Source organism: Ranitomeya variabilis, chromosome 1 (genome assembly GCF_051348905.1).
Source record: "Ranitomeya variabilis isolate aRanVar5 chromosome 1, aRanVar5.hap1, whole genome shotgun sequence".
In the NCBI taxonomy this organism is placed as follows: Eukaryota; Metazoa; Chordata; class Amphibia; order Anura; family Dendrobatidae; genus Ranitomeya; species Ranitomeya variabilis.
In genome coordinates, this window is record NC_135232.1 from 577,491,911 (window position 1) to 577,636,089 (window position 144,179).

Here is a 144,179-nt window from a genome sequence, read left to right on the forward strand (position 1 = left end):
CACAGGTGGGGTAGCAACCCTGAAAGAACTGAAATCACAGCTGCTATTATCCTGGCGAGTCAGTGGAAGGGTGGGACTCTGCAATGTGCACCATCTTGGGGGTATTTTGCTGGGACTGTTCTACATGTTATGTGCCTGTTTTGTGGTTCAGTAAAGCATTGTACCACTGTTTTACCTTAACCCTGTGTGGTCTGAGTAGCGTGATGCCCATGTTAAAGGGAGAGCGGATGTTCGGCTGTTCCATGCAGTTTTGGCTAGCGGACGTGGAGAACCACACAGATGTCAGACATGCATGCCCACTCATTAGCTCTTATGTGTTGAGGCTGGCTGGAATACTGATGGGCATGTTGTAACTGGTATTAAACTACTGCACTCATGGTGACATCGCACACCAGTCGCTGAGCTGGACACTGCAAATGCTGATGCAGCATTGCCAGGGCAGTGGCAGCTGTAGGTGACTTGCGGAAATGGGCACACACGTGGAGTACTTTCACAAGTCGCTCAGACAGCTCTGGGTAAGTTTTGAGAAACCGCTGAACAACTAAGTTGAGCAAGTGAGCCAGGCATGGTACGTGTGCAAGGTTGTCAAGCTTTAGAGCCACCACCATTGTCACACATGACCATGCCTGGTTGTTGGTTCAAAGGCTACAGCTACAGATCAGTCTAGTCTGTTAGACCTTTCAACAACTGCGGTGGTGTGCAGTTTGTCATTTAAGAAGATTAGCTTCAGAAGAGCTTGTTGCTGCTTGGCTGAGGCATTGCTGCAGAGCTTCCAGCTTGTGACTGATGTTGACATTTCGGAGATGGAGGATGAGGAGGAGACGCAGGAACTGTTGTATAAGGTGGGGGAAAGCCTGGTTAAACAAGGGCCTGCTATGCTCGGAGTCGGTAGCATGTGTTCTGTCCTAATGGTCTGTCTGGGACCAAGCTTCCACAATGGTCATCCAGTCAGGGAAATGAAGCATCCCTGGCCACAAGCACTTGTCCAGTTGTCTGTGGTTAAGTGGACCTTCCCAGTAACAACATTGGTCAGAGCAGGGCTGATATTATGGGACACGGATTCTGGAAATGTGGCCATTTAGTATTGTGGCCTGTAGGTGGGTGGCTGCGTAATTCCGCTTGCATTCCAAGAACCTGGGGTGCGGACAACTGAATGCTGTGATGGGACAAGGACATGGACGTGGTTGCTGACAGTGGTTGCAAGTGTGCAACGACAGGTGCAAAGGAGGTATCTTCACCTGCATCATGGACACAGGATTGGCATGCAAGTAGAACAGTGGAGGAGGCACTGGTGTCACCTGCAGACACTGTTTCTGGACTTTGGCATTCGGCTTAATTAGTTGGGTGCTTTGCTGTCATGTGCCTGAGCATGCTGGCGGTAGTACAGCGCATGGGCTCCAGCGCTGAGCCCCCATCAAAGTAGACATGTCAGCTGTTTTGTACAGCTGACATATGCGCGCAATAGCGGCAGGTGGAATCGCGATCCACCTGCCGCTATTAACTAGTTAAATGCCACTGTCAAATGCTGACAGTGGCATTTAACTACCGCTTCCGGCCATCGGGCTGGAAATGCGTGCATCGACGACCCCCGTCACATAATCGGGGGACAGCGATGCTTCGGCATGACAACCTAAGGTCCACCCTGTGGACGGCGCTCATAGCAAGCCTGTAATTCAGCTACATAGAAGCGATCTGATGATCGCTGCTATGTAGCAGAGCCGATCAGGCTATGCCAGTTTCTAGCCTCCCATGGAGGCTATTGAAGCATGGCAAAAGTAAAAAAAAGTTTTAAAAAGTATGAAAAAAAATAAAAAAAATATAAAAGTTTGAATCACCCCCCTTTCACCCCATTCAAAATAAAACAAGTAAAAAAAATCAAACATACACATATTTGGCATTGCCGCATTCAGAATCACCCAATCTATCAATTAAAAAAAAGGATTAACCTGATCGCTAAACAGCGTAGCGAGAAAATAATTCAAAGTGCCAGAATTAAATTTTTTGGTCACCGCAACATTGCATTAAAATGCAATAACGGGCGATCAAAAGAACGTATCTGCACAAAAGTGGTATCATTAAAAACATCAGCTCGGCATGCAAAAGATAAGCCCTCACCTGACCCGAGATCCTAAAAAATGGAAACGCTACCGGTATCTGAAAATGGCTTCACTTTTTTTTTTTTTTTTTGCAAAGTTTGGATTTTTTTTTCACCACAGATGAAAAATAGTCTAGACATGTTTGGTGTATATGAACTCGTAATGACGTGGAGAATCACAGTGACAGGTCAGTTTTAGCATTTAGTGAATCTAGCAAAAAAGCCAAAGGAAAAAACAAGTGTTGGATTGCACTTTTTTTGCAATTTCACCACACTTGGAATTTTTTTTCCCATTTTCTAGTACAAGACATGGTAAAACCAATGGTGTCGTTCAAAAGTATAACTCGCCCCGCAAAAAATAAGCTTTCACATGGCCATATTGACGGAAAAATAAAAAAGTTATGGCTCTGGGAAGGAGGGGAGTGAAAAACGAAAATGCAAAAATGAAAAAGGGCTGCATCTTGAAGGGGTTAACCCTATCTTGTTGTATACTATCACTTTCCCACAATCTCTCCCTAAGAGCTGCTAACAGCAGTATTACTGTTAATTATAATTAGCCCTAATAAGGGCAGTTGTTGCAGATGAAATAAATATAAATGTTGTCTATTCCCTGCCTATACGCAGCAAAAACTCTGTCCCTAGTTTAGCAGCTCTCTCTGCACTGCCTGTTTCCATTGGTACACTGTGCCAAGCACAGGATCCCAGGTCTTATATTGACCCGATGACGCTATGCAGCTAGCCAATCACAGTAATACCATTACCAACATGGCTACGGCATTACATTGACTGGCATGCAATCCCTGCATGCTTTTTGGCTGTCTAACAACCACCAAACATGTGGGCGGGGACTCTAGCTTGCGCGCGAGCCTTCAAAAATACTCGCTGAGTAACAAGCATCTCGAGCACCTTGATGCTTGAACGAGTAACGAGCAGTGATGAGCATGCTCGTTCTTCACTACTCCAGAGAGAGTTAGAGGGCCACCCTGGGTAAGAATCATCCCTCTCCATCGCTAATTCTGTCAGTATCAGTCTCCTGTGGCAACATCCATTTAGTTGAGTCAGCCTACCTGGTTCTGCAGATAATCTCATCCAAAGGGCCATTGTGGAGCAATATAAAATCCCGATCCAACATCTACAAGATCCATTGTGAGTCATCAATGCACATTTGTCAATATCTGCAAAAACAAAGATGCATCTCTCATCTCAGCAACTATCCTCCAAGCATGATCTGCTGATAATGCTGACCTAAAGGCACAGTTGCATCCAAATCAGGATCCATTAGATTGTAGGAACTAGCGCGTCAGATTTGTTCATATGTTTTAAGTCTTTGTTCACTTTCACAGTATTTTCACACAGATCTGTGTATCTGTCTGCAGCTTTTCCTTCCTATCTTTTACATCTATCTCTGGGGCGCTTGTGTGTGTGTATATATACAGACTATATAGAGACTGACTAGGCCACTACAACACCTTGATTTTTCGCCTCTTGAACCAGGCCTTGGTTTTCTTGGCTGTGTGCCTTGGGTCGTTGTCTTGTTGGAAGATGAAATGACGACTCATCTTAAGATCCTTGATGGAGGAGCGGAGGTTCTTGGCCAAAATCTCCAGGTAGGCCGTGCTATCCATCTTCCCATGGATGCGGACTAGATGGACAGGCCCCTTGGCTGAGAAACAGCCCCACAGCATGATGCTGCCACCACCATGCTTGACTGTAGGGATGGTATTCTTGGGGTCGTTGTTATGATCCCAATGGCAAGGGATCTCAGAGATTAAAGCAAAGTCTGCAAACATAAATACCAGCTCATAGGGAAGTGGTAACTAGGCTGACCATATAGCTGATCCTAGCACAAACACTAACAGTAGCCGGGGAACGTGCCTACGTTGATCCTAGACGTCTCGCGCCAGCCGGAGAACTAACTAACCCTATCAGGGAAAATAAGACCTCTCTTGCCTCCAGAGAAAAGACCCCAAAGAAATACAAGCCCCCAACAAATAATAACGGTGAGGCAAGAAGAAAAGACAAACGTAAGAATGAACTAGATTTTAGCAAAGAGAGGCCCACTGACTAAATAGCAGAAGATAGTAAGATGACTTATATGGTCAGCAAAAAACCCTGCAAAATATCCACGCTGAATATCCAAGAACCCCCAAACCGACTAACGGTGAGGGGGGAGAATATCAGCCCCCTAGAGCTTCCAGCGATATCAGGAATCACATTTTGTACAAGCTGGACAAAAATAAGAACAATGCAAATAAACAAAAGTAAGAAAGCAGGACTTAGCTTATCTTGCAAAGAACCAGGAGCTGAAGACAGGAGCAAACAGAAATGAACTGATTACAACGATGCCAGGCACTGGACTGAGAATCCAGGAAGTTTAAATAGCAACACCCCAGGCCTAACGAAGCAGGTGAGTACCAACCTGGGAAAAGACAATCCAAGTGCCAAACCACAAGAGACCACAAGAGGGAGCCAAAAAGTATAGTTCACAACAGGTCGTATGCAGTGCCATCCAGTCTCCAAACGTCATGTGTGTGGTTGGCACCAAAGATCTCGATCTTGGTCTCATCAGACCAGAGAACCTTGAACCAGTCAGTCTCAGAGTCCTCCAAGTGATCATGAGCAAACTGTAGACGAGCCTTGACATGATGCTTTGAAAGTAAAGGTACCTACGGGCTCGTCTGGAACGGAGACCATTGCGGTGGAGTACGTTACTTATGGTATTGACTGAAACCAATGTCCCCACTGCCATGAGATCTTCCCTGAGCTCCTTCCTTGTTGTCCTTGGGTTAGCCTTGATTCTTCGGACAAGCCTGGCCTCGGCACGGGTGGAAACTTTCAAAGGCTGTCCAGGCTGTGGAACGCTAACAGTAGTTCCATAAGCCTTCCACTTCCGGATGATGCTCCCAACAGTGGAGACAGGTAGGCCCAACTCCTTGGAAAGGGTTTTGTACCCCTTGCCAGCCTTGTGACCCTCCACGATCTTGTTTCTGATGGCCTTGGAATGCTCCTTTGTCTTTCCCATGTTGACCATGTTTGAGTGCTGTTCACAAGTTTGTGGAGGGTCTTAAATAGTCAGAAAAGGCTGGAAAAAGAGATAATTAATCCCAACATGTGAAGCTCATTGTTCTTTGTGCCTGAACTACTTCTTAATACTTTAGGGGAACCAAACTGAATTCTGGTGGGTTGAGGGGTTGAATAATAAATGACCCTCTGAAAAGACTTTTCACAATTTAAAAAAAAAAATAAACAAAGAAATAACATTCTTTTTTGCTGCAGTGCATTTCACACTTCCAGGCTGATCTACAGTCCAAATGTCACAATGCCAAGTTAATTCCAAATGTGAAAACCTGCTAAATCTGCAGGGGGTTGAATACTACTTGTAGGCACTGTATATATATATATATATATATATATATATATATATTTATATATATATATATATATATATATACACTCACCGGCCACTTTATTAGGTACACCTGTCCAACTTCTTGTTAACACTTAATTTCTAATCAGCCAATCAAATGGCGGCAACTCAGTGCATTTAGGCATGTAGACATGGTCAAGACAATCTCCTGCAGTTCAAACCGAGCATCAGTATGGGGAAGAAAGGTGATTTGAGTGCCTTTGAACGTGGCATGGTTGTTGGTGCCAGAAGGGCTGGTCTGAGTATTTCAGAAACTGCTGATCTACTGGGATTTTCACGCACAACCATCTCTAGGGTTTACAGAGAATGGTCCGAAAAAGAAAAAAAATCCAGTGAGCGGCAGTTCTGTGGGCGGAAATGCCTTGTTGATGCCAGAGGTCAGAGGAGAATGGGCAGACTGGTTCGAGCTGATAGAAAGGCAACAGTGACTCAAATCGCCACCCGTTACAACCAAGGTAGGCCTAAGAGCATCTCTGAACGCACAGTGCGTCGAACTTTGAGGCAGATGGGCTACAGCAGCAGAAGACCACACCGGGTACCACTCCTTTCAGCTAAGAACAGGAAACTGAGGCTACAATTTGTACAAGCTCATCGAAATTGGACAGTAGAAGATTGGAAAAATGTTGCTTGGTCTGATGAGTCTCGATTTCTGCTGCGACATTCGGATGGTAGGGTCAGAATTTGGCGTAAACAACATGAAAGCATGGATCCATCCTGCCTTGTATGGAGCATCTTTGGGATGTGCAGCCGACAAATCTGCGGCAACTGTGTGATGCCATCATGTCAATATGGACCAAAATCTCTGAGGAATGCTTCCAGCACCTTGTTGAATCTATGCCACGAAGAATTGAGGCAGTTCTGAAGGCAAAAGGGGGTCCAACCCGTTACTAGCATGGTGTACCTAATAAAGTGGCCGGTGAGTGTATATACGTATATATATATATAATTGTCTAAGGGTTTAATTGTCTGTCCTGGAAATCCCGCGTCTCTGATTGGTCGAGGCCGCCAGCCCTCGACCAATCAGCGACAGGCACAGTCTCAGATTGGTCGAGGCCAGCCAGCCTCGACCAATCAGCGACGGGCTTTGTCCTCCACTGCTGTCAAGTGCCGCCATTGTGTTGTCTAAGGGTCTATTTGTCTGTCTGTCTCGGAAATCCCGCCTTGATGATTGGTCGAGGCCAGCCGGCCTCGACCAATCAGCGACGGGCACAGTCTGCCGCGAATTCTGGAATCATCATTGTCCTCCACTGCTGTCAAGTGCCGCCATTGTGTAGGGTGTGCGCCTGCGTCTCCCTGTATGGGCGGCATCTCCCTGTGTTTCTATCTTAGAATGGGTCGTAAATAGTGTTGAGCGATACCGTCCGATACTTGAAAGTATCGGTATCGGAAAGTATCGGCCGATACCGGCAAAGTATCGGATCCAATCCGATACCGATACCCGATACCAATACAAGTCAATGGGACTCAAGTATCGGACGGTATTCCTGATGGTTCCCAGGGTCTGAAGGAGAGGAAACTCTCCTTCAGGCCCTGGGAACCATATTAATGTGTAAAAGAAAGAATTAAAATAAAAAATATTGCTATACTCACCTCTCCGAGGGAACCGGCAGCGTTGTTTGCTTAAAATTCGCGCTTTTCTTTCCTTACGTGAAGTCCCGGCTTTGTGATTGGTTGCGTCGCAGTCACATGGGCGACGCAACCAATCACAGCAAGCCGTGACGTAATTTCAGGTCCTTAAGGATTTTAAAATTACGTCCCGGCTTTGTGATTGGTTGCGTCGCAGTCACATGGGCGACGCAACCAATCACAAGCCGTGACGTCACGGGAGGCTGGACACGCGCGCATTTTAAAATGCGCGCTTGTCCAGCCTCCCGTGACGTCCCGGCTTGTGATTGGTTGCATCGCGGTCAACCAATCACAAGCCGGGAGGCTGGACACGCGCGCATTTTAAAATGCGCGCTTGTCCAGCCTCCCTTGACGTCCCGGCTTGTGATTGGTTGCATCGCGGTCAACCAATCACAAGCCGGGAGGCTGGACATGCGCGCATTTTAAAATGCGCGCTTGTCCAGCCTCCCGTGACGTCCCGGCTTGTGATTGGTTGCATCGCGGTCAACCAATCACAAGCCGGGAGGCTGGACAAGCGCGCATTTTAAAATGCGCGCGTGTCCAGCCTCCCGGCTTGTGATTGGTTGACCGCGATGCAACCAATCACAAGCCGGGACGTCACGGGAGGCTGGACAAGCGCGCATTTTAAAATGCGCGCGTGTCCAGCCTCCCGTGACGTCACGGCTTGTGATTGGTTGCGTCGCCCATGTGACTGCGACGCAACCAATCACAAAGCCGGGACGTAATTTTAAAATCCTTAAGGACCTGAAATTACGTCACGGCTTGCTGTGATTGGTTGCGTCGCCCATGTGACTGCGACGCAACCAATCACAAGCCGGGACTTCACGTAAAGGAAAGAAAAGCGCAAATTTTAAACAAAGAACGCTGCCGCTTCCCTCGGTATGGTGCAGGCTGCATCGGAGAGGTGAGTATAGCAATATTTTTTATTTTAATTCTCTCTTTTACACATTTTTACATTAATGTTGTTTCGATACCGATACCCGATACCACAAAAGTATCGGATCTCGGTATCGGAATTCCGATACCCGCAAGTATCGGCCGATACCCGATACTTGCGGTATCGGAATGCTCAACACTAGTCGTAAACGAAAATACGCCAATGAGGATGACAGAAAAGCAGCAGCAAGAAAACGACAACATCGGGAACAGGAGACACCACAACAAACTGCCGCCAGACAAGCCCAGGATGTGGAATCTCACAGACAACGTCGCCAACAGGAGACACCACAACAAACTGCTGCTAGACAAGCCCAGGATACGGAATCTCACAGACACCGTCGCCAACCGGAGACACCACAACAAACTGTTGTACGACAGGAACAACATGATCGCCAAATTCATAAAAAACGAATGCTCTACCAACTAAGGCACGACCAGGACAATATTCAACAACTCGCACATTACGTAACAGACAATGAAAGTACAATTCATCAACGCTACTGTGGAAATATGAATGCAGTTTGCTCTAAACGCGACTCTCTGAATTTCATTGATGAAAAACCATCAAGGTGCAACATGTGCCTAAACATTAGCTTATCTACTATATAATTGTCTCAGGGTCACTTCTGTCTGTCCTTCTGTCTGTCTGTCATGGATATTCATTGGTCGCGGCCCCTGTCTGTCATGGAAATCCAAGTCGCTGATTGGTCGCGGCAAAACAGCCACGACCAATCAGCGACGGGCACAGTCCGGCGGCAAAATGGCCGCTCCTTCCTCCCCGCAGTCAGTGCCCGCTCCATAATCCCCTCCAGTCAGCCCTCACACAGGGTTAATAGCAGCGTTAATGGACCGCGTTATGCCGCGGTGTAGCGCACTCCGTTAACGCAGCTATTAACCCTGTGTGACCAACTTTTTACTATTGATGCTGCGTATGCAGCATCAATAGTAAAAAGATCTAATGTTACAAATAATAATAATAAAAAAAAGGTTATTCTCACCTTCCGACGGACACTGTCCTTGGCAGTGCAAGCGGCAGGTTCCGCTGCCAAGGATGCTATGTGAGAAGGACCTGCCATGACGTCACGGAAATGTTACCGCCATGTCATCACAGGTCCTGCGCTCATACCAACCCTGGGACCGGAAGCTGCCGCATGCACCGTACACAGGCACCAGGACTTCAAGGGGCCTTCGGAAGGTGAGTATATGTTTATTTTTTATTTTAAATCTTTTTTAACCATGCATATAGTGGCCACATTGCTATACACTATGTGGGCTGTGTTACATACTGCGTGGGCTCTGTTATATACTACATCTCCGTTCTATATAATATGTAACTGGGCAATATACAACGTGACTGTGCAATATACAACGTGACTGTCCAATATACTACGTAGCTGTGCAATATACTATGTGGCTGTGCCGATTCTGTTATATAGTACGACTGTGCAATATACTGCTTAGCTATGCAATACACTATGTTCCTCTACAATATACTACGTGGCTATGTTATATACTACGTGGCTCTGCTATATACTACGTACGCTGTGTTACATACTACCTAGCTCTGTTATATACTACGTCGGTTGTGTTATATACCACGTCACTGTGCAATATAGTACGTAGCCTATGCCTACATATTCTAGAATACCCGATACATTAGAATCAGGCCACCATCTAGTGTATATATATATATATATATATATATATATATATATATATATATATATATATATATATATATCCAAAGATCAATTGGTGGTTTCATCCGTGGATGGAAAACCTTTTTCCAAAACCATCCTTTTTGTTATCAAGCCTGTGGAACTTCGGGTAGGAATGATATACTAGGACAGAATTCCTCTTTATGAGCTGTCAGGTCTGTCTCACTCTCTGCTACTATGCCTGCCATGGCTGCAAAGATATGAGCCTGTCTTGGATCCGGAGAAATACTTTCTTGGGGTCAAGAATGCCATGAGAATTGCCTTGCTCCCTTACTTCCTGCCGGACCGTTGCCATCTCATAGGCCGTATGACTGCCCAATCGATCTTCTTCCAGATGCATCTCCTCCACATGGTCGAATCTACCCCCATCACAGGATGAGACCAGAGCCATGTCTGAGTACATTAAAGATAATCTAGCCAGAGACTTTATTCGGAAGTCAAGCTCGCCGGCCCGAGCTGAATTCTTCTTTGTGAAGAAAAAGGAACGCTCACTTTGCCCCTGTATCGATTATATAGGACTCAACCAAATTACCCTCTGCCTCTCATCTCTGAGCTGTTAGATCATCTTAAGGTTTCCAGAGTCTTCAAGAAAATCAACCTGCAGGGGTGCGTATTATCGTATTTGCATTCGTCAGGGAGACAAATGGAAAATGGCCTTTAACACCCACAATGGCCATTACGAGTATCATGCTATGCTGTTTGGGCTCTTTAATGCCCCAGCAGAGTTCCAAGAACTGGTGAATTGTCATTCTTACGAGACCTCCTCTACACGTGTGAGGTAGAGTACCTGGATGACATCTTGGCGTTTTCTCCCCATCTGCCTACACACAGTACGGATATTTGTTATGTTCTGCAGAGATTAAGGCAGAGCCATCTGTATGAAAAGTGCATCTTCGAGCAGACCTCTATTTCGTTTCTGGGGAAACATCTCTGAGACTGGCCTAAAAATGGACACCAAAAAGGTATCTGCTGTCTTGAAGTGGACCCGTTCACTATGTATTTTTTCTCCTGGACCGCTCCTATGTCATATTAGCACTCCGCCCTTCAGCATGTGGTGGATTTTAAATGCAACAGAGTCCTACATACCCATAAAATCAGACTTTGAAGAGAGGTATTCACATCTAACCATGAATTCAGACTTGTGTTTAGAGAGGTGTTCACACTAGACACGTTAGGACCCAGCCGATTTGAGACTACTTTGTTGTTGGGCATGCATAAATTGGCCAAATTATGTGCTAAGTGTCTCATTTTTTCTTTGTATACAGAAGCAGTATTATTAATAAATATTCAATTTATAAAAAATTAAATTAATATTATTCATACTTCATATATTCCACATTGACATGCACTACAGAGTGCAAATGTTTTTGTTTATTCTACATGTCATTGAGCCCTCCAAAATTATTATTTTCACTCTTTTGCATCTGTCTCAGCTTCCTTCTGGAAAGACTTACATTGCTGAACAAGATAGGAAGCGGATCCTCTTGTGGGGTCACTTGTCTAAGTTGGCTAGTCCCTTTGGCTAGTTGGCTAGTCCATGTGGGGTTACTCATTTAAGAAGTCATGGGAGCCCAGGGAGAACATCCATGCCCTTTTCTCCAAAAGAGATTCCTTGAGGTCCTGAAGAAGTGGGGCATAAAAGGGGGGTTACTGTAATCAGGGGCGTAACTACCGCAGTCGCAGCGGTCTCCAGTGCGACCGGGCCCGGCAGGTCAGGGACCCGGCAGGTCAGAGGCACCCAACACCATGTAGCAGTGCAGGAGATTACTCCTGCACGGCAACAGTCTGAGGCGTATCTAGGGGGAGGGGGCAGCCGGGGCACGTGAGAGACAGGAAGCAGCTCCAGTCATCGTGGTGAGACTGTCAGCTTCTGCTCTGCAGCCCCGGGACAGAAGGTGAGAGCAGGGGGGAGGTGCGGGACAGAGCCGCTTTAGTCAGGAGAAGCTGAGGAGCTGCAGCCAATTTTACATCAGCCACCCCTGTACCAGAGAGGAGATTGTGAGTTGTGTGTGTGTGTGTGTGTGTGTGTGTGTGTGTGTGTGTTATCAGTAGAATGTGTGTGTGTGTTATCAGTAGTATGTGTGTGTTTGTGTGTGATATCAGTAGTATGTGTGTGTGTGTGATATCTGTAGTGTGTGTGTGTGTGTGTGTGTGTAACGGTAGTGTGTGATATCTGTAGTGTGTGTGTGTGATATCTGTAGTATGTGTGTGTGTGTGTGTGTGTGTGTGTGATATCTGTAGTGTGTGTTATCTGTAGTGTGTGTGTGTGTGTGTGTGTGTGATATCGTCGTGTGTGTGTGTCCCCATGTGCCTGTCTCCTTTGTCTCCTTGTGCTTGTGTCAGTCTCCCTTGCCCACTAGTCCCTGTGTGTCAGTCTCCCTTGCCCACTAGTCCCTGTGTCCCCTTGTGCTTGTATCCCTTGTCCACTAGTCCCCGTGTGCCCCTTGTGTCAGTCTCCCTTGCCCACTTGTCCCCATGTGCCCCTTGTGTCAAGCTCCCTTGCCCACTAGTCCCCTTGTGTCAGTCTCCCTTGTCCCCTTGTGTCAGTCTCCCTTGCCCACTAGTCCCCTTGTAACCTTCTCCCCTGCCTCCTAGCCCCCATGTGTCCCCTTGTGCCTGCCTTCCTTGCTCCCTAGCCCCCCTATGTTACCCTTGTGCCTGTCTCCCCTAGCCCCCTTGTGCCCTCTCCCCTGCCCCCTCGTCACCATTTGTTCGTGTCTTTCTCACTGCCCCTGTATGGAGGGGCTGCATTATACTATGAGGGGGGCTGCGTTGTATTCTATGGGGGTTACATTGAGTTGTATGGCAGGGCTGCAGGGGGGGCCCCATTTGGAAGTTCGCACCGGGGCCCATAACTTTGTAGTTACGCCACTGACTGTAATGCTGGCATCTCTGCACTCATATTAATACTGACGTGGAGAATCAGGTTTCCAAGTCATTTTTACCACATAGTGAGAAGTGTAAAAACTCAAGAAAAAATGGCGAAATTGAGTCTTTTGTCACCATTTCATCCCACTTTTTTTTCTCGTTTTTTAGTACATTATATGGTAATATTAATTATGTCCTTCCCAATTACAGCTCGACCAGCAAAATAAACCCTCATATAGCTATACAGTAATGTTCCAAACTAATAGCAATGCATTTTAAAACATGAGTTAATCACAAAACTAACTAGTATAAAATCTTTATACTAGTTTTATTTCCAGCACTGGGAACATTGCACACTGTTTTCTAATTCAAATCATGAAGAGAAATTTATGTAATTTTTAACTACTTTACAGAAAATATCAAAAAATGAACATTAAGGTGTTCTAAAAAATAGCAGTGTCTGCATTTGTCTTTACAAACTCACAATATATACTTTTTTTGTGGATTTAGCACTCCTGTGAATCACTAACCTAATATTTAGTTGTATACCCACAGTTTTTTAGTACTGCTTCTATGCTGCATAGAGTTAGCCATGTTCTGGCACCTAATAACTGTTATTCCAGCCCTGGATGCTGGGACTACAACCTACATGCCCATATCATGCTGCTTGCACCACCATGCTTCACCATGCGCAGCCTCCCCACCTGACCGGACATGAACTCATTAGCGTGGGAAAGTTTCTGAACTTTTTCCCACGCTGTCAAGTTCACCGCGGTCAGGCTGTGAGTCTGCGCATGCTCAGTGACATCAGCAGTAGACAGCCCCACCTGACCTGAGGTGAACTTGACAGCGTGGGAAAATGTTCAGAAACTTTCCTACGCTAATGAGTTCATGTCCGGTCAGGTGGGGAGGCTGTGCAGGCAGCTTTTTATTCATTCCTTTGTGGTTTACAGCCCAGCCGGTAGCATTAGCACCGCTCCAGGTTGTAAACTATTTAACCCCTTGAGACGGATTGCTGCGTGGGACATGACTGTACAGCGAACAGGAATAGGATATTGTTGCTGTTTTATTTTGGATTTTTTTTCACAGAAGAACTAGGGCTTCCCTTGGATTGAGAGTGTAATAAAGATGTTAAACCAGTGTGTTTAATTATTTCATTAAAAGACTTTATTCTTAATGTGTGTGTATATTTTTAACCCTTTTATACTATTGGATTAATAATGGATAGGTGTCTTATTGACACCTCTCCATTAGTAACCAGGCTTAATGTCACCTTACAATAGCAAGGTGACATTAACCCCTTATTACCCTATATGCCACAGCCACAGGGCAATGGGAAGAGAGAGGCTAAGTGGTGAGAAGTTTCCTGGGGTGGCTGGGGGCAGATTTTTTTCAGTCAGGGGGTGGCAATAACCATGGTCCCTCACTAGGCTATTAATATCTGCCCTCAGTCACTGGCTTTCCCTCTCTGGCGGAGAAAATTGTGCAGGAACCCACACCAGTTTTTTCCATGAATTAATCCTTTAATTTAACACCTACTGCTCCAAATTTTTACACACACACACTACTAACATTTTTAGTGAGGGACATATAAAAATCTAATGGATATGCAATGGTTTACTGTATGTAAACCATGTCTCATATACTGTCGGGTTCGGTAATGATTTTACCGACAATTGAATTAATGGCTATTCTGCTATCTAGCCCTGCATGAAATATATATATATATATATATACTAGATTGTGGCCCGATTCTAACGCATCGGGTATTCTAGAATATGCATGTCCCCGTAGTATATGGACAATGACGATTCCAGAATTCGCGGCAGACTGTGCCCGTCGCTGATTGGTCGAGGCAACCTTTATGACATAATCGTCGCCATGGCAACCATTATGACATCTATGTCGATACTGTGCCCGTCGCTGATTGACCAATCAGAGACGTGGGATTTCCAGGACAGACAGAAAAACCCTTAGACAATTATATATATAGATGTCCCTTTTGCAAGCCGGCAAGAAAATCTCGCCATACAGATGTCACACGGACACTTTGATGAGAAAAAAAATTGCATCCTCGCATTGCACACGGATGACATACGGATCACTGTTCGGGAACATTTCTGCGAATATCGGCCTTGAAAAACGGACCGATTTTTTATACGTTATTTGTGACTCCAGCCTTAATAGCAAGTGTTGGCTGTGTAACACAGCCGACACCTGGACGATATACAGTAGGCTTCTAACACACACATCAAAAATAGTATGTAACAGTACACCCTATGTCAAGAAAGAGTAAATGCATTCTGTTCTTATTATTACATCATTTTTTATAAACCCGTAGTATATGCCAATTAGGTTGAAGCAAAAATATTGACAGGACCCTGGTTCAGTGGACATGTGGGTAGTCCTGTGCAGTGGACATGTGGGTAGTCCTGTGCCCTGTAACCCACCTCCTGCCTGCCAGCATCTGTAGGAGTGGTGGAGCTGGTGTTCAGCTCCTTGAAACTCTTAAGGGCTAAATGTATTTGATATTCATGTATGTTATAAAATGGGTATTACTCACTAGGGCTGCAGTTTAGCTTTGGCAAGGTTAACTTTAATGGCCTGTCCAGTTTGAGAGGGGGAACTGAGTGTTAGGCTGCCGTCACACTAGCAGTATTTGGTCAGTATTTTACATCAGTATTTGTAAGCCAAAACCAGGAGTGGGTGATAAATGCAGAAGTGGTGCATATGTTTCTATTATACTTTTCCTCTAATTGTTCCACTCCTGGTTTTGGCTTACAAATATTGAGGTAAAATACTGACCAAATACTGATAGTGTGACAGCAGCCTTAGTGTCAGGTTCAGGAAGTGGCAGTCAATTGATGGACACTAGTGTGAACTGTCAACAGCAGTCTCTAGCATTAGGCTGCAAGGCACAATGTGGGCCTAATACTCTGGCAGTGGATTGTCAAAAATACCCATCCATGTAATTCCATCTACCAGCCTGAAGAAACCTCGAGATGGACAACGGATACCTTGGGTGCACTCAACCTGTTAAGCTACAGGGAATGATCAACTCAGACTACATGGGGCAGAAGGTATTCCAATTTGAATACACTACTACAGGTAGAGAAAAATTCCTAGAGCCAAGGAAGATAGCAAGAGGGATACTCTACTCATACCGAGAACCCGGGCTAAAGTTGTGTCCGGTACCTGTGTGAAAGAAGACAACCCTTTGGGCCTTATCTTGTATGCCTGTTTGTAAAGACTGCCATTTATCAAGTAAAAGTTGAATTGCTTTTATGAAATCTGTGTCCTCTTGACACTTTTTTTTGCTAATGTGAACTGATAAAACTATACAATATATCAGGGAAATCATCATCTTCCAGTCTCCTCAGTTTCCCAAGTGTCTATGTCATGTAAAACAGAAAGTAGAAAATGGATTAGGGCCAGGGAGAGGAGGGAAATGCTGCTGCAGTGGGTTAGCAAAACAGCATAAAAGGGAAACTGGAAGCAGAAAAGTCAGCAATAAAATACAAAATAACCTAACCCCCTGATAGCCACAAGAAACAATTTCTTCAACATATCATACCAAACACAGTACCAATGAAATGCGCTCCATGCCACGTGGCAGCAAAAATTGTCAATTGATTGTTCCTAGTTACCCTCATAAAAGGGCAATCGGTTTCCCGTCCAAGGTGCCAATGACATGTGCCAAAAAAGAGCAGTTCTCCGTACTCCCCACCTAGCTTTTTTTGTCTCCCCACAATAGGAAGCTCCACCAATTAAGGGGCTTCAACCACACACTGATTCACTTCCCGATAGCAGCATCTTTTACATTACTTCTAAACAGTTGGTGATAATAACAAGGCAAATAAACAATAAAGCAAATAACAATACGAGTGAAATAGCAACAAAAGTTCTTCATTATATAATACTAATGTAATCTCTATGAAAGTGGTACACCCATTCATGGGAGTTGCCATGTAGGTTCTCTCTTTAACCCTGGCCCAAGCGAGGGTCAACGGGTTTTTCTGCTAGGCCGCAAGTCTTTCTGACGAAGTCTATTAAAGCACGTTGAGACTCCTACGCACCAACCGCTCCCCCTCCCAACCTGCTGTCCTGACCCCAATCGGCCCCGATACCGTATGTTTAAACTGGAAGTGACGGCCCTGCTCACTTATGCTGTCCCTCTGCAATAGCAGTGGAGGAGAATTGGGACCAGTGGAAGGGGGTAGTGAGCTCCTGGGACATCTAGTGACATCTAGTCTTGTGTCAAATGCAAATCCTTTTTATTTCAAAAATTAAAGTGCCATTTTCTTTGTTTTATCAATTATTAGTATTACCATGAAAAGGAGGGCAGCTAGAAAAACTGATTATGAAATCATAACATTTGGTCAATTCTGTGACTTTATCAATAACATAACTACTTTCCTGTAGTATTTTATGACTTTTTTATTTTTTTTTTTATTCTTTTTCTTTTCTTGCATTGTATATTTTTACTATTGCTGATCCTGATTAATATTCATAAAAATATGACATAATACATATGAAAAATCAAATCGATACAATATAGCTTTTGTAGAAAGACAATTTTTGTATGTTGCTGACTTAATAAGGAGTTATTAACAAGGCTCAAAAATTGACACTTAATAAACCTAAGATACCTACGAGACCTAGGGGACCTAAGAGACCTTCGGTTACATTAGTAGCAACTCTTTAGGATTCTCTCTGGCTGCTTTTTATAATACTTTAATTGCACATTGTACAACACTTGTCCCTCTGCTGTTTCTCTTGACTTCTGGGATTGAGATCACAGGTGCTCTGAACTCTGCGCTTCTGTCCATTAATTTTAATTAAAAATAATAAGTAAATTCTGGAGAGACAGGTGACACAAGCCTACTGTTCATCCCTTAGCTAATTCTGGTTTATGTTTTACAAGTCATCCCTTAGCATTTCTACAATTCCCCAGTCAATCTGAATGAAATAATTATCTGTCTTCCCTTTATGAAAACCTCTTGGGCCCTGAAAGCAAAGTAAAATAATGATTCACTATATTAGATAATATTGTTGGTTCACCAGGTAAACAAGCAGAATTACACTTAACCAGATTGGATTCCTGAGATTTAATAAAACGCAATTAATGCACAGAGATATCATCACCTTTAGCCGACAAAGCAAACAAATTCTACATAGAATAATAAAATAATATTCTTAAAAAACAGATAAATGCAATACTAATAAAACAATTAACAAAATGCTACCAATAATAAAAAATAAATAAAAATCAAATGATAATAGAAATAAAAATGATTAAGGTTTTTGGGAGGTTGTTTTTTGTGATTTTGCATTTTGCATTTTTTTTTTTTAAATGATCGTCTGGGTTGCTTGTACTGTATATTTTTTTTAAAAAAAAGCATTATACTCTAAAAGTTCAACATGAGATCAGCTTTTTCCCAATAATCTGACTCCTTTTATTTAAGATCCATACAATACAGAAGCAAGCTTACTTAAATTAAATGTCCGGTAATTTATCAGAAAATAGATATCTTACTAATGGGTGAGAATCTGAACGCTAGAACCAGCACCGATCGCCAGAAAAGGGAATTTTTATCCCCAGTTTTATTCCAGTTATGGAGTGCAGTGGAACTGTATATATCTGACCACCAATCCATTCATTCCCTATAGGTCTTCCAGAAAAAAATTTGAATAGCGCTTGTCAGCCCATAAAAAGAGAATAGAGCAATGGTAGAGTACGACACTGCATCGCCATCGCAATTGGGGTCTGACTGATGAGCCCTGCCGATCTGTTCAGGTTCCAGCAGTTGAAACCTCACTAGTTGGTAATAACTTGTTATTACTGCACAACCCCTTTAAAAAGGCAAGTAATAATGCAAAATTTTGCACTTGTTCTTTCTTCTGTATTCTATGGAATCTTACAAAAAAGCGTCACATTATTGGAAATGCAGATATCATATTGCAATGTTTAGTCGGATGACTACCCAGCCTGTATGGTCTGTTTCATTCCAGTCAAAATTTTATCTCCTTCCTGATAGACGCAGCCTTTTTTCCTTCGACATAGCCATGAGGGTTTGTTTTTTGTGAAGCGAGTTGTAATTTTGCATGTCGCCATCTTCACTATGCAATTATGCTGAGATATATTGACAAAATACAAATAGAGGGTTCGGATAAAAAAAATTGTCTATTCAGTGCGTGGTTAAATGACTGGGCAACATGTGTCTCCAGGTCAGTCCCGTTACTTATCAGTCTTGCAATGTCAGTCTGCGGGAAGTACAGGGATTGGGTTCAGAGGACTGGGGTAAAGCAATTTTCTCTCATGAAGCCCTCTGCACGCGGTTTAGAACGTCTGGAAGAATGATTGCTCGGAAAATAAAAAGTGAGCGCTACCATGAGTCCCATGTCATACCATAAGTAAAGTATATTGCAACAAAATATTGTTAAACAAAGGAATAGCAGAGCTGTATACTATATGCAATCAGTTTTTGCAGCAAGGAGACAGTTAACCACAGTAATAGCAGAGACATAGATGCACTTAAGTATCTTGCAGCAGGGATGCGATTAACCACAGGAGCAGTAGAATTGTAGTTTGTGATAGCACCAAGAAAGCAGTAATATATATATATATATATATATATATATATATATATATATATATATATATATATATATATATATATCTGCTTTCTTGGTGCTATCACAAACTACAATTATACAATTTATATATATATATAAAACTTGTAGCATAGCAAACACGAGTTTGTAACTTGTGTGACAGGGTCACTGGCACTGTATGTGAGGGGAGATATGTGTCACGTTGATTGCTTTCTTCCGTGATCTGAAAGCCATACGTTTCTCTCCAGCATGCAATGTGCTGAAGGGGTTAACCAGCGATTACAAGGGTCTGGGTTTATGTGAGTAGGTGTAAGACATAGGAGCGACACCTACTCACCATATCTCCACCTCAAGGGTGTGGCTGGAGAGTTAAATGTGCAGCCACTGCTTTTTTTTCTCTTTTGTGTGTTTCGAGAGGAGAGTCTCCAGAGGGTAGCAGAGACCCACTTTGATAGGGATTCGAACGGTGGGTCACCCATGTTTTTAGCTGTGGAGCGTAACAGCAATTTCTACAATGTTTTTTTCCCCTACAAGTGACATACTCTTTTTGAACGTGAACCAAAAAAGGGAAATCCCATCTGCTCCACAGATCCAGTAATTGGATAATACTTTCATAGCGCGATGCACGGTCCAAGACCATGGGTTGGTTCCCAGGTAAGAAGCAACTGTGTAGAAGAGTTCCTTTCCAGCAACCGCAGGGAAGCTATTTATAAAAACATAATTTATAAATTTTCTCTTAACAAATATAAGAAGAAAAATTAAAAAAGAGAAATAGTCGCCTACGCGTTTCGAGCACTAAGGCTCCTAGGAATAATGCATGACACATGTACACAGAGTGTTTCTCTTATTTATTTTTATTCTTATGTTTTTTAACAGCAAATTAAGAAATTATGTTTTATAAATAATTTCTTGCTGGAATCCTCCCCTTCTACACAGATGCTATTTTTGACCATTATCTAGATGCATTATGCATAAGAATCATCATTATCTATCTTCTCATTTATATAGTGTGACGTGTAATAAATTGAGGGAGAGACTGTTAATAATTAAGCATTTTTATTTTTTATAGGCCCAACATATTCCGCAGCACTTTACATTTTATTGGGGACTTGTACAGACAATAAAGACATTACAGAATAAGCATAACTCAGATATGAAAAGGCGCGAGGGCCCTGCTGCTCGCAAGCTACAATCTATGAACTGTTATCCTTTACCTTTCATGTCATGCTCTATATCCATAGTCAGGGCCGGACTGGCCATAGGGCACTTCTGGCAAATGCCAGAAGGGCCGGTGCCAGTGGTGGGCCGCTCAATCCGCCGCCCCCGCCGTCGCATTCAACTATACCGGCGTATAGACGCCGGTACAGTTGAATGCAATGATGGAGGAGAGCGTCTACAGACGCTCCTCTCCCATCATTCCCCGCTCTGCCTCTGACACTGCGGGTGCGCGATGATGTCATATCATCGCGCACCTGCTGTGTCCCGGGCAGACTGCAGCTGCTGAGACAGGAGCAGGAACCAGGAAGCAACGCTGGGCACGAGGAGAGGTGAGGAGAGTTTTTTTTTTTTCTGGACTGTGGGGCCATTCTCGGAGGAGGTGAGGGGAGGAAGAGAAGAGATGTGGGCTGTATATAGTTCTCTGTGGGCTGTGCTCTGTGCTGTATACTGCTGTGGGCTGTATATAGTTCTCTGTGGGCTGTGCTCTGTGCTGTATACTACTGTGGGCTGTATATAGTTCTCTGTGGGCTGTGCTCTGTGCTGTATACTGCTGTGGGCTGTATATAGTTCTCTGTGGGCTGTGCTCTGTGCTGTATACTACTGTGGGCTGTATATAGCTCTCTGTGGGCTGTGCTCTGTGCTGTATACTGCTGTGGGCTGTATATAGTTCTCTGGGCTGTGCTCTGTGCTGTATACTGCTGTGGGCTGTATATAGTTATCTGTGGGCTGTGCTCTGTGCTGTATACTGCTGTGGGCTGTATATAGTTCTCTGGGCTGTGCTCTGTGCTGTATACTGCTGTGGGCTGTATATAGTTCTCTGTGGGCTGTGCTCTGTGCTGTATACTGCTGTGGGCTGTATATAGTTCTCTGGGCTGTGCTCTGTGCTGTATACTGCTGTGGGCTGTATATAGTTATCTGTGGGCTGTGCTCTGTGCTGTATACTGCTGTGGGCTGTATATAGTTCTCTGTGGGCTGTGCTCTGTGCTGTATATAGTTATCTGTGGGCTGTGCTCTGTGCTGTATACCACTGTGGGCTGTATATAGTACTCTGTGGGCTGTGCTCTGTGCTGTATACTACTGTGTGCTCTGTGCTATATATAGCTCTCTGTGGGCTGTGCTCTGTGCTGTATACTGCTGTGGGCTGTATATAGCTCTCTGTGGGCTGTGCTCTGTGCTGTATACTACTGTGGGCTGTATATAGTTCTCTGTGGGCTGTGCTCTGTGCTGTATACTACTGTGTGCTCTGTGCTATATATAGTACTCTGTGGGCTGTGCTCTGTGCTGTATACTACTGTGTGCTCTGTGCTATATATAGTACTCTGTGGGCTGTGCTCTGTGCTGTATACTACTGTGTGCTATATACAGTTCTCTGGGCTGTGCTCTGTGCTATATATAGTTCTCTGTGGGCTGTGCTCTGTGCTGTATACTGCTGTGGGCTGTATATAGTTCTCTGTGGGCTGTGCTCTGTGCTGTATACTACTGTGGGCTGTATATAGCTCTCTGTGGGCTGTGCTCTGTGCTGTATACTGCTGTGGGCTGTATATAGCTCTCTGTGGGCTGTGCTCTGTGCTGTATACTACTGTGTGCTCTGTGCTATATATACTTCTCTGTGGGCTGTGCTCTGTGCTGTATACTGCTGTGGGCTGTATATAGTTCTCTGTGGGCTGTGCTCTGTGCTGTATACTGCTGTGGGCTGTATATAGTTCTCTGTGGGCTGTGCTCTGTGCTGTATACTACTGTGGGCTGTATATAGTTCTCTGGGGGCTGTGCTCTGTGCTGTATACTGCTGTGGGCTGTATATAGCTCTCTGTGGGCTGTGCTCTGTGCTGTATACTACTGTGTGCTCTGTGCTATATATAGTTCTCTGTGGGCTGTGCTCTGTGCTGTATACTGCTGTGGGCTGTATATAGTTCTCTGTGGGCTGTGCTCTGTGCTGTATACTGCTGTGGGCTGTATATAGTTCTCTGTGGGCTGTGCTCTGTGCTGTATACTACTGTGTGCTCTGTGCTATATATAGTTCTCTGTGGGCTGTGCTCTGTGCTGTATACTGCTGTGGGCTGTATATAGTTCTCTGTGGGCTGTGCTCTGTGCTGTATACTGCTGTGGGCTGTATATAGTTCTCTGTGGGCTGTGCTCTGTGCTGTATACTACTGTGGGCTGTATATAGTTCTCTGTGGGCTGTGCTCTGTGCTGTATACTGCTGTGGGCTGTATATAGTTCTCTGTGGGCTGTGCTCTGTGCTGTATACTGCTGTGGGCTGTATATAGTTCTCTGTGGGCTGTGCTCTGTGCTGTATACTACTGTGGGCTGTATATAGTTCTCTGGGGGCTGTGCTCTGTGCTGTATACTGCTGTGGGCTGTATATAGCTCTCTGTGGGCTGTGCTCTGTGCTGTATACTACTGTGTGCTCTGTGCTATATATAGTTCTCTGTGGGCTGTGCTCTGTGCTGTATACTGCTGTGGGCTGTATATAGTTCTCTGTGGGCTGTGCTCTGTGCTGTATACTGCTGTGGGCTGTATATAGTTCTCTGTGGGCTGTGCTCTGTGCTGTATACTACTGTGGGCTGTATATAGTTCTCTGTGGGCTGTGCTCTGTGCTGTATACTGCTGTGGGCTGTATATAGCTCTCTGTGGGCTGTGCTCTGTGCTGTATACTACTGTGTGCTCTGTGCTATATATAGTTCTCTGTGGGCTGTGCTCTGTGCTGTATACTGCTGTGGGCTGTATATAGTTCTCTGTGGGCTGTGCTCTGTGCTGTATACTGCTGTGGGCTGTATATAGTTCTCTGTGGGCTGTGCTCTGTGCTGTATACTACTGTGGGCTGTATATAGCTCTCTGTGGGCTGTGCTCTGTGCTGTATACTACTGTGGGCTGTATATAGTTATCTGTGGGCTGTGCTCTGTGCTGTATGCTACTGTGGGCTGTATATAGTTCTCTGTGGGCTGTGCTCTGTGCTGTATATAGTTCTCTGTGGGCTGTGCTCTGTGCTGTATACTACTGTGGGCTGTATATAGTTATCTGTGGGCTGTGCTCTGTGCTGTATGCTACTGTGGGCTGTATATAGTTCTCTGTGGGCTGTGCTCTGTGCTGTATATAGTTCTCTGTGGGCTGTGCTCTGTGCTGTATACTACTGTGGGCTGTATATAGTTATCTGTGGGCTATGCTCTGTGCTGTATGCTACTGTGGGCTGTATATAGTTCTCTGTGGGCTGTGCTCTGTGCTGTATATAGTTCTCTGTGGGCTGTGCTCTGTGCTGTATACTACTGTGGGCTGTATATAGTTATCTGTGGGCTGTGCTCTGTGCTGTATGCTACTGTGGGCTGTATATAGTTCTCTGTGGGCTGTGCTCTGTGCTGTATATAGTTCTCTGTGGGCTGTGCTCTGTGCTGTATACTACTGTGGGCTGTATATAGTTATCTGTGGGCTATGCTCTGTGCTGTATGCTACTGTGGGCTGTATATAGTTCTCTGTGGGCTGTGCTCTGTGCTGTATACTACTGTGTGCTGTATATAGTTCTCTGTGGGCTGTGCTGTATATAGTACTCTGTGGGCTGTGCTGTATATAGTACTCTGTGGGCTGTGCTGTATATAGTACTCTGTGGGCTGTGCTGTGTATAGTACTCTGTGGGCTGTGCTGTATATAGTACTCTGGGCTGTGCTGTATATAGTACTCTGTGGGCTGTGCTGTATATAGTACTCTCTGGGCTGTGCTGTATATAGTACTCTCTGGGCTGTGCTTTATATAGTACTCTGGGCTGTGCTGTATATAGTACTCTGGGCTGTGCTTTATATAGTTCTCTGTGGGCTGTGCTGTATATAGTTCTCTGTGGGCTGTGCTGTATATAGTTCTCTGTGGGCTGTGCTGTATATATTACTTTGTGGGCTGTGCTGTATATATTACTTTGTGGGCTGTGCTGTATATATTACTCTGTGGGCTGTGCTGTATACTACTGTGTGGACTGTGCTGTATACTTCTACGTGGGCTGTGCTGTATACTACTGTGTGGTCTGTGCTGTATACTACTGTGTGGTCTGTGCTGAATACTGCTGTGTGGGCTGTGTTATCTACTACGCGAGCTGTGCTATAGTATGCAGGCTGTGCTGTATACTATGCGGTTTGTGCTATATAATATGCGGGCTTTGCTATATACTATGGGGAGTATATTATATTCTATGGGGGAGGCCATGTTATGTACTATGTGGCTTTGTTATATACTATTGTGGGGGTATATTATATTCTATGGGGGAGGCTGCGTTATATACTATGGGGGGCTGCATTATATTCTATGGGGGGCTACATTATATATTATGGGGGGGTGGGCTGTATTATATTCTATGGGGGTTACATACTCTGGGGTGGCTGCATTATACTCTGTGGGGTGGCTGCATTATACTCTGGGGTGGCTGCATTATACTCTGGGGTGGCTGCATTATACTATATGTGGGCTGCATTATACTGTATCGAGGACTATGGGGAATACGTTATACTATATGAAGAACTATGGGGTGCATTATACTATGGGAAGTGAATTGTACTACATGGATGACTGTGGCGGTGCATTATACTATATGGAGCACTATGAGGATTGTATTATGCTATATGGAGGACTATGAGGATTGTATTATGCTATATGGAGGACTATGAGGAGTGTATTATACTATGTGGAGGACTGAGCAGTGTATTTTAATATATGGAGGACTATAGGGAGTGTATTATACTATATGGAGGACTATGGAGCACATTATAATATATGGAGGACTATGGGGTGTATTTTACTAAACAAGTAAAATGCTGCATATTCGGATTGTTTTTGCTGGAACAAAAAGCCTTGTTGTCAGCAGCACATTGCCAGTGTAAACTGTAGATGTGCTGCTGAAAACATGATACTGTATGGTGATCTATTAGTGATCGTTCTGTCTCATCATTATTCCTCAGCTGGTGGAAAGAGGCCGGGAAACAAGCGTTGAACAACTTCAGTATTGTCGATCAAACTCGTTTAGCGGCCTGAACTCAGCGCACGTAAATACAACAGAAAGGCTTCTGTGTGATGTGCAATATGTTAGCATTTGGGGCCCCATTTTAAACTTTGCCTAGGGCCCCACTTTGCCTAAAACCGGCCCTGCCTACAAGTGTACAAAGATATTATACAGTCACCATGTGACAAGTGGGCCTGTGTAACTTCAAATGCCAGGGCTGAATTTTAGTCCCAGTCCGGCCCTGTCCATAGTGTAGTCTATGTATCCAGCATTTTCACACTCACTGGCGTAGCGGCCATAGGGAATAAGCACATACGACGCAGACTCCTCATTACACCTTGGAAAAATCAATTGTGCTTGATTTCGAAAGAATACTGCTAGACTGCTCTCTTGTGGACAATTCTTAAAAAACAACTTAAAAGTACAGTACACATGTACAATGGAGATGTCTGGATAACACTAGGCTTTCTAGTATATTACCCTGATGGAATAATGACATTGTGCAATAGTTTTCAATGCAATGCAAAGTTAAGCACCTTTCTAATAGTCTTCATTAGAAATTTTCTTCCATTTTTCTTACTTCAGAGGGTCTGTAATTCCTTTATTTAGTTAAATGCTCTGTACAAATGTCACAAATGTGAGAGATCTCCGGCTCAGATCTGACTCCTCTCTACTTGCTCACCCACTCCCTTGTCTGCTGTAAAGAAAGGAGAAAGAATCTAAGAATGTATGTAGACTGGGGAAGAAAGTCAATAGGCAGGAAAGAAAGAAAAAAAAATAAGAGCAGGACAGAAGCTGTACTAATATATGCAAGCATGAGCATGGCAACATCTAGCCTGTATTACTGGGAGGGAAACTCCTAAAAGAAAAAAAATCTAAAACTTAGATCAGGCTGTGAACTACTTCTCAGAGGTCTGTAGATGAAGAAAGGAATGAAGATTATAAACTGAAACTGCAATTTTACTAACAAAGTAGTAACCATTAACATGTAAAAATCATTGTTTCCATGTCAAAGGTGTCATTATGCATGATGATGACCTCAAACATACTGCCAATGCTATTAGGGTAAGAAGGAATAAGAAGCCTGGCAGTGATGATCTGGCACCATAGAGCCCTGCACAAGCCTAAATCCACAGAAGGTTAATTCTCCAAGATGTTGGGAACGACCTGACACATTTGCACCATGGTATTCTTGAAGAAAACAGAATTTAGACCTCTACATAAAAAAAGGGTCTTTACAGTAAGGGTAGTGGAAATATCCTAGCTTAAGGAGTAGCAGAAGTAGATACCATAACATTATGAAAAATTATATGATGAAGGTCTAATGTGAGACCAAAACATTATATATTCTTTTGGATTGTTTCCTATAAAACATTCAGCATCATGAGAGTGCCAGATGTCCTTGTATTATTGTTGCACTCTATTGTGCTAAAGTATGTAAATATGAAATATATGAAATATGAATAGCTGTACGGGCTTCTGAATACTAGAAAAAAATGAGACGCTTTGCACACAATTTGGCCAAGTTATGTCTGCCCATCAACCATCGTCAAGGTTGTCTCAGAAATGTTAAGCACCTATTCACACTAGCTTGGATATGCCAGTCAAATTTTTGTTACTTCTATGTTTGCTTTCTGACTGAGCACTCCGCCCTTTACCCTGTGGTGATTTTAATCACAGCAGGTTCCTACCTACCCATAAATGCAGGCATTGCTGAGAGAGGTGTCCACATTCACCCAGGAATTCAGACAACAGCCTAAGACAGAAATTTATACAAGTAGGGACTCATCAGTTTTTTTCTGAGACCACCTTGACAATGGTTGATAGGTAGACATAACTTGGCCAAATTGTGTGCAAAGCGTCTCAGTTTTTTCTAGTATTCAGAAGCCGTATATGTAGCGCCCCCTCCACCGCCGCAGGGCCGAGGGGTACCCGGTACCGGGCCTCTGAGTCTCTGTTTCTGGGGTTGTCACGGCGGCTAGGCCCCGGTCCGTGACCCTGCCGTGGGGCGCACAGTAGAATGCAAGGTGTGGGTGTTGGTAGTAATGATAGCGATGTAGCGGTGCAGTTGTGGGGTGCAGGTCGCAGTAAACAACAAGGACACCAGGTTGCAGTCTCTTTACCTCTTTACTGGAGATCTCTGAGTCCTCAGTCCAGAACACGGTTCACCAGGCTACGCAAGTCCAGCCGGTCCAATGGCACCTCCAGAGTCCTCCTCTCAGGTGGAAATCTGTGCCTTCCTTCTAGCGCTATGTGTTGTAGTCCTTCCCTGCTGTGCTCACGGAAAGTGACCCCACAACGGTTGTGTCTGTTTCTTAAGTTCCCTCACAACTCGATTTGATGTTCCTCTGTAATCCACCCCTCCCTGTATTCAGGTTGGAATGGCACCCGTTTGTCAGGTAGGCCTGGAGTTCTTCCGGGACCCTAGAGACGCCCCTCTCCCGCAATTGCCCCCCAAGACTTCATAGGTGATATGTGGTAGACAGCCCGCCTGAGACCGACTGTCCTGCCGCTGTTTGGAGTATGGCTTGAAGCTGTATTCTAATCCACTCCCTCGGCGTTCCGGCCACCGGTATTGCGCCTCAGCAGGGTGCTGCCTCTTTCAACAAAACCCCTGCTGGTATTCTCCTTCTGCTTGATCTCGTTTCTCACTCAGCACAATCTGCCTCGCTTCTAGTCCTTTCTTGGGCACCGCCGCTAAGCTGAGCAGGCACGGTCCCGTTACGTTCTCTCAATGCCAAGCCTCTGCCAGGATCCCACCCCTGGCAGAGACCCTACAGTCTCTCCCTTCACAACACCCTCTGCCACAGGGTGTTGCTCTGTTCAATCCCGTCAGCGTTCTCTCTAACTTCCTGCCTGACCCCCAGTTTATCCACTATGGTGGGGAGTGGCCTAATGAATAGCACCCTTAGCTCCCCCCGGAGGCCCTGCTGTGAAACATATTGGTGTCTGTGATACCTGATTGGAGGAACTCCTTCAGTGCCATCGAACGTACCATGGCTCCCCTTAGTGGCAGAGCCACAGTACTGCAACGACCAGGACTCTGGGGCGCTGCACTCCCCCCTGGTTAAACACAGTACTCCGGGACTGGGAAGAAAAACAACAATACAGATTAGCAAACAGACAGACAAAACAATAAGTATACTTGAACAGGCTTCCCTTTATGGGAGGTGAGGACACTTTTAACGTTACAAACATAGTCAACATTATAAATTACAGGCTATACATAACTCCTGTTACCCAACCGGGTATTCTACTTAGTGCAAATTCTGGAACAATAAATTAACATTGCCTTTAAGAAACATACACTCTTAGTTTACCAAAGGCCTTCCTATAATCACATTACAGGGTAGGGTAACTTCACATTCTCCTACTTTGAACCTGCAGGACCGCCTGTCCCTATGGCACCAGACCTACTGCCTCTCCTTTCTTTTACAGGACCGCCCCGTTCAGCCAGGGCCTACTGCCTTTCGCTACTATACATAGTATAGACATAACATTCCTTTCGTTTAAAGAACTCTGAGCCAGCTCTACTCGGCCCCTTTAAGGACTCACTCTCTAACCCCTACGGGTTCGCTTTCTGTCCTTAGTAACAAAGTAACTTTCTATGGGGACGCAGGGTTTACCTTCTATCCTCACCTTCATCATTACTTCTTTACTTTCAACTATGCAGATCTCTACTTCTACCCCTGCGGGCTCTCTGCATCTTTTCCTTTCACAAAACATTATTTTCAGCTTTCACAATTCAAACAATTTAAACACATATAACTTTTCATGTAAAACAGTTACATTCTTTCTCAAAGCATCATCATATTACCGTTCTAAAACAGTATCGCTTTCAAGTTCAATTCCACGCATCCCCTTTAAGAGGGGACCAAGCCTTTCTGAGGTAGCTCGTCTTCTCAGCCTACCAGTCCACGCAAAGGCTCCGGAATGGCATCTTCGCAAAGTGTCTTTTAACTAAAACCAGTAGGAAAGGTATCTTCGCAAAGTGTCTTTTAACTAAAACCAGTAGGAGGCACCCTTAAGAAGGTGCAACTATTTACAAGGAAGTTCGAATCATGCACAGTCCATGATTACTGCAGTTTGTGTAAAACTTCTGGAAAACAACAATAGTGACCCCGGGTCAACAAAGGGGTCACCTTTTAACCCCTTAGTGACAGAGCCAATTTGGTACTTAATGACCGAGCCAATTTTTACAATTCTGACCAGTGTCACTTTATGAGGTTATAACTCTGGAACGCTTTATCGGATCCCGCTGATTCTGAGATTGTTTTTTCGTGACATGTTGTACTTCAAGTTAGTGGTAACATTTCTTCGATATTACTTGCGATTATTTATGAAAAAAATGGAAATATGGCGAAAATTTTTAAAATTTTGCAATTTTCAAACTTTGTATTTTTATGCCCTTAAATCAGAGAGATATGTCACAAAAAATAGTTAATAAATAACATTTCTCACATGTCTACTTTACATCAGCACAATTTTGGAAGCAATTTTTTTTTTTGTTAGGGAGTTATAAGGGTTAAAAGTTGACCAGCAATTTCTCATTTTTACAACACCATGTTTTTTTTAGGGACCACATCACCTTTGAAGTGATTTTGAGGGGTCTATATGATAGAAAATAACCAAGTGTGACACCATTCTAAAAACTGCACCCCTCAAGCTGCTCAAAACCACATTCAAGAAGTTTATTAACCCTTTACGTACTTCACAGGAACTAAAACAATGTGGAAGAAAAAAATTAACATTTTACTTTTTTTTGCAAACATTTTACTTCAGAACCATTTTTTTAAATTTTCACAAGTGTAAAAACAGAAATTTAACCACAAATTTTGTTGTGCAATTTTTCCTGAGTACGCCGATACCCCATATGTGGAGGTAAACCACTGTTTGGGCGCACCGCAGAGCTTGGAAGTGAAGGAGCACCGTTTGACTGTTTCAATGCAGAATTGGCTGGAATTGAGATCGGACGCCATGTCGCGTTTGGAGAGCCCCTAATGTGCCTAAACAGTGGAAACCCCCCACAAGTGACACCATTTTGGAAACTAGACCCCCCAAGGAACTTATCTAGATGTGTGGTGAGCACTTTGAACCCCCAAGTGCTTCACAGAAGTTTATAACGTAGAGCCGTGAAAATAAAAAATCGCATTTGTTTTCACAAAAATGATTTTTTCGCCCACAAATTCTTATTTTCACAAGGGTAACAGGAGAAATTAGACCACAAAAGTTGTTGTGCAATTTCTCCTGAGTACGTCGATACCCCATATGTGGAGGTAAACCACTGTTTGGGCGCACCGCAGAGCTTGGAAGTGAAGGAGCACCGTTTGACTTTTTCAATGCAGAATTGGCTGGAATTGAGATCGGATGCCATGTCGCGTTTGGAGAGTCCCTGATGTGCCTAAACAGTGGAAACCCCCCACAAGTGATACCATTTTGGAAACTAGACCCCCCAAGGAACTTATCTAGATGTGTGGTGAGCACTTTGAACCCCCAAGTGCTTCACAGAAGTTTATAACGTAGAGCCGTGAAAATAAAAAATCTCATTTTTTCTACAAAAATGATCTTTTTGCCCCCAAATTTTTATTTTCACAAGGGTAACAGGAGAAATTAGACCACAAAAGTTGTTGTGCAATTTCTCCTGAGTACGTCGATACCCCATATGTGGAGGTAAACCACTGTTTGGGCGCACCGCAGAGCTTGGAAGTGAAGGAGCACCGTTTGACTTTTTCAATGCAGAATTGGCTGGAATTGAGATCGGATGCCATGTCGCGTTTGGAGAGTCCCTGATGTGCCTAAACAGTGGAAACCCCCCACAAGTGATACCATTTTGGAAACTAGACCCCCCAAGGAACTTATCTAGATGTGTGGTGAGCACTTTGAACCCCCAAGTGCTTCACAGAAGTTTATAACGTAGAGCCGTGAAAATAAAAAATCTCATTTTTTCTACAAAAATGATCTTTTTGCCCCCAAATTTTTATTTTCACAAGGGTAACAGGAGAAATTAGACCACAAAAGTTGTTGTGCAATTTCTCCTGAGTACGTCGATACCCCATATATGGGGGTAAACCACTGTTTGGGCGCACCGCAGAGCTTGGAAGAGAAGGAGTGTCGTTTTACTTTTTCAATGTAGAATTGGCTGGAATTGAGATCGGACGCCATGTCACGTTTGGAGAGCCGCTGATGTGCCTAAACAGTAGAGACCCCCCACATATGACACCATTTTGGAAACTAGACCCCTTAAGGAACTTATCTAGATGTGTGGTGAGCACTTTAAACCCCCAGGTGCTTCACAGAAGTTTATAACGTAGAGCCGTGAAAATAAAAAAATCGCATTTTTTCTACAAAAATGATCTTTTTGCCTCCAAATTTTTATTTTACCAAGGGTAACAGGAGAAAATGGACCCCAGAAGCTGTTGTACAATTTGTCTTGAGTACGCCGACACCCCATATGTGGGGGTAAACCACTGTTTGGGCGCATGGCTGAGCTCGGAAGCAAAGGAGCGCCATTTGACTTTTCAATGCAAAATTGACTGGAATTGAGATCGGACGCCATGTCGCGTTTGGAGAGCCCCTGATGTGCCTAAACAGCAGAAACCCCCCAAAAGTGACCCCATTTTGGAAACTAGACCCCCCATGGAACTTATCTAGATGTGTAGTGAGAACTTTGAATGCCCAAGTGCATCACAGAAGTTTATAATGCAGAGTCGTGAAAATAAAAAATATATATTTTTTAACAATAAAGATTTTTTAGCCCCCAAGTTTTTATTTTCACAAGGGTAACAAGAGAAATTGGACCCCAAAAGTTGTTGTCCAATTTGTCCTGAGTATGCTGGTACCCCATATGTGGGGGTAATCCACTGTTTGGGCGCATGGCAGAGCTCGGAAGGGAAGGAGTGCCATTTTGGAATGCAGACTTTGATAGAATTGTCTGCGGGCGTTATGTTGCCTTTGCAGACCCCTAATGTACCTAAACAGTAGAAACCCCCAACAAGTGACCCCATTTTGGAAAATAGACCCCCCAAGGAACTTATCTAGATATGTGGTGAGAACTTTGAATGCCCAAGTGCTTCACAGAAGTTTATAATGCAGAGTAGTGAAAATAAAAAATATTTTTTTTCCCACAAAAAAGATTTTTTTAGCCCCCAAATTTTTATTTTCACAAGGGTAACAAGAGAAATTGGACCCCAAAAGTTGTTGTCCAATTTGTCCTGAGTATGCTGGTACCCCATATGTGGGGGTAAACCACTGTTTGGGCGCACGGCAGAGCTCGGAAGGGAAGGAGCGCCATTTTGCAATGCAGACTTTGATAGAATTGTCTGCGGGCGTTATGTTGCGTTTGCAGACCCCTAATGTACCTAAACAGTAGAAACCCCCACAAGTGACCAAATTTTGGAAACTAGACCCCCTAAGGAACTTATCTAGATATGTGGTGAGAACTTTGAAAGCTCAAGTGCTTCACAGAAATTTATAATGCAGAGTAGTGAAAATAAAAAAATATATTTTTTTCCAACAAAAAAGATTTTTAGCCCCCAAGTTTTTATTTTCACAAGGGTAACAGGAGAAATTGGACCCCAAAAGTTGTTGTCCAATTTATCCCGAGTATGCTGATGCCCCATATGTGGGGGTAAACCACTGTTTGGGCGCACGGCAGAGCTCAGAAGGGAGGGAGTACCATTTGACTTTTTTAGCGCAAAATTGGCTGTCGTGTTTGGAGACCCCCTGATGTACCTAAACAGTGGAAACCCCCCAATTCTAACTCCAACCCTAACCCCAACACAGCCCTAACCCTAATCTCAACCCGATCCATAATCCTAATCACAACCCTAACGATAATCACAACCCTAACCCCAAAACAGCCCTAATCTCAACCCTAACCATAACCCTAATCAAAACCCTAAATCCAACACACCCCTAACCCTAATCCCAACCCTAACCCTAATCCCAACCCTAATCCCAAACGTAACACTAATCCCAACCCTAATCCAAACCCTAACCCTAATCCCAACTCTAACCCTAACTTTAGCCCCAACCCTAACTTTAGCCCCAACCCTAACCATAACTTTAGCCCCCGTCGTCACAAAAAAAGTTCAATGTAACCTTTTTTTTGTACGTCGCGTCCGCCATTTCCGCGGATGCGTGGCCGTAACTCTGCCCCCTCCTCCCCAGGACATAGACTGGGCAGCGGATGCGTTGAAAAACTGCATCCGCTGCCCACGTTGTGCACAATTTTCACAACGTGCGTCGGTACATCGGGCCGACGCATTGCGACCGCCCCGTACCGACGCAAGTGTGAAAGAAGCCTTAGGTTACTTTCAGACATAGCGCATTTTTGAGCGCTATTTTGCGGGCGCTTTTCAAAAATGCGCAATGTCATTTTCGTCTGCCGGCAAAGTGAATGAGAAATTCACTTTGCCGTTCAGACACACCGCAAAAAAACGCGGCGCTTTTGTCTGCAAACACGCCGGCGTAAAAAGAATTGACATGTCAATTCTTTACGCAGCGGCGTGTCTGCGTATCCCCCTAGGGCCCCATATTACCTTCCACACACAGCGCCTTTGTCCTGGGTGTCGGCGTCTTTGTACGGAGGGGTTGACACCCAGGACCGGACGTGACGTCGGACAGGAAGAGGGAAGCCCCCGCCCCCCAGTGAAGCAGCATGGAGTCCTTCTGTGTGTGTGTGTGTGCGTGTGTGTGTCCCCATGCGACGCTAGTGCCACCATTGTGCTAAGTCGCCGTATGGGACTACTACTCCCATCCGGTATTAGGATGGGAGAGTTGTCCCTGTGTCCGGCGACTTAGCACAATTGTAAAGTTACACAAAACACCTACACACAATACACATACATGACACACAGTACATACAACATATAACACAGAGTATATACTCACCAACAGCACACTTGTAGGCGAAGCCCTCGATCCTCCAGGAAAAAATCCAAAAATAATAAACCAAATTCATACTCCCTGTCTGCAGAATCCATAAAACGAGTGTCCCACGCCGATCGGCTGCTCTCCGGCGATACACTGCCAGGAGCGAAGCTCCTAGCAGTGTATCGCGTACTGTTCCGGAGTTCAATGACTCCGGCGTCTCGGTTAACAGCAGTACAGCTGCGTTGAACTTTCCCACGCAGCACTGCCGTTAAGCGAGAGTGCCGGGGTCAATGACCGCCGGTAAACTCGCTCGCGCATGCGCAGTGACACACCGACAGGAACTATGGCTCCTGTCAGTGTGTTGCTGCAGCCGTGGAGAGCAGACATATCTCTGGATGTGTCTGTTCTCCATGGAAAATCTTGATACGTGGCACTTAAATATGTGGCAATTAAATACGTGACACTTATACGTGATACGTGTCACTTAAATACGTGGCACTGAAATACGTGATACGTGGCACTTTGATACGTGGCACGTGTCACTTAAATACGTGGCACGTGGCACTGAAATATGTGGCACGTGGCACTTTGATACGTGGCACGTGTCTCTTAAATACGTGGCACGTGGCACTGAAAGATGTGGCACGTGGCACTTTGATACGTGGCACGTGGCACTGAAATATGTGGCACGTGGCACTTTGATACGTGGCACGTGGCACTTTGATACGTGGCACGTGGCACTTTGATACGTGGCACGTGGCACTTTGATACGTGGCACGTGGCACTTTGATACGTGGCACTGAAATATGTGGCACGTGGCACTTTGATACGTGGCACGTGTCACTTAAATACGTGGCACTGAAATATGTGGCACGTGGCACTTTGATACGTGGCACGTGTCTCTTAAATACGTGGCACGTGGCACTGAAAGATGTGGCACGTGGCACTTTGATACGTGGCACGTGGCACTGAAATATGTGGCACGTGGCACTTTGATACGTGGCACGTGGCACTTTGATACGTGGCACGTGGCACTTTGATACGTGGCACGTGGCACTTTGATACGTGGCACGTGGCACTTTGATACGTGGCACTGAAATATGTGGCACGTGGCACTTTGATACGTGGCACGTGTCACTTAAATACGTGGCACGTGGCACTGAAATATGTGGGACACGTCGCACAAAAAAGTTACATGTAGTTTTTTTTGTGTCGACGGTCTGCCGAAGCACGACGCATCCGTCGCACGACGGATGCGACATGTGGCAATCCGTCGCAATGCGTCGCAAATGCAAGTCAATGGAGAAAAAACGCATCCTGCAAGCACTTTTGCAGGATGCGTTTTTTCTCCAACGACGCATTGCGACGGAAGCCAAAAAACGCTAGTGTGAAAGTAGCCTAACCCTAACCCTAACCCTAAATTTAGCCCCAACCCTAACCCTAACTCTAACCCTAACTCTAACTCTAACCCTAACTCTAACCCTAACCCTAACCCTAATTTTAGCCCCAACTTGTCTTCTCCTGCCGGCCGGCAGATGGCAGCAGATGGCGGGCGCACTGCGCATGCGCCCGCCATGATGAAAAAGCCGGCTGGCAGGAGAAGACAGAAGAGGACCCAGGGACCCCGGGTGAGTATGATAGGGTCCCCGAATCCCCCTATTTCTCTGTCCTCTGATGTGCGATCACATCAGAGGACAGAGAAATAACTGATCGCTTTTTTTTTTTTTTTTTTTTTTGCGGTCGCCGGTAAACTGTTAATTACCGGCGATCGCAAAGCAGGGGTCGGTGCAAATCGACCCCGATCATGTTCTTTGGGGTCTCGGCTACCCCCGGCAGCCGAGACCCCAAAGAACATCCGGGTGCCGGGCGGCGGGCGCACTGCGCGTGCGCCCGCCATTTTTTCCCGGAAAAAAGATGGCGGCGCCCATGGGGAGACACGAGGAGCACCGGGGGAGGTAGGTAAGTATTGGGGGGCTATTGGGGGCCATCGGGGACCACATTTCTCTGTCCTCCGATGTGCGATCACATCGGAGGACAGAGAAATTAAACGGCAAATCGCGTTTTTTTTTTTTTTGTTGCGACCGCCGGTAAACGGTTAATTACCGGCGATCGCAACTCGGGGGTCGGTAAAAACCCCCCGAATCATGTTCTCTGGGGTCTCGGCTACCCTCGGCAACCGAGACCCCAGAGAAAATCCGACTCTGGGGGGCGCTATTCACTTTTTCCACAGCGCCGTTAATTAACGGCGCTGTGGATTAAGTACCCTTAGCGGCCGCCGTTAAAAGGCGTATCGGCGGTCGTTAAGGGGTTAAAGTTTACCCTGGACGGGTTTAGCAACAAACAATCAGGAACAGTTAAAGGAAAACTATTTACATTTTTATAAAGCAATAAAATCTTATTCTTCTTTCAGAAGTTTCCATGAGGCGCCACCTGGCGGGCGGACCCCTGTAATTCAGGTTTCAGGTCCACCCCCGCGGCCAGATACACCCCATGGGTTCGGGTCTGTTGCACGACCAGGTCGTGCGCGGCGATAAAGGTCTGTGTCCCCACTTCCCTCTGTGCCGGTACATCAGGGACATTGATCACCCGAAAAGGAACCTCTTTAGCCACTACGGTGGTTACGGCGATCGGGCGGCTGATCGCAAGTTCTGTGGTCGGGCAGGTGGGGGCGACCAGGGTGGTTACAGGTCGATCACACGGTGGCACTTTGGCTACAGGGGTAGCCAAGCCTCTGCCAGGATCCCACCCCTGGCAGAGACCCTACAGTCTCTCCCTTCACAACACCCTCTGCCACAGGGTGTTGCTCTGTTCAATCCCGTCAGCGTTCTCTCTAACTTCCTGCCTGACCCCCAGTTTATCCACTATGGTGGGGAGTGGCCTAATGAATAGCACCCTTAGCTCCCCCCGGAGGCCCTGCTGTGAAACATATTGGTGTCTGTGATACCTGATTGGAGGAACTCCTTCAGTGCCATCGAACGTACCATGGCTCCCCTTAGTGGCAGAGCCACAGTACTGCAACGACCAGGACTCTGGGGCGCTGCATATAGCTATTCATATTTTATATATTTCACATTGACATACTTTAGCACAATAGAGCGCAACTTTTTTGTATATTGTATATGGAGGTAGCTGCTCCTAAGTTAGCACCTATTTACACTAGCTTGGATGTGCCAGTCAGGTTTTCGATATTTGTACTATTTTTATCTGGACTCAGATCCTTACCAAGCACCAAGTCTATTATTTCAGACTGTCCTTCAGATGACATCTTCCTCCAGTGTTCTCATCAATTCTGCATGGAGACGGTTCATAAGCTGAAGAAACTCCATACAGCTTTCCGGTCCCTTGTTCATGATCATGCGTAAAGTGTTTCTGATTTGTCCCTGGATGGAGCCAACTGTTATGAAGTCCAGTTCCTCTTGTGTAATCATACGTTTAGAGAAGAGGACATCTAATACTTCACTCAGGTCAGGTTTGGCTTGAACGATCTGAGAAAAACGTGATAGTAGGAAATCTGAGAAAATAAGAAAATGTGTTATGGGGAGAATCAATAAACATGTAAAGAAAACACGTAAGTGGGGTGTAACGCATTTCATGTATGGAGCATGCTGAAGATTTCATCACACCCCATACAGTGCAGGCGTGGACTAGCTAGCTCAGATCACAACACTTTAACCTCATAGATGCAGCTGTCAATAAGGCCGGCGTCACACTAGCGAGTTTTACGGACGTATGAGCGCAGAAAATACGTCCAGAAAATACGCATTGCACACGGTGCAATGATTCTCTATGGGGCAGCTCCTATCTGCCGTATATTACGCATCCGTAATATACGGTATGTTACGGGCGTAGAAAATCGCAGCATGCTGCGTTTGTCAGCGTATTGTGCAAAAAATCCGCCAATGAAAGTCTATGGGGGCGAGAAAATTATGTATTACACACGGACCATGCGTGTGACTTGCGAGAAATACGCAGCGGTGTTCTATAGAAAAGTCGGTAATTCAGTGCGTGTACAGTAAAATCACACTGACAGAATAGAATATAATAGAATAGGTAGAATAAATGTCTACACATAGAATAGGTATATATATATGACAGTGAGACACATATATATATATATTTATTTATTTAATTCAGCGCTAGATAGCAGAAAAGCCGGTAATTCAATTGCCGGCTTTTCCAATCTCCTTCACAAACCCGACAGGATATGAGACATGGTTTACATACAGTAAATCATCTCATATCCCTTCTTTTATTACATATTCCTCTTTACTAATGTAAGAAGTGTCTCTGTGTAAAATTTGGGGGCTCTAGCTATTAAATTAAAGGGTTAAATCCCGGAAAAAATTGGCATGGGCTCCCACGCAATTTTCTCCGCCAGAGTGGGAAAGCCAGTGACTGAGGGCAGATATTAATAGCCTAGAGAGGGACCCCCCCCCCCGACTAAAAACATCAGCCCCCAGCCACCCCAGAAAAGGCACATCTGTAAGATGCGCCTATTCTGTCACTTAGCCTCTCTCTTCCCACTCCCGTGTAGCGGCGGGATATGGGGTAATGAAGGGTTTATGTCACCTTGCTATTGTAAGGTGACATTGAGCCAGGTTAATAAATTTGTGCGTAAAAATCGCATCCTCGAATTGAATACGGAACAGTGTTTTGGGACAATAACTGCGTATTACGGCCGTAAAAAACAGACAGTATTTCATACGCCTAGTGTAACGCCGGCCTAATGAGAGGCATTTAAGAGGTTAGGAACGGGGGATTGGGCACTTCCAACATCCATTAATGTCCCAGATACACAATTGACTGGTATCTGCCATGTTTGTAAACCTATAAAGCCCAGCCTAAAACTCTAAAATTCAGCTACATAGGCAACAACAATGTAATTACCTGACAAAACTAATAATGAAAAGCAAACACATAAAAAATATTAAAAAAACATACAAGAATAAAAAAAATGGGTATTATACCTACCGATAATTCGGTTTCCAGGAGTCCATCCTGACAGCACACTGGAGGATGTCCTCCTCCTCCTTGCAGGGACAGGAAGCACAACACGAGAGGTAAAAAGGTCCCACTCCACCCCCTTTCCTTCAGTGTTTTGACAAGTACCACACCATGGATAGATATACCTTGCAAAAAAATTCTTTATTAACCAACATATACAGCATATGAACATAGAATACATGGGGGGGAAATAACGGTGCTGTCAGGATGGACTCCTGGAAACCGAATTATCGGTAGGTATAATACCCATTTTCCAGGACGTCCCCCTGACAGCACGCTGGAGAATACCAAAGAAACTTCCTTTAGGGTGGGACAACTGCCTGGAGAACCTTTCTCCCAAAAGATGTTTGATGTGCAGCCAACACATCCAATTTATAATGCTTACAAGAAGTATTTACTCTGGCCCAAGTAGCAGCCTTGCAAATCTGATCTAGGGATGCCCCCGCCCGCTCAGCCCATGAAGCCGAAACCGCCCTAGTAGAGTGTGCTTTAATCCCTACTGGACAATCTATCCCTTCTGATGTGTAGGCTTTTGAGATTATAGACGTGATCCATCTAGCAATTGAGGTCTTGGAAGCTTTTTTACCTCTATTTTTACCCCCGAATAAAATAAACAGATTAGAATCCTTCCTCCAGGAACTAGTGGCTTCCAGATAGTCTAAAACCGCCTGTCTGACATCCAGGGAGTGTAACGCCTGTTCCTTTTCATTAGAAGGGTTGTCACAAAAGGAAGGTAAAATTATTTCCTGGTCTCGATTTTTTAACGAGGCTACTTTGGGGATAAAAGCTGGATCTAATTTTAGAATTATATGATTTTCCCGGACCTGAAGGTAAGGATCTTTAATTGACAGGGCCTGAATCTCGCCTACGCGTTTAGCTGTTGTAATAGCTACTAAGAAGGCCGTTTTCCAGGTACGTACTGAAATAGGCATGTCTTCTCTAAGAGTATAGGGATTTTTACATAGAGCCCTAAGAACTAAATTTAAGTCCCAAGAAGGAACTAGCTGCCTCAAGGTAGGACGTAATCTCTGGATGGCCTTCACAAATCTAATTATCCACAGGTGAGAAGCCAATGGATAATCCAAGAAAGTACTGAGCGCCGAAATCTGAACTTTAAGAGTACTTGGCCTAAGCCCCATGTCGAAGCCAGACTGTAGAAAATTCAAAACTCTAGGAACATCCAAGGCTCCCGGTATCCCGGCCGACCTGCCACTTTCTGTACAAAACTTCTTCCAAATTTTGTGATAGATGGCCGCAGTCACAGGCTTTCTACTAGCCTGGATGGTTGAAATTACTTTATCCGACAGACCTCTGGCCTTTAACATGTCCCTCTCAGGATCCATGCTGATAGATGTAATCTCCCTGGATCTTGGTGTAACACCGGTCCCTGATGAATGATGTCCTTCCATAACAGGAGTCTGATAGGGTTTTCCAACATCATGGCTCCTAACAATGGGAACCAGCTTCTTTTTGGCCAGTATGGCACTATTGTTATCACTGTTGCTTGGTCCTCTTGAATCTTCCTGAGCACTACTGGGATAAGTGCTATTGGAGGGAACGCATAAGATAGAGGTTCGTCCCACCTCTGACTCAGTGCGTCGACTGCTTCCGGGATGTCTGAAGGGTTGAGGGAATAAAATCTTGGCACCTTCGAATTTTTCCTTGTAGCGAACAAGTCTATGCCAGGAGTTCCCCAACGGTGGCATAGTATTTGAAAAATGTTCTGATTTAATTCCCATTCTGTTGGAGAAACCTTTCTTCTGCTTAGGTAATCGGCCAGAATGTTTTGAGATTCCTCTAGATGTACTGCTGTTATTGACAGGATCGTGTTTTCCGACCAAGCAAAAATCCTTTGAGCTAGATCTTGAAGAGCCTTGTGTCTGGAACCTCCCTGGTGTCTCAAAAAGGATACTGCTGTCACATTGTCCGATAGGATTTTTACGTGTCTGTTCCTTAGGCGGGGACGGTTTCTTCTAAGGGCCTCCCAGACTGCGTACAATTCTCTGTAGTTTGATGACATCCGACTGATTTCTCTTGGCTACTCGCCCTGAAAGAACTTTCCTTCCAAGTGTGCTCCCCATCCCCACTGACTTGCGTCTGTGGTGATAACCACGCAGGGGGTTGCAATCCATGGAACACCTACTTTTAGGTTGTAGTCCCGAGTCCACCATTGTAGTGATCTTCTTATGTCTATTGATAGACGAAGCCTTTTGTCCAGGGATGAACGACGACGGTCCCATATTTTGAGAACCTGTTCCTGTAGTGGTCTTGAGTGTGCCTGAGCCCACCTGACACAAGGGATGCAAGCTGTCATCTTCCCCAACATTTTCATGGCAGATCTTACTGTAACCGGACCCTTTAGGAATTCTAACACCATCTTCTTCATTGAAAGCCGCTTGACTTCTGGCAAAAAAGATTGTCTGGCTGTAGAGTCCAAGAGTACTCCCAGAAATATTTTCCGGGATTCGGGCCTTAGATGTGACTTTTCCCGGTTTACTACCCATCCTAGGTGCTCCAAAACCATTATGACTCGATCTCTGTGTTTTAGCAGAATATCTTCTGTTCTTGCCACCACGAGAAAATCGTCTAAGTATGGAACTATTGTTATGCCTTGGTTTCTTAGGTAAGCCACCACTAGGGTTGAGCGAAACGGGTTGTTCATTTTCAAAAGTCGCCGACTTTTGGCTAAGTCGGCGTCTCATGAAACCCGATCCGACCCCTGTGCTTGTCGGCCATGCGGTACGCGACTTTCGCGCCAAAGTCGCGTTTCAATGACGCGAAAAGCGCCATTTCTCAGCCAATGAAGGTGAACGCAGAGTGTGGGCAGCGTGATGACATAGGTCCTGGTCCCCACCATCTTAGAGAAGGGCATTGCAGTGATTGGCTTGCTGTCTGCGGCGTCACAGGGGCTATAAAGGGGCGTTCCCGCCGACCGCCATCTTACTGCTGCTGATCTGAGCTTAGGGAGAGGTTGCTGCCGCTTCGTCAGAAGCAGGGATAGCGTTAGGCAGGGTCCACTAACCACCAAACCGCTTGTGCTGTAGCGATTTCCACTGTCCAACACCACCTTCGGTGTGCAGGGACACTGGAAGCTACATTTTTTTTTTCCCTCAGCGCTGTAGCTCATTGGGCTGCCCTAGAAGGCTCCGTGATAGCTGTATTGCTCTGTGTACGCCACTGTGCAAACCAACTGCTTTTTTCAAAGCACATATCCTCTTGTTCCTTCCTTTCTGCACAGCTATCTTTTTTGTTTGTCCACACTTTTTATTTAATTTGTGCATCAGTCCACTCCTATTGCTGCCTGCCATACCTGGCTTACATTACTGCAGGGAGATAGTAATTGTAGGACAGTCCCTGTTTTTTTGTTTTTTTTTTTGTGGAAGATTAAGATTGGCATTTCTGCTACAGTGCCATCCCTGTGTGTGCCATCTCTCACTGAGTGGGCCATAGAAAGCCTATTTATTTTTTTCCTTGATTTGTGTTCTAAAATCTACCTCAACACAAAAACACTACATCAATCAGTGGGAGAAAAATATTGGCCTCAGTCAGGGCTTGTGTGCCACTCCTGTGTGTGCCATCTCTCATTCAGTGGGCCATACAAAGCCTATTTATTTTTTTGTTTTTTTTAATATTATTGGGTTTCTAAAGTCTCCCTGAAAAAAAAAAAAAATACATACAAAAACAGTGGGAGAGTAATATTGCCCTTTCAGCTTGTGTGCCAGTCTTGACTCCTGGGTGTGCCACCTCTCTCTCTCTAATTGTGGGCCATAGAAAGCCTATTTATTTTTTTGCTTTGTTTAATATTATTTGGTTTCTAAAGTCTCCCAGAAAAAAAAAAAAAAATACATAAAAAAACAGTGGGAGAGTAATATTGCCCTTTCAGCTTGTGTGCCAGTCTTGACTCCTGGGTGTGCCACCTCTCTCTCTCTAATTGTGGGCCATAGAAAGCCTATTTATTTTTTTGCTTTTTTAAATATTATTTGGTTTCTAAAGTCTCCCTGAAAAAAAAAAAATACATAAAAAAACAGTGGGAGAGTGATATTGCCCTTTCAGCTTGTGTGCCAGTCTTGACTCCTGGGTGTGCCACCTCTCTCTCTCTAATTGTGGGCCATAGAAAGCCTATTTATTTTTTTGCTTTTTTTAATATTATTTGGTTTCTAAAGTCTCCCTGAAAAAAAAAAAATACATAAAAAAACAGTGGGAGAGTAATATTGCTCTTTCAGCTTGTGTGCCAGTCTTGACTCCTGGGTGTGCCACCTCTCTCTCTCTAATTGTGGGCCATAGAAAGGCTATTTTTTTTTATTTATTTTTTTTATTAGTATTTGGTTTCTAAATTGTCCCTGAAAAAAACATTTTATCTTATTTGGTTTCTAAAGTCTCCCTGAGGAAAAAAAAAAAAAAATTAGGTGGGAGAATAATATTGACATTAGTGCTTGAGTGACAGTCCTGCGTGTGTGTCATCTCTGTGATTTTGTGCCACAGAAAACAGAGTGTGTAACATTGTGCCTGATTTTCCTTGTGGTCTCACCAACCTGTTAAGGGATATAGAAATCATACTGAAGTTATAGCTCACCGCGTAAGTTGTTTGACAGCAACAAATAAAGTTACTTTGGTTAATTTTTAAAACAATGAGGAAGTCTGGTGCAAGAGGTCGTGGCCGTGGGCGTTCATTGTCAGCTGGTAATGATGGTAGTGGTAGTGGAGCATCAGGTGGTCGTGGGGATAAAAATATTCCACCTAAGTCTGGAGCTGTGGAGCCAGTTTCGTCGTCTGGCTACACAAGGCCTCGAACGCTCTCTTTTCTGGGAGTAGGAAAAACGCTTTTAAAGCCGGAGCAGCAACAGCAAGTTTTGGCTTACATTGCAGACTCAGCCTCTAGCTCTTTTGCCTCCTCTTTTGAAACTGGTAAATGTAAAAGCAGCGCGTCGCTTGTGGATGTTCACGGTCAGGGACAAGTCGCTTCCTTGTCCTCCTCAGCAAAAACTACAACAAGAGAGAAGGATGCAGCAGGCGACACAACGGGTCACTCCATGGAGCTCTTTACACATACCGTCCCTGGCTTAGAAAGTGAAACACTTAACAGGCCATGCCCATTACAAGTAGATTCTGACATGGAGTGCACTGATGCACAGCCACAGCCAGAGTACTATGCTGCTCCTTTGACTCAGACCACCACATTGCCCTCTCAGGGTACAGATCCACAATCAGACCCTGATGAGACTACGTTGCCCCGCCACGAACGCTATACCACAGACCGACACAGTGACACAGACGAAGTTGCACACGAGCTCGAAGAGGAGGTAATAGATGACCCGGTTGTTGACCCCGATTGGCAGCCATTGGGGGAACAGGGTGCAGGCAGCAGTAGTTCAGAAGCGGAGGTGGAGGAGGGGCCGCAGCAGGCATCAACATCGCAACAGGTTCCATCTGCCGGGCCCCTATCTGGCCCAAAACGCGTGTCAAAGCCAAAACCTGTTGGAGCACAGCGTTGCCATCCGGTTAAAGCTCAGTCTGCAATCCCTGAAAAGGGATCCGATGCTAGGAAGAGTGCAGTCTGGCATTTTTTTAAACAACACCCAATTGATCAGCGCAAAGTCATCTGTCAAAAATGTTCTACTAGCTTAAGCAGAGGTCAGAATCTGAAAAGTCTCAATACTAGTTGCATGCATAGACACTTAACCACCATGCATTTTCAAGCCTGGACTAACTACCAAACGTCCCTTAAGGTTGTAGCACCCTCGGCCAATGAAGCTAGTCATCAACGCAACATCCCTTCCGTCACTGTAAGGCCACCATTTTCCGCACCACCGGCAGTATCTGTGCAGGTTTCTTTGCCAGCCAAAAGCAGTCAGGGTCAGGGAATCACCAGTTTTGTAGGCGGAAATATTGCATCTAGGGCACCGGCGGAAACAATACCGTCTCCAACCGTCTCTCAGTCTGCCATGTCCACCGGCACACCCGCAAGTTCCACGATCTCCATCTCTCCAGTTCAGCTCACACTACATGAGACTCTGGTTAGAAAAAGGAAGTACTTATCCTCGCATCCGCGTACACAGGGTTTTAACGCCCACATAGCTAGACTAATCTCGTTAGAGATGATGCCCTACCGGTTAGTTGAAAGCGAAGCTTTCAAAGCCCTGATGGAGTACGCTGAACCACGATACGAGCTACCCAGTCGACACTTTTTTTCCAGAAAAGCCATCCCAGCCCTGCACCAGCATGTTAAACAGCGCATCGTCCATGCACTCAGGCAATCTGTGAGTACAAAGGTGCACCTGACTACAGATGCATGGACCAGTAGGCATGGCCAGGGACGTTATGTGTCCATCACGGCACACTGGGTGAATGTGGTGGATGCAGGGTCCACAGGGGACATCAATTTCGGGACAGTTGTGCCTAGCCCACGGTCTAGGAAACAGTTGGCTGTAGGCGTTCGCACCCCCTCCTCCTCCTCCTCCTCGTCCTCCTGCAGAAGCTACAGCTCTTCCACAGATCGCAGTCGGCCAACCACTCCATCGGCAGATGACACTGTTGCACACCAGTTGTCCCATTATGGGCCAGCTACTGGCAAGCGTCAGCAGGCTGTATTGGCTATGAAGTGTTTGGGCGACAACAGACACACCGCGGAAGTTCTGTCCGAGTTCTTGCAACAAGAAACGCAGTCGTGGCTGGGCACAGTAGATCTTGAGGCAGGCAAGGTAGTTAGTGATAACGGAAGGAATTTCATGGCTGCCATCTCCCTTTCCCAACTGAAACACATTCCTTGCCTGGCTCACACCTTAAACCTGGTGGTGCAGTGCTTATTGAAAACTTATCCTGGGTTCTCCGACCTGCTCCTCAAAGTGCGTGGACTTTGCTCACATATCCGACGTTCGCCTGTACACGCCAGCCGTATGCAGACCTATCAGCGGTCTTTGAACCTTCCCCAGCATCGCCTAATCATAGACGTTGCAACAAGGTGGAACTCAACACTGCACATGCTTCAGAGACTGTGCCAACAGAGGCGGGCTGTTATGTTTTTGTGGGAGGATACACATACACGGGCAGGCAGTAGGATGGCAGACATGGAGTTGTCAGGTGTGCAGTGGTCGAAGATACAAGACATGTGTCAAGTCCTTCAGTGTTTTGAGGAATGCACACGGCTGGTTAGTGCAGACAACGCCGTAATAAGCATGAGCATCCCCCTAATGCGTCTGCTGATGCAAAGTTTGACGCACATAAAGGAGCAGGCGTCTGCACCAGAGGAAGAGGAAAGCCTTGATGACAGTCAGCCATTGTCTGGTCAGGGCAGTGTACAGGACGAGGTAGCGGGCGAAGAGGAGGTGGAGGACGAGGAGGATGATGGGGATGAGTATATTTTTAATGCGGAACCTTTCCCGGGGGCACTGGAAATTGGTTGCGTGTCAAGGCCGGGTTCTGGTTTTTTGAGGGACACAAGTGACGTAGATTTGCCTGCAACTGCCCCTCACCCAATCACAACCGGAGATTTGACAACTGGAACTTTGGCCCACATGGCGGATTATGCCTTACGTATCCTAAAAAGGGACACATGCATTACGAAAATGATGAACGATGACGATTACTGGTTGGCCTGCCTCCTTGATCCACGCTATAAAGGCAAATTGCAAAATATTATGCCACATGAGAACTTGGAACTAATATTAGCAACCAAACAATCAACTCTTGTTGACCGTTTGCTTCAGGCATTCCCAGCACACAGCGCACGTGATCGTTCTCACACGAGCTCAAGGGGGCAACAGACTAGGAGTGTTAGGGGTGCACACATCAGAAGTGGCGTTGGACAGAGGGGTTTTCTGACCAGGTTGTGGAGTGATTTTGCTATGACCGCAGACAGGACAGGTACTGCTGCATCAATTGAAAGTGACAGGAGACAACATTTGTCCAGTATGGTTACTAACTATTTTTCATCCCTTATCGATGTTCTCCCTCAACCGTCATTCCCATTTGATTACTGGGCATCAAAATTAGACACCTGGCCAGAATTGGCAGAATATGCATTGCAGGAGCTTGCTTGCCCGGCAGCAAGTGTCCTATCAGAAAGAGTATTCAGTGCTGCAGGTTCAATATTAACCGAAAAAAGGACTCGTCTGGCTACCCAAAATGTTGACGATCTAACATTCATTAAAATGAACCACAACTGGATTTCGAAATCTTTTGCCCCACCTTGCCCGGCCGACACCTAGCTTTCCTATGAAAAGCTCTTGCTTGTGAATTACTTTTCTAATGTCTAATTTGCTGCAGCTGATTGTACAGCATACGACATGTTTACACCTCCCTAAATGGCCAAACTCCCCACACGGGGCCGTGGTATCGCGACTTGGCGCAAGCACCCGTGAGACTGCTGTTTGTCTGAAGAGGTGGGTGTGCTCGCTTTTGGTTGACGGCATTGCTACTGGGTCCCTCATAGTACAATGTAGTGTCTCTGGCGGTGGTGGTGCGCACCCAACGTCAGATATCATGATTCTCAATGGCGAGAGAACATAGCCCAGCATATATGAGAACTAGCTCTTGGAAGATGGAAACTATACTGACCATGAACTAAACCTGCCGCACAACTAGAAGTGGCCGGGTAGCATGCCTACGTTTTTTTATCCCTAGATGCCCAGCGCCAGCCGGAGAACTACCTAATCCTAGCAGAGGAAAAGACAGTCCTGGCTCACCTCTAGAGAAATTTTCCCAAAAGGCAGACAGAGGCCCCCACATATATTGGCGGTGATTTTAGATGAAATGACAAACGTAGTATGAAAATAGGTTTAGCAAAATCGAGGTCCGCTTACTAGATAGCATGAAGACAGAAAGGGCACTTTCATGGTCAGCAGAAAACCCTATCAAAACACCATCCAGAAATTACTTTAAGACTCTAGCATTAACTCATAACACCAGAGTGGCAATTTCCGCTCACAAGAGCTTTCCAGACACAGTAACGAAACAGCAGCTGTGAACAGGAACAAAATGCAAAAACACACAAGGACAAAAGTCCAACTTAGCTGGGAGTTGTCTAGTAGCAGGAACATGCACAGAAAGGCTACTGATTACATTGTTGACCGGCATGAAACTGACAGAGGAGCAAGGTTATATAGCGACTCCCACATCCTGATAGGAGCAGGTGAACAGAGGGGATGATGCACACAAGTTAAATTCCACAAGTGGCCACCGGGGGAGCCCAGAATCCAATTTCACAACAGTACCCCCCCCTCAAGGAGGGGGCACCGAACCCTCACCAGAACCACCAGGGCGATCAGGATGAGCCCTATGAAAGGCACGGACAAGATCGGAGGCATGAACATCAGAGGCAGTGACCCAAGAATTATCCTCCTGACCGTATCCCTTCCATTTGACCAGATACTGGAGTTTCCGTCTGGAAACACGAGAGTCCAAGATCTTTTCCACAACGTACTCCAACTCACCCTCAACCAACACCGGAGCAGGAGGCTCAACGGAAGGCACAGCTGGTACCTCATACCTGCGCAACAATGACCGATGAAAAACATTATGAATCGAAAAGGATGCAGGGAGGTCCAAACGGAAGGACACAGGGTTAAGAATCTCCAATATCTTGTACGGGCCGATGAACCGAGGCTTAAACTTAGGAGAAGAAACCCTCATAGGGACAAAACGAGAAGACAACCACACCAAGTCCCCAACACAAAGCCGAGGACCAACACGACGACGGCGGTTGGCAAAAAGCTGAGTCTTCTCCTGGGACAACTTCAAATTGTCCACCACCTGCCCCCAAATCTGATGCAACCTCTCCACCACAGCATCCACTCCAGGACAATCCGAAGATTCCACTTGACCGGAGGAAAATCGAGGATGAAACCCCGAATTACAGAAAAACGGGGACACCAAGGTGGCAGAGCTGGCCCGATTATTGAGGGCGAACTCCGCCAAAGGCAAAAAAGCAACCCAATCATCCTGATCCGCAGACACAAAACACCTCAAATATGTCTCCAAGGTCTGATTAGTCCGCTCGGTCTGGCCATTAGTCTGAGGATGGAAAGCAGACGAAAAAGACAAATCTATGCCCATCCTAGCACAGAATGCCCGCCAAAATCTAGACACGAATTGGGTCCCTCTGTCAGAAACGATATTCTCCGGAATACCATGCAAACGAACAACATTTTGAAAAAACAGAGGAACCAACTCGGAAGAAGAAGGCAACTTAGGCAAGGGAACCAGATGGACCATCTTAGAGAAACGGTCACACACCACCCAGATGACAGACATCTTCTGAGAAACAGGCAGATCCGAAATAAAATCCATCGAGATGTGCGTCCAAGGCCTCTTCGGGATAGGCAAGGGTAACAACAATCCACTAGCCCGAGAACAACAAGGCTTGGCCCGAGCACAAACGTCACAAGACTGCACAAAGCCTCGCACATCTCGTGACAGGGAAGGCCACCAGAAGGACCTTGCCACCAAATCCCTGGTACCAAAGATTCCAGGATGACCTGCCAACGCAGAAGAATGAACCTCAGAGATGACTCTACTGGTCCAATCATCAGGAACAAACAGTCTACCAGGTGGGCAACGATCAGGTCTATCCGCCTGAAACTCCTGCAAGGCCCGCCGCAGGTCTGGAGAAACGGCAGACAATATCACTCCATCTTTAAGGATACCTGTGGGCTCAGAATTACCAGGGGAGTCAGGCTCAAAACTCCTAGAAATGGCATCCGCCTTAACATTCTTAGAACCCGGTAGGTAAGACACCACAAAATTAAACCGAGAGAAAAACAACGACCAGCGCGCTTGTCTAGGATTCAGGCGCCTGGCAGACTCAAGGTAAATTAAATTTTTGTGGTCAGTCAATACCACCACCTGATGTCTGGCCCCCTCAAGCCAGTGACGCCACTCCTCAAAAGCCCACTTCATGGCCAAAAGCTCCCGATTCCCAATATCATAATTCCGCTCGGCGGGCGAAAATTTACGGGAAAAAAAAGCACAAGGTCTCATCACGGAGCAGTCGGAACTTCTCTGCGACAACACCGCCCCAGCTCCGATTTCAGAAGCGTCGACCTCAACCTGAAAAGGAAGAGCAACATCAGGCTGACGCAACACTGGGGCGGAAGAAAAGCGGCGCTTGAGCTCCCAAAAGGCCTCCACAGCATCAGGGGACCAATCAGCAACATCAGCACCCTTCTTAGTCAAATCAGTCAATGGTTTTACAACATCAGAAAAACCAGCAATAAATCGACGATAAAAGTTAGCAAAGCCCAAAAATTTCTGAAGACTCTTAAGAGAAGAGGGTTGCGTCCAATCACCAATAGCCTGAACCTTGACAGGATCCATCTCGATGGAAGAGGGGGAAAAAATGTATCCCAAGAAGGAAATCTTCTGAACCCCAAAAACACACTTAGAACCCTTCACACACAAGGAATTAGACCGCAAAACCTGAAAAACCCTCCTGACCTGCTGGACATGAGAGTCCCAGTCATCCGAAAAAATCAGAATATCATCCAGATACACAATCATAAATTTATCCAAATAATCGCGGAAAATGTCATGCATAAAGGACTGGAAGACTGAAGGGGCATTTGAAAGACCAAAAGGCATCACCAAATACTCAAAATGGCCCTCGGGCGTATTAAATGCGGTTTTCCACTCATCCCCCTGCTTGATTCGCACCAAATTATACGCCCCACGGAGATCAATCTTAGAGAACCACTTGGCCCCCTTTATACGAGCAAACAAATCAGTAAGCAGTGGTAACGGATATTGATATTTAACCGTGATTTTATTCAAAAGTCGATAATCAATACACGGCCTCAAAGAGCCGTCTTTCTTAGACACAAAGAAAAAACCGGCTCCTAAGGGAGATGACGAAGGACGAATATGTCCCTTTTCCAAGGACTCCTTTATATATTCTCGCATAGCAGCGTGTTCAGGCACAGACAGATTAAATAATCGACCCTTAGGGTATTTACTACCCGGGATCAAGTCTATGGCACAATCGCACTCCCGGTGCGGAGGTAGTGAACCAACCTTGGGTTCTTCAAAAACGTCACGAAAGTCAGACAAGAATTCAGGAATCTCAGAGGGAATAGATGATGAAATGGAAACCAAAGGTACGTCCCCATGAGTTCCTTTACATCCCCAGCTTAACACAGACATAGCTCTCCAGTCGAGGACTGGGTTATGAGATTGCAGCCATGGCAATCCCAGCACCAAAACATCATGTAGATTATACAGCACCAGAAAGCGAATAACCTCCTGGTGATCCGGATTAACACGCATAGTCACTTGTGTCCAGTATTGTGGTTTATTACTAGCCAATGGGGTGGAGTCAATCCCTTTCAGAGGTATCGGAGCCTCCAATGGCTCCAAATCATACCCACAGCGTTTGGCAAAGGACCAATCCATAAGACTCAAAGCAGCGCCAGAGTCGACATAGGCGTCCGCGGTAATAGATGACAAAGAACAAATCAGGGTCACAGATAGAATAAACTTAGACTGTAAAGTGCTAATTGAAACAGACTTGTCAGGCTTCTTAGTACGCTTAAAGCATGCTGATATAACATGAGTTGAATCACCACAATAGAAGCACAACCCATTTTTTCGTCTAAAATTCTGCCGCTCGCTTCTGGACAGAATTCTATCACATTGCATATTTTCTGGCGTTTTCTCAGTAGACACCGCCAAATGGTGCACAGGTTTGCGCTCCCGCAGACGCCTATCGATCTGAATAGCCATCGTCATGGACTCATTCAGACTCGCAGGCACAGGGAACCCCACCATAACATCCTTAATGGCATCAGAGAGACCTTCTCTGAAAATCGCCGCCAGGGCGCACTCATTCCACTGAGTAAGCACAGACCATTTGCGGAATTTTTGGCAGTATATTTCAGCTTCATCTTGCCCCTGAGACAAGGACATCAAGGCCTTTTCCGCCTGAAGCTCTAAATGAGGTTCCTCATAAAGCAACCCCAAGGCCAGAAAAAACGCATCCACATTGAGCAACACAGGATCCCCTGGTGCCAATGCAAAAGCCCAGTCTTGAGGGTCGCCCCGGAGCAAGGAAATTACAATCCTGACCTGCTGTGCAGGGTCTCCGGCAGGGCGAGACTTCAGGGACAAAAACAATTTGCAATTATTTTTAAAATTTTGAAAGTGAGATCTATTCCCCGAGAAGAATTCAGGCAAAGGAATTCTAGGCTCAGACATAGGTGCATGAACAACAAAATCTTGCAAATTTTGTACCTTTGTGGCGAGATTATTCAAACCTGTAGCTACACTCTGAAGATCCATTTGAAACAGGTGAACACAGAGCCATTCAAGGATTAGAAGGAGAAGAAGAGAGGAAGGCTGCAGTATAGGCAGACTAGCAAGTGATTCAATTAAGAGCACACTCAGAACAAGAGGAAAAAAAAAAAATTGTAGCAGACTTCTTTTTTCTCTCCTTTCTCAGCCAGTAATTTAACCCCTTTTTTGGGCCGGTCAAACTGTCATGATTCTCAATGGCGAGAGAACATAGCCCAGCATATATGAGAACTAGCTCTTGGAAGATGGAAACTATACTGACCATGAACTAAACCTGCCGCACAACTAGAAGTGGCCGGGTAGCATGCCTACGTTTTTTTATCCCTAGATGCCCAGCGCCAGCCGGAGAACTACCTAATCCTAGCAGAGGAAAAGACAGTCCTGGCTCACCTCTAGAGAAATTTTCCCAAAAGGCAGACAGAGGCCCCCACATATATTGGCGGTGATTTTAGATGAAATGACAAACGTAGTATGAAAATAGGTTTAGCAAAATCGAGGTCCGCTTACTAGATAGCATGAAGACAGAAAGGGCACTTTCATGGTCAGCAGAAAACCCTATCAAAACACCATCCAGAAATTACTTTAAGACTCTAGCATTAACTCATAACACCAGAGTGGCAATTTCCGCTCACAAGAGCTTTCCAGACACAGTAACGAAACAGCAGCTGTGAACAGGAACAAAATGCAAAAACACACAAGGACAAAAGTCCAACTTAGCTGGGAGTTGTCTAGTAGCAGGAACATGCACAGAAAGGCTACTGATTACATTGTTGACCGGCATGAAACTGACAGAGGAGCAAGGTTATATAGCGACTCCCACATCCTGATAGGAGCAGGTGAACAGAGGGGATGATGCACACAAGTTAAATTCCACAAGTGGCCACCGGGGGAGCCCAGAATCCAATTTCACAACAGTCAGACACACCGTTGTAACATGAGGGGCCCTGGGGCGGTCCCGCCGGCCTCAAGAGAGTTCCCCCCTCCCCCAGCTCAAACTGTGCTCTACCACGTGCAAAATTATGTCGCACAGCTCTACCAGTCTTTAGTCTATTCGCTGACATCATTCAATGTCTGGCACTGACAATACAAATTTGTAGACATCTATGATGCAACTTAAAGTAGTCTGTGTCTGTGTCCTATATTGGCACCATTAAATAGTTACTGCCAAATTACTATGTCAGAAACTCAGCAGATGAGCCCACCCCTGTACCTAAGTATGCCACCTTTTTTTTTTTTTTGGTTGTTTTGCGAGACATTAACATCTATTTATATTTTGGGAGTACTGGGACAGACACTCCTTGCAATACTCCTCCACTGACCACCAAGCTGCCTGCCCGTGTATCCATGTAACCGATGTAAAACTGCCATGAGCCTATTGTTTGTTATTTTAGGCCTTTGATAGCCTGTCTGCGGTCCCTACTTTAAATACTCCTCCACTGACCACCAAGCTGCCTGCCCGTGTATCCATGTAACCGATGTAAAACAGCCATGAGCCTATTGTTTGTTATTTTAGGCCTTTGATAGCCTGTCTGCGGTCCCTACTTTAAATACTCCTCCACTGACCACCAAGCTGCCTGCCCGTGTATCCATGTAACCGATGTAAAACTGCCATGAGCCTATTGTTTGTTATTTTAGGCCTTTGATAGCCTGTCTGCGGTCCCTACTTTAAATACTCCTCCACTGACCACCAAGCTGCCTGTGTATCCATGTAACCGATGTAAAACTGCAGTATTTTGCTTATAAAAAAGAAAATACTGGAGAGATATCAAATGCAGACATTTTAACATTAAAAACAAAAATACATACAACAAAAAACTGGTACAGTACAAAAATTGGCCACCAGCTACAAAAACTTTCTCCTGCAAGTAGTTAACTGAAAGGTTTTTTTCCATTGAAAACACAGATATGGCATCCACCGAGTGTTGTCCTGTCGCGTCTTCTTTATATTATTGCCAAGAAGCTGCAACTGAATAAAGCTGAGCTTCTACCTTCTGCCTCTTATTAACTGCTTTTTTTTAAAAAAATTGTCCACCAGCTACAAAAACTTTCTCCTGCAAGTAGTTAACTGAAAGGTTTTTTTCCATTGAAAACACAGATATGGCATCCACCGAGTGTTGTCCTGTCGCGTCTTCTTTATATTATTGCCAAGAAGCTGCAACTGAATAAAGCTGAGCTTCTACCTTCTGCCTCTTATTAACTGCTTTTTTTAAAAAAAATTGTCCACCAGCTACAAAAACTTTCTCCTGCAAGTAGTTAACTGAAAGGTTTTTTTCCATTGAAAACACAGATATGGCATCCACCGAGTGTTGTCCTGTCGCGTCTTCTTTATATTATTGCCAAGAAGCTGCAACTGAATAAAGCTGAGCTTCTACCTTCTGCCTCTTATTAACTGCTTTTTTTAAAAAAAATTGTCCACCAGCTACAAAAACTTTCTCCTGCAAGTAGTTAACTGAAAGGTTTTTTTCCATTGAAAACACAGATATGGCATCCACCGAGTGTTGTCCTGTCGCGTCTTCTTTATATTATTGCCAAGAAGCTGCAACTGAATAAAGCTGTGCTTCAACCTTCTGTTCCAAATTACCATTTTTAAAAATGCAATTGGCTGTTCCGGCCTACTAAAGGTGTCTGTCTGCCCCTGCCTGGTGTTGTCCTCAACTGAATAAAGCTGAGCTTCTACCTTCTGTTCCAAATTACCATTTTTAAAAATGCAATTGGCTGTTCCGGCCTACTAAAGGTGTCTGTCTGCCCCTGCCTGGTGTTGTCCTCAACTGAACAAAGCTGTGCTTCAACCTTCTGTTCCAAATTACCATTTTTAAAAATGCAATTGGCTGTTCCGGGCTACTAAAGGTGTCTGTCTGCCCCTGCCTGGTGTTGTCCTCAACTGAATAAAGCTGAGCTTCAACCTTCAGTTCCAAATTACCATTTTTAAAAATGCAATTGGCTGTTCCGGCCTACTAAAGGTGTCTGTCTGCCCCTGCCTGGTGTTGTCCTCAACTGAATAAAGCTGAGCTTCTACCTTCTGTTCCAAATTACCATTTTTAAAAATGCCATTGGCTGTTCCGGCCTACTAAAGGTGTCTGTCTGCCCCTGCCTGGTGTTGTCCTCAACTGAATAAAGCTGAGCTTCAACCTTCAGTTCCAAATTACCATTTTTAAAAATGCAATTGGCTGTTCCGGCCTACTAAAGGTGTCTGTCTGCCCCTGCCTGGTGTTGTCCTCAACTGAATAAAGCTGAGCTTCAACCTTCAGTTCCAAATTACCATTTTTAAAAATGCAATTGGCTGTTCCGGCCTACTAAAGGTGTCTGTCTGCCCCTGCCTGGTGTTGTCCTCAACTGAATAAAGCTGAGCTTCTACCTTCTGTTCCAAATTACCATTTTTAAAAATGCCATTGGCTGTTCCGGCCTACTAAAGGTGTCTGTCTGCCCCTGCCTGGTGTTGTCCTCAACTGAATAAAGCTGAGCTTCAACCTTCAGTTCCAAATTACCATTTTTAAAAATGCAATTGGCTGTTCCGGCCTACTAAAGGTGAATGTCTGCCCCTGCCTGGTGTTGTCCTCAACTGAATAAAGCTGAGCTTCTACCTTCTGTTCCAAATTACCATTTTTAAAAATGCAATTGGCTGTTCCGGCCTACTAAAGGTGAATGTCTGCCCCTGCCTGGTGTTGTCCTCAACTGAATAAAGCTGAGCTTCTACCTTCTGTTCCAAATTACCATTTTTAAAAATGCAATTGGCTGTTCCGGCCTACTAAAGGTGTCTGTCTGCCCCTGCCTGGTGTTGTCCTCAACTGAACAAAGCTGTGCTTCAACCTTCTGTTCCAAATTACCATTTTTAAAAATGCAATTGGCTGTCCCGGCCTACTAAAGGTGTCTGTCTGCCCCTGCCTGGTGTTGTCCTCAACTGAATAAAGCTGAGCTTCAACCTTCAGTTCCAAATTACCATTTTTAAAAATGCAATTGGCTGTTCCGGCCTACTAAAGGTGTCTGTCTGCCCCTGCCTGGTGTTGTCCTCAACTGAATAAAGCTGAGCTTCTACCTTCTGTTCCAAATTACCATTTTTAAAAATGCCATTGGCTGTTCCGGCCTACTAAAGGTGTCTGTCTGCCCCTGCCTGGTGTTGTCCTCAACTGAATAAAGCTGAGCTTCAACCTTCAGTTCCAAATTACCATTTTTAAAAATGCAATTGGCTGTTCCGGCCTACTAAAGGTGAATGTCTGCCCCTGCCTGGTGTTGTCCTCAACTGAATAAAGCTGAGCTTCTACCTTCTGTTCCAAATTACCATTTTTAAAAATGCAATTGGCTGTTCCGGCCTACTAAAGGTGTCTGTCTGCCCCTGCCTGGTGTTGTCCTCAACTGAATAAAGCTGAGCTTCTACCTTCTGTTCCAAATTACCATTTTTAAAAATGCAATTGGCTGTTCCGGCCTACTAAAGGTGAATGTCTGCCCCTGCCTGGTGTTGTCCTCAACTGAATAAAGCTGAGCTTCTACCTTCTGTTCCAAATTACCATTTTTAAAAATGCAATTGGCTGTTCCGGCCTACTAAAGGTGTCTGTCTGCCCCTGCCTGGTGTTGTCCTCAACTGAACAAAGCTGTGCTTCAACCTTCTGTTCCAAATTACCATTTTTAAAAATGCAATTGGCTGTTCCGGCCTACTAAAGGTGTCTGTCTGCCCCTGCCTGGTGTTGTCCTCAACTGAATAAAGCTGAGCTTCAACCTTCAGTTCCAAATTACCATTTTTAAAAATGCAATTGGCTGTTCCGGCCTACTAAAGGTGAATGTCTGCCCCTGCCTGGTGTTGTCCTCAACTGAATAAAGCTGAGCTTCTACCTTCTGTTCCAAATTACCATTTTTAAAAATGCCATTGGCTGTTCCGGCCTACTAAAGGTGTCTGTCTGCCCCTGCCTGGTGTTGTCCTCAACTGAATAAAGCTGAGCTTCAACCTTCAGTTCCAAATTACCATTTTTAAAAATGCAATTGGCTGTTCCGGCCTACTAAAGGTGAATGTCTGCCCCTGCCTGGTGTTGTCCTCAACTGAATAAAGCTGAGCTTCTACCTTCTGTTCCAAATTACCATTTTTAAAAATGCCATTGGCTGTTCCGGCCTACTAAAGGTGTCTGTCTGCCCCTGCCTGGTGTTGTCCTCAACTGAATAAAGCTGAGCTTCTACCTTCTGTTCCAAATTACCATTTTTAAAAATGCAATTGGCTGTTCCAGCCTACTAAAGGTGTCTGTCTGCCCCTGCCTGGTGTTGTCCTCAACTGAACAAAGCTGAGCTTCTACCTTCTGCCTCTTATTAACTGCTGTTTTTTTAAAAAAATTGGCTGTTCCGGCCTACTAAAGGTGTCTGTCTGCCCCTGCCTGGTGTTGTCCTCAACTGAACAAAGCTGTGCTTCAACCTTCTGTTCCAAATTACCATTTTTAAAAATGCAATTGGCTGTTCCGGCCTACTAAAGGTGTCTGTCTGCCCCTGCCTGGTGTTGTCCTCAACTGAATAAAGCTGAGCTTCAACCTTCAGTTCCAAATTACCATTTTTAAAAATGCAATTGGCTGTTCCGGCCTACTAAAGGTGAATGTCTGCCCCTGCCTGGTGTTGTCCTCAACTGAACAAAGCTGAGCTTCCACATTCTGGCTTTCGCCCTATACTATCAGATATTAAACTGCATTTGGCCTACTAGTGTGGTTAGGCCCTTGAAACAGTGTCTGCTGCTCTTGGGTTTGCTACTCCACTGAACAAAGCAATGCCGCCTGTTTAGTCCTGTTACCAATTTTGAACTGCATTTAGCCTACTTTATTCTTTGGCCCTATATCTGTTTCCTCCTCATCCTGCCCATTGCCCAGCCACTGCTAGATGAGTCTGCTGGTACATTGACCTAGACCACTACATTCCCCTTATACTCTACACAGCCAGAATCTGACCCTGCTGAAAGTAAGGTTCCCCTTCCCGCATGTTATACCACCTTACACAGGGACAGAGAGGAAGGTGCAGATGAAAGTGCAGGTTCCTTCATCAGGTGGGGGGGCATACTCGTTGGCGACGTCACTGGCACAGGGCCCCTCAGAGTACGCAAAAGTGTCGCTGCTGGTGGGAGGCGCCCCCACCATGCAAACACACCGCCGTACTTTGAGGGGCCCTGTGCCAGTGCCAATGCGAACGAGTGGGCCCCCCCTGCTTGCTCAGGATCACAGCACTTGCAACGTTGAAATACTTACCTTTCCCTGCAACACCGCCGTGACGTAGCCCGCATTTCCTGGGCCCACGAAAAACTTGAGCCAGCCCTACTCCCCCCACAACTTTTGCCAAATGACCCCCAATTCCCTATGCCCAACTATTATTATAAAGTTAATTAAGATTGACAAGCTTCAGAAACAAGAATGGATGTTTTTGGCATTAAAATGGGCACTGTAGGTGTTTTCCTGGCCTCCACTCACTGCCGACTATGCTTCCCCATTGACTTGCATTGGGTTTCGTGTTTCGGTCGATCCCCGACTTTTAGCGATAATCGGCCGACTGCACTCGACTCGACTCTGGACAAAATCGGGTTTCACAAAACCCGACTCGATCTTAAAAAAATGAAAGTCGCTCAACTCTAGCCACCACCTCTGCTACCAACTTTGTGAAAATCCTTGGAGCCGATGCTAGGCCAAAGGGAAGGCATTGAAATTGGAAGTGGCAGGTTTGGTCCGGAAATTTAACCGAGAACCTCAGCAGATCCTGAGATGAGGGATGTATTGGAACCTGATAATACGCACTCTTCAGGTCGAGAGTGCACATCACCGAGTCCTTGTTTATCAGATGGATAGTTGATTTTATAGACTCCATCCTGAATTTTTTGTACTTTACGTACATATTTAGAGGTTTTAAATTTATTATCGTTCGGGATTCTCCTGACAATTTTGGAATTGAAAAAAGACACGAATAGTGACCTGAACCTACTTCTGGAGAGGGAACCCGAACTATGACCTGGGAGCTGAATAGCTTTTGCAGGTCTGAGTACATAGGGGAGTTTTTGGTTACAACGGTTGGTGCGATACACCTCTGCGGTACGCGGGATATTAGTTCTATTTTGTAACCGTCTGCAATTATACTGAGGACATATCTGTTGTCTGAGATCAGACTCCAAGAATCTAGAAACAGACTTAATCTCCCGCCTATCCCTATGGCGGCATTGCCTTCTTTGTCTATAGCTTGAACCAAAAAGGGAACTTCTTCCCTTCCTGTTCTGAGCGAAGGAACCCTTGAAGGACCCCCTGCTGGGTCTCCATTGTTCTCTATACTCAGGCTGCCTGCGGGGGGGAGGGGGGGGGGGAGGAAAGGGCCTTTTCCGAAAAGGCTGAAACTTTCTAGGTTTATCCTCAGGGAAACCTTTTTTAGTATCCGATGCAGATTCTAAAATGTCATCCAGAGCCTGACCAAAAATTCTGGACCCCGTAAATGGAATGGCGCATAATTTATTTTTAGATGCGTTATCCCCCGACCAAGATCTAAGCCAAATAGCCCTACGGGTCGCATTTGACAAAGAGCTATTTCTGGCTGCAAATCTAACGGACTCAGCCGAAGTATCTGCCATGAAAGCCGTAGCTGACTTTATGATAGGCAGGGAGGCAATTATATCTGCCCGCGGGGTCTTGTTAATTAAATGTTCTTCTAATTGTTCCATTCACAGGAGCATGGATCTTGCTACTGTCATTCTGCGCCCTGCGCACTTACCCCTGCCTCCTCGCTTCTGACCTCCATATCTTCTGCTGAGGAATACACAGGGTAAGTGTGTAATCTCTTAATCAAAATAAAGGATATAGCAGCTTCTGCTGCGCTCACCCTTAGTCTCCGGCATCAGATGCGGTTCAATATGCTGGCTGGCCCGGACTATCCGCTGTACCGTGTCCTGCCGTCACCACAATCAAATCTTGCGCCTTATCCTCCTTCACACAGAGGAATGCAGGTCGCACTATTGCAGTACCTCCGGGTTTATATATGAATACTTCCGCGTTCCACCTAGTGGAACGCACGCCGAATGCATCGCCTCCCCCCGGATGTGACGTCACCTTACCTCGAGACGCCACCGGAAGTGCTGTATGAACCTACTTCCGCGTTCCACCTCGTGGAATGCAAACCGCCGCCGGATCTTCTGACATGTGGCGCCTCTTGCTGGCCTGGCGCCCGAGCCGAGAGCCTTCCACCGGGAGGAAGCGGCTCTCACCCAGGAGCTCGTCCGCTCGACTGGTCTCTAGGCAGAGGGACTCCCCACCGGGGAGTTTCTACCTCGGGCCATCGTCGCGGGGGAAAGATATTGGCACAGCCGCACGATCCCCCGGGCCCTCCGGACTGGTAAGTTTCTGCGCTGCTCCGCGCTGCTCTGCTCTCGTGCGTCCCTCCATGCAGGGACAGGAAAAACACTGAAGGAAAGGGGGTGGAGTGGGACCTTTTTACCTCTCGTGTTGTGTTTCCTGTCCCTGCAAGGAAGAGGAGGACGTCCTCCAGCGTGCTGTCAGGGGGACGTCCTGGAAAATGGATTTATTTGGTATCGCAGTGCATGCAAGTTTCCAAACCAATAAAATATAAAAATATTTATCCAGCGTTGAACAGGAATAAAAAATCAAATGGCAGTTGCTGTTCTTTGGTAATGACATGTCCCCATCAAAAATGGAAAGAATGAGATTAAAAATTTGTATGTACTCCAAAATGGCACCAATAAAAACTACAGCTCGCATTGCAAAATAAAAACCCTTGTACAAGACTATCCACAGAAACTATGAAAAGCCACACAAAAAAACATGGAACAAAACGCCTACCTTCTGCATCCACAATGTCCTGAGTGGTGGATTCAGGGGTAACAGAGCTGGCAGGGACCTGAAAAAAATCACAATAATCAGATGCGTTAACTATAATATATTTGTCCATTTAACCATTTACTTAATAGTTGCAAATACAATTAATTCAGATGTAGCAGTCATCAAGTTGATGGCTGCCGCACAAAGCACGTGTAACAAACATCACACTCACCTGTGCTTCTACATTTTCAGCTTGCATAAAAATTTCTCTGAAGATACTTATGTTCATGGAATTGGTATCTGGAGAAAAATTCAAGAAGTTAGATATAGGTTATCTTTGACTAGAAATGAGCAAATGTGTCCACCTCAAATTTAACCCCTTTACCCCCAAGGGTGGTTTGCATGTTAATGACCAGGCAATTGTTACAATTCTGAGCACTGTCCCGTTATGAGGTTATAACTCTAGAAATTTTAAATTAATCCTGGTGATTCTGACAATGTTTTCTCGTGACATATTGTACTTAATGTTAGTGGTAAAATTTCTTTGGTATGATTTGCGTTTATTTGTGAAAAAAAAAATGGAGCTTTGCCAAAATTTCGCAATTTTCCAAATTTGAATGTTCATGCCCTTAAATCATAGAGATATGTCATACAAAATACTTAATAAGTAACATTTCCAACATCACATTTGAAGTAACTTTAAGGGGTCTATATGATAGAAAATACCCAAGTGCGACACCTTTCTAAAAACTGCACCCCTCAAGGTGCTGAAAACCACATTCAAGAAGTTTATTAACCCTTCAGGTGTTTCACAGTAATTTTTGTAATGTTTAAAAAAAAAAATGAACATTTAACTTTTTTTTCATAAAAAAATTTACTTCAGATCGAATTTTTTTTTATTTTACCAAGGGTAACAGGAGAAATTGGACCCCAAAAGTTGTTGTGCAATTTTTCCTGAGTACAATGATACCCCATATGTGGGGGTAACCCAATGTTTAGGCGCACGGCAGAGCTCGGAAGGGAAGGAGCGCTGTTTGACTTTTCAATGCAAAATTGGCTGGAATTGAGAAAGGACGCAATGTCGTATTTGGAGAGCCCCTGATGTGCCTAAACATTGAAACCCCCCACAATGACACCATTTTGGAAACTAGACCTCCTAAGGAACTTATCTAGATGTGTGATGAGCACTTTGAACCACCAAGTGCTTCACAGAAGTTTATAACGTAGAAAATAAAAAATCATATTTTTTCCACAAAAATGATCTTTTCGCCCCCAATGTTTTATTTTCCCAAGGTTAACAGGAGAATTTGGATGCCAAAAGTTCTGCAATTTTTTTTTTGAGTATGCTAATACGCCATATGTAGGGGAATACTACTTTTGAGGCACAGTGCAAATCTCAGAAGGGAAGAGGCCCAATACAGGAGTTCATATTTTGCTGGAATGGTTTCAGGGTGCCATGTCACATTGGCAGAACCCCTGAGGTGCCAGAACAACAGAAACCCCCTATATGTGAACTAATTTTACAAACTTCACTCCCCAATGAATTCATTTAGGAGTGCAGTGATTATATTAATACCACATGTGCCTCAAAGAATTTTATACCACTGAGCAATGAAGAAAGAATAAATTACATTTTTACCACTAAAATGTTGTTTTAGCCCCAAGTTTTTAATTTTTTTAAGGGCTAATAGGAATTTTTTACAACAAACTGAGGTCCATTTTTTCCTGAGTGTGCCAATGCCCTACATAATCGGGAAATATTTTTCAGGCACAGTGCAAAGCTCAGAAGGCAAGGGGCGCCAGATTTCACGGTTATGGTTTGCAGGTGCCATGACCCACTGGGAGAGCCCATGAGGTGCCAGAACAGCAGAACCCCCCCCCATAAGTGACCCTATTTTATGAACTATACCGCTCCACAAATATATCTAGGGGTGCAGTGATCATATTGACACCATGGGTGTGTCACAGAATTTTATACCATTGGGAAGTGAAGACAAAATAATTCTATTTTTACCACCAACATTTTGTTTTAGCCAAATATTTTAAATTTTCACACAAAAAGTAGTAAAAATGGAACCAAAATTTGTCCCACAATTTTTACTGAATGTCGCAATAACCCATATGTGGCTGTACAGTACTACTTAGCCATACAGAGAGACTATTCAAGTGAATGGGTCTGTACATATGTCAGTGCACACGTGTAACACACATGGATGTCATCTGTGTGACACGCATCGGCACCGGGGATAAAGCGTTACAGTAAGAGCTATTACCCGGTGCTGGGTGCTGAACACGGCTCTCATCATTCTCCCCTCTGCAAGGCCGGTGATTGATGAGAGTTACATTTAAGTGATAAAAGAGACAGCAGGCGGTGGCTGACCGAGGTTGTGTGGGTAACTCTGTGCCCCACAGCAGAAAGCAGCAGATAGGAGATTGCAAGTCGCATGTCCACCTTAACACTCGAAGGCACAGCAGCACATAGAGCCCGGAGTCATCCTGAGAGACCCCTGTAAAAAGGCTTGCGCTACCTGCCATGCAGGTAGTGTCCTACTGAAAGGGACAGAGAGAAAGTGAGGACCTTCTGTGAGGCCTAAGGCCTCTTTCACACTTCCGTCTTTTGTCTCACGTCGAAATCCGTCGAGTTTTGAAAAAACAGGATCCTGCAAATTTTTCTGCAGGATCCTGTTTTTTCCCATAGACTTGTATTAGCGATGGATTGTGACGGATGGCCATCCGTTTCATCCATTGTGTACTGGATCCATCGGAAAATAGCGGTCCGTTGTGGACAGAAAACGTTCCTATGAACGTTTTTTCTGCCCGTCAGAAAATTGGTCAGCGACGGGTCCTGCGCTGTCCGTCGTCGGCTATAATGGAAGCCTATGGTCGCAGGATCCGTCGTTGACCGACACACACAGGAATCCTCTCTCTCTCTCTCGTCCCCGGAATACCAAGTCCCATATCTACACCGGAAAAGCTCAGCCGACGCATCCATCATAACACTGGATGCCTTGCCTCCATTGCATCACTATTTTACCGACATCCGTCAGCACATCTTCCCGATGCATTAGGACGGGACACTGCCGACGGAAGTGTGAAAGAAGCCTTGGGCAGCAAGGGACTACATCACAGCGCAGAGAGGAAGGCTTCCAACCTCACCGGGCTAGGGGGATTCCCGAATCGCTTCCACACCAGCACCTGTGATCCGTACCCTGAACTGTGGCTGCATTACACCAGTAAAAAGGTAAAGAGACTGCAACCTTGTGTCCTCTAGTTCTTTCTTTCACTACGCCATCTTTATCTACTACACCGGGAGCCCTGGGGACCAAGCTTCACCTGTGGGAAGCCATACCATCCCTGCTGCCATAACATCACCCTAGTGGATCCCTTTAAGCAGCGTCGGTCATCCCTGACAGAATACCACAGGTGGCGTCACAAACATTCTTTATTCCACAACCCCTTTAAAGTCCTTCCCTTTAACATGGACATCCAGGGCCACGGACCGGGTCGCTGCCACCATGACCACCCCTTTAACGACCACCGGACCAGGTACCGAGTATCCCCACAGCCCTAGAGGGGCACTCCACACATGCTACAGTAGCATGCATTATCAAGTGAGACACTTGAGGTGCTGAGTAGGTCTCGAGTGATGCATGAAGTGTGCCCTTGCATCCGAGGCCTACTCATAGCTAAGTGAAGGACAAATAGGATGTTGTGCAGTTGGAGAAGGTAGAAAGAAAAAGAGGGACGGCAAAGGGACAGGTGAGTATTTTTTTTAACACCCCACCTTTATTATGCTTTCAGGTCTGTATTGAGTATTGATAATAGTATTATAAGGAATATATAATTTGCACGGAATAACTTAACTCTTATCTGTAAAATTTGAATCTGGGCAGATTCGCTCATTTCTATCTTTAACACATAATATGATACTAATAAATGATGAGAATAAGTGATACACCATAGTCACTCACCTGGGATCCACGGATTCATCTCTGCGCCACCATCAGGGCTGTCCGTATTCTGTAGGAACAATCCGAAGGAGAAAATTGTTGGAAAGCAAATGTCTACAGCTGGTGGAAAGAGTCTACAAGCAAACGCTGTTCCATCAGCACTCTACTTCTTTCTAACCAACTATAAGCAGGTTTCTATGGGAAGAATTACAGGTTGAATGGGAGGAGCTGACTACACAGAGCTTGTTTGTAGTCTGTTACCATGGAGATGCTTATGTAAGTATAGAAGCTGTAGACACAAAATGGTAAAACATTTTTCATCAAGACTAATCATACACAGTTTGTGATATATATGACATTTGAGCAATGTATCCAGCACCTGGGAATGTGAAGCATTACTGGTAGGTTTTCGGAGTTGAACCAAGACGTTATCAATTTGATCCTGGATCTCAGCAGTGTAGGCAGTGTTCATGTCTCTGGTCTGTTCAATAATTTCTACAAAACATAGACATTTGCCATAAGTTACAAAGCCCTATCAAAGCCAGACAAATTCGTGATCACCAAAGACACAGTGGCTAGAAGGAACCTTGTGTTTCTTGGATACAGTAGTAAATAATAGAATAAATAATAGATCTTTGTAACGTAGGCACCAGTCAGTATTTCAAGTGGTTGTAGTCCCATCTCGGACATTTCTATCTTGATAGATGAAGGTCTCATCAATGGGCCATATTTTTCATAAAGGAGAAAGCTACACATGCCAGGCAACTTATGAAATTCTAAGGCTGCGAGACTAGGCACTGTCTTAGAGATGACGTGGGGTACCTGCTTCTAGTGCACATCCTGTGGATAGGTAATAGGTTGCCTATGATTAGCGCAGCAGGAGCCTGCTTACTGTTGGTTGCCCATCAGTAAAGCATAGATATGGGTTAGTTCTTACCACAGGTTATTTCATCACACACCAGTAACAGACTGATGTTGTCATGGTGAATTCACCAAACCGTGCAGATTTTACCAGAAAATTCGATTCTATGCAAATTGAATGTCCCTTCTTAATCTCTAGGGTTTCTGAAGACATTAGAGTATAATAAACATAACATTTAAGAAAAAAATATCTAATACTCACCTCACCACTCACCTCTCAGCCTCTTCTTACTACCGTCAGGTACTGAAAGCGAGGGCCTCTCCACGCTAAGCCGGGCCTTCCGCTGTAATCAGGCAAGAAACGTCCCTGCATATGGTTAAGTTGTGATGTCGTGATATGCGCTGTGACCTTAAAACGAGCATGCGCAGGGACAATACTGACCCAGTCGCGACTTTTTGATGTCCAGGAAGTCCCAGCCAAACTAGAAGAGGCCCAATGTTTCAGCGCACGGCAGTGGTGAATAGAGATGGCAGGGTGCAGTGAGCATCAGAGACGGCTGGAGAGTTGAGTGGTCAGGTCAGCATTAGTATTTCTTTTCTTTGCTAACACTGTACTGGCCTTTTATAGCTCAGCAAAATATAATCCAACTAGCTACTATTTTGCCAAATTTGTGAAGAGCGAAATACAAAAAATTCTGTATTCTGAAATTATCAAGTAGAATTAAAATCAAGTAGAAATAAGTGCCACTTAAATAAATTTATCCATCTCCAGTTGTCGTGAATCCTTACTGGAGAAGCTGGGTCTTTTGCCAGGATCAGCATCCCAACACTCCTGCATCAGTTGTATAGCTTCAGGAACGTTCTTCTGAGATGTCAACCGACTGAGAAGATTCATATCTGGTCGATGGTTCCGGGGAACCAGAACTGTAATCAATTCTCTGTTTGCATCTAAAACATGAAAATAAATATTCTTAATAAAAATGTGTACTATTGACACTACTGAAACAATATTATTCAATACATTATCAAGCCATATACAAGCCCTTAAGGAAATGAAAGTTCTTAGCAAAATTCCAAAATTCCGCATGTTCAGTTACACAGTTCAACTACCGGTGGTCTCTGATAATTTTGTAACGTGGCGCATGGCGGTAGCCATAGGCAAGGTACTCATCTCTTGCGTCCTCGCATGTTACATGAAGATGCGGGTCCTATCTGGTTGTGTGGATTAGTGTTATGGGGACGGTATGCTTTTGCAGGCCGCATATTAGTTAGGACTTTGGTTGGCCAAGACCAGATGTTGAACAGTTCAATGAGGTAGACCACCAGTTAAAAATAAACTTTTTACTGAACGATAACTTTGTGGGGATTATAAACTCCAATATGGCGCTACTCTCCTCCTGAGCTTTGCGCTGCATCATACCTCTAAAGTGGTTTTCGACCACACATGGGGTATCGGGGTATACAGGAGAAATTCCACAATAAATTGTATGGCCCATTTTCCCCTCTTACCCCTGTGAACTTGAAACATTTGGGGGAAAAAACAACATTTTTGTGGGAAAAATTTATTTTTTTATTTTCACACTTCAACATTATAAACTTCTGTGATGCACCTGGGGGTTCAAGGTGCTCACAACATGTCTAGATAAATGCCTTGAGGGCTCTAGTTTCCAAAATGGCATCACTTGTGGGGTTTTTTATTGTTTAGGCAAATCAGAGGCTCTACAAATGTGACATGGAGTCCACTAATGATTCCAGACAATTTTGCATTCAAAAAGTCAAATGGTGCTCCTTTCCTTTTCAGCCCTGCCATGCGCCCTAACAGTAATTTCCCCCAACATATGGGGTATCGGAATAATCAGGAGAAATTTCACAACAAATTGTATTGTGCAATTTCTCCTATAACCCTAGTGAAAATAAAAAATTGGGGATAGAAAAAAAAATTTGTGGGACAAATGTGATTTCTATTTTTACAGCTTAACATTATAAACTTCTGTGAAGTACCTGAAAGTTTAAGATATATTCCTTGAGGGGTCTAGTTTTCAATATGTGGTCACTTGTGGGGAGTTTCCACTGTTTAAACACATCAGGGGCTTCCAAGCACTGCAATGCATACAAATAGTAGTTTTCTCCCACATATGGGGTATTGGCGTACTCAGGAAAAATATGACACAACAATTCTGGGGTTCATTTTCTCCTGTTACCCTTGTGAAAATAAAACATTTGGGGCTAGAGTAAACTTTCTGTAAAAAAAAAAAATCTTCATTTTTTCTTCCACGTTGCATTAATTCGTGTGAGTTTTGAGCACCTTGAGGGTTGCAATTTTTATAATGGTGTCACTTTTGGGTAATCTCTGTCATATAGGCCCCTCAAAGTCCCTTCAAATGTGACGTGCTCCTAAAAAAATGGTTTTGCAAATTTTGTTGGAAAAATGAGAAGTTGCTGGTCATCTTTTAACCCTTAGTTGGAGCGCCCCAGACGCAGGGCTGCGGGGTACTCGGTACCGGGCCTCTCTGTCTCGGTTCTGGGGTTGTCACGGTGGCTAGACACGGTCCGTGACCCTGCTAAAGGGCGTCCAATGAAAGGTGTGATGATGGTACGTGGTGCAAGGAGCGATGAATAAGGAGGACACAGGGTTGCAGTCTCTTTACCTCTTTACTGAAGGCTTCGGGATTCGCAATCCAGAGCACTGCTAACAGGGCTGGCTGAGACCGGCCGGTCCGAAGGCACATCCAGAGTTCCCTTTGCAGGTGGAAATCAGTGCCTACCTTCTAGCGCCTGTGTGTTGTAGTAGCTCCCTGCTGAGCACCACGGGATAGTCCTCACAACTGTTGTGTCTGTTTCTGATGTTCTTTCTCTCTCCATCCCCCAGATGATATGGCTAGGACGCACCCGTATGACGGGGTAGGCCTGGAGTTATTTTATAGGGACCTAGAGACGCCCCTCTCCCACAATTGCCTCCGTTGTCTTCGTTAGGTGTAAAAGGGTGAGACAACCAACCTGAAGTTAACTGTCCTGCCGTAGTTCGAAGTAATGCGTAGAGTCTGTTACTTCCTCGGTGCCCCGGCCACCGGCTATGCACCTCAGTAGGGTGTTGCCACGATCTTAAGGCACGACTCCTACTGGTTCTATTCTCCTTTGTGCTGTGATCTCGCTTCTCACTTCTCCACAATAAACCTCGCTTCGTGTCCTTTCCAAGAAGCCTGCTGCTATATCATTCAAGCACGGCTCCGTAACGATCTGTCCTTTTTCGCTAGGCCACTGTCAGGATCCCTCCCCTGACAGGTCCTCTCCCGAACTCTCCTGGGCTGCTTTCTCCCTAACTTCCTGTCCAACCCCCAGTTTTACCAGAGCGTGAGGAGTGGCCTACTAGATAGAACCACTCCCCCTGGTGGCCGGAGTGTGAAGTGTAGTGTGTGTGTGTGATACCTGGTCAGGTGAACTCCTTTAGTGCAATCAGACGTAACATCACCCTCCTTAGCGGCAGAGCGACTTTACTGCAACGACCAGGACTCTGGGGCGCTGCATATCACCTTCCTAACCCAAAAAAATTATTTTATTATTAAATTTAAATTTAATTTAAAATTATTTTAAAATTTCAAAAATTGTGCTGATGTAAAGTAGATGTGTGGGATATGTTATGTATTAACTATTTTGTGCGACATAACTCTTTGGTTTAAGGGCATAAAAAGTTTGAAAATTGTGAAATTTTCGCCAAATTTCCTTTTTTTTCACAAATAAATGCAAGTCAAATCGCACAAATTTTCTCACTAACATGAAGTACAATATGCCAGAAAAAAAACTATCTCAGAATAAGTGGGATCCGTTGAAGCATTCCACAGTTATTACCTCATAAAATGACAGTGTTAGGGGTCGAGTTCCCACCTCTGTACAGGGGGAATCTTGGGCCATCTCTGCTGCGGTCTCCCATTCTTCTCCTGCCACAGTGGAGCCTGCTCAGTGGAGATATCGGTCCCAGTGTCTCGCTCAGTCTGACTCTGTGCAAAGGGTTACTGTTGCCTTTCCAGCTTCTGCCATTGTAGCCAGTACTGGGCAGTGGCGAGCAGACATTTTTGGGACTAAGTCCTACTTTTCCCCTTCTGAGCATGCCCAGGGTAAGATCTCTCATTGGAGATCAAGGGTCACATCTTTAGATACTGCAGCAAATCCCATTGGTCCTCTATGAAGGTCCTGAAGGTGCTCAACTTCTGTGGCAGCCTCCCATTGGTCCTTCTGGGAAGGTCCTGTACTTGCTTCAGCTATAAAAGGTTCGCATGACCGCACGGCCATGCGCTAGTATCAATTCATGTCATGAGTTTTGCGCCAATGTGGTCACTCTTGTGTGCATTCAGGGACCCAGCTGATATAAGCCACTAAAATACCGACACCTTCGGTGAGGAGATTGTGTGTATGCATTCAGGGCCCCGGCTGAAATAAGCCACTAGAATACCGGAACCTCTGGCGAGGAGATTGTGTGTATGCATTCAGGGCCCCGGCTGAAATAAGCCACTAAAATACCGGCTCCTCCGGTGAGGAGATTGTATGATTGCCTCTTTGACTGCGTGACCACAAACTGCTATCTGCTCGGCAGTTGCTGTGTACTCCTGTGAGCTAAACAGGACACCAGTGCTTTCTTTATAGGCGACTCTGTGAAGTAACAGAGTTCGCTTCTACCGCCATATAGTGCCACCATTTGCCAGCAGTAGGTTCTCTCCTGCACGGTGGACATAGGGCTGCGAACGCACCAAATATCATCTCACTATTTACTCGATGCGTTCCGCCAGCCCTAGCAGACAGTGGTCAGAATTTTAAAATTTGGTCTGTCATGAAGGCGAAAACAGGCTTGAAGGGTGAAGGTGTTAATATCAACACTAGGACCAATTCTGATAAAAAAAAATGGCTGGACTCCCAAATCGGAAAGTGCCTGATGAAAAAAAAAGATTGTAAAAGGTGACCATTGAACAGATAAGCAACACTATTAACTTTCAAGCAGTCATATTCTCTGAATTTGAACTGTATATGTGGAAAATCCCAGATGATGCAGAGTGACTGTCAAAACTGATGCAACCCAGACAAAAGAAGAACATAAACAATGAGCTCAGAGATGTTTCCAGGAATGATGGAGCCTAATAGAGTAAAACGTAAAGCAATAGCAAAGTCTGGGACTTACTTTTATAAGGCTCCTGACCAGACAAGACGGACCAGCACAAGACTGCAAAACTGCAATATAATGAGAGGGAATTAATAATATGGAAAGTGACTGCAAATTCAAACCTTAGTGTCCCTAAAACTGGATGTGGTATGTCATCTGTGGGCTGTAGACTTTCTCATTGAATAGATAGCTGATCTCAGTTTCAGTCAACTTTAATGTGTATGGCCATTTTTGGTTCCGAAGATCATATGTACTAGATTAAAGAAGTAATTTTGTGGCTAAAAGAAATGATATTCATTAAAACAGCAAACTAATTAACATTCATTTTTTAAAACAGCACGAAAGTTCAGAGGCTTTTAACTAAGTTGTAACATGCTTTCACAACCATAAGTAGCTTCCTCCCTTCGCCCTCTGTAATGCTCGAGGTTTTGATGCTGCATCCAATTTAAAGGCGCTTTTCTGGGCTCACGGACAATTAAAGCATTGTAAGGGCTATCAGAAATGAAGAAACTTCAGAATTTACTTGGTGTTAAAATACGGCTCTGTTCCTGAACTGTCAGCTCCTTCCTGTTACAGAGATTTCCTGTCTCTGCTTTGCTCAGCTAGTAGCTTTGCAGTGAGCTCTCAATGATGATGTCATGAGCACGTAGCCTGCGATCTTCAGCAAGTTTACAGTGACTGGGGATGTTCACAGGGAGGGAAGGAACGCAGATTGTAGGCTTCATAAAAAACAAGTTAGCTTATTAATTAGTGACAATGTCCTGAAGCGATGATGCTGGAAGGTTCACAGTACTGGATTACATTAGAATAAATTACTACATTATATGAGTAATTTCCCACTACAGTACACTGTGCCAGCCATTGTCAGCCCATGTAAGATTACTGACTGCAGGAGAGTGTCCGGTTAACACATCCTAGGTAAAGTGGGATGAATATTAGGAAGGAGAAAACTATACCTTCAGCAATGTATCCATCTTAAGACTGTATAGAAGTCTCAGGAAGGTGCTTTGTAGGTGAAGTAGGCAGGCACTAATGTTGGGAAGTGTGTGGAACAGATACAGCCTTTTGGAAAACGTAGTCGAAAGGCACAGAGGGAGCGCTGGCAAAAAGTTCAGGATGTAAATAATAACAAACCGCAAGGATGGCTGCAGGGGAAATTAATGCGAACTAAGAAACAAAGACAAAGGTAACAGAGAGTTTAAGGACTCATTATTGGGACACCCAAATCGCCTTTTCATGCGGGAGGGTTGCCTGGAAAACTCTTTTGTCTGAAAGTTTCCACATTTTGTGAACATCATCTGTGATCAACAAGATAATGGTGGAGAAGATCCAGGTGGACCAATATAGGCAAGATAGATTTTCCGACAGAGCATTCATCCATCAATTCATCCAGCATTCATCCATCAAGTCGCCATAGCTCGAGATCAAGCCCAAAAGCTTCTAAATAATTATTTAAAACCACAGCTAACATTGTTGCCATTGGATTACCCCTTTAATGTAATTAACTACTTTTATTTTGATATATAACAATATACACTCTTGGACTTTGAAATTGCAACACCATTAGGATAAAGTAATGGCCGCATTACGATCATATGATCAATGGATATGTTAGTGATATGCAAATGATGAAAAAAATGAAACAAACTTTTCAAAATATCTTGATTTATTCAGTATTCAGCATGAGCGTCATGAACAGAATCACACACACTTACAGCCTTGGACACTATCAATTAGGTTACTAATAGCTGTTCAAGCAACATTCTGCCACATTAAATGCACTTCGTCACACACATCATCATGCTCCATTTGCAACTGTCAACCAGCGACGTCCCAGATTTGCTCGGTGGAAGACAAGTCTGGAGACACTGCATGTTCACGCCATGCAGGTTGCTTAGAGTGGTACAAGCAATTTGTGATTTGGTGTTGCTTTGTTGAAAAACAGCTTCAGGGACTCTTAGGAGAAATGCCCGTACCACTAGCTATTAGTGTACCTGGAATAAAGACTAGAAGACTAGAGAGGTCCTGCTACCTTTTGAGATTATTGTGTGTGGTAGCACAATAATCTCAAAATTAGGACTGGATTAGAGTTACTTCGTTAAGGTCTCTTCATGGTGTGGCCCACATGATCCTGTAAGATTTCAAGAGTGTCTTGCATTGGACCATTTTGTACTGCAAGTAAAATTAGACAAGACATACCAAGTCTAAGGATTTAAACAGTGTTAGAAGGTGTTTGCATGACATTGAACAACGATCAAGATCTCACACACCACTTTCAAACGCTATCCTGGTTCAGAGCAAGCCGGCAATGAAGGGTGGAATGGAGAACTGATTTTCTTTTGGTTGCAATGATAGAAACAGATTGGTCAGGGGACCACATAGACTACCATGAAGAGTTATTCTCTTAGGAATTGCCCCAATTTTCAACACAACACCAGGCCGCATTTTTCTGATGCCACTGTGAGCAGCCTGTGTGCTTCCACGGCCTGCATTTCTGGACTTGTCTCCCATCAAGCACATCTGTGACATCATTAGTCGGCAATTGCAAAGAGGGCTGCCAGCTGTGAATCTTGATTTTTTTTGTCCAAGTGCATTTAGTGTAGCAGTCCATTTCTTAGATAAAAAATAATAACCTCATATTCCATACTGAATAAATCAAGGTGTTTTGAAAATGATGTTTCCAAGTTTTCATCATTTGCACATCATCATACCATCTTTTCCTTCTTGGTATTGTAATTTAATCTCAAAATCTATAAATTGACATTTGTAGCCTTATTATTCTAGGTGGGACAACCCCTTTAAGGCTTACTTGACCCACTTGTCTTTGAAAGAGAAAAATTGCCCTTTGGGGCACACGTAAAGAAAATGAAACTTGCAAATTACAAGAGAAAACCTCACCTATAAACGTCAAACTCTTTTGTAGGCTTGCAGGTGTAGGACTGTAGGGCTTCAGGTGGCATGTAAGGCAGAGAGCCCACCATAGACTGACTCAATGCGATAGATGTTTCATTTTTAGCAAGGCCAAAATCTGTTAACTAGAATAAGAAGAGGATTACAACATCTAAGATCAGCTTGCGGTTGGCCAACAAAGTACGAACATCTCAGCTGATCCAGACATTTAACCGGAACTATTTTCCCTTTGACAAAGTCGTTAAATCCTTCTGCTTGCTCATTTTTCCTGCTTCCAAGTTGTCAATTTCAAGAACTAACTAGTCAGTTTCTGCCTAGCAACTCTCCTCCCTTGAAAGATGTCGCATTCAGAATACAGCATCACTTTTCACCAATGTTATGGCTGATCAATATAAGATACTAGTGGTCATCAGACTAGGAGATCTAAGGTGACTATTCGTAATCTTAAAATGAGTCTGTCACTCCCAAAACACAAATTGAACCAATTATACATTCATATGAGGACACTAATCCACTATAAAAATCACACTTGTACCTTCAGATTTTACTTGCTATGCTTTAGATAAAAACTATTTCATTAGATATGTAATTAGGAGCTTTTAGTCCCCTTTTGGCATGACCATTGGTTAAGTGCACCACTACACCCTCTAATTACAATCCTCCGCACCTCCACCTGTAAACTTTCAGTCTCTGCAGAGTCAGTGTGTGCAGGGCTGTGGATTCAGATTGGGCTTCACTCTGAAAAGAGTGCTGTCGATCAACACAAGGGAAGGTGTGGAGGATTGTAATTAAATGGGCAGAGCCCATGGTCACGTCAAGGAATCACCAAAGCCCCCTATTTACATATTGAATAAAACTGTTTTTTTAATCTTGTCACGTATATCTTACACCATCGTAAAAGAACCCTGAAATTTATGCCACTTAATTTTTTTTGGGGGGTCTCCCCTGTAATAACCAGTAAAGGTAAGCAAACAGCTGTGAGCTGATACTAATATCCTGGAAACCTTAATGGTTATTGGCCCCTTCCGAGAATATATACATCAACCCCCAGCCATCAGCTTTCCCTCAGCTGGTTAGGAAAATTACGGAGCACAGCATGTCATTTTTTTTATTCAATTATTTATGCAACCCCCACGACACAGACATCGGGTGCTGACTCCAACTCCCATCAGCGTTCCCTGGTCTTGCGACAATGAAGAGCTACATTCAGCACCTGACGTCTGGAAATAGCGCTAATTGTACTGCTTTTCCAAGGTGTTGATAAGTGTCACATGTCTATTTAACGTCACATAAAGGACATGTCTATATGTTTTGCATACGACACGTGGTCCATGTGAAAGCTACATGTGCGCAGACCCACAGATTATAATTTGTGTATGTGTGTAAGTAACACACTGACATGTGAAGGAGGCCTTACACAGCTTCATGTAACATCAGCAACCGAAGCAAGCTCTGCTAATGGCTGTTTAACTATTAAAATGTGATAAGAGGTGCCGATAAATTGCCATAACTGCTGGAGGCCTAACTAAGGCCACCATGGCTGCCATTTACTCCTCCTATAAAGCAGTGCCTTTGACCTGTGGCTGGACTTCACAAGAGAACATTATTTTTATTATATCCTGCAATATGATGGTATTGCAGTGTATTATGCAAGTGATAAAAGGTCCAAGTCGCTTAAAGGGAATAAAAAATAATAAAAATAAATAATTCACATGCATTGTAAATATCATAAGGAAAAACAATTACCATATATACTCAGGTATAAGCCGAGTTTTTCAGCACAATTTTGTGCTAAAAACGCCCCTTTTGGCTTATACACGAGTCAATTGTCCCAGAAAGATGCCAGGGAAGCGGTGGAGCAGCGGGTCACAGATGCAGGAGCTGGCGGCTGTGGCTAAAGCCTATGCCGCTGCTAAAGAGAAATGAATATTCATTTCTTTGTAATAGCACACATCCTACTTACCTTCTTGAGCGCCCTCGCTGCATCTCATTTGTTACAGCGCCAGTAGCTCTTCCGGCCGAGCGATCACATGGCCCCGCTCATTAAGGTAATGAATATTATAGGCGTGGAGTGAATATTCATTACCTTAATGAGTAGGGCCACGTTATTGCTCGGCAGGAAGAGCTGCTGGCGACGGAAAGAGATGCAGCGGGGGCGCACAGGCAAGGTAAGTATGATGTTGTTTTTATAGGAACCATGCATACAAGGATAGGGGATAAGGAGCCATGCATAGAAGGATAGGTGATAAGGATCCATGCATACAAGGACAGAACAGGGGGGCCATGCAAACCAGGATAGGGATGAGGGGACAATGCATACCTGGCTTATGTTCGAATCAATAAGTTTATCCAGTTTTTCGTGGCAAAATCAGGTGCTACGGCTTATACTCGGGTCGACTTATAATCGAGTATACATGGTAAAATGAAAAAAATTGCAATTTTTCGGTTAGCGCACTTCCTAATACAAAGCAATAAAAATATTGTACGAAACCCAGACTGGCATCAATAAAACGGTCAGCTTGCCATGAGTAAAACAGGCCTCACATAGGTAAATTGATTAAAAAAAAATAAAAGAGTTATGGGTTTCAGGAAATGGAGACAAAAAAACATTTTTTTCTTTTAAGCAAATATGCAATTTTTTATAACTTAAATAAAAAAATAACTTTACAAGTTTGGCATCGACATAGTCATTCTGACAAGGAAAATCATGGTGCTAGGTCTTTTTTTTACCACAAATCAGAACACTGAAAATGAAACCCAAAAAAAGTGGTGGCAGAATTGTGTTTTTTTTTCTTCACCATTTTACCAAATCTGAACATTTTTTCACTATTTACAATATATCTATGTTAATCAAAATTGTAAAAATAACTAGGCCTTATACAGCTAGGTCAATGAAAAATTATAAATATTAAAAAAGTTATGACACTTGGAAGAAAAAGGGGAAAAAAATGAAAGACCAATAACAAAAAAATTGCTTGTTCTTTGGGGGGTAAACTACCTAATATAAAGTTACTCTAACCGATGATAACCTAATTCATGCACATCAGAAGGAACATGACATACAAGAGTATGATCACACACCAACCTGAACATCTAAGGACTTGTTTAATAAAACATTATGCGGCTTCAGGTCATGGTGAATAATGGGCGGCTCAAGAACATGGTGGAGATAATTCATACTTAGCGCCACTTGGTGAAGAATCTGAAACTTTAATGCCCATGGAACTTCTTTGATGCGGTCAAAAAGGGTGCAAATAGAACCGTAAGGCATATATTCCATGACAAGGCCATATTTACAGACTGTTCCTCCTTGTGTCTCGTACAATCCAAGTAGGCGAAGAACATAGGTGTAATTTGTTTGGGCCATCATTTCTTTCTCTTTCATGAGGCTCTTAAAATCGTCACTAAAACAAAAAAGAAAAAAAAATTGGATTCCTAAAAGGATCACGTTTTAGTGGAAATTAGGCATTTTGCATTACAAGAAATAGCAGAGTATATCTATGCATTTTATGGGACATTCCTACTTAAGCCTTGTCTACTCTGCGGAACTTACACAGATATACAAGCTATTTTTGGTCTTGACAGCAGGCTTCCCCCAATTAGGCAGCAGAGAGCCGGCTGTAAATCAGGATGACATCAGTAGTCCCGCCCTGTCAACAAGAAGAGTAACTGCTGCTCTGTTGACAGGGGGTAACTGAATCTCTGGCAGGAGGCGTCAATGACCAATGTCAGGTACAACAGACAGGGAGTTGCCTCTGTTAGCACCTGCATACTTTTTTATTAAAGCCTCGGATATCCCCATTAAGAGTAATGCCCTATTCACTAGACATGGGATAACTTACTGATCCTTAAAGTATAGACAATTGGGTTCACCAGTTACCCCAAGAATAGGACTCTGAAATTCCCATCTTGAATGGAGCGGTGGTGCACATTTTCAATCATCACTTCATTCATTGTCTACGCGACTGCTTGAAATAGAGAAGTGCTAAGCTCAGCATTTTCCATGCAGTTGTGCTCAATAGTTTACAAACCCCGACAGAATGTTTGCTTTCTTGGCCTTTTTTTCAGAGTATGAATGATAACACCAAAACTTTTTCTCCACTCATGGTTAGTGGTCAGGTGAAGCCATATATTGTCAAACTACTGTGTTTTCTCTTTTTAAATCATAATGACAACCCAAAACATTCAAATGACCCTGATCAAAAGTTTACACACCCCATTTCTTAACACTGTGTATTGCCCCCTCTAACATCAATGACAGCTTGAAGTCTTTTGTGGTAGTTGTGGATGAGGGTCTTTATTTTCTCAGATGGCAAAGCTGCCCATTCTTCTGGGCAAAAAGCCTCCAGCTCCAGTAAATTCCTGGGCTGTCTAGCATGAACTGCACACATGAGATCTCCCCAGAGTGGCTCAATGATATTGAGGTCAGGAGACTGAGATGGCCAATGACAGGTCAACTTGGCCTTGTGTTTTGGGTCGTTGTCATGTTGGAACGTTCAAGTGCGTCCCATGCGCAGCTTCCGGTCTGATGATTGCAAATTTGCCTCCAGTATTTGCTGATAACGTGCTGAATTCATCTTTTCTTCAACTTTGATCAAGTTTTCTGTAACTTTGTAGCTCACACATCCCCAAAACATCAGCGATCCACATCCATGCTTTACAGTAGGAAAGGTGTTCCTTTCATCATAGGCCAAATCAGTAGATTTGGTTTCCAGTACCATCTCTATGCTGACGACACCCAATTATATACCTCTTCTCCTGTTATCACGCCGACCTTTTTAGAAAACACCAGTGATTGTCTTACCGCTGTCTCTAACATCATGTCCTCCCTCTATCTGAAACTGAACCTGTCAAAAACTGAACTCCTCGTGTTCTCTCCCTCTACAAACCTACCTTTGCCCGACATTGCCATCTCTGTGTGCGGTTCCACCATTACTCCAAAGCAACATGCCCGCTGCCTTGGAGTCATCCTTGATTCCGAGCTTTCATTCACCCCCCACATCCGATCACTGGCTCGCTCTTCTTATCTGCATCTCAAAAACATTTCCAGAATTCGCCCTTTTCTTACTTTCGACTCTGCAAAAACTCTTACTGTCTCACTTATTCATTCTCGTCTGGACTATTGTAACTCTCTACTAATTGGCCTACCTTTTACCAGACTCTCCCCGCTCCAATCTGTCCTGAATGCTGCTGCCAGGATCATATTCCTCGCCAACCGTTACACCGATGCCTCTACCTTGTGCCAGTCATTACACTGGCTACCCATCCAATCCAGAATCCAGTACAAAACTACTACCCTCATCCACAAAGCACTCCATGGCTCAGCACCACCCTACATCTCCTCTCTGGTCTCAGTCTACCAACCTACCCGTGCCCTCCGCTCTGCTAATGACCTCAGGTTAGCATCCTCAATAATCAGAACCTCCCACTCCCGTCTCCAAGACTTTACACGTGCGGCGCCGATTCTTTGGAATGCACTACCTAGGTTAATACAATTAATCCCCAATCCCCACAGTTTTAAGCGTGCACTAAAAACTCATTTGTTCAGATTGGCCTACCGCCTCAACGCATTAACCTAATTATCCCTGTGTGGCCTATTAATAAAAAACAACAACATAATCACGTTCCTCCATCATGTTCTCATACACTTTATGCAGTTAATAGCCTCTGTGTCTGTACTGTTACATACTTAGGCAGTTAACTGGTTCATGCAGCTTTACATGAACACCCGAGCCTTACACTATGGCTGGTCCAAATAACTAAAGCAATTGTTACCATCCACCTCTTGTGTCTCCCCTTTTCCTCATAGATTGTAAGCTTGCGAGCAGGGCCCTCATTCCTCCTGGTATCTGTTTTGAACTGTGATTTCTGTTATGCTGTAATGTCTGTTGTCTGTATAAGTCCCCTCTATAAGTTGTAAAGCGCTGCGGAATATGTTGGCGCTATATAAATAAAATTATTATTATTATTATTATTATTGACCTCTTTCCAAATGTAACATTTATGGTTGCGGCTAAAAAGTTCAATTTTGATCTCATCACTCCAAATTACCTTGTTCTGGAAGTTTTGAGGCTTGTCTCTGCTGTTTTGCGTATTGTAGCTGAGATAGTTTGTGGCATTTGCGCAGTAATGGCTTTCCTCTGGCAACTCGAACCATGCAGCCCATTTTTCTTCAAGTGTCTCCTTATTGTGTATCTTGAAATAGCCACACCGCTGGTTTTGAGAGATTCCTGTATTTCACTTGATGTTATTTGTGGGTTTTTCTTTGCATCCCAAACAATTTTCCTGGCATTTGTGCACGACATTTTTGTTGCTCTACCTGACTGTGGTTTTGTTTTTACAGAGCCCCTGATTTTCCATTTGTTAATCAGTTTGAACACTGCTGACTTGACATTATCAATTCCTTTGATATATTTTTGAATCCCTTTCCTGTTTAATACAGTTCAACTACCTTTTCCTATAGGTCTGTTGACAATTCTTTTGCTTTCCCCATGACTCACAATCCAGAAACGTCAGTGGCTGGATGAAAGATGCAAAAGTCTCTCTGTGTCCCAGAAACTCACTCAGGTTTTATGCAGACACACTGATTACAAGCAAACATGTCACAGGTGAGGATGTTACCTTTAGTAGCCATTCAAACCCATTTGTGTCAACTTCTATGCATGTTATCAGGCCAAAATCACCAGGGTATGTAAACTTTTGATCAGGGTCATTTGGATGTTTTGGGTTGTCATTATTGAAAAGAGAAAGCACAGTAGTTTGACAATAAATGGCTTCACCCAACCACTAACTATGAGTGGAGAAAAAGTTTTGGTGTTATCATTCATATGCTCTGAAAAAAGGCCAAAAAAGCAAAAATTCTGCCGGAGTATGTAAACCTTTGAGCACAACTGTAGTTCGTGAATGGAGTAGAGGTGGAGCATATGCACTTGCACTAAATTAAAGTAGGGACTCTGCAGATCCTAGTACCATTGTTCAACAGGCACAGTGTTGAGGGATCAGTTACCGACTTTTTTAATAACCTTTTATTAACAAGAAGAAACAGTAGCTAATGTAACTAAATTATTTTTCTTGCTCCAGTGGAATCTTTTTTATTGCTCAGAAGAGGACATGACATTGTGCAATATGGCAACTTAAAAACTGCTAAATTTCCATTTTAACAAACATATTATAAATTTCAACATAATCACTCTATTGCATGTGCAAAACAAAGTGTAAAAGAATACACCAAAAAGAGAACTACTAATACCTTTATTTACTGGCAATTGGCTTGGCATTTGTCACAACTCTGTTGTCGGGTGTCCCAGGACCAGGGGCACCTTCCCTGTCCCAAACACTAGTGCCCGAGATAGCTCTGTTCCTCTGAATACTTCTGATGGTGAAGATGCCGGGGCCACGTACCTTGCCTAGCTCCTGAATCCACCCTCAGTCTGTACCCTTCCCCCCAAAGAAATTTACACTGTTTAATAGGAAAGTACTTCTAATCAGTGCAGGAGTAAGAGAAATCAGACATTGCTGTCTTCTGGCTCCTCTCTGTTTTGGTAAACCCGTGACAGTACCACCCCTTGGTGGTAGCAGTGATGGCACAGAGGACACAACATATTTTTGGAGTAGAGATCGATGAAACACATTATCGATCCTAAAGTGGGCAGCAACGCAAGGTGGAATGCTACGGGATTGATTGATAAGCACCGATGAACCTGAGACTCAGTTTCCAAGAGGAAACCTTCAATGAATGTTTCTTGAGGACAACCACACCAAGTCACCAACACACAGGTCCGGACCAACCAAACGTCTCTGATCAGTCACACTCTTATATTTTGGACCTCATCTTCCTCAAATCATCAATAACCCCTTGCCACACAGTCTTAATTGATGATGAAAATCGTTTTTCTTCAGGTATTCCAGAAGAATGATTCCTATTAAATGTGCTTAACCGAAGATGAACCCAGTAATAACTAATCCAGCTGCATAATCAATGCCAGGGGAGAGGGAACCAAGTGGAACTCCCCCTTCCTTAAAGATCTACACCCACTCCAAAATACATGAGAAATAAGGAGAAAAAGGAGTACCAGGTGATAATTTATAAAATACAATATAATTTTTATTGTGTATCAAAAAAACTTTTTTGAAAACAATATAACACTATGACATGAACTTCAAGACAATACAAAAAGGTAAGGGTCACCCATTAAAGGTAAAAAGATCAATTGCCAATGTACGGCCATAGTCAGATTATCACCTCTAAAGGAGCCATTACAAATAAATAGACATGTGAAAAAGAAAATGACAAAGTGTGGTGTACATAAATACAAAAGAAAAGGCTTACCAATACTAATGAGGCAATATAATGGTGACCCCTGGCCGGATGTGGGACCACGACGTGCATTTTACTGGCTAGAACGCAGCTTTCTCATAACAGTCAATACCTTCCGAGTGCCTCTACCTGTAGATGTACCCTCGGATGACTTGAGTAAAATACCCCTATCTCAAGGGTGCAGAGTCCATGGAGATTATTGGTATAGATCTGGACAGTGCATGTGGTTTGAGACCCTGGACCTGGACGAACCAAGCGTTGATCAAGTTAAACCCCATGTCCATTTGTCGGGCAGCTGCTGATAGGAATTTACTTGCTAATTATACCAGTTTTTGAATTTCCACAAAAATTTAAAATAACCAATAAATTTCGTTCAACTTCACAGTTGTGTTCCACTTGTTGTTGATTCTTCACCAAAGATTTACATTTGGTATCTTTATGTTTGAAGCATGATATAGGGAAAAGGTTGAAAAGTTCCAGGGAGCCGAATACTTTTGCAAGGCACTGTATATTTCGGTCAATATTTAGACCAATTTTTGATTTTGTGTCTACCCCAGCTTTAAACCCTTACTGACCGAGCAAATTTTGACCTAAATGATGAGGCCAAATTTTTCAATTCTGGCCAGTGCCATTTTATGAAGTAATAACTCTGAAACACTTTGACAAATCCCACTGATTCTGAGAATGTTGTCTCATGACATATTGTACTTCTTGAAAGTGGTAATTTTTTTTCAATATGACTTGCATTTCTTGTAAAATTATTGTAATTTTGGTGAAAATTTTAAAGAAAAACACAATTTTAAAATTTTTAATCTTTATATAATTAAACCAGTTAGTCATGCGGTATAAAATATATAATAAATAACATTTGCCATATGTCTACTTTACATCTGCATCATTTTTTACAGAATTTGATAACATTAGGTCGTCATATTGAATATGTTGTCAGTAGTGTTGAGCGCAAGTGCTCGCTAATCTAGTTTGCATTGAGTGCTCAGGTATGCTCCGAGTGTAGCGGGTACTCGAGTGACATGCTTGAGTCCCCACCCCGCATATTTCATGGCAGTTAGCTAGCCAAAATACATGCGGGAGTATAGCAGGCAATCCACGCATGTTCTTTAAGTGCCTAACAGCTGCAAAATATGTGGGGCGGGGACTCGAGCATGTCACTCGAGCACCAGCAATATCCGATGCAATCTTAAGTAGCAAGCACTTGCACACAGCAGTAGCCATATTGTAATTTTTTTTAACTTTTGAAAAACCCCTATCCCCAACCCCTATCCCCTAACTTTAACCTCTTAGTGACGGAGCTAAGTTTGACCTGAAAGCGAACCTTGCTAAATAAACTACAGTGTTCGGCCAGGGTAACACTTGCGAGTTCAATGCATGAAACTCACACGAGTCTCTCGCATGAAGTCCTGCAACTGATGCCGTCACTCGGGACTGGAGTTTGCGGCTGCATGTATTTCTATGCAGCCCCACGCTCCGGTCTTGTGTGCCGGTGGCAGTGCCGGTACTTGATGCGAGAGACTCGCGCGAGTTTCCCGCATTGAACTCGCAAGTGTGACCCCGGACTTTGGTTTACGCTGTTATATTGATTAAAATGATGCCTGGGGTGAAGAACTCAGTCATGTTGTTGCTGTTGTTTAATCTATATTTGTAGTTTTCAGTTAATGAGATTCACGTGCTCTGGGGCGGGCTATGGACGGGACTGTGGGTGGGGCATTTATTGGTGTTCTGTTCACATATTAATCTTTATGGGCTTATGACAGGTCGCTGATCCTTGAGTTGCCTGCCTATTTTACATGCTACATATAATGGTGTTTGGCTTTGAAAAAAAATAATGTAACTTCAGCAAAATGGCGATGCTACTGCGCAAGCGTCACTGCCATTTTGCTGCAGCCAATCTTATTTTTCTCCAACAAAATGGCAGAAAAAAAATGGCTGCAACAAAATGCCGGGTGCAAGCAATAGATGCTACTGTGCATGCGCAGCCACCATTTTGCTTAAGTAATTTTTTTTTCAAAGTCATACACTATTATATGCAGTATGAAAAATAGGAGGCAATGAATATGTGAACAGAGCAACAAATAAAACCCTGCCCACAGGCCATCTACAGCCCCACCCACAGGCCACCTGGAGCACAAGAATCTCTTCAACTGAAAACTACAAATATAGAGTAAACAAGAACAAAATTTTGCAATTTTCAAACTTTACATTTGTATGCCCTTAACCCCTTAATGACAGAGCCAATTTGCTGCTTAATGACCAAGCCAACTTTTACAATTCTGACCACTGCCACTTTATGCGGTTATAACTCTGGAACGTTTCAACGGATCCCAGTGATTCTGAGTCTGTTTTTTCATGACATATTGTACTTCATGTTAGTGGTAAAATTTCTTTGTCATGACTTGCGTTTATTTTTGAAAAAAACGGAAACATGGTGAAAATTTTGAAAATTTTGCAATTTTCAATCATTGAATTTTTATGCCCTTAAATCAGAGAGATATGTCAAACAAAATGGTTAATAAATAACTTGTCCCACATGTCTACTTTACATCAGCACAATTTTGGAACCAAAATTTTTTTTGTTAGGATGTTATAACGGTTAAAGGTTGACCAGCAATTTCTCATTTTTCTAACAAAATCTAACCATTTTTTTTATGGACCACCTCACATTTGAAGTGACTTTGGAGGAGTCAATATAACAGAAAATACCCAAAAGTGACACCATTCTAAAAACGGAACCCCTCAAGGTGCACAAAACCACATTCAAGAAGTTTATTAACCATTCAGGTGCTTCACGAGAAGTAAAGCAATGTGGAAGGAAAAAATGAACATTTTACTTTTTTCACAAAAAATTTACTTTGGAACTAATTTTTTTTATTTTCACAAGGGTATCAGGAGGAATTGGACCACAAAATTTGTTGTGCAATTTCTCCTGAGTATGCCTATACCCCATATGTGGGGGAAAACCACTGGGTGCATGGCAGTCTCAGAAGGGAGGGAGCACCATTTGACTCTTTGAACTCAAAATTGGCTGGAATCAATGGTGGCACCATGTCGCACTTGGAGACCCCTTGATGCACCTAAACAGTGGAAACCCCCAATTCTTACTCCAACCCTAACCCCAACACAACCCTAACCCTAATCCCAACCCTAACCACAACCCTAACCCCAACACACCCCTAACCATAATCCCAACCCTAACCCCAACACACCCCTGACCCTAATCACAACCCTAACCATAACCACAAACCTAACCCCAATACACCCCTAACCCTAATCCCAACCCTAACCATAACCCTAACCACAAACCTAACCCTAACACACTCCTAACCCTAATCCCAATTCTAACTTTAACATTAGCCCTAGCCCTAACCCTAACTTTAGCCCAACTCACTTTAGCCTAACTCTAACCCTAAGGCTGTGTGCACACGTTGGTTTTTTTTCCGCGTTTTTTCGCTATAAAAACGCATAAAAAACGCATACATTATGCATCCCATCATTTAGAATGCATTCCGCAATTTTTGTGCACATGATGCATTTTTTTCCGCAAAAAAAAATGCATCGTGGTAAAAAATGCATCATGTTCAATAATTTTGCGGATTTTTCGCGTTTTCCCGCTATTTAATGCATTGGGAAGCTCTGGAAAAAAAGCGCAAAAAAAGCATCAAAAACGTGCAAAAACGCAAGAAAAACGTGAAAAAAACGAATGCGGATTTCTTGCATAAAATGTCCGGTTTTGCTCAGGAAATTTCTGCAAGAAATCCTGAACGTGTGCACATAGCTTAATGGAAAAATGGAAATATTTTTTTTTTATTTCATTATTTTTCCCTATCTAAGGCCGGAGTCACACTAGTCTGTAATACGGACGAGTGCTATGCGATAAAAAAATCGCATATAACTCGGACCAATGATAATCTATGGGGCAGCTCCCATCATCCGTTTTTTTCTCGTCCGTATTACGCATGCGAGTGAAATCACAGCATGCTGCGACTGTCCGCGTATCTCAGCTGAGAAACGCCAATGCAAGTCTATGGGTGTGAGAAAAAAATAGCACAGCACACGGACCATTAGTGTAACTTGCGAGAAATTCTCAGGGATTGGGCAGGTGACAGGAAAGGCTCAGACATTATTTGCTCATTTTGCAAGTGTGAGAAAATCTCACAATACGGATGAGATACTGATGACACACGGATACTTTGAAAAAAAAATGCATCCAGGCATTGCACATGGATGAGATACGGATCACCATACGGAGAACATTTGTGCGATTCTCAGCAGACAAAATCAGACAGATTTTTTATACATTGTGTGTGACTCCATCCTAAGGGGATGAAAAAAGGGGGTTTTGTCTACTATTTTTTTAATTTGATCTCTGTGATAGTGTCTATCACAGTTCTCAAAATGAACCAATAGGAAAATGTTTCTATTGTTGCCTGGTGCCGACAGCCGAGACCCCGGAGAAATTCCGACTCTGGGTGGTGCTATACACATTTTCTACAGCGGAGCTGTGGTTTAAGTACCCTTAATTGCTGCCGTGAAAAGGAGTATCGGCGGTCGTTAAGGGGTTAAATCAGATAGTCATACCACACACAATAGTTAATAAATAACATTTCCCACATGTCTACTTTACATCTTCATAATTTTTTAAACATAATTTTTTATGTTAGGAAGTTATAAGGGTTCAAAGTTGCTCACTTTTCCAACAACATTTACACAAAAAAATTTTAGGGACCATATCACACTTGAAGTGACTTTGGTGGGCCTATATGAAGAAAAATACTCAAAAGTGACACCATTCTAAAAACTGTACCCCTCAAAACCACATACAAGAAGTTTATTAACCATTCAGGTGCTTCACATGAATTAATGGAGTGTGGAAGGAAAAATGAACATTTTACTTTTCTCAAACATTTTACTTTAGCCCCATTTTTTTTATTTTCACAAGGGTAACAGGAGAAAATGGACCCCAAAATTGGTTGTGCAATTTCTCTTAAGTATGCTGATACCTCAAATGTGGGGAAAAAAACAACTGTTTAAGCACATGGCAGGACTCAGAAGGGAAGAAGTGCCATTTGACTTTTTGAATATAAAATTTGCTGTAATAATTAGCGGATACCATGTTGTGTTTGGAGAGCCCCTGATGTGCCTAAACAGTGGAAACCCCCCCACAAGTGACCCCATTTTGGAAACTAGAGCCTTCAAGATGTGCATCTAGATGTGTGGTGAACACCTTGAACCCCCAGGTGCTTCATAGAAGTTTAAAATGTTGAGCCGTGAAAATAAAAAATAAAAATTCCCACAGAAATCTTCTTTTAGCCCCAAATTTGGCTTTTTCACAATGGCAACAGGAGAAAAAGGAGAATACAATTTGTTGTCCAATTTCTCCTGAGTAGAGATGAGCGAATTTGCGTGGGTTCCCTCTTATTCGGCAAACTGCAGAGGGAACCTGGCTTCCTGGATCTCGCTAGCTGATCGCCTGATCGGCGCCGCAGCTGCATGTGTCGTGGCTGTGTCACAGTCGTGACACATGCATGGACAGTCTGTTTGTTGGGCTCTCCATACATGTGTTATCACTGTCACACAGCCGCGATACATGCATAATCCAGGAAGCCAGGTTCCCTCTGCAGCTTGTCGAATAAGAGGGAACCCGAGCAAATTCGTTCATCTCTACTCCTGAGTACATTGATACCCCTTATGTGGGGAAAAACTACTGTGTGAGTGCACAGCAGGGATCAGAAGGGAAGGAGCGCCATTTGACTTTTTGAATGCAAAATGTGCTGGAATCAAGTGATCCCATTTTGGAAACTATACCTCTCAAGGAATGTATCTAGATTTGTGGAGAGCCCCTTGAACCCACACAGGTCCTTCACAGAAGTGTATATCACTGAACTGTGAAAATGAAAAAATTATTTTTTTCCTAAAAAAAACTTAGGTTTTGGTTGTCTTATACATAAATGTGACTTGCAACTATTTAGCATATGATTAGTTATACAGATTCTTGTCATGTAACTGCATTGTTACTCTTTTGCTCCTGGTGGTGGTAACATCTTTTTCTCCCTGCATACTACAAGTTACAACCTGTATTCACATTATCTAATAGCTCAGTGTGATATTAAGTTGGTTCACAAGCGAAAGTCATAGGTTTGAATTGAAGAGCAGCCATGAAGAAGATTTCCCAAGGAAAGAGAAACAGCATCCTCCAGCTCATTGATAAAGGTCTCTCGGCTGAGATCCCAGAGTTTTTCGGACTCTCAGGGACGCTTTAGATTTATTCCCGTTTGGGAATAAGGCCCTTTAGTGGCCGCCGTTTTAATGTGCATCGGCGGTCGTTAAGATGTTAAAGGGAACCTGTCACCTCTTTTGCCGCTATATGATGCGGCCACTGCCTTTCAGGGCTTATCTACAGCATCCTTTATGCTGTAGATAAGCCTACGGTCCAACCTGAAAGTGAAGAAAAACAGGTTATATTATACTCACCCGGGGGCGGTCCGGTCCGATGGGTGTCGCAAGTCCAGGTCGGGCGCCTCCCATCTTCATGTGATGTCGTCATCCTGCTTGCTTCGTGCCGCGCTCCTGCGCAGGCGTACTGATCTGTCCTGTTGAGGGCAGAGCAAAGTACTGCAGTGCAGAGGTGCTGGGAAAGGTCAGAGGGGCCCGGCACCTGCAGTCCTTTGCTCTGCCCTCAACAGGACAGATCAGTACACCTGCACAAGAGCGTGGCACGAAGCAAGCAGCATGGCATCGCATGAAGATGGGAGGCGCCGAACCCGGACCTGAAACACCCATCAGACCAGACAGCACCGGACCGTCCCCCGGGGTGAGTATAATAAAACTTGTTTTTCTTCTCTTGCCGGTCGGACAGGGGGCTTATCTACAGCATTACAGAATGCTGTAGATAAGCCCTGAAAGGCAGTGGACGCATCTTATAGCGGTAAAACAAGGAGACAGGTTCCCTTTAATGAACTGTCTGTTGAGGACAACCCATGGGCCATGTCCCCAAATGAGACATATGAGTGTAATACAAGGAGATCCCACACTCGGCCCTTCCGTGACCCAGGAAATGCTGTAAGACCACTGGTCCATGGTAACTTTTACTTATCACGAAGCCTCAATATGTCACAATTTCCCGTGAGTAACTTCGTGAAAGACTTGACCATCGTGTAAGCAAGACACCATTGTAAACCTAGACTCATGAAAAGGGCTTATCTTGATTGGACAATACCTTAAAGGGTTGTCACTTCTTGGATTGGGATAGCTCATTGATAGTTTGACATCTGACTCCTGGGAACCCCAGTGAATGGGGCTCTGATTGCTGGGAAATAGTGATGGCTCGTTGGTGACCAATATGGCACAGTTGGCTCCTTTCTCTTAGCATTGGGAGCCAGCACCGAAGTGAGCACCCTAGTGTTTCTGAATGACCAGTATGACTTGGCAGTGGATGCGCCAACCCAACCTAAAACCAAGATCTGCCATTGGCTAGCTACAGGTGGGCAATTTATTCTGCATCGGGGTCCAAAAAAGCGGAGCAAAATGATGCAGGTCACCAAAACAGCCGGACTGGCCATCACTACCAGGAAACAGGTGCTACCGGCTGGTTCTGAGCACGTAACCTCCATGAGACAGTCAAAGCCGTGAACAGCGCTCTTCCACTCGGAGCAGTCTCGTAGCCCCTCTGCTCCTCTGAAGATAGGGCAGAGCCCCCTTTCTCCGATTGACAGGGGGTCATGTGGAAAGACGATAACTGACTATCCTGGGAAATAACCCTTCAGGGCAGAGACAGACTGCCGTATATCTCGTGCCAGAAACGCATCGCACTGCACGCACTGGCCTGGCACAAGCAAGCTGACAGCCAGTACGAGGTTTACGATGAGATTCTCGCACAATAAATACGGCAGTCTGTCTCTGCCCTTATAGTGATGGATTGAGGGGATCCAGAGACCACCAAAGCAGGAGACACCAGTGCACACCTTGGTCTGACAGGTGTAAAAATGGAACAGAGGAGACAAAGATAAAGGATTACTGGCTATGGGGAGAAAAATCATACTTCTACCAAAGCCCAGAAAAAAAAAACATTTATAAAAATTAAAGTAAATAAAAAGTTGTCTTGTGTCCCATCATGAAGAGCAGTGTCAGGTAACCTGGTATAGTCTATGGCTTGTCCTGGGGGAGGAGCTAATAAAGCGCCGGCCCCTGTCACCGAGCCGAGAGGGTGACTACTGCGGGAGCGTGCGGACACGTGACCCCAGGCTCCGCCCACCCGCCACCGCCTGGCTGACTCACGCGTCATCTCTCAGGGTGTTCTTCAGGGCGATGTCCATCCCCAGCTTTGCGCTGCGCCCCCTGTAGACCACCCCAAAGCCGCCTTTGCCGACCAGCTCCAGCTGGGACAGGTCCCCGGGCGGCAGCGGCTGCATTGTCCTGCGGGGCCGCCTTGTGTCAGCGCGGGCTGGCAGGGGCAGGCGGGGAAACCCCGTGTACGGGCGGGCGCTCAGCCCTGCAGGGGGGAAGGCGCAGACTGACGTGTGTCACAGTCACCCTGACTGAACTGCCGTGTATTCTGGTGATGGGCGGGCCGGCTCTTTTTGGCTCAGAAAACGGCTCTTCTTGCACCTAGTGCTGCTTCGCCCACTTTTATTACTCCGGCAGGTGTCTAGTGAAGGTTTTTTAGCATGGCCGAGTTCTCAGTTTGTAAGCTCCTTGGAACTGGCCCTCCCTCCTAGTCTGTAGTGTGACTTGTGTTATTTTCTAAAAATCCATGTACTCCCCTGTCCTAATCATCCCCCCCCCCAAATGCCACAAAAAATGCATTAAGAAGCAATCAAAGCATCATATGTACCCCAACACTTGATACACACTGCTCAAAAAAATAAAGGGAACACTAAAATCCCACATCCTAGATGTCACTGAATGAAATATTCTACTTGCAATTCTTTATTCATTACATTGTGTAATGAGTTGAGAATAATAAAACATAAAAAGGGTCAATGTAAATCAAAATGAATATCCCACGGAGGTCTGGATTTGGAATGATACTCAAAATCAAAGTGGAAAATCAAATTACATTTTCTTCTTTTGGAAAATCAAATTACAGGCTGACCCAACTTCAGTGGAAATGCCTCAAGACGAAATAATGCTCAGTAGTGTGTGTGTGGCCTCCACGTGCCTGTATGATCTCCCTACAATGCCTGGGCATGCTCCTGATGAGGCGGCGGATGGTCTCCTGAGGGATCTCCTCCCAGGCCTGGTTTAAAACATCAGTGAACTCTTGGCCAGTCTGTTGTGCAACGTGGCATTGGTGGATAGAATGAAATATGGTCTCCCAGATGTGCTCGATTGGATTCAGGTTTGGGGAAAGTCCATACCATCAATGACTTCTTCATACAGGAACTGCTGACACACTCCAGCCACATGAGGTCTAGCATTGTCATGCATCAGAAGGAACACAGGCCCACTGCACCTGCATATGGTCTCACAATGGGTCTGAGTATCTCATCCCGGTACCTAATTGCAGTCAGGATACCTCTGGTTAGCACACAGATGGCTGTGCGGCCCTCCAAAGAAATGCCACCTCACACCATTACTGACCCACTGCCAAACTGGTCATGCTGAAGGATGTTGCAGGCAGCAGATCGCTCTCCACGACGTCTCCAGACTCTGTCACATTTGTCACATGTGCTCAGTGTGAACCTGCTTTCATGTGTGAAGAGCATAGGGCACCAGTGGCGAATTTGCCCATCCTGTTGTTTTGTGGCAAATGCCAAGCATCCTGCAAGGTGTTGGGCTGTGAGCACAACCCCCATCTGAGGACGTCGGGCACTCAGATCATCCTCGTGGAGACTGTTTATACCAGTTTGTGCAGACACATACACATTTGTGGCCTGCTGGAGGTCATTTTGCAGGACTCTGGCAGTGCTTCTCCTGTTCCTCCTTGCACAAAGGCTGAGATAGCGGTCCTGCTGCTGGGTTGTTGCCCTCCTATGACCCCCTCTATGTCTCCTAATGTACTGACCTGTCTCCCGCTAGCGCTTCCAGCCTCTAGACACTACGCTGACAGACACAGCAAACTTTGCCACAGCTCGCATTGATGTGCCATCCTGGATGAGCTGCACAACCTGAGCCACTTGTGTGGGTTGTAGAGTCCGTCTCATGCTACCACAAGTGTGAAAGCACAACCAACATTCAAAAGTGACCAAAACATCAGCCAGAAAGCATTGGTACTGAGATGTTGTCTGTGGTTCCCACCTGCAGAACCACTTCTTTATTGAGTGTGTCTTGATAATTGCCAATAATTTCCATCTGTTGTCTATTCCATTTGCACAACAGCATGTGAAATTGATTGTCAAACAGTGTTGCTTCCTAAGTGGCCACAAAAAAGAGAAAAAATTATTGCATTCCTGATGCTTTTGATTTTTCTGAGTTTCAGGTGGACCTGTTTAAAGCCACCAGAAAGATCCACCTTCATAAAGCGTTTTCTAATAATACTACCAGTTCTATTTCTTTAGAAGAGGAGCATCCTTATGCCATAAGCATGAGCAAGCATTGGCCGATGTCCGCGAGGATGCTGCCCTCTTGTTAAGTTTAGATGGTGTTGGTCCCATTGTTGATTTACCTGGTCGGGTGACTCCCTTTATGGGTGGTGTCCCTTCATCTTTTATGCCTGCCACCTCTCCGGGCAATTTGGTTGATTTCTTTTGAGACTCTGGTTTTGAGGGACATGGAGGCGGGCTCCATGGAATTTGACTAGTTCTGAGAGGGTGGCGTTGAGAAAGATGGCAGGGTGGACTGATGTGATTGTGCGCCCGGCAGACAAGGGGGGTAAGGTTGTTTTAATACCTAGAGAGGCTTACCTCCTTGAGGCGAAACGACAATTGTCGGATGAAGACACTTATAAAAAGTTGTCTGGGGACCCTACTACCAAGTTCAAGGCTAAGTTGCGTTCTTTTTTACAGAGCTCAGTGGAACTTGGGGTTATTACACAGAAAGAAGCCGAGAGACTTTTTCCAGAGTTCCCCACTAGACCTCATTGGTATTATCTCCCTAAGGTGCACAAATCCATCACCCATCCCCCCGGTAGACCTATTGTTTCAGGGGTTGGTTCGTTAACCGAACCTCTCTCCCAGTATATAGACTGGTTACTGATACCCTTGCTCCTCTCTGTCCCCTCCTACATCAGGGACACAAAATTGTTTTTAGAACACATACAGCGGTTTACATGGCAGCCGGGTTTCTCCCTGGCATCCATTGATGTGGTCAATCTTTATACCAGGATCCCCCAATCAACGGGGGTGGATGATGCGATCAGGCGTGTTTTGAACACTACTGATAAGAGCAAGACCTTAGTTGATTTTGTTTGCGATGGGTTAAAGTTCATACTGACCCATAACGCGTTTAGTTTTTTGGATACCTGGTTTATTCAGACCACGGGGACTGCCATGGGGACCCCGGCTGCATGTACTTTCGTCAATTTATTTTTGGCGGTATTGGAAGAGGTTTATGTTTATTCCTCTGATAACCATTTTCTCAAACACATAAAACTTTATTTCAGATATGTCGATGACGTGTTCCTGGTGTGGGATGGGACGGAGGGGGATTTTGAGCTGTTTGTTCAATACCTGAATACCTCTAATACCATGGGGATGTCTTTTACATCAGTTTTTGGGGGTTCCCGTCTAGAATTTCTAGATGTGGCGGTTGAGGTTCTTGATGGGGAGGTATGTACATATGTTTACCGCAAACCTACCGCAACAAATTCGTTGTTACATTCTAGGAGTTTTCATCCCTTGCACATCAAGCGATCATTACCCTATAGTCATCTTCTCCGTACGAGAAAGGTTAACAATACACAATCGGGTTTCGAGCGTCAGTCGCAAGATTTATGCGTGAGGTTTCGCGAGAGGGGCTATTCTGATGTTGCATTACGAGAGGCGATGGAACGAGTTAACGCACAGACACCGGGTGGGACCAACAATACTAGGACATCTTCAGGACAGCGCTTTAAGTTTTGCTTCCGATATGGCCCGATGGACCATGAGATCAGGGCATCCATAAGGAAGCACTGGCATGTGTTGGCCAGGGATAAGGATCTTTCAGATAGGGCGGCCGGGGGACCACTTATCTCGAATAAACGGAGCACACGGGTGAGGGATCTATTGGTCCGTAACCTTATTTCTAATCCTAGGACCACATGGCTTGAACAATCTGTCCCTAAGGGTAATTTCTGCTGTGGTCACTGCCTTTCGTATAAATATCATTCGACAGGGCAGATACTAAATATAGTGTCACGGGGAGACTAGGTGGGCAAGAGCTAATAACCCGGGCCCCTGCAATTTCCCTCAGACTAGGGAAATCCTGACTGACCCTCTACCTAGAGTTTACACTGATGGTGTGCATGTCTAGGCCTCGACCCTCGCCCTGTCTCCTGTTTCAACCCTAGACTGAAACCACCGCCCACCACCCAGTGAAAAGATCATACACCAATTCCCACAGTTAGAACAGACAAGGATAACGGAAAATATACACCACGCCGCAGTCACTCAGGAATACACTATACATTCGCAGGGCAAAATAAATACAAATATAGGAAGGAGTAAATAAGACAAAGGGAAATACATCACCAGCAACGATACTCCAACTACTAGCTCACCACTCCAGACCGAGATAACAACGCACAAGACAGAAGCTATAATCGGCGACGCCCAATGTTCAGGAGAACTATTTAAAGGCAATGGGCATGGCCCAGCTTCCAATCCGAGCATCAGGTAAATTAACCCCGGACCAGCTAGATAAAATCTAGCCGACGCCAATGAGCACATAGTGGTCAAAAGCAGAATTACCGCTGTCTGTCGAACGACCTGGTCTGAACAGCGTCCGACATGACATATAGGCCCTATAAGACACATTTTTCAGCAGTTCATTTCGTGTAAGACCGATTACGTAGTTTATGTTTTGTTCTGTCCTTGTGAAAGGTTTTATATAGGGAAGACTATACGTCAACTCTGTGTGCGATTTAGGGAGCACTTTCGATCTATCCGGACGGGTAAGGGTGTACCTAGGCTAGTTGAACGCATCAGAGATGTACATCTGAGTGATCCGGAGGTCCTTAGATTTGCTGGGGTGGAGAAGGTGGTCTTACCTGCGCAAGAGGGCGATTTACAGAAGCTGTTGTTGAGAAAGGAGGCCAGGTGGATCATGCGCACGTGCGCTATGGGTCCAGCTGGCCTGAACGACAGGATCGATATGTCTATTTTTCTGTAATGTATTCATTATTATTATTTCTTTCCCCCGATAGTGGTTTTTCGTTTATGTGTTAATATACCACCTTTTGCTTTTGTGCTAGCATAACCCCATTCTAGTAGTCTCTTTAGGTCATATATAGGTGTGCTCGGCTCGTCCCTGATAGAGTGGAAAACTCCTTCCTGAATATGTTGTATTTTGATCATATCCCTTGTAGTGTATGGGAGCTTAAGACAAGGGGAGGTACATATTCCGGGTTCTGTTCCCGGTTTTTATTCATTGATTTTAAAATGTATTTTATGTTTTTCACATGTGTATTTTGTCTGGAGGAGGTGGAGGGAGGGGGCGTGAGTAGGGAGATTTTTTCTCCCACCTTTCTATTTATATCCACGCCACTCCCCTGCACCTCAGACCCGTTGAAGCGCTGACGTAGGCGCGAAACGGCCGTCGTCACATCCTGCTCACCTCCTTTCCTGTTCCACCGTTCCGGGCCGTGAACGACATGGTTTCTTAAGGCTTCAATAAAGAATTTGTACCACACTTGGACCGGTGAGTGTTGCTGTATGCTTCTTCATATTTCCCGTTGCTTCCTAAGTGGACACTTTTATTTCACAGAAGTTTGATTCACTCGGAGTTATATTCTGTTGTTTAACTGTTCCCTTTATTTTTTTGAGCAGTGTATATATATATATATATATATATATATGTGTATATATATGTATATATATATATATATATATATATATATATATATATACATATATATATATATACATATATATATATATATATATATATATATATATATATATATATATATATATATATATATATATACTGTATATACATACACAGTACAGACCAAAAGTTTGGACACACCTCATTTAAAGATTTTCTGTATTTTCATGACTGAAAATTGTAAATTCACACTGAAGGCATCAAAACTATGAATTAACACATGTGGAATTATATACTTAACAAAGAAGTATGAAACAACTGAAAATATGTCTTATAGTCTAGGTTCTTCAAAGTAGCCACCTTTTGATTTGATGACTGCTTTGCACACTGTTGGCATTCTCTTAATGAGCTTCAAGAGGTGTTCACCGGAAATGGTTTTCACTTCACAGGTGTGCCCTGTCAGGTTTAATAAGTGGGATTTCTTGCCTTATAAATGGGGTTTGGACCATCAGTTGTGTTGTGCAGAAGTCTGGTGGATATGGAGCACCCCCACTGTTGCAGCGCCGAGGGGTACCCGGTACCGGGCCTCTCTGTCTCGGTTCTGGGATTGTCACGGTGGCTAGACCCGGTCCATGACCCTGCTAAGGGGCGTCCAGTAAAAGTTGAGAGTGATAATGTGTGGTGCAGGGTGTGATGAATAACGAGGACACAGGGTTGCAGTCTCTTTACCTCTTTACTGAAGGCTTAAGGATCCTCAATCCAGAGTACGGTTAACAGGGCTGACTGAGACCGGCCGGTCCGATGGCACCTCCAGAGTTCCCTTTGCAGGTGGAAATCTGTGCCTTCCTTCTAGCGCTTGTGTGTTGTAGTCCTTCCCTGCTGAGCACCACGGGATAGTCCTCACAACTGTTGTGTCTGTTTCTGATGTTCCCTTACAACTGATTCTGATGTTCTTCTCCATCCCCCAGATGATATGGCTAGGACGCACCCGTATGACGGGTAGGCCTGGAGTTCTTCCGGGACCCTAGAGTCGCCCCTCTCCCACTGTTGCCCCCTATGTCTGCTTAGGTGATTTAGGTGAGACAGCCCGCCTATAACTGACTGTCCTGCCGTTGGTTTGAAGTAAGGCTTGGAGCCAGTACTTCCTCGGCGTTTCCGGCCACCGGCTACACGCCTCAGTAGGATGTTGCCTCGATCTTACAGCACGACTCCTACTGGTGTTTTCTCCTTGTTGCTTTGATCTTGTTTCTCACTCTTCACAATAACCTCGCTTCTTGTCCTTTCTTGGGGTACCGCCGCGATGAAGTGCAGGCACGGTCCCGTAACGTTCTTTCTGTTCGCTAGGCCTCTGTCAGGATCCCACCCCTGACAGGGACCCCCCTGAATCTTCCCCTGCAACACCCTCTGCCACAGGATGTTGCCTGGTTCCAACCCAGTCAGCTTTCTGTCTAACTTTCTATCTAACCCCCAGATTTACCAGATTGTGAGGAGTGGCCTAATGCATAGTGCCCTTTGCTCCCCCTGGAGGCCAGACTATGAAGTGTATTGGTGTCTGTGATACCTGGTCAGGTGAACTCCTTCAGTGCCATCAGACGTACCATCACTCCCCTTAGCGGCGGAGCGAGGTTACTGCAACGACCAGGTCTCTGGGGCGCTGCAGATACACAGCTGATAGTCCTACTGAATAGACTGTTAGAATTTGTTTTATGGCAAGAAACAAGCAGCTAAGTAAAGAAAAATGAGTGGCCATCATTACTTTAAGAAATTAAGGTTAGTCAATCCAAAAAATTGGGAATACTTTGAAAGTGTTCCCAAGTGCAGTTGCAAAAACCATCAAGCGCTACAAAGAAACTGGCTCACATGAGGACCGCCCCAGGAAAGGAAGACCAAGAGTCACCTCTGCTTCAGAGGATAAGTTTATCCGAGTCACCAGCCTCAGAAATTGCAGGTTAAAAGCAGCTCAGATTAGAGACCAGGTCAATGCCACACAGAGTTCTAGCAACAGACACATCTCTACAACAACTGTTAAGAGGAGACTTTGTGCAGCAGGCCTTCATGGTAAATGCTAGGAAACCACTGCTAAGAACAGACAACAAGCAGAAGAGACTTGTTTGGGCTAAAGAACACAAGGAATGGAGATTAGACCAGTGGAAATCTGTGCTTTGGTCTGATGAGTCCAAATTTGAGATCTTTGGTTCCAACCACCGTGTCTTTGTGCAACGCAGAAAAGGTGAACGGATGGACTCTACATGCCTGGTTCCCACCGTGAAGCATGGAGGAGGAGGTGTGATGGTGTGGAGGTGCTTTGCTTGTGACACTATTGGGGATTTATTCAAAATTGAAGGCATACTGAACCAGCATGGCTACCACAGCATCTTGCAGCGGCATGCTATTCCATCCGGTTTGCGTTTAGTTGGACCATCATTTATTTTTCAACAGGACAATGACCCCAAACACACCTCCAGGCTGTTTAAGGGCTATTTAACAAGAGGGAGAGTGATGGGGTGCTACGCCACCAGACCTGAACCCAATTGAGATGGTTTGGGCTGAGCTGGACCACAGAGTGAAGGCAAAAGGACCAACAAGTGCTAAGCATCTCTGAGAACTCCTTCAAGATTGTTGGAAGACCATATCCGGTGACTACTTCTTGAAGCTCATTAAGAGAATGCCAAGAGTGTGCAAAGCAGTCATCAAAGCAAAACGTGGCTACTTTGAAGAACCTAGAATATAAGACATATTTTCAGTTGTTTCACACTTCTTTGTTAAGTATATATTTCCACATGTGTCAATTCATAGTTTTGATGCCATCAGTGTGAATTTACAATTTTCATAGTCATGAAAATACAGAACATCTTTAAATGAGAAGGTGCGTCCAAACTTTTGGTCTGTACCGTATATATATATATATATATATATATATATATATATATATATATATATATTGTACCGTGTGTAAGGTTAGTGGAACTCCTAAAGTTAACCCACAGGACCGCAACAACGAACCTTCCAAGGGTGAACTGGCCTAGTGGACCACCCCCTATACAGGGAGCATCAGGGGCAGGCCCAGGGGAGACTATTGTCTTGGAAGCTGATACCCGGGGACAGGAGGTAGGAGACACACGAAAAGGCAGACGAGGGAACAGGTAGCGGAGACTGGAGACTACAGGAAGGACTGCTAAGGATCCGACAGGGAACGACAGAGGAGGAACACTCAGAAGGAACTGGAGACACGGGACAGGCTAGGAGCAGAGAAGGACGGACGGATGGCACTAGGAGAGCTGACAGGGGGGTAACAGGGTAGGGTAGCACAGGAGAGAAGGCAGGGCACAATACCGGAGTGACAGGCAGGTAGACAGAAAAGCGCAGGAAAGCGAGGGACCTGGATCAAGCGCAAAACACAAATGACAGGCACAGAATAGGGGGAGAGGCTACCTGATATAGGAAGAGTACCGCAGGACTTCCGGGTCAGGAACCTCCAGGATCATAGAAAGGAGGAACGGAGCGACCGAAACCCTGCCCAAGGAGGTGCACATGCATTGCTGAAGTTGGTAAGCAAAGTGCGAATGCGCAGCCGACAAGAATCAGGAGCCGACGAGAATCAGGAGCTGGCGACGAGACAGGAATTGGAGAGGTCGGATGATGCACACACACACACCGGGACGGGTAAGCATGTCGGGAGCTGGAGGAAGATTCGTCAGATGCAGCAGCAGCAGCAGAAGCGCCCAGGGACAGGTAAGCATGTCGGGAGCCAGGAGGAGATGGGGCAGGCGTGACAGTACCCCCTCCTTTCGCCTGCTCTTCCTAAGATTAGAAAGAAACCTAGCTAAAATTCGAGGAGCTTGGATGTTCTCTCAAGGATCCCAAGACCTCTCCTCTGTAGCAAAGCCCTTCCAATCAATTAAAAAGAGGGTCCTACCTCAAGACCTCTTCATAGCTAGAATGTCCTTAACTTCAAAGACATCCTGTGCAGAAACAGGTAGAGGCGACTGGCCAGTGGTGGCATGGAATTGGTTGAGTATGACTGGCTTAGGCTACTTTCACACTAGCGTCGTACGATGCACGTCGCAATGCGCCGTGCCGACGTACCGACGCATACTGTGAAAATAAAACAACGGGGGCAGCGGATGCAGTTTTACAATGCATCCGCAGCCCCATTGTGATGTCCTGAGAGGCGGGGGTGGAGTTCCAGCCGTGCATGCGCAGTCGGAAATGGCAGACACGACGCACAAAAAAAGTTACATGTTAAGTTTTTTTGTGCCAACAGTCCGCCACAACACGATGCATCTGTCGCATGACGGATACAACGTGTGGTAATCTGTCGCAATGCATTGCTAATGCAAGTGTATGGAGAAAAAACGCATCCTGCAGGCAATTTTGCAAGATGTGTTTTTTCTCCAAAACGACGCATTGCGACGTTCCTCGTACGACGCTAGTGTGAAAGCACCCTTTAGTAGGGAAACGTGGAACGAGTTGGGATGCGAAGCGAGGCGGGTAACTTTAACTTATAAGCGACATCATTAATACAAGCTACAACCTAAAATGGACCGATATACCATGGACCTAGTTTATATGAAGGAATCTTTAGACGGATGAACTTGGAAGATAACCACACTTTATCTCCAGGTTGGAAAGACGGAGAATCCAGGCGCCTCTTGTCGGGATGTCTTGTAATTCTGTCTCCAGTTCGTTCGAGTGTGGTTTTGGTCTCCTGCCAGACCCTGGAAAACTTCTCGAAAAGATCGGCCTATGGCACCCCCGAGGCAGGGGTACTGGCAGAGGAACACCAGGATGTTACCCATAAATGATAAAGAAAGGCGACTTGGATGAGGATTCGCTAATGTGGTTGTATGCAAACTCGGCCCAAGGAAGTAAACTAGACCAGTCGTTCTGGTGGACGTTAGAGAATTGACGGAGATAGGAGACCAGGATTTGATTTGTGCGCTCTGCCTGACCATAGTTTGAGGATGGTAGGCAGAGGAGAAGTCTAGTATCACGTTCATTAGTTTGCATAATGCACGACAAGTGCAAGGTGAACTGGACTCTTCTGTCTGAAACTATATGTTGAGGAAAGCCGTGAATTAAAAAAATATGGGTGATGAAGACTTTCGCCAATTCGGAGGCAGAAGGTAATCCTGGTAGAGAGACAAAATGAGCCATCTTGGAAAATCGATCCATGACTACAAAGATAACTGTATGATCAGGCGGATCAGTAATAAAGTCCATTGCAATGTGTCACCAAGGAGCCGAGGGAACCGGAAGAGGATGCAATAGACCTGAGGTTAGATGTCTAGGAACTTTGTTTTTGGGACAGGAAGCGACAAAACTTTGGACGTCTTGAGGAAGGGATGGCCACCAGTAGTATCGCGACACCAGAGTAAGGGTCTTCTTGAAACCGACATGACCTGCCAGCTTGGAAGCATGACCCCAAAGTAAAACTCGCTTCCTGTTGCTCTCTTGAACAAAAGTCTTACCAGGAGGCAACGAAGTCAAAGTAACGGGAGCAACCGAGATGACCTTGCTTGGATCCACAATATGTGAAGGTTTCTCCCCGACATTGGCTGTCAGAAAGGACCTGGATAAAGCGTCTGCTTTGAAGATCTTATCGACAGGACGAAAATGTAGCTCAAAATCAAATTGGGCAAAGAACAGCGACCACCTGGCTTGCCAAGGATTACGTTTTTGTGCAGAACGGATGTATGCCAGATTCTTGTGGTCAGTGTAGATCTTGAAAGGATGTACTGCTCCCTCCAACAAATACCGCCATTCCTCCAACGCCAATTTGATAGCCAGCAACTCCCTGTCACTAATGATATAGTTCCTCTCAGATGCGGAGAAGGTTTTAAAAAAGAAGCTGCAGGTGACCAGTCGTCTGGAGGAAGACCTTTGAGAAAGAACCGCACCGGCTCCGATGGCAGAAGCATCCACCTCCAGATTGAAGGGCTTGTTAATCTCAGGACGATGGATAATGGAAGCTGTAGCAAAGGCTTGTTTCAAGGACTGAAAAGCGTTCTCGGCCCGCCGGTGACCAGGAGTGAGGGTTGGCTCCCTTGCGGATTAGAGCGGAAATAGACCCGGACAGTGTGGAAACGTGTGGGATGAACTGCCGGTAGTAATTGGCGAAACCAAGGAACCGTTGGATCGCCTTAACCCCCTGTGGACGCGGCCAGTTCAACACGACGGACACTTTTCCCGGATCAATATGTAGACCAGAGTCTGATATGATATACCCTATGAACGGTAGGGAAGACTGTTCGAAGGCGCACTTTTCAAGCTTGGCATAAAGACAATTCGCTCTAAGACGTAAGAGGACTTGGCGGACGTCTCTTCTGTGAGATTGATAGGGAGATCTGGAGAAAATATAAGAATATCTAAGTACACACCACGCAATAATAAAGTAGATCCCGGAACACATCGTTTACAGACTCCTGGAACACTGTGGGAGCATTGCACAAACCAAAAGGCATAACCAAATACTCATAATGGCCGTCTCGGGTGTTGAACGCAGTCTTCCACTCATCTCCGGGACGGATACGGATGAGATTGTAGGCCCCACGACGATCCATTTTAGTGAAGATTTGTGCTCCCCGGAGGCGGTCGAACAGTTTCAGAATGATTGGAAGTGGGTACTTGTTTTTAATCGTGATATTGTTGAGACCTCAGTAGTCGATGCAGGGACGAAGAGAACAATCTTTCTTCTTGACGAAAAAGAAACCTTCACCAGCGGGAGAAGATTTACAAAAAAAGCCTGTGGCTAAATTCTCCTGGACATATTCGGTCATGGCTTGGGTCTCAGTAGTGGACAGGGGGTAAATCCGGCCCCTAGGTGGAGTGGAACCTGGAACAAGGTCAATCGGGCAATCATATGGACGGTGCGAAGGTAGGATCTCCGCCTCCCTATAATTGAAGACGTCAGAAAAGGCCACATAGGCAGACGGTAAATCTGGAGACATCGAAGTTGGCCAAGAAGAGTTCTTTAGCTGGATGGGAAGCAAGCACTTATTTTGGCAGAACTGTCCACAATGCAGAATGTCCCCAGACCGCCAGTTGAGAGTAGGTTTGTGCATTCTCAGCCAAGGAAAACCGAGAAGAATCGTATGAGACAATGAGGGTAGCACATAGAAGACAATCCTCTCCCGGTGCTGGACTCCGATCTGTAATTCCAGCTCTTCAGTGACCTGAGTAACACACTCCCGCAGGGGTTGACCATCGACGGAAGCTATCTGCCGAGGAGTCTCCTGGGATCTGACAGGAATCCAAAGTCTTCTAACCGTGTCGAGCTGGATGAAATTTCCTACCACACCTGAATCAATATAAGCTAATTCAGAAAAACGCTTAGGACCCAAGTGCAAAAGAACAGAAAGGGTCAAAGGTAGAGAGGAATCAGAAACACCTAGGGAGACCTCTCTTACCTGTTCTAGGCGTAGGCGTTTCCCAGCCTCAGAGGACAGGAACGCAGAAAATGAGATGCATTGCCACAGTAGAAACAGAGACCTTGTGTGAGTCTTTCTTTTCGATGCTGCTCTACAGGCTTGAGTCGGTCCACCTGCATAGGTTCCGGAACAGGAACCGCTGAAGTTGTCACAGGGCATGAGCGGGAAGGACTACGGGTAGCCGGAGGAACACGGGGAAATCTTCTCTCCCTAGCGACCTCACGGGAATGCTCCTGGAAGTGCAAGTCTATGCGGGTTGCCTGGAAAATCAGGTCCTCCAAAGATGTCGGAGTATCCTGACCTGTCAACTCGTCCTTCATCCGAGCCGAGAGACCACGCCAAAAAGTTTCCACCAAGGCTTCATTGTTCCAACCTAACTTGGACGACAGGGTGCGGAACCGAATGGCATATTGACCCACAGAGAGCGTACCCTGGTGGAGGTTAAAGAGCGACTCCGTAGCTGAGACCAAGCGGCCAGACTCATCAAATACCTTACGGAAGGTATCGAGAAAGGTGGAGAGTTGAGATACTAGGGGATCATCATGCTCCCAAAGAGGGTTTACCCAGGCCAAAGCCTCCCCCTCTAAATGGGATGCTACAAAGGCCTCCTTAGCTCGGTCAATGGGGTACTGCTGTGGTAGCATCTCTAAATGTATTTGGCACTGGTTAAGAAACCCCCTACACAACTTGGGATCTCCGCTGTACCACAGCGGTTTTGCCAAATGGGGCAGCGGGTGAGGAGTTGTGGCCTGGGTCAAGGCAGAGGCAGTGGACTGAAGGGCAAGAAGATGGTCATCCACAGATACCATATAATTAAGGATGTGGGTCTGGGTATCACGCTGCTGGGCAAGCTCCTGTTGGAGACTGGCCAGCTGGGCAGCGCTCCCTGGATCAGAGGTCTGAAAGGCTGACAGATGGGATTCCATGGTTTCCAGGAAGGACATTATCCTTGTCTGATTCTCCTGTAAAAATACAATTTCCTTTTGGGTTGGGGACGGGGTACTAGCGGGGTCCATGGCCTGACTGTACAGTAAGGTTAGTGAAACTCCTAAAGTGAACCCGCAGGACCGCGACAACGAACCTCCCAAGGGTGAGCTGGCCTAGTAGATCACCCCCTATACAGGGAGCGTCAGGGGAAGGTCCAGGGGAGACTATTGCCGTGGAAGCTGATACCCCGGGACAGGAGGTAGGAGACATACAAAAAGGCAAAAGAGGAAACAGGTAGCGGAGACTGGAGACTACAGGAAGGACTGCTAAGGATCCGACAGGGAACGATGGAGGAGGAACACTCAGGAGGAACTGGAGACACGGGACAGGCTAGGAGCAGAGAAGGATGGACGGATGGCACTAGGAGAGCTAACAGGGTAGGGTAGCACAGGATACAAGGCAGGGCACAATACCGGAGTGACAGGCAGGTAGACAGAAAAGCGCAGGGAAGCAAGGGACCTGGACCAAGCGTGAAACAAAAATGACAGGCACAGAACAGGGGGAGAGGCTACCTGATATAGGAAGAGTACCGCAGGACTTCTGGGTCAGGAACCTCCAGGATCATAGAAAGGAGGAACGGAGCGACCGAAGCTTAGCCCGAGGAGGTGCGCGTGCGCTGCTGAATTTGGTAAGCGAAGTGCGCATGCGCAGCCGACGACACAGGAAGTGGAGAGGTCGGAGGACGCGCACACACATCGGGAGCGTGTCGGGACGGGTAAGTATGTTGGGAGCCGGAGGAAGAGTCGGCAGCAGCAGAAGCGCGCAGGGACAGGTAAGTATGTCGGGAGGAGATGCGGCAGGTGTGACACTGTGGTTATCTTTGTGTGTATAAACACATACACCCACAGATAACCACAGTACAAACAGTGCCTTGTGAAAGTATTCAGCTCCCTGGAACTTTTCAACCTTTTCCCATATATCATGCTTCAAACATAAAGATAACAAATGTAAATATTTGGTGAAGAATCAACAACAAGTGGAACAAAATTGTGAAGTTGAACGAAATTTATTGGTTATTTTAAATTTTGTTGAAATTCAAAAACTGAAAAGTGGGGCATGCAATATTATTCAGCCCCTTTAACTTAATACTTTGTTGTGCCACCTTTTGCTGCAATTACAGCTGCAAGTCACTTGGGATATGTCTCTATCAGTTTTGTGCATCGAGAGACTGAAATTCTTGCCCATTCTTCTTTGGCAAACAGCTCGAGCTCAGTGAGGTTTGATGGATTTCGTTTGTGAACAGCAGTTTTCAGCTCTTTCCACAGATTCTCGATTGGATTGAGGTCTGAAGTTTGACTTGGCCATTCTAACACCTGGATATGTTTATTTGTGAACCATTCCATTGTAGATTTTGCTTTATGTTTGGGATCATTGTCTTGCTGGAAGACAAATCTCCGTCCCAGTCTCAGTTCTTTTGCAGACTCCAACAGGTTTTCTTCAAGAATGGTCCTGTATTTGGCTCCATCCATCTTCTCATCAAATTTAACCATCTTCCCTGTCCCTGCTGAAGAAACGCAGGCCCAAACCATGATGCTGCCACCACCATGTTTGACAGTGGAGATGGTGTGTTCAGAGTGATGAGCTGTGTTGCCTTTACACCAAACATATCGTTTGGCATTGTTGCCAAAAAGTTCGATTTTGGCTTCATCTGACCAGAGCACCTTCTCCCATATATTTGGTGTGTCTCCCAGGTGACTTGTTGCAATCTTTAAACCACACTTTTTATGGATATCTTTGAGAAATGGCTTTCTTCTTGCCACTCTTCCATAAAGGCCAGATTTGTGCAGTGTACGACTGATTGTTATCCTATGGATAGACTGTCCTACCTTAGCTGTAGATCTCTGCAGTTCATCCAGAGTGATCGTGGGCCTCCGGGCTGCATGGCTGATCAGTCTTCTCCTTGTTTGTGATGAAAGTTTAGAGGGACAGCCGGGTCTTGGTAGATTTGCAGTGGTATGATACTCCTTCCATTTCAGTATGATCACTTGCACGATGCTCCTTGGGATGTTTCAAGTTTTGGAAATCATTTTGTATCCAAATCCGGCTTTAAACTTCACAACAACATCACGGCCTGCCTGTTGTGTTCCTTGGTCTTCATGATGCACTCTGTGCTTTAAACAGAACCCTGAAACTATCACAGAGCAGGTGCATTTATACAGAGACTTGATTACACACAGGTAGATTATATTTATCATCAGTAGGCATTTAGGAAAACATTGGATTATTCAGAGATCCAGAACGAACTTCTGGAGTGAGTTTCCTGCACTGAAAGTAAAGGGGCCAAATAATATTGCACGCCCCACTTTTCAGTTTTTGAATTTACACAAAAATGTAAAAAAAACAATAAATTTCATTCAACTTCACAATCGTATTCCACTTGTTGTTGATTCTTCACCAAAAATTTACATTTGGTATCTTTATGTTTGAACCATGATATGTGGGAAAAGGTTGAAAAGTTCCAGGGAGCCGAATACTTGCGCAAGGCACTGTATGTACTGTGGTTATCTGTGGGTGTACGTGTGTATATACACAAAGATAACCACAGTACACTCTATATACAGTACAGACCAAAAGTTTGGACACACCTTCTCATTTTAAGATTTTTCTGTATTTTCATGACTATGAAAATTGTACATTCACACTGAAGGAATCAAAACTATGAATTAACATATATGGGAATTATATACTTAACAAAAAAGTGTGAAACAACTGAAATTATGTCTTATATTCTAGGTTCTTCAAAGTAGCCACCTTTTGCTTTGATGACTGCTTTGCACACTCTTGGCATTCTCTTGATGAGCTTCAAGAGGTAGTCACCGGGAATGGTCTTCCAACAATCTTGAAAGAGTTCCCAGAGATGCTTAGCACTTGTTGGCCCTTTTGCCTTCACTCTGCAGTCCAGCTCACCCAAAACCATCTTGATTAAGTTCAGGACTGGTGACTGGAGGCCAGGTCATCTGGCATAGCACCCCATCACTCTCCCTCTTGGTCAAATAGCCCTTACACAGCCTGGAGGTGTGTTTGGGGTCATTGTCCTGTTGAAAAATAAATGATGGTCCAACTAAACGCAAACCGGATGGAACAACATGCCGCTGCAAGATACTGTGGTAGCCATGCTTGTTCAGTATGCCTTCAATTTTGAATAAATCCCCAACAGTGTCACCAGCAAAGCACCCCCACACCATCACACCTCCTCCATGCTTCACGGTGGGAACCAGGCATGTAGAGTCCATCTGTTCACCTTTTCTGCGTCGCACAAAGACACGGTGGTTGGAACCAAAGATCTCAAATTTGGACTCTTCAGACCAAAGCACAGATTTCCACTGGTCTAATGTCCATTCCTTGTGTTCTTTAGCCCAAACAAGTCTCTTCTGCTTGTTGCCTGTCCTTAGCAGTGGTTTCCTAGCAGCTATTTTACCATGAAGGCCTGCTGCAGAAAGTCTCTTCCCTCCTTGACTACTGCAACGTCCTTTTCTGCGGCCTCCCTGCTAACACCCTTGCACCTCTCCAGTCCATCCTTAACTCTGCTGCCTGACTAATTCATCTCTCTCCTCACTACTCCTCCACTTCCCTCCTCTGCAAATCTCTTCACTGGCTCCCATTCCCTCAGCGTATCCAGTTCAAATTACTAATACTGACCTACAAAGCCATCCATAACCTGTCTCCTCCATATATCTCTGAACTAATCTCCCGATATCTTACCTCACGTAATCTCCGATCCTCCCAAGACCTCCTTCACTCCTCCACACTTATTCGCTCCTCATCCAATTGCCTCCAAGACTTCTCCCGAATATCCCCCATCCTCTGGAATTCTCTGCCCCAACACGTCTGACTATCAACCACATTCAGATCCTTCAGACGGAACCTGAAAACCCATCTCTTCAGGAAAGCCTACAGCCTGCACTGACCCCGCTGCCTCCTCATCACTACTGAAGCTACCGCCTCACCAACACCAGAGCTCCTGCAACCCTCAAACTACTGTCTCCTTCCCCATAATCCTGTAGAATGTAAGCCCGCAAGGGCAGGGTCCTCGCCCCTCTGTTTCAGTCTGTCATTGTTAGTTTGTTTACTGTAAGTGATATCTGTAACTTGTATGTAACCCATTTTCATGTACAGCACCATGGAATCAATGGTGCTATATAAATAATAATAATAATAATAATAACAGTTGTTGTAGAGATGTGTCTGCTGCTAGAACTCTTTGCGGCATTGACCTGGTCTCTAATCTGAGCTGCTGTTAACCTGCGGTTTCTGAGGCTGGTGACTCGGATAAACTTATCCTCAGAAGTAGAGGTGACTCTTGGTCTTCCTTTCCTGGGGCGGTCCTCATGTGAGCCATTTTTTTGTAGCGCTTGATGGTTTTTGCCGCTGCACTTGTGGACACTTTCAAAGTTTTCCCAATTTTTCAGACTGACTGACATTCATTAATGATGGCCACTCATTTTTCTTTATTTAGCTGCTTTTTTTCTTGCCATAATACAAATTCTAATAGTCTATTCAGTAGGACTATCAGCTGTGTATCCACCAGACTTCTGCACAACATGATGCAGATGGTCCCACACATAGTATGATGGTCCCAACCCCATTTATAAGGCAAGAAATCCCATTTATTAAACTTCACAGGGCACACCTGTAAAGTGAAAACCATTCCAGGTGACTACCTCTTGAAGCTCATCAAGAGAATGCCAAGAGTGTGCAAAGCAGTCATCAAAGCAAAAGGTGGCTACTTTGAAGAACCTAGAATATAAGACATATTTTCAGTTGTTTCACATTTTTTTGTTAAGTATATAATTCCACTTGTGTTAATTCATAGTTTTGATGCCTTCAGTGTGAGTGTATAAATTTCATAGCCATGAAAATACAGAAAAATCTGTACATGAGAAGGTGTGTCCAAACTTTTGGTCTGTACTATATATATATATATATATATATATATATATATATATATATAGCACCAAAAACCAACTTCACATGAGGCCAAAAGGTAAGACAACCAACTTTATTAAATAACAATAATAAAATCAATCAACATCTGGGTGGCCTCCTAAAGCACAAGGACACGGAGGACAAACCAGCGGACACTCTATAGATAATACAGACAGTAATATATTAATTAATCATAACATTAGTGATCATGTGCAAATGAACGATGTTACATAATATCAAACATAAAGAAATATATATAAATTAATGGTATAGTTACCAAGGAAGAGTGCTGCTGGATGCCCACCAACACCCGACGCGCGTTTCGCACAGAAATGCTTCGTCTGGGGGGTGGTTAGGCACTGGCCAGTGTTAGTATTTATGTGTAGATGGACCAATAGAAAGATGCCAGCTTTAGATTTAATAATGAAGGACTGCTGTGCTCGCATGCGCATAATAGCCAAGATGGCATTAGTATAACACAGTACACTCACAATTTGAAGCAGAACACCTGTAATGGCGGGAATCCTTAGTGGCACATGTTTTTCAGGGGCAACGGCAATGGAACAACGCCGAGAAACAACAGGAAGCAATCACCGCCGACCTCACATCCGGCGCGACGCCTCCTGCAACCACGGAACCAAACAAACATCCACACGGGTGCAACAGATAAAGTCCACCGCTGACGCCATATCCGGCGCACAACCTCCTGAAACCATAGAACCAAAAAAACAAAAAAACATCCATGCGGGTGCAACAGGTAAAGTCCACCGCTGACGCCATATCCGGCGTACAACCTACCGTAACCAAGGCAACCATAAAAGCACACACCAGGACGACAGAAACATACGGCACACATAAAAAAAAATGAGACGCTGATATCACATCCAGGGTGTACACAGACCGTAGTCATGGTAACAACCATATACCACCGAGCCATCATATTCGCCCAGGGTAAATGAACATAACCATACCCGATTACAGGCACCGGACCATCAGCACAGGTACCCGCCAAAAATGTATAAAAATCACAAAACACAAAGGACATAAAAAGTGTTGGTGAAGACAGTGCACAGTGAGAAAAAACAAGCTAGAAAAAAACCATGTTACACAAATAACAACATAAAAATAAGACATGAAGACTAATATGGAGAGAAATGGAATATATAAAGTGCATAATACAGGGCACATGAATACAGAAACTGTATATACATACAGAATGTGCCTCTAATATACCAATATAATTAATTAATACATAAAGTGCATAGTGCAGGGCACATAAATGTCAAAACTGTATAAACATACAGAATGCGACCCTAATCTAACAGTGTAAACAATTGATTTAATATAATTTAATGTGAACAAGAAAACATGGAAAACCATGTGAATGTAACAAATTGTACATATGCACATGAGCACTGACAGAAGACAACATATCATAAAAACCATAAAACATAACACACAGCAGGTGTTCATCCAGTCAAATATATTACGAAGATGACAAGGAGTGACCATATAGGCTTGCAAAGCACGAAGACCATAAGGGAAGGCATCAATCCTAAAAACGACAAACAACAATTTAATTATTAAAAACACTTAAAACCAATTAAAAACCTAAAAAGAAGACTACACAAAATAAATCAGCCATAACCATAGTGGAGATGTTATCCAGGGATGACATAAATAATACCTAAACTGGTCGAAATGAGGTGAAACTATTATGCTCATTGAGGCCCGCAGGGGTAATGGTGCCCAACTTGAAAATCCACCTAGCTTCCTTCTGGGCCAACAGCCTCTTCCAATTACCACCTCTGGTACCAATGAAGACTCGATCGATGCTTTTGACTGATAGTCCCTTGGGGTCACATCCATGGAAAGCTTTAAAGTGCCTAGGGATCGGTTTGAGTTTGGTGGTATCCACTTCAGTGCTAGCCCCCTCAATGTCAAGTACATGCTCACGTACCCTTCTACGAAGCTCCCGTGTGGTCATCCCAATGTAGATCAGACCACACGGGCAAGTGGCATGATAGACCACAGCTTTGGTGGTACAAGTAATGGCATGTGTAATACGATACTTCTTATCTCCCATAGAATTAGAGAAGTCTTCAGAGCTTTGAATGTTACAGCATGCCACACATTTGCCACAGCTAGTGCATCCCCATTTAGGTCCTTTAGAACCAAAAATGAAGCCAAAGCCAGATCCTTTATGATGGCTGTGGACTAATTGATCACGCAAATTATGTGACCGTCTGTATGTGATGGAAGGGCTAGGTCCAATAATCTTAGCAATGGTTTTATCCAATAGAAGTACGGACCAATGTTTGTTAATGGCCCTCCAAATGTCATCACTTCTAGAGTTAAAATCAAGGATACAACGTACCTGGTTGGTGTCCTTATTCCTTTGCTGTTTATGTAAAAGGGCATTCCTCTGGCTATGATAGGCTCTCTGATAGGAGCGGCAAATAGTCTTCTTTCCATATCCACGATCCCTAAAACGCGTACATAAGTCCTGGGCCTGATGTTCAAAAAGTTCATCATTTGAGCATATTCTTCTAGCACGTAAAAACTGTCCAGTCGGGATATTTCTGATTAAATGGCGTGGGTGCTGTGAAGAAGAGTGTAGCAGGGAATTAACTGCTGTTTCCTTACGAAACAGATCAGTATAGATTGTTCCATCATCCCCAATGATTATTGAGACATCCAAAAAATCGATTTTCTTTGTCTCATACTTATAAGTCAATTTTATATTTTTATCATTAAGGTTTAATTCTCCCATGAACAATTTCAGATCCTCCTGTGTCCCCTGCCACACCATAATGACATTGTCAATATATCTCCACCATGAAATCACACCCTGACTCAGTGGATGTGGATTGGTCAAAAAAACATCCCGCTCCCATAAGCCCAAAAATAAATTAGCATAAGAGGGCGCACAAGACGCCCCCATTGCAGTGCCCTGTAACTGAAGAAAAAATGAATCCCGAAACAAGAAAAAATTGTGTGTAAGAACGAAATCCAAAATTTTAATCAAAAAAACACAAAAATCCTGATCCAAGCCGCTATTGTAAAGAAAAAAAGATGTAGCCTTCAATCCATCCTGATGTCGAATGGAGGTGTACAATGACTCAACGTCACAAGTGACCAGAGCCATGTTATCCTCCAGTATTAAACCGTCCAATTTTTTCAAGACATCAGTGGTGTCCTTGAGGAATGACGGTAATTCCTCCACTAATGGTTTCAAATAAAAATCAATTAGTTTAGAAATAGGATCACATAGGCTATTAACCCCCGACACAATAGGCCTACCTGGAGGTGTGACCGGATCTTTATGTATTTTGGGAAGTAGATATATACTCGCTATTGTAGGATCTTCATTCCACAGGCCATCTCTCTGTTTGGAAGTTAGAATGCCACTTGAAACAGCTTCCTCAAGTAAACTAGAAAGTTCACTCCTAAATTTGAGTAAGGGGTTAAAAGTTAGTTTTCTGTAGCATAATGGATTCCCTAGCTGTTTCATCATTTCTTTCTCATAGGCTTTTCTAGACCAAACTACAACATTGCCCCCTTTATCTGAGGGTTTGAAAATTACCTCTTTCAGACCTTTCAATTCCTTCAGGGCTTGTCTTTCAACATAACTGAGATTATCCCTTTTGATGGATTCAGGGATGCTGGTAACCTCATTCATAACCAACTGTACAAATAAATCAATAACAGGCACTAAACTTATCTGTGGGAATTTTTTGGACTTAGGAAGAAGATATTTAGGGAATGGCTTACATGTATCGGACTCTTCGGCTAGCTCCTCTAAAATCTGGAGTATTTCCGCCTCTGCTTCTATAGGAGATGAATCAACAGTTGGTTGTTGATAGTACAGTTTCCTAAAGAATACTTTACGTGCAAACAACTGTAGGTCTTTAAAAATAGAAAAATGATCAGGGGCAGAAGATGGGGAAAAGGTAAGACCTTTATTTAGTACTGCCAAGTGGTGCTCATTAAGTACCACGTCCGAAAGGTTAATTACCTTCATAGCATTCCTTTGTAATGGTTCCTCCCCATTGTCCGAGTTAGCCTTCAATCTCCTTCTGGTATTATACCCTTGAAAGCGGTCATCCTTCCTCCTCTGATTAAACCGTAAATGACCCTGTTCACCCATACTCGTGGATGATAAGGATGTCCCAGTACTAGATGTACTTGCTACTTCTGACACAGGATCCCCTCTGTCATGAGTATTGACATGACTCCATTTATAGGTCTTATTGTCATTCTTATCCTGAAGGTCTCTTTGAAACTTCTTGTTCTTACTAAAGGAGATATCTTTCTCCCATTCATCACAGAGGCCATCGACCTCTTTTTTAAAATTATCAAATTCCTCCTGAGTGCACTCTTTCTGTAATTTGTTATGGATCTCATCAATCTCCAACCCAAGGTCATTAATGGATTTAGTATTGATATCCATTAGGATGGTCATAAAGGTCATGGAACACGTGTGGCATGCTGTCTCCCACCGAGTCCTTAGGGTTACATCATTCACAGGGAAAGAAGGAAAAATTTGAACTCGTAGTCCCCTTGGGATCAAATTTCTAGATACATAATTTTCCAAGGACATCTTATTCCACCATATTCGTGTACGGCGATTTAATAAATTTTTAAAAGTCTTTTTTAGTGCAGTCTTCTGGACTGGTTCCTGTGCTGGGGGGCCACCCTCATTGAACACATTTTGGGCAAATGCTGTCCTAGAAGCATCTCTCCTTCTAAAATCCATAATGGATCGGGATATAGAGCTGACCTAAAAAGCCAAAGACAACAACACAACACCTATTAATACCCACTACATATAGCCATGAAGCAACCAATAATATAGCACCAAAAACCAACTTCACATGAGGCCAAAAGGTAAGACAACCAACTTTATTAAATAACAATAATAAAATCAATCAACATCTGGGTGGCCTCCTAAAGCACAAGGACACGGAGGACAAACCAGCGGACACTCTATAGATAATACAGACAGTAATATATTAATTAATCATAACATTAGTGATCATGTGCAAATGAACGATGTTACATAATATCAAATATAAAGAAATATATATAAATTAATGGTATAGTTACCAAGGAAGAGCGCTGCTGGATGCCCACCAACACCCGACGCGCGTTTCGCACAGAAATGCTTCGTCTGGGGGGTGGTTAGGCACTGGCCAGTGTTAGTATTTATGTTTAGATGGACCAATAGAAAGATGCCAGCTTTAGATTTAATAATGAAGGACTGCTGTGCTCGCATGCGCATAATAGCCAAGATGGCATTAGTATAACACAGTACACTCACAATTTGAAGCAGAACACCTGTAATGGCGGGAATCCTTAGTGGCACATGTTTTTCAGGGGCAACGGCAACGGAACAACGCCAAGAAACAACAGGAAGCAATCACCGCCGACCTCACATCCGGCGCGACGCCTCCTGCAACCACGGAACCAAACAAACATCCACACGGGTGCAACAGATAAAGTCCACCGCTGACGCCATATCCGGCGCACAACCTCCTGAAACCATAGAACCAAAAAAACAAAAAAACATCCATGCGGGTGCAACAGGTAAAGTCCACCGCTGACGCCATATCCGGCGTACAACCTACCGTAACCAAGGCAACCATAAAAGCACACACCAGGACGACAGAAACATACGGCACACATAAAAAAAAATGAGACGCCGATATCACATCCAGGGTGTACACAGACCGTAGTCATGGTAACAACCATATACCACCGAGCCATCATATTCGCCCAGGGTAAATGAACATAACCATACCCGATTACAGGCACCGGACCATCAGCACAGGTACCCGCCAAAAATGTATAAAAATCACAAAACACAAAGGACATAAAAAGTGTTGGTGAAGACAGTGCACAGTGAGAAAAAACAAGCTAGAAAAAAACCATGTTACACAAATAACATAAAAATAAGACATGAAGACTAATATGGAGAGAAATGGAATATATAAAGTGCATAATACAGGGCACATGAATACAGAAACTGTATATACATACAGAATGTGCCTCTAATATACCAATATAATTAATTAATACATAAAGTGCATAGTGCAGGGCACATAAATGTCAAAACTGTATAAACATACAGAATGCGACCCTAATCTAACAGTGTAAACAATTGATTTAATATAATTTAATGTGAACAAGAAAACATGGAAAACCATGTGAATGTAACAAATTGTACATATGCACATGAGCACTGACAGAAGACAACATATCATAAAAACCATAAAACATAACACACAGCAGGGTTCATCCAGTCAAATATATTACGAAGATGACAAGGAGTGACCATATAGGCTTGCAAAGCACGAAGACCATAAGGGAAGGCATCAATCCTAAAAACGACAAACAACAATTTAATTATTAAAAACACTTAAAACCAATTAAAAACCTAAAAAGAAGACTACACAAAATAAATCAGCCATAACCATAGTGGAGATGTTATCCAGGGATGACATAAATAATACCTAAACTGGTAGAAATGAGGTGAAACTATTATGCTCATTAAGGCCCGCAGGGGTAATGGTGCCCAACTTGAAAATCCACCTAGCTTCCTTCTGGGCCAACAGCCTCTTCCAATTACCACCTCTGGTACCAATGAAGACTCGATCGATGCCTTTGACTGATAGTCCCTTGGGGTCACATCCATGGAAAGCCCTAAAGTGCCTAGGGATCGGTTTGAGTTTGGTGGTATCCACTTCAGTGCTAGCCCCCTCAATGTCAAGTACATGCTCACGTACCCTTCTACGAAGCTCCCGTGTGGTCATCCCAATGTAGATCAGACCACAGGGGCAAGTGGCATGATAGACCACAGCTTTGGTGGTACAAGTAATGGCATGTGTAATACGATACTTCTTATCTCCCATAGAATTAGAGAAGTCTTCAGAGCTTTGAATGTTACAGCATGCCACACATTTGCCACAGCTAGTGCATCCCCATTTAGGTCCTTTAGAACCAAAAATGAAGCCAAAGCCAGATCCTTTATGATGGCTGTGGACTAATTGATCACGCAAATTATGTGACCGTCTGTATGTGATGGAAGGGCTAGGTCCAATAATCTTAGCAATGGTTTTATCCAATAGAAGTACGGACCAATGTTTGTTAATGGCCCTCCAAATGTCATCACTTCTAGAGTTAAAATCAAGGATACAACGTACCTGGTTGGTGTCCTTATTCCTTTGCTGTTTATGTAAAAGGGCATTCCTCTGGCTATGATAGGCTCTCTGATAGGAGCGGCAAATAGTCTTCTTTCCATATCCACGATCCCTAAAATGCGTACATAAGTCCTGGGCCTGATGTTCAAAAAGTTCATCATTTGAGCATATTCTTCTAGCACGTAAAAACTGTCCAGTCGGGATATTTCTGATTAAATGGCGTGGGCGCTGTGAAGAAGAGTGTAGCAGGGAATTAACTGCTGTTTCCTTACGAAACAGATCAGTATAAATTGTTCCATCATCCCCAATGATTATTGAGACATCCAAAAAATCGATTTTCTTTGTCTCATACTTATAAGTCAATTTTATATTTTTATCATTAAGGTTTAATTCTCCCATGAACAATTTCAGATCCTCCTGTGTCCCCTGCCACACCATAATGACATCGTCAATATATCTCCACCATGAAATCACACCCTGACTCAGTGGATGTGGATTGGTCAAAAAAACATCCCGCTCCCATAAGTCCAAAAATAAATTAGCATAAGAGGGCGCACAAGACGCCCCCATTGCAGTACCCTGTAACTGAAGAAAAAATGAATCCCGAAACAAGAAAAAATTGTGTGTAAGAACGAAATCCAAAATTTTAATCAAAAAACCACAAAAATCCTGATATGGTTTTTATGATATGTTGTCTTCTGTCAGTGCTCATGTGCATATGTACAATTTGTTACATTCACATGGTTTTCCATGTTTTCTTGTTCACATTAAATTATATTAAATCAATTGTTTACACTGTTAGATTAGGGTCGCATTCTGTATGTTTATACAGTTTTGACATTTATGTGCCCTGCACTATGCACTTTATGTATTAATTAATTATATTGGTATATTAGAGGCACATTCTGTATGTATATACAGTTTCTGTATTCATGTGCCCTGTATTATGCACTTTATATATTCCATTTCTCTCCATATTAGTCTTCATGTCTTATTTTTATGTTGTTATTTGTGTAACATGGTTTTTTTCTAGCTTGTTTTTTCTCACCGTGCACTGTCTTCACCAACACTTTTTATGTCCTTTGTGTTTTGTGATTTTTATACATTTTTGGCGGGTACCTGTGCTGATGGTCCGGTGCCTGTAATCGGGTATGGTTATGTTCATTTACCCTGGGCGAATATGATGGCTCGGTGGTATATGGTTGTTACCATGACTATGGTCTGTGTACACCCTGGATGTGATATCGGCATCTCATTTTTTTTATGTGTGCCGTATGTTTCTGTCGTCCTGGTGTGTGCTTTTATGGTTGCCTTGGTTACGGTAGGTTGTACGCCGGATATGGCGTCAGCGGTGGACTTTACCTGTTGCACCCGCATGGATGTTTTTTTGGTTCCATGGTTTCAGGAGGTTGTGCGTCGGATATGGCGTCAGCGGTGGACTTTATCTGTTGCACCCGTGTGGATGTTTGTTTGGTTCCGTGGTTGCAGGAGGCGTCGCGCCGGATGTGAGGTCGGCGGTGATTGCTTCCTGTTGTTTCTCGGCGTTGTTCCGTTGCCGTTGCCCCTGAAAAACATGTGCCACTAAGGATTCCCGCCATTACAGGTGTTCTGCTTTAAATTGTGAGTGTACTGTGTTATACTAATGCCATCTTGGCTATTATGCGCATGCGAGCACAGCAGTCCTTCATTATTAAATCTAAAGCTGGCATCTTTCTATTGGTCCATCTACACATAAATACTAACACTGGCCAGTGCCTAACCACCCCCCAGACGAAGCATTTCTGTGCGAAACGCGCGTCGGGTGTTGGTGGGCATCCAGCAGCGCACTTCCTTGGTAACTATACCATTAATTTATATATATTTCTTTATGTTTGATATTATGTAACATCGTTCATTTGCACATGATCACTAATGTTATGATTAATTAATATATTACTGTCTGTATTATCTATAGAGTGTCCGCTGGTTTGTCCTCCGTGTCCTTGTGCTTTAGGAGGCCACCCAGATGTTGATTGATTTTATTATTGTTATTTAATAAAGTTTGTTGTCTTACCTTTTGGCCTCATGTGAAGTTGGTTTTTGGTGCTATATTATTGGTTGCTTCATGGCTATATGTAGTGGGTATTAATAGGTGTTGTGTATATATATATATATATATATATATATATATATATATATATATATATATCTAAAACACACTGGCAATAGTACAACATATTATATATATATATATATATATATATATATATATCATATTGGGCTAGGAGCATCAATCTGTCCGAAGCCTTTATAGACTGCGCAAGCGTGATGCACCTGCGCAGTCTGGACCCCTCAGAGTTACGCATCCGGGGATGAGGATCGTGGCCCAGGAGATCGCGGTATGCATAAGCACTGAACGCATACCGCGATCTCTGGCACCGTGTCCCGGCTCCGCGGGCAGAGCACCCTGCGAGAAATGCTGCGGCCCGGGAGGAGGGAAGTGTGTGGGCGGTGACTGTGTGTGTCTGTGTGTGCGGGTGGGGTCTGCGTGTCTGTGTGTGTCGGTCTGCGAGGCTGTGTGTGGAGTCGGCGGGGCTGTGCGTGGTTGAAAGTGCTGTGTGCATGGGTCTGTGGGGCTACGGACTGTCCGGGGGTTTGCCGGGGCAGTGTGGGGGGTCACCGCGGCTGTCTGTGGGTCCGCCGGCGCTGTGTCTGTGTGTGTGTTTGTGCAGGCATCGTCCGGTGGGACTACAAGTCCCATTCGGCTATGCCTGCTACAGTGACAGTGATTTACACATTAGCCAATGATGGGACAGTAGTAGTCCCATCATCCGGCTAAAGTAACCTCTTCAGTGACGCACTGTACAAGCCATTGTCTCCTGTCAGTGTGTCACTGAAGATCTATAGAGCTGTCACATCTCCTGAGACAGATAGATAGATCTATAGAAAAATAGATCTACAGTATACATAGATCAATAGATATTATCTATCGATCTATCCCATATCTATCTACCTAGCTATCTGTCTATCTATCTATCTATCTATCTATCTATCTATCTATCTATCTATCTATGTATAATGGAGTCTGGGTTGGATAAATGTAAAAGAGGAGGTTGGACAAGAAGTGACATCACAAATCTTTTTTTTTGTTCAATTTTTTTTATTTTTATTTATTTTTTTAATTTTTACCTGCGTTTTCTGCCAAGAGATGCGGATTCAGTGCGGAAAATTCCACAGGCAAATCCGCAATGTATGCACATACCCTACAAGTTCCTGTTCGTGTGGGAGCCCCTGGAGCGGCTGCTGTCCACCTACAGGAACAAGTTCGGGGAGATCAAGGAGTACCAGCAGCGTTACGGCCTGGAGATCGTGCGCCGGCACCGCCAGCAGCCGCCCGCCGCCACATCCTAGGCGGCGACGTCACCTTTATTATTATTATTATTATTATTATTTATTTATATAGCACCATTGATTCCATGGTGCTGTACATGAGAAGGGGCTACATAAAAATTACAGATATCACTTACAGTAAGCAAACTAACAATTACAGACTGATACAGAGGGGCGAGGACCCTGCCTTCTCTGAGTTCCTTCGCTACCTACTGGACGTGGACGAGGAGAAGATGAACGAGCACTGGATGCCCATCTACCAGCTGGGAGCGGAGAAATGTGAGTAGAATCTGTGTTTTATTTTCATGTGTTGCAGAAGAACAAGACAAATTATCAGAGAAAGGGGCATGTAGCGCTATGCCCAACATGGTGTCCCCTCCTTCCTCCATTCAGGGACACCAGCTTACTTAACGGCCCATGGCGCTGTCCCAGCATGCTCCTGCTCCTGTCTTCTCCCTCCACTATGCACACTGCACTGTGTCCCGACGGTGTGCCTAGGGTTCATGTGCGCGCGCTCCCCTGTTCTAAGACAGGCAGCACACGCACATGGTAAATGCTCCTAGCAACAGCTGGGAGGCATTTAGTTAAATGTGTATTCACTTGCACGTGTCTCCCAGCCATTAGCTTGGAGACGTCTTGTATAAAAAGAACCCTCAGCAATAGGGAGGTACCTGAGCAATCCCTATAGTTACAGTGGGGGATATAATTATTTGATCCCATGGCGATTTTGTAAGTTTGCCCTCTGACAATGACATGAACAGTCTATAATTTTAATTGTAGGTTAATTTTTAACATTGAGAGATAAAATATCAAAAATAAAATCCAGAAAATACATTGTATAAATTATATAAATTTATTTGCATTTTGCAGTGAGAAATAAGTATTTGATCCCCTACCACCCATTAAGAGTTCAGGATTCTACAGAATAGTTAGACGCTTCTAATCAACTCGTTATCTGCATTAAAGACAGCTCTCTTACATAGTCACCTTTATAAAAGACTCTTGTCCACAGACTCAATCAGTCAGACTCTAACCTCTACAACATGGGTAAGACCAAAGAGCTTTATAAGGATGTCAGGGACAAGATCATAGACCTGCACAAAGCTGGAATGGATTACAAAATCATAAATAAGACACTGGGTGAAAAGGTGACAACTGTTGGTGCAATAGTAAGAAAATAGAAGAGATAAAAAATAACTGTCAATGTAGACATCGATCTGGGGCACCATGCAAAATCTCACCTCGTGGGGTATCCTTGATCTGGAGAAAGGTGACAGATCAACCTTAAATTACAAAGAGGAACTTGCTAATGATCTCAAAGCAGCTGGGACCACAGTCACCAAGAAAACCATTGGTAACACATTACACCCAAAAAGTTTAAAATCCTGCAGTGCCAGCAAGGTCCCCCTGCTCAAGAAGGCACATGTGCAGGCCCTTCTGAAGTTTGCCAATGAACACCTGGATGATTCTGTGAGTGATTGGGAGAAGGTGCTGTGGTCAGATGAGACAAAAATTGAGGTCTTTGGCATTAACTCACCGTGTTTGGAGAAAGACAAATGCTGCCTATGACCCAAAGAACACCATCCCCACTGTCAAGTATGAAGGTGGAAACATTATGTTTTGGGGGTGTTTCTCTGCTAAGTGCTCAGGACTACTTCACCGCATCAATGGGAGAATGGATGGAGCCATGTACCGTAAAATCCTGAGTGACCATCTCCTTCCCTTCGCCAGGACATTAAAAGTGGGTCATGGCTGGGTCTTCCAGCAAGACAATGACCCAAAACATATAGTCAAGGCCACAAAGGAGTGGCTCAAAAAGAAGCACATTAACCCCTTCACCCCCAAGGGTGGTTTGCACGTTATGGACCGGGCCAATTTTTACAATTCTGACCACTGTCCCTTTATGAGGTTATAACTCTGGAACGCTTCAACGGATCCTGGTGATTCTGACATTGTTTTCTCGTGACATATTGTACTTCATGATAGTGGTAAAATTTCTTTGATATTACCTGCGTTTATTTGTGAAAAAAATGGAAATTTGGCGAAAATTTTGAAAATTTCGCAATTTTCCAAATTTGAAATTTTATGCAATTAAATCACAGTGATATGTCACACAAAATACTTAATAAGTAACATTTCCCACATGTCTACTTTACATCAGCACCATTTTGGAACCAAAATTTTGTTTTGTTAGGGAGTTATAAGGGTTAAAAGTTGACCAGCAATTTCTCATTTTTACAACACCATTTTTTTTTAGGGACCACATCTCATTTGAAGTCATTTTGAGGGGTCTATATGATAGAAAATACCCAAGTGTGACACCATTCTAAAAACTGCACCCCTCAAGGTGCTCAAAACCACATTCAAGAAGTTTATTAACCCTTCTGGTGTTTCACAGGAATTTTTGGAATGTTTAAATAAAAATGAACATTTAACTTTTTTTCACACAAAATTTACTTCAGCTCCAATTTGTTTTATTTTACCAAGGGTAACAGGAAAAAATGGACCCCAAAAGATGTTATACAATTTGTCCTGAGTACGCCGATACTCCATATGTGGGGGTAAACCACTGTTTGGGCGCATGACAGAGCTCGGAAGCGAAGGAGCGCCGTTTGACTTTTCACTGCAAAATTGACAGGAATTGAGATGGGACGCCATGTTGCGTTTGGAGAGCCACTGATGTGCCTAAACATTGAAACCCCCCACAAGTGACACCATTTTGGAAAGTAGACCCCCTAAGGAACTTATCTAGATGTGTGGTGAGCACTTTGACCCACCAAGTGCTTCACAGAAGTTTATAATGCAGAACCGTAAAAATAAAAAATCATATTTTTTCACAAAAATGATCTTTTCGCCCCCAATTTTTTATTTTCCCAAGGGTAAGAGAAGAAATTGGACCCCAAAAGTTGTTGTACAATTTGTCCTGAGTGCGCCGATACCCCATATGTTGGGGTAAACCACTGTTTGGGCGCATGACAGAGCTCGGAAGCGAAGGAGCGCCGTTTGACTTTTCACTGCAAAATTGACAGGAATTGAGATGGGACGCCATGTTGCGTTTGGAGAGCCACTGATGTGCCTAAACATTGAAACCCCCCACAAGTGACACCATTTTGGAAAGTAGACCCCCTAAGGAACTTATCTAGATGTGTGGTGAGCACTTTGACCCACCAAGTGCTTCACAGAAGTTTATAATGCAGAGCCGTAAAAATAAAACAAAATTTTTTTCCCACAAAAATTATTTTTTAGCCCCCAGTTTTGTATTTTCCCGAGGGTAACAGGAGAAATTGGACCCCAATAGTTGTTGTCCAATTTGTCCTGAGTACGCTGATACCCCATATGTGGGGGGGAACCACCGTTTGGGCACATGGGAGGGCTCGGAAGGGATGGAGCGCCATTTGGAATGCAGACTTAGATGGAATGGTCTGCAGGCATCACATTGCGTTTGCAGAGCCCCTAATGTACCTAAACAGTAAAACCCCCCCAAAAGTGACACCATTTTGGAAAGTAGACCCCCTAAGGAACTCATCTAGATGTGTTGTGAGAGCTTTGAACCCCCAAGTGTTTCACTACAGTTTATAACGCAGAGCCGTGCAAATAAAAAATATTTTTTTTCCACAAAAATTATTTTTTAGCCCCCAGTTTTGTATTTTTCCAAGGGTAACAGGAGAAATTGGACCCTATATATTGTTGTCCAATTTGTCCTGAGTACGCTGATACCTGATATCTGGGGGGGAACCACCGTTTGAGCGCATGGCAGAGCTCGGAAGGGAAGGATCATCATTTGCAATGCAGACTTAGATGGATTGGTCTACAGGCGTCACATTGCGTTTGCAGAGCCCCTAATGTACCTAAACAGTATAAACCCCCCACAAGTGACCCAATATTGGAAACTAGACCCCCCAAGGAACTTATCTAGTTGTGTTGTGAGAACTTTGAACCCCCAAGTGTTTCACTACAGTTTATAACGCAGAGCGGTGAAGATAAAAAAAATAAAAAATTTCCCCAAAAAATTATTTTTTAGCCCCCAGTTTTGTATTTTCCCAATGGTAACAGGAGAAATTGGACCCCAAAAGTTGTTGTCCAATTTGTCTTGAGTACGTTGATACCCCATATGTGGGGGGGAACCACCGTTTGGGTGCATGGGAGGGCTCGGAAAGGAAGGAGCGCCATTTGGAATGCAGACTTAGATGGAATGGTCTGCAGGCGTCACATTGCGTTTGCAGAGCCCCTAATGTACCTAAACAGTAGAAACCCCCCACAAGTGACACCATTTTGGAAAGTAGAACCCCTAAGGAACTCATCTAGATGTATTGTGAGAGCTTTGAACCCCCAAGTGTTTCACTACAGTTTATAACGCAGATCCATGCAAATAAAAAAAAAATTTTTTTCCACAAAAATTATTTTTTAGCCCCTAGTTTTGTATTTTCCCAAGGGTAACAGGAGAAATTGGACCCCAAAAGTTGTTCTCCAATGTGTTCCGAGTACGCTGATGCCCCATATGTTGGGGTAAACCCCTGTTTGGGCGCACGGGAGAGCTTGGAAGGGAAGAAGCACTGTTTTACTTTTTCAACGCAGAATTGGCTGGAATTGAAATCGGACGCCATGTCACGTTTGGAGAGCCCCTGATTTGCCTAAACAGTGGAAACCCCCCAATTATAACTGAAACCCTAATCCAAACACACCCCTAACCCTAATCCCAACGGTAACCCTAACCACACCTCTAACCCAGACACACCCCTAACCCTAATCCCAACCCTATTCCCAACCGTAAATGTAATCCAAACCCTAACCCTAACTTTAGCCCCAACTCTAGCCCTAATCCTAACCCTAGCCCTTACCCTATTGGGAAAATGGAAATAAATACATTTTTTACATTTTTTTAATTTTTCCCTAACTAAGCGGGTGATGAAGGGGGGTTTGATTTACTTTTATAGCGGGTTATTTAGCGGATTTTTATGATTGGCAGCCATCACACACTGAAAGACGCTTTTTTATTACAAAAAATATTTTTTGCGTTACCACATTTTGAGAGCTATAATTTTTCCATATTTGAGACCACAGAGTCATGTGAGGTCTTTTTTTTTGTGGGACGAGTTGAGGTTTTTATTGGTAACATGTTCGGGCACGGGATATTTTTTTGATCGCTTTTTATTCCGATTTTTGTGAGGCAGAATGACCAAAAACCAGCTATTCATGAATTTCTTTTGGGGGAGGCGTTTATACCGTTCCACATTTGGTAAAATTGATAAAGCAGTTTTATTCGTCGGGTCAGTACGATTACAGCGATATCTCATTTATATAATTTTTTTTTGTTTTGGCGCTTTTATACGATAAAAGCTATTTTATAGAAAAAATAATTATTTTGGCATCGCTTTATTCTGAGGACTATAACTTTTTTATTATTTCGCTCATGATGGTTTATGGCGGCTCGTTTTTTGCGGGACAAGATGACGTTTTCAGCGGTACCATGGTTATTTATATCCATCTTTTTGATCGCGTGTTATTCCACTTTTTGTTTGGCGGTATGAGAATAAAGCGTTGTTTTTTGCCTCGTTTTTTTTTTTTTTTTTTTTACGGTGTTCACTGAAGGGGTTAACTAGTGATATAGTTTTATAGGTGGGGTCGTTACGGACGCGGCGATACTAAATATGTGTACTTTTATTGTTTCATTTTTTTTTTATTTAGATAAAGAAATGTATTTATGGGAATAATTTTTTTTTTTTTATTTATTTATTTAGGAATTTTTTTTTTATTTTTTTTTTACACATGTGGACGTTTTTTTTTTACTTTTTTACTTTGTCCCGGGGGGGACATCACAGATCGTTGATCTGACAGTGTGCACAGCACTCTGCCAGATCTGCGATCTGCTGTGCAGGGCTGCAGGCTTACCAAGTGTCTGCTCTGAGCAGGCACTCGGTAAGCCACCTCCCTCCCTGCAGGACCCGGATGCCGCGGCCATCTTGGATCCGGGACCTGCGGCGAGGAGGGAGGTAGGAGACCCTCAGAGCAACGCGATCACATCGCGTTGCTCCGGGGGTCTCAGGGAAGCCCGCAGGGAGCCCCCTCCCTGCGCGATGCTTCCCTATACCGCCGGCACACCGCGATCATGTTTGATCGCGGTGTGCCGGGGGTTAATGTGCCGGGGGCGGTCCGTGACCGCTCCTGGTACATAGTGCCGGATGTCAGCTGCGATAGTCAGCTGACACCCGGCCGCGATCGGCCGCGCTCCCCCCGTGAGCGCGGCCGATCGCGTATGACGTACTATTCCGTCCTTGGGAAGTAGGGCCCACCCCACATGGACGGAATAGTACGTCTAATGACAGAAAGGGGTTAAGGTCATGGAGTGGCCTAGCCAGATTCCAGACCTTAATCCCATATTAAACTTATGGAGGGAGTTGAAGTTCCGAGTTGCCAAGCGACAGCCTCAAAATCTTAATGATTTAGAGGTGATCTGCAAAGAGGAGTGGAACAAAATCCCTCCTGACATGTGGTCAAACCTCATCATCAACTGCAAAAAATGTCTGACTGCTGTGCTTTCCAACAAGGGTTTTGTCCCCAAGTATTAACCCCTTCACGCCGCAGCCCTTTTTTGTTTTTGCGTTTTCGTTTTTCGCTCCCCTTCTTCCCAGAGCCATAACTTTTTTATTGTTCCGTTAATATGGCCATGTGAGGGCTTATTTATTGCAGGATGAGTTGTAGTTTTGAACGACACCATTGGTTTTACCATGTCTTGTACTAGAAAATGGGAAAAAAATTCCAAGTGCGGTGAAATTGCAAAAAAAGTGCAATCCCACACTTGTTTTTTGTTTGGCTTTTTTGCTAGGTTCACTAAATGCTAAAACTGACCTGCCTTTGTGATTCTCCAGGTCATTACGAGTTCATAGACCCCAAACATGTCTAGGCTATTTTTTATCTAAGTGGTGAAAAAAAATTCAAAACTTTGCTAAAAAAAAAAAAAATTGCGTCATTTTCCGATACCCATAGCGTCTCCATTTTTCGTGATCTGGAGTCGGGTGAGGGCTTATTTTTTGCGTGCCGAGCTGACGTTTTTAATTATACCAGAATTGTGCAGATAGGCTCTTTTGATCGCCCGTTATTGCATTTTAATGCAATTTTGCGGCAACCAAAAAAGCATAATTCTGGCGTTTCAAATTTTTTTCTCGCTACGATGTTTAGCGATCAGGTTAATCCTTTTTTTATTGATAGATCGGGCGATTCTGAACGCAGTGATACCAAATATGTGTAGTTTGATTTTTTTTTTGTTTTATTTTGGATGGGGCGAAAGGGGGTGATTTAAACTTTTTTTTTTTATAGTTTTAAAAACATTTTTTTTTTTTTTACTTTTGCCATGCTTCAATAGCCTCCATGGTAGGCTAGAAGCTGGCGCAACTCGAGCGGCTCAGCTACATAGCAGCAATCATCAAATCATCAGATCAGATGTGACAAGCCGGGTCACATACCAAAAGGTCCAAAAACGGGAAGCGAACACTAATAAAAGCGGGGAGGCAGGAAAGGGAAGCCATGGGAACAGAGGAAATGGGCAGAAGACAAGACACAGTATCAAGGGGTCAGCTGCTCTAGCCTGGGAGCATGAACTATCACTGACATTGGTCTGCAGGCCACAGCAGACTGAAATAACCACACAGAACCCAAAACGAGGCAAAGAAGGTTAACCCCCGTATGACCAGACCGGGGGGAGAATAACATGTAATAAACTCCAACAAAAAGCGTGGAATGATTTTATCAAAACTGCAGCAGGCACCTCAGTAAGCTACACATCACTAGAATCATGGTCACTGCCCCCACATCATGCTGCTTTCAGATGGGGTAACAAAAACCTGGTGACAGATTCCCCTTAAGAGAAAAAAATATTGGCCTCCGTGTTGACAGAGAGTGTGAGGGTCCTGCTTTGGTATCAGAGCACTTTCTAAAGAGATTTATTCTAGGCGGGCTCTCTTTTTTTGAGGAATGGTGGACTCCTTTTTTCAAGAAAATTAACAGTGAAAAGTTGATAAAATCAATATGTAGACTATTTAGATCTATTGTGTTTCCTTTTTCTTCCAGTGTTGTGGTGGGGCATGAGGGGTGGATTTATAAAGATGTTTACATTTTTCTATTCTACTATTTGTATACTTATATCTTCTTTTTTATGATGTATTTCTGAAATAAAAATAAAAAGGAAATTAAAGAAAATCAATACCTCTATTAGATACACTATGAAACCTAGATCTTATTTTCGCAGCCTCATATCTTTTCTCCTACTTTCATGTTTAGTACCGACCCTATAGTGAACAATCATTTTTCATGCAATTTGTGGATGTCTTTATTTTTGTGATCCTTATACTGTATATATTCTCAACCGATCTTCGTTTTCCTTCGATTTCTTGTAGATTGCGTAGGATCCCGTGTTTGCTGAGAAAATTAGCATGATGGCGTCAGTGTTTTCACTCTTAAATAACTTGATAATAAGGTTTTAATTACACTTCAACATAAACAATGTACAAAAATTCATATTCATAAAAATTGTCTCAAAAGCAAAAAGCTGTAAACACTAAAGGCCCCGTCTCACATAGCGAGATCGCTAGCGAGATCGCTGCTGAGTCACAAGTTTTGTGACGCAACAGCGACCTCAGTAGCGATCTCGCTATGTTTGACACGTAGCAGCGACCAGGCCCCTGCTGTGAGATCGTTGGTCGTGTCGGAATGGCCTGGACCTTTTTTTGGTCGTTGAGGCCCCGCTGACATCGCTGAATCGGTGTGTGTGACACGGATTCAGCGATGTCTTCACTGGTAACTAGGGTAAACATCGGGTTACTAAGCGCAGGGCCGCGCTTAGTAACCCGATGTTTACCCTGGTTACCATCGTAAATGTAAAAAAAAAACAAAGTACATACTCACATTCCGGTGTCCGTCAGGTCCCTTGCCGTCTGCTTCCTGCACTGACTGACTGCCGGCCGTCAAGTGAAACCACAGCACAGCGGTGACGTCACCGCTCTGCTGTTAGGGCCGGCGCTCAGTCAGTGCAGGAAGCGGACGCCGGGGGACGCGAAGGTGAGTATGTACTGTTTGTTTTTTTACATTTTACACTGGTAACCAGGGTAAACATCGGGTTACTAAGCGCGGCCCTGCGCTTAGCAACCCGATGTTTACCCTCGTTACCCGGGGACCTCGGCATCGTTGGTCGCTGGAGAGCGGTCTGTGTGACAGCTCCCCAGCGACCACACAGCGACAAAACAGCGACGCTGCAGCGATCAGCATCGTTGTCTGTATCGCTGCAGCGTCGCTGTGTGTGACGGGGCCTTAAGAAGAAAAAAGTAGATAGTATAACAAGTATAACAAGATGCAAACTCAAGGAACTTATATTGGCCATACATGGTTTTGGTCTTCCACTGGATATCAAAATTAGAATAGGAACTGCTCTCTGCATGGAGAGATATTCAGCACATTATAAAAAAACAAGTATAGCTTTTATCTGAAAATAATACTAACTAAACTGCTCTCCACAAAAGGCAAGTGATCAGTATAATAAAGAGCTGTACAAATGAAAGGTGTAATGAAAATAGGTGCAGGGGTTGCAGTTACACCTGGTTCTTGGATCCTATTGAGGCCAAAATGTCCTATCATACAGGATACTGTTGTCTCCATAGTGTATGTTTTATATACTTTACTACCCTCCTCTTATGTATACTATACAACTCTTCAATATATATCCCCAGTAAACATATATTTCTTCTATTTAGATTTCATTTAGTGTGTTTTTTCGTTATTTAGGGATTCAACACTGTTTTCATCTGGTTTCCTGTGCGCAAATTTAATAATTGTAGAATTTCAAAATGTCCTTTCGCCCATGCAGGAAGACTAGTTCTACTAAAGACTAATAGTTTAAGATATTACATTGTGACCAATGACCTTTAAGTTACACTTTCTGATGCTAAGTTACTATGTTATATAGCACCATGGAATCAATGGTGCTATATAAATGAATAATAATAATATCGACCTAATGACAGAACAGTCCAGCTGACATATGCTATCTATAGAAGCGGAGAAAATAATTGAGCAATCACAATTGAATGAAATGAGATGTAGATAATTTGCGAAAGACGTTTCTCAGTGTAGAAAAGAACTGAAGAGTGAAATACAAAAAAAAACCAAATGCTTGAGTATAATCGACTTTGGAAAGAGGCAGTTCTATAAGTTAAAACTAGAGTCCCAAATTCTGAAAGATGACAAAAAAGAGACACGGAGAGGTCAATGTGAAATTTGCTCACATTTGAAACACTTTGAAAGCACTCGTCAAATTTGGAGAGGCCCAATCTCGGAAAAGGCAGGCGGAAGTGAGCTAATCAGCTCATTATAAAGGATGAACTTGAATTATGTAAACATTATCAGTGGGATTGGTATTAATGGTGTCCATGATCTTCTTAGCAGTGGCTAAGGCTATCTTCCAAACGGTTATGCACCCTAAAAAATAATTTCACAGTTTTGTTGTAGCGAATGGTGATGGTCTTAGTTCGAGAACCGGCAACTTTATGACATATGAGAATTTTCCTGTGCCAAGTGGTTTGGTGTCTGAAGCAAGGTTTCCAGTGAGGATGGCTCAGTAGTTGGCTAAGCAATGTGAAATTGTGTCACAAAATTATGGCATGGCTGAAAATACTGGAACAATTTAGTTCTTGGTATAACAAAAGCATAGCAAAGCTGGTGTCAGGTGGTTCAGTCTGGAGGGTCTGTGGAAATGTAGAGCTCTCACGTAAGGGAATATTAGAGGAACGTCGTATTGGTAATAGTAAGACATTTGTTCTACCTTTCTCTACTGAGTAGAACCAATCTTGCCCCAAAGTCTTATATAAAGGAGAAGTTATTATAAAAATCATCTTTTCTTGGATCTGATTGTCACCAGTACGTATTTCATAAAAATCAGCATCCACAAAGGCTAGGTTCTCTTCTTCTCTTGTAGGATAGGTGAATGACTGAAAGAGTCCCATTTCTCAGAGAGCTAGCAGGTATTTTGAATGTTTGGGACCATCCTATCTTTTGAGTTGTCTTTGTGTTTTGCCATATGATATAGGTCAGTATGTAACAGCACACCAAGTTCTATTGAGCTTCATTAAGACAGGACAGCAGTAACCAAATGTCCCATTAAATTGGTTACTTGGAATTGTCCGTGGTCAGTATTTATGCTTGAATTCTAATTGTCACGGTTTAAAATTTTTTGAGTAAAGATAAAATCTTGTCAGGATTCTTTACATATTTGGTAAGTAGGACTTTCCCAGCAATGTTCCCTAACTCCTTCAAATTCTTGTTGCTGTTCAGTTGCTCCTGTATTTCTTTAGGCACAATTTCATTATTATCAATCATCTTCTTTATCTTGTTATACTCTCCAGATTCCTTGACGACTGTCACAATGTTATCCACTACAAGCTCTGAAACAAAGACCAGTCATTAGCACATAAATATAGAAAGCAAATATTATGTCTGCGAGCTTTTTGGAGCAAAGCTAGAGCCATTCATAACAGGCTTCACAGTGAGACTATGTAGCAATTACTGTCCACACATCACATAATATAGTTAAACCTCATTGGGATGACATCCCATCTTAAGTCAAAAGTGGTCTGCATTATTGGTCCTATTAAAGAGAAAAGCCAATACTCATGGTACATAAAGACATTGAAAATTTTGTCTATATCTTCCTAAATGGGTGGTCTTTTGAAGAGATTCCCTGTCATGCTGGAAACTCGCACGGGCGATAGGTGCAGCTCTACTGACTGTGGTTATCACTCTGTTCTCCCCAGTTGCTGACTGTCTCCATGAACTGCCTCTTGTAGCATTTCCAACACTGCTGCATCCGCCTGCTGCTGGTGAATCTCTACCTGGCTATACGGAGGCGCGGCCACTTCCTGCAGGCATTTAACCCCATCCTGTGCTGCAAACGGGAGATGCTCAGGCCTATCCCCAAGCAGCAGTGGGTTTATTAGGCAGCTCCTCCCACCACTACTTGCCTAATCTAAGGTTCCAGTTCAATCTGTCTAGATTCCTGTAAGGTCCTCTCTGGTATTATCTAACTTGTTTTCTGACCCATCTTGCCTCCCCTTTTATTTTGACCTTTCCTTTCCTGAACTCAACTACGTACATTGAACATGTATTGCTTGCCTTGACCCCAGATTGTCTGACCATCTTTTTGACTCTGTCCACCTGTACCTCGTATCCGTGTCTCTGACCCTTCCAGTCAGCTGCTGCAGACCCAGGGAGTGCCCTGAACTGGCACCTGGTATCTACGTGCAGCCCAGCCTATCCTCACCATCAGAGGTTCAAGTGACTGCCCAGCAGTCACTTAGTTCCACCGCTCTAGTGTAAGCCCGGCCTGTAGCACAGTAGGTCCACACCCACCAAACTTACATTTTCCATAAATAGCGTTTATATGATATGTATAGTCTTCTATGACTATCTTATGCTTGTAGTCACACAGTGATTGTTTCACCATAGCTTAATGATTTTGATGGAGGATACCTATTCTTGAACTTTAGCTTTTGACTTTAGATGTGATATATGATATAAGATTGTTAATAACCTGCAGTTGAAATATCTTTGTTCACGTGTATGACTTCTGGAGACTTGGGAGGGTCCTGAAAGAGAAAAAAGCTAGAGTAAGCATCTGCTAATATTTTTTTATAAAACTTTATTAGCGCATTTTAGCCCTCGGAAAAGATTATAACAAATATTTTGAGAACAAAATTATGTTTTTGATATCCATAAAGAATGAAATCAATACAGTATAGATCGTAGTGATAACATATTGAAAGATATCATATTATACAGTATATATTTTATCCCCAAAAGACTACTAGAAGTAAATTTGAGGTAATAATAATAATCTATAATAATTTAATAATCATTTATATAGCGCCAACATATTCCGCAGCGCTTTACAGACATTATCATATAGTATTACCAACAATGGGGGTAGGATTGGACGTAGAGTGGAGCGTCTACATGTCTTATAGGATAAATGATGGGCCTTCCACTAGAGAGGAGCGAATATATTAGACAAAGTTGAATTCTATTCGAACATTACAAAAATCTGAATTCATCAAATGCTGATTTTTTTGGGGAATTCGCTTCTATGAGGATTCAGGAAAAGAGTGCCATTTAATGGTAAGAAAAACATACTTTACCCATCACTTTTCCAGCCCTTCAGCTCCACACCATCTCTTGTTTGGTTCTCATCTTCTTATCACCGCTGCTCACACTGATATACCCAGGTCTCTTCATACTGACCCAGGAACGTCTGGCTCTAATGAGGCCCAGGATGTTTCCACACAAAATCGCGGCACATGTCTCGATGCAGAACCATCGCAAGCCTCATCAGAGCTAGAAGTTCCAGCCCAGTATGAAGAGGCCTCAGAAATTAATGCTAGTGGCAGTGACAGAGGTGTATCTAGCCTTTCCTGCACCCTGGGCAAAGGATCAGTTTGGCGCCCCCCCCCCAACCTCCCCCATTTGAACCTTAACTCTATTGAAACTGTATGACCAAGCCAAGGTACATTCCTGAATCCCCATAATGTTAAAATAGATACCAATAAAAGTAAAATTAATTGAGACAGTGGTAGGTTAAGTGTTTTTGAAAATCCATATTGAATCAGGAGCCCCATATAATCCTGCATAAAGGTTAATAATGGGCCCATAAGATCCTCCATAGACACATTTGCCCAATATAGTGCTCCACAAACGTTAATTATGGCCCCATAAGATGCTCCATAAATATATTTGCGCCATATAATGCTGCACAAACGTTAATTATGGCCCCATAAGATGCTCCATAAATATGTTTTTCCCCATATAGTGTTGCAGAAACGTTGATTATGCCCCATAAGATGCTCCATAAATATATTTGCCCCATATAGTGCTGCAGAAACGTTGATTATGCCCCATAAGATGCTCCATAAATATGTTTTCCCCATATAGTGCTGCACAAATGTTGATTATCACCCCATAAGATGCTCCATAAATATATTTGCCCCATATAGTGCTGCAGAAACGTTGATTATGCCCCATAAGATGCTCCATAAATATGTTTTCCCCATATAGTGCTGCACAAATGTTGATTATCGCCCCATAAGATGCTCCATAAATATATTTGCCCCATATAGTGCTGCAGAAATGTTGATTATGCCCCATAAGATGCTCCATAAATATGTTTGCCCCATATAGTGCTGCAGAAACGTTGATTATGCCCCATAAGATGCTCCATACAGACACTTGCCCCATTTGCTGTTGCTGCGATTAAAAAAAAAAAATCACATACTCTCCTCTCCGTTGCTCAGGCCCCACTTTCAATATTCACCTGCTCCTCGATCCGGCGCCGCTCCATCTTCAGCACTGACGCTCAGGCAGAGGGCGCGCACTAACCACATCACCGCGCCCTCTGACCTCAGCATCACTGCTGAAGACGGAGCGACGCCGGAACAAGGAGCAGGTGAATATCACGCAGTGCAGCGCTGCCTTCCCCATTATACTCACCTGCTCCTGGCGCGGTGCAGTCCCTGCTTCCCCGGGGCGGCGCTGCAGCTTCTCCCTGTACTGAGCGGTCACCGTTAATGCTCATTACAGTAATGAATATGCGGCTCCATCCCTATGGGAGGTGGAGCCGCATATTCATTACTGTAATGAGCGGTACCATGTGACCGCTCAGTAAAGGAAGAAGCTGGGGCGCCGGGGAACCGGAGACCTGCAGGGACTGCGCCACCAGGAGTAGGTGAGTATCTCAGTGTGGGGGCAGCAGAATGCCGCTGACGAGGAGCCTCCTTGGACGGCCGCATCATCTGGCGGCCCGCTGGTGCCCCCCTGTTGGCTGTGCCTGGAGCACATGCCCTGGCTGCCCCCCCTTGATACGCCACTGGGCAGTGATAAGAAGAAGTAATAAGGACCAAACGGGTGACAGTGAGAAGTAGAGGGGTCTTACATATTACTGATGTATGACCCCAGTGCATAATAAGAGGCATTCCATTTATGGAGAAAAACTTTTCTGAATTGAATTTCCCTGGAAATTCTGTGCAGACAATTTTTGAATGTTCACAAAAATTGAGCTTGACTTAAGTTGGTACACATGCAGCACATAAATGCATGTTCACATTGGCCATAAAACATATAAAACGTACAAGAGAAAAAATGAACAAAAACCCTGCTGTAAATAAGTAAAAAGCAGCAGGAGTTTTGCTCATTTTTTGTATTATTGTATTCTGTGCAAGCCGGGGTGTGGCCAATCTTTTCTGAGCTGGAGATTGTATATTAAGTTCCCCAAGGCTGGTGTTCTATTGGTTGGGCCCAGTCCTGTTGTCTGCTCTTATTCACACTGAGGTCAACATTGATGCATGGCAAGGTTTCTAATATTAGACCGTGTAGGATCAGAGTTACCTTGTCGTGGTGGGATGGCTTTTATGCTATTATTGATCAAAAACGGTATTACTAAAAACTATTTAATTTAGATGCACTTTTTGCTTTTTACTTATTAACAGCAGGGTTTTTGCTCATTTTTTCTCTTGTATGTTTTATATGTTCTATGGCCAATGTGAACATGAGTTTATGTGCTGCATGTGTACCAATTTAAGTCAAGCTCAATTTTTATGTTTTTTTTCTTTGTATTATTGCTTTCTGTGTAAGCTGGGGTGTTGCCACCCTTTTTGAGCTGGAGATTGTATATAAAGCTCCCCCAGGCTGGTATTCTACTTGTTGGGCCCAGTCCTATTGTCTGCCCTTATTCACACTGAGGTCAACATTGACACATGGCAAGGTTTCTAATATTAGACAGTGTAGAACTGTCCTGATCAGAGTTACCTTGTCGTAGTGGAACGGCTTTTATGCTGTTTTTGATCAAAAACAGTATTACTAAAAACTGTGATATTTAGATGCACTTTTTGCTTTTTACTTATTTACAAGCAGGGTTTTTGCTCATTTTTTCTCTTGTATGTTTTAATTTTTGAATTTTGCCTGATCTGTTCATCTCTACCTACCACCCATCCTGTTGCAGATAACCCCTATTAGAAAAGCTCTAGTGCCATAGAGAACACACCATATCGTCTTTCTCAGGTTCTTCATCTTTTGCTTTTTTGTCTCTTGATCTTGGCTCCTCTATCACTTGATTATCTTGAAGATCATTTCTGAAAGCTAAAATAGGTAATCTATTATTAGCAGAGCACAGTATATAATGTTTGGCTGTTGTAGCACAATAGATTTTACAATTAAGTTCTTAATACCTGCAATGAATGGACAGGACTTTGATACCAGGATACAGCCTAGGCCTAGATGCCTAATATTTAGAGAAGAAATACTTTATAGGTCTCAAATGCTAGCATTCTGGATTCTTCTTGTGATCAAATGACACAAACAACATCATTACATCATAAGAGGCCTTATAGACTTGGCCTTATTTGATGTCATGAGGTCAAATAATCACAAGAGATGCTCAGGATCTCGGCACTCAAGTGCCAGCCGAACATGTTTGAACCACCCTGGTGCAGCTGGCACGAAATAACGACATGAGCATTAGACCAGTGTCCTCATAATCATTTTGCTCAAGGGTTGTGGTGTTCTTTTTGTGTGCTTCCTTACAGTATGAAAAATAGACTTTTGAGGGGTAATCACATACATGTCAGTCTATGGGACCACATTGGCATCAGGGGAGTGGTAGTTAGGTTTTGGTGTATCTATCTCCACGTTCTAAGAGTTAAAGAACCAAGTAAGGTGTTCTCCATTGACTCCCAAAGTAGTTGAACTGACCTCTGATGAAACTTTCCGCAGAAAGGCTGGGATCTTCTAATGTTTCAAATGTATCTAGTAACTAAAAATGAGAAATTAGATTAGAGGGCATTTTTTACCCATATGTATGTAATTACATTATAGTTATCAAATATTCTGTATATTAATGTATCCACTTCTAAAAGAGTGTTATCTCTATATAAAACAAAAAGAAACTAGTCTAGACTAGTAGATGTACTTGATCCTACAACCATCTATAACATATGTGTGCTTGAAGTCTACAGTTGTAAAATAATATGTGAATGCATTTTCATTAGTACAATATCATTAGATGATGAGTCTTTATCAAACCTAGCTTCTATCAACCTTGATGTAAATCAGACGAGCCAAGAAAATGTACAAATTGAGAGAAGCCACCAATGGTTTAAAAATTTACAAATACAACTGAACCAACAGTAGACTGTACCTCATCTTGGGTAGGTTTCTTATTGAGAAGATTTTCAACACTTCGACCAGCATCAATAACTTCATCTTTATATGCCTCAAACATCATCGCAGTGAACACAGTACATTCTTATGGGGAAAAAAACATGGATGAGTAAGATTACAAAATGCAGAACTTTTGGCAATAAACAGTGCTGATTCTTTATGGTGGTAAATTCAACATGAGCAACAAATATTAATGTATTTTTTTTACTCAATATCTGAGATTAGAGAATAGTTTTGCAGGACTTTTGTTCTGTGGCCATACAACTGGAGCCAGGAAATGTCCTCCTACTTGTCAGAATCCCTAGCATCATGCTTCATTCATTTCAAGAGCTCGATTGTAAGAAAAATTAATGTCCCTTAATATTTAGCAAAACTTCCTTGACCACCAAAAATTGCAATAAAAAAAGATCTTCTAAAAGAACAGTAGACCTCTATAAGGAGATCCAATATGGGTTTTCTCTCAACACCAGTATATTTTTCCACGTCTTGACTGCCTACTCAGTCTCGACTACTCTTCATCCTTGGTACTTTGTCTTCCCAAAGCAAACCAATTCCCCAGATTCCTATACCTCACAATATTGTTGAGTATTTGATGGCGCATAATCACAATCCCATATGACAGTTATTTATATCGTACAGTACTGATCTGATGACCCAAACTGTACTTCTATGCATCATTTCCCGCTCCTATGAACAACTGCTTGTTTTGCTGAATATACCTTAGTTCAGGTTGTTAAATCTAAGTATTCCAAAAAAGAAGCCTGACGAAGGCTACCTTCAGAAATGAAAATCAATGGTCATCAAAATATGGGTGGGCAAAACAAAATTCAAAAAAGGGGACCATTTATTTGAAAAGTGCCCTACTAGCATTTTTCCATGAATATCAGTACGAATTACTAAGTAACAAAAGAAAGACTATGAGAATTGAGGCACATGTCAAACTTCAGTCAAATACACCTCAGTGTGTCTAGAAAAGGAAAGGCGATTTTCTCCACTCATGCGATGAACATTATTGGATTTTGTACATGACTAAGACTCTGATGTATTGATTAATGTTATGTTTTGCTAAATTTGATTATTCCAGAATACTGCTTGAAACCATCATTGGCTGAGACCAAGGACCCAGAACTCCTTATACTAATACTCACTTTGGTTAGATTGTGCCTAACATGCCGAATTTGACCAGTTGAGCTCCTGCCCGATATATCTCTTGATCAAACTGTGGTACCTGAGAAAACTTCCTTTTTTTATTTTATTTTAGAACAAGACTAATAAACAAAACATGGGTAAAAAGACCATAGATATTATAAAGTGGTCTAAATTACACCCTAAAATTTAGCTTGTAAAATTGAAAATGAAATTTTCGTACTTACCATGGAAACTGGGTCGGTTTTCTGCATTTTGGTTCCAACATCTAATCATTAAATCTTTAGCTTCAGGCACCATTTTGACCTCACTGTACTCATCTACATCGCTAATTCTAGGTCTTTGGCCTTCACCCACCAAGCGCCTGATATCAGCTGCATCTCTGCCTGTAATTGAGGGAGACAAATTAACTTGAAACCTGTTGTATGTTGTGTTGACAAAAAAAATAAAAGACTGTAGTATTTTCCATAAATGTGCTATGTTGTCTGAGGCTGCATACTGGAACCTACCGTAGTATGCCTCTTCACGAGAGAACAATGTCCACATTAAGATTCCGTAGCTGCAATTCAGAAAAAATAATAGAGACATATCACATATTCATTATTTATTAATAATGTCAGATGAACTTCTGTCTAACAGCGCCTTGAAAAATTATTCATACCCCATTAACCTTTTCACATTTTTTCATGGTACACTTAAATGTATGTCATTGGGATTTTACAGTTCTGCTCAAATGTTTACATACCCCAGAAGAATTTTTGCTTTCTAGGCCTTTTTTCAGGGAATATGAATGATAACACCAAAACTTTTTCTCCACTCATGGCTAGTGGTTGGGTGAAGCTATTTATTGTCAAACTACTGTGTTTTCTCTTTTTAAATCATAATGACAACCCAAAATATCCAAATGACCTTGATCAAAAGCTCACATACCCTGGTGATTTTGGCCTGATAACATGCACAGAAGTTGACACAAATGAGTTTGAATGGCTGCTAAAGGTAACATCCTCACCTGTGACCTGTTTGCTTGTAATCAGTGTGTGTGCATAAAAGCTGAGTGAGTTTCTGGGAATCAGACAGACTCTTGCATCTTTCATCCAGCCACTGATGTTTCTGGATTGTGAGTCATGGGGAAAGCAAAAGAATTGTCAACAAATCTACTGGAAAAGTTAATTGAACTGTATAAAACAAGAAAGGGATACAAAAAGATATCCAAGGAATTGATAATGCCAGTCAGCAGCGTTCAAACTGTGATAAACAAATGGAAGATCAGGGGCTCTGTAAAAACAAAACCACGGTCAGGTAGACCAACAAAAAAGGTGTCCACAACTGCCGGGAAAATTGTTCGGGATGCGATGAAAATCCCATAAATAACATCAGACTCTCTGTAAAATAGCGGTGTGGCTGTTTCAAGATGCACAAAAAGGAGGCACTTGAATAAAATGTGCTGCATGGTTGAGTCGCCATAAGAATGATATTACTGCTCAAATGCCACAAAATTTCTCGCCTACAATGCACAAAACAACACAGAGACAAGCCTCAAAACTTCTGGAAAAAGGTAATTTGGAGTGATGAGACCAAAACTGTACTTTTTGGCCACAACCATAAACATTACATTTGGAGAGAGGTCAACAAGGCTTATGATGAAATGAACGTCATTCCTACTGTAAAGCACAGAGTTGGATCACTGATATTTTGGGCATGTGTGAGCTACAAAGGCACAGGAAACTTGGTCAAAATTGAAGGAAAGATGAATGCAGCACGTTATCAGTAAACACTGGAGGCAAATTTGCACTCATCAGCCTGGAAGCTGCACATGGGACGTACTTGGACGTTCCAACATGAAAATGATCCAAAACACAAGGCCAAGTCAACCAGTCATTGGCTACAGCAGAACAAAGTGAAGGTTCTGGAGTGGCCATCTCAGTCTCCTGACCTCAATACCATTGATCCACTATGGGTAGATCTCAAGCACGCAGTTCATGCTAGACAACCCAGGAATTTACAGGAACTGTAGGCTTTTTGCCAAGAAGAGTGGGCAGCTTTACCATCTGAGAAAATAAAGAACCTCATCCACAACTACCACAAAAGACTTCAAGATGTAATTTATGTTAGAGGGGACAATACACTGTATTAAGAAATGGGGTGTTAGGTGTCGGGATTCTCCCACTGCTTGGGATAGATCCCAAGCATTGCATGGTGCTGTGGTCTCCCATTCTGCTATGGCTGAGGCGGGTGCTGCTCAGCACAGACATCAATCCCAGCATCTTGTTCAGGCTCATGGTATAAAATTGGTTACTGCAGGCTTTTCAGCCAAGTCTATGGGAACCAGTGATATTCTGGTGCAGTCCTGCGCTCCAGAGTCTAAGTCCAGAGATCACCTTACTGGGCATGTACGAAATGTGGCGCCTTCTCATTGGTGGTTGGACGTTAGCTGCTCTGGTGATGTGGCGGCTCCGAATTGACCCATGGGCTATGCCACGGCCGGATGGGAATGAGTGTTTGGGGTTGAGCCTAGGATTCAAAAGGCTCTCTGTTTGCACATGATGCTCTATACCCTGAGAGTTCTTATGTTGGCAGGTAGGATTAGGACTGGGTAGCTACCCCTTGGCTTAGCATGTGTTTCCTTCATGTGTGCGGTTAGCACAGCTGAGTTACAGAGCAAGTCTAACCTTCAGGCTACACCTCTCAGGGAAACCGTCAGGGCTTTGCACCTAAAGTCATATGAGTTTTTTCCTTTGGCTCTGCATCTGCTTCATTCTTGTGTGTGATTCGCAGTTTAGTGGCAGAGAGACCGCAACCCTCATGCTATCAACCCTGTGACATTTAACAGGGTATAGTACTCGGCTTATTGAGTGTAGTACCTCTCAGTGAAGTAACTGAGCTTGATACTTTGTGTTCTGTTCATACTGTGTGGAGTTTACGCAGTCTGATTATGGTTAATGCTCACTGCTTCGTTCCGCCATTGTTCAAATTGGCATCAATTATACTTTTGTGCATGGTGGACCCCGGGTTGCGATTGCACTGTAATTCATATTTTAGTTAGTGCAATCCGCCAACCCTAACATGGGGTATGTGAACATTTGATCAGGGTCATTTGGATGTTTTGGGTTGTCATTATGATTTAAAAAGAGAAAACACAATAGTTTGACAATAAATGGCTTCACCCAACCACTAACCATGAGTGGAGAAAAAGTTTTGGTAGTATCATTCATATTCTCTGAAAAAAGGTCAAGAAAGCAAAAATGTTGCCAGGGTATGTAAACTTTTGAGCACAGCTGTATGTGATACCAACACAAAAGTTGCAAGTGTTTGTGAAGTGTTATTGAAATATTACATGGTATTCTTATTATCTTACAAATTGGAAACTGGACTTCTTATGTCTAAAAATTGTTTTTTTCTTGCCTCTCTTCCGTAAAGGCCATGTTTGTGTACTATTAATACCACGTTCACGTGTTCAGCATTGGGTCAATATTTTACATCAGCATTTTAAAGCCAAAACCAGGAGTGGGTGAAAAATGCAAAAGTGGTGAACATGTTTCTATTATACTTTTTCTCTGATTTTTCCACTTCCGATTTTGGCTTATAAATACTAGTTTAAAATAGAGAAAAAATACTGAACATGTAAATGTGGCCTTATTAGTGTTCTATTTCCTTGGAATGTTAGTTTAGGTGGACACCTTTCATTTTTCAACGGTGGATTCAACAGTGCTCCATGAGAAATTCAGCGCTTGGACTATTTTTTTTATGTACACTAACCCTGCTTTACTTTTCCAAACAACTTTATACTTGACATGTCTGTTGTGCTCCTTGGTTTTCATGATGCTGTTTGATCCATAATCTTCTCAAACAAATCTCTGAGACCTTCACAGAATAGCTGTTGTCATGCTGAGGATAAATTACACACAGGTGGACTAACTTACTAATTATGTGACTTCTGGAGGCAAATGGTCACTCAGGACTTTATTTATGGGTATCAGATTACAGGGGGCTGAAATCAAATACTCATCACGATTTTCATAAAATAACTATAGAACAATGCATCATTAATTTTATACTTCACGCATACTTAATACTTTGTGTTGGTATCACAAAAAATCACAATAAAATACATTTACGTTTGTGGATGTATTGTGAAAAAATGTGGAAAAGTTTACTGGATATGAATACTTTTTCAGGGCACTGTATTTGTATTCCTAAAGAATCCAATGAAAGGGGCATCTCAATATCTAGTGACTTTGTGTGCAAGTTTTGACATAAATGCTTATGACCCAGTGAAAAAAAATGCAAAACCATTGGAGAGAGTGGAATGGTAAGAATGATTACTCTTGTCTTGAAAACTGAAAAATCTTTGACCCTAAGCATGTAAATGTCCAACACAAAGACTGCAAGGAAACATTTTAATGCTAAGTCAAGTTTTTAGTTTTTATAAGCACCTCTTAATGGTGCCAAATGTGTTAATTTAACCCCTTTCTGACCTCGGACGGGATAGTACGTCTGAGGTCAGAAGCCCCGCTTTGATGCGGGCTCCGGCGGTGAGCCCGCATCAAAGCAGGGACATGTCAGCTGTTTCTAAAAGCTGACATGTGCCTGTAATAGGTGCGGGCAGAATCGTGATCTGCCCGCGCCTATTAACTAGTTAAATGCCGCTGTCAAACGCAGACAGCGGCATTTAACTACCGCTTCCGGCCGGGCGGCCGGAAATGAGAGCATCGCCGACCCCCATCACATGATCGGAGGTCGGCGATGCTTCTCCATTGTAACCATAGAGGTCCTTGAGACCTCTATGGTTACTGATCGCAGGTAGCTGTGAGCGCCACCCTGGGGTCGGCGCTCACAGCACACCTGCAATTCTGCTGCATAGCAGCGAACATCAGATCGCTGCTATGTAGCAGAGGCGATCGGGTTGTGCCTGCTTCTAGCCTCCTATGGAGGCTATAGAAGCATGGCAAAAGTAAAAAAAGAAAAGTAAAAAAAAATGTGAAAAAATAAAAAAAATATAAAAGTTTAAATCACCCCCCTATTCAAAATAAATCAATGAAAAAAAATAAAATCTACACATATATGGTATCGCCGCTTTCAGAATAGCCCGATCTATCAATAAAAAAAAGCATTAACCTGATCGCTAAACGGCGTAGCGGGAAAAAGATTTAAAACGCCAGAATTACGTTTTTTTGGTCGCCGCGACATTGCATTAAAATGCAATAACGGGTGATCAAAAGAACGTATCTGCACCAAAATGGTATCATTAAAAACGCCAGCTCGGCATGCAAAAAATAAGCCCTCAACCGACCCCAGATCATGAAAAATGGAGACGTTACGAGTATCGGAAAATGGCACAATTTTTTTTTTTTTTTAGCAAAGTTTGG

General features: G+C 43.8%; 2 protein-coding genes across 4 annotated transcripts in view; both read right to left on the reverse strand.

Moving 5' to 3' along the window:
- Positions 1 to 25,704: 25,704 nt before the first annotated feature.
- LOC143768998 (receptor-interacting serine/threonine-protein kinase 4-like) lies at positions 25,705 to 91,065 on the reverse strand. 2 transcript variants are annotated; one of them, XM_077257614.1, is made up of 11 exons: positions 90,879 to 91,062; positions 77,358 to 77,676; positions 74,261 to 74,397; positions 71,381 to 71,430; positions 67,003 to 67,161; positions 65,732 to 65,847; positions 65,374 to 65,422; positions 61,635 to 61,702; positions 61,424 to 61,481; positions 37,578 to 37,866; positions 25,705 to 26,175 (listed from the first exon to the last, which is right to left on the reverse strand). In XM_077257614.1, the coding sequence occupies exons 1-10, from the start codon at positions 91,010 to 91,012 to the stop codon at positions 37,610 to 37,612; spliced, it is 1,347 nt and encodes a 448-aa protein (XP_077113729.1). In that variant the 5' UTR covers positions 91,013 to 91,062; the 3' UTR covers positions 25,705 to 26,175; positions 37,578 to 37,609. The 2 variants fall into 2 exon arrangements, with proteins under 2 accessions (XP_077113729.1, XP_077113725.1); XM_077257610.1 differs by having other exon boundaries at positions 25,707 to 26,178; positions 90,879 to 91,065.
- Positions 91,066 to 130,184: 39,119 nt separating this feature from the next.
- The window catches only part of LOC143768918 (receptor-interacting serine/threonine-protein kinase 3-like), a 23,900-nt gene continuing 9,905 nt past the window's right edge, over positions 130,185 to 144,179 (reverse strand). The window contains exons 4-10 of one of the 2 annotated variants that reach the window (XM_077257532.1): positions 139,323 to 139,372; positions 139,041 to 139,199; positions 137,645 to 137,751; positions 137,200 to 137,260; positions 136,493 to 136,587; positions 132,995 to 133,049; positions 130,185 to 131,849 (exon numbers count right to left, since the gene is read on the reverse strand). In XM_077257532.1, coding sequence (XP_077113647.1) covers positions 131,629 to 131,849; positions 132,995 to 133,049; positions 136,493 to 136,587; positions 137,200 to 137,260; positions 137,645 to 137,751; positions 139,041 to 139,199; positions 139,323 to 139,372 — 748 coding nt within the window. In that variant the 3' untranslated portion in view covers positions 130,185 to 131,628. The remainder of the gene's footprint in view (positions 131,850 to 132,994; positions 133,050 to 136,492; positions 136,588 to 137,199; positions 137,261 to 137,644; positions 137,752 to 139,040; positions 139,200 to 139,322; positions 139,373 to 144,179) is intronic. The other variant, XM_077257534.1, reaches the window with a different exon arrangement.

Coding starts and splice junctions, on each gene's coding strand:
- LOC143768998 (XM_077257614.1), bottom strand. CDS start 91,012: ATGCAGCCGCTGCCGCCCGGGGACCTGTCCCAGCTGGAGCTGGTCGGC. Junction 61,703..65,373: donor GATGAATCCGTGGATCCCAG/GTGAGTGACTAT, acceptor ATTTTTCTCCAG/ATACCAATTCCATGAACATA. Junction 61,482..61,634: donor CTGAAAATGTAGAAGCACAG/GTGAGTGTGATG, acceptor GATTTTTTTCAG/GTCCCTGCCAGCTCTGTTAC.